The sequence below is a fragment of the Chionomys nivalis genome, chromosome 2, assembly GCF_950005125.1.
Source record: "Chionomys nivalis chromosome 2, mChiNiv1.1, whole genome shotgun sequence".
Taxonomy (NCBI): domain Eukaryota; kingdom Metazoa; phylum Chordata; class Mammalia; order Rodentia; family Cricetidae; genus Chionomys; species Chionomys nivalis.
Genome location: NC_080087.1, coordinates 2,022,859 through 2,167,037, shown reverse-complemented (window position 1 = coordinate 2,167,037; position 144,179 = coordinate 2,022,859). Strand labels below are relative to the sequence as shown.

At 40.0% G+C, this 144,179-nt stretch overlaps 2 protein-coding genes, 1 long non-coding RNA gene and 4 pseudogenes across 3 annotated transcripts; 2 read left to right on the top strand and 5 right to left on the bottom strand.

The window, feature by feature from the left end:
* Positions 1-917: 917 nt before the first annotated feature.
* Positions 918-4,057, bottom strand: LOC130863452 (olfactory receptor 8K3-like). The gene is made up of 2 exons (XM_057753449.1): positions 4,029-4,057; positions 918-1,980 (listed from the first exon to the last, which is right to left on the bottom strand). Exons 1-2 carry the CDS (start codon positions 4,055-4,057, stop codon positions 918-920), a joined length of 1,092 nt encoding a protein of 363 aa, XP_057609432.1.
* A 6,168-nt stretch (positions 4,058-10,225) lies between these two features.
* LOC130863446 (olfactory receptor 5AL1-like) lies at positions 10,226-11,275 on the bottom strand (annotated as a pseudogene).
* Positions 11,276-76,797: 65,522 nt separating this feature from the next.
* On the bottom strand, positions 76,798-94,988 carry LOC130870383 (uncharacterized). The gene is made up of 3 exons (XR_009056702.1): positions 94,685-94,988; positions 90,694-90,745; positions 76,798-79,295 (listed from the first exon to the last, which is right to left on the bottom strand). It is a non-coding gene; the product is annotated as an uncharacterized LOC130870383 (long non-coding RNA).
* Positions 94,989-113,596: 18,608 nt separating this feature from the next.
* LOC130869966 (POU domain, class 5, transcription factor 1-like) lies at positions 113,597-114,640 on the top strand (annotated as a pseudogene).
* A 5,547-nt stretch (positions 114,641-120,187) lies between these two features.
* On the top strand, positions 120,188-125,177 carry LOC130863443 (olfactory receptor 4C16-like; annotated as a pseudogene).
* Positions 125,178-126,871: 1,694 nt separating this feature from the next.
* Positions 126,872-127,828, bottom strand: LOC130869756 (olfactory receptor 4S2). The gene has a single exon (XM_057762170.1). It carries the CDS (start codon positions 127,826-127,828, stop codon positions 126,872-126,874), a length of 957 nt encoding a protein of 318 aa, XP_057618153.1.
* A 10,385-nt stretch (positions 127,829-138,213) lies between these two features.
* On the bottom strand, positions 138,214-139,112 carry LOC130869965 (olfactory receptor 4C15-like; annotated as a pseudogene).
* Positions 139,113-144,179: the final 5,067 nt, after the last annotated feature.

The following is a 144,179-nucleotide window of genomic DNA, read 5'->3' as shown; positions in this document are numbered from 1 at the left end:
GCTTCAGCAGAGGTAACATTATACAATATAAATGAAAACTATTATATTAAGAAGTAAAGGTTAAGTCTGAGATAAAGCAATTACATGGACAAAATGATCAAATAGATCGGCTACTTTGGGCTTTAATTAAACAAATGATAAACACACAAGGAACTTAGTCATTTTTTTTCTGAAATTGTCATTATCTCCCATGTTGCCTCAACATGTCTCTCTTCTTATTGCTCGTGTATATATGAATGTGTGTGTATGTGTGTGTGTGCACACATGCGTGAGTGAACACATATGCATGCACATTTGCTTAGGGGAGAGGTTTCTGTAGTAGTAGCTGTGGGCTGCGTTCCTGCCGCCCCGGCTCCCGGTCACCTGGCTAGCTTATGCCCCAAAATAACAACACATAAACTGTATTCTTTTAAACACTGCTTGGCGCATTATATCTAGCCTCTTCTCGGTTAACTTTCGCAGCTGGACTAGCCCATTTCTAATAATGTGTGTAGCACCCCAATGTGTGCTTACCGGGTAGATTCTAGCTTACGTCCATCCTGGGTCAGAGCTTCATCGCGTCTGTTCTGGAGCACAGCGGCATGGCGTCTGCCCAAGAGGAGAGCTATTGAGTTTGAGCTCACTTCCTCTTCCTCCCAGCATTCTGTTCTGTTTACTCCACCCACCTATGTTCTAACATATGAGGACCAAGCAGTTTCTTTATTTTTTAACCAATGACCTTCCTCCATCAGGTTTCTGGTGTGTATTCTCTCCACATTTGTATAAAATCAACTTATTGTGAAAAGTTACATTTAATACTTTCAATTTTATTATTAATCGAATATAACAGCTAAAATAATATTAAATAAGACATTTACAAATTAACATTGCAGCAATTATGTTTTTAATGTTTTCTGAATGTATTTGATTAGGAAAATTTATATTTTATGAAAACCAAAAGAAAATAATTTACACAAATTATTCAATGACCTTTGCAAGGCATATTTTACATCTTTGTTCCTCAAGCTATAGATCAAGGGATTCAGGATGGGAATGACCATGGTATAAAATATGGAAGCCACTTTATCTGTGTCAAAGGAGTGGCTAGAATTGGGCTGCACATACATAAATATCAAAGTTCCATAGAAGACGATGACCACTGTCAGGTGTGACCCACAGGTGGAGAAAGCCTTCTGCCTGCCCTCGGCAAAGTTCATTCTCAGAATAGTTATGAGGATTAGCAGGTAGGACACAAGGACAACCAGAAGAGAAGAAATCAAATCAAAGGCTGCTAAAATTAGAATGATCAGTTCAACTTCGTGTGTATCTGAGCACAGCAGAGGTAAAAAAGGAAGACTGTCACAGTAGAAATGACTGATGACATTGGAGCCACAGAAAGACAAAGTGAAAATCTTAATTGTGACTAGAAGAGAAACAAATGAAAAATAGAGATAAGGAACGGCCACTAGTACCCAACATAGCCTTTGTGACATGATGACAGTGTAGATGCTGGTGATCATCTGGAGACAGAGCTTCCTCGCCATGAAGACTGCATAGAGGAGAGGATTCCAGATGGCCACGTACCGATCATAGGCCATGATTGACAGCAAGTACATCTCACAAACAACAAACGTGATGAAACAGCACACCTGGGTGGCACATGCATAGAAGGTTATACTTCTGACTTCTCGAAGAAAATTTACAAATGTGTTTGGGGTAACTGAGGATGTATAACAGAAATCAACGAAAGCCAAGTGGCTGAGGAAAAAGTACATGGGGGTGTGAAGCTGAGGACTGACTTGGATTAATGCAATCAGTCCTAGATTTCCAAAGACACTAACTAAGTAGATTACGAGAAATACAGCAAACAGGATGACTTGAAGGTCTGGGTCATCTGTCAGTCCCACCAGGATGAACTCAGACACCGCGGAAGTGTTGCCTTCAGCCCTAGACTGTACAGATTTTCCTGTGAAAGGCACCTTCAAGCCTGTCTTCCTTTGGCTATAATCACATAGAAACCAATAGTAAATTCTGATTCACTGATCTTACATTGAACACATTTTGAGGGATATCTTTACATTGAGTTAGCTTTTACAGAAAATCATTTCCCCAGTTTATAAATCCCAAGTGTAAATCTATAGGGATTTTTTATAGATAGAAAGATGGTCTATCATATTAAAAATATCCTCAGAAGTCTCCACATAATTGTATAACTATAGGAACTGAAATCTTTTTTTACAGTGTTCTGTCACATCCTTGCTAATTTCTGAACTCTAATCATTAACCATGACAATTCTCACATTTCTTAATATTATCACTGGTATTAGGTGAGTCGTGTCTACCTTTGATTGTGATATTAACAATCTCCTATATACTTTCAATCCCAGGATTGAAGTTTGGATTTTCCTTTAAAATTGCTTCCTTTCAGACTAGTTCTTTGCCTAGATTACTCTTTACATTTATCAGATTTTGCAGTAGGCTAAAATAATGTTTTATTGAGAATGAAATTATTATTCCACATTAATTATTTTATAATGTATAGATTCTTCATATCTAATTCTTGTTTGAGTTTTCACTTACCTCTTTCTAAGTCAATTATGCTTCTATAAATCTATCATTTGTAGCCATACACACACACAAGAGTTCTTGTTTAAAAAGAGCTCTTGATACCTTCACCTGAGCAACCTCATCACCACTCAGTCTGACCTTCCCATCTCCTCAGCTCCTTCTTAAAATGTGCTATCTGAAAGATATTCAAATGATAAATGTTCAAAATTAAAATATTAATTTATGAATACTTGGCGTTTCATTTTTTACTTCAGTTACAATAGTGTATTTTTATTCTTTTGTGGGTCTCTGTCTCTGTCTCCTTTCATTGCCTGATGAAGGTTAATATCCAGGAGGATAACTATATGTTTTTCTTTGGGTTCACCTTCTTATTTAGCTTCTCTAGGATCACGAATTATAGGCTCAATGTCCTTTATTTATGGCTAGAAACCCATTATGAGTGAGTACATCCCATGTTCCTCTTTTTGGGTGTGCATATTCATACTTTGAACCCCATGATTAATTTTTAGCTAGTTGCTTCCGTGTTTACTCTACACAGTTTAAGTACATGATTAATTACTGCAAGTACTCTTTCCAGTATCTAAATCTGTCTTGTTTTCATTTCTTGAAGATTTTCAAATTCAGATGTTTGTCGGATATTTGCACTATGGTGTATGTCATGGCACAAGGGACGGCTTGAGTGCTGAGACAGAGGATGCTGCCTGACAAAACTCCAGAGAAAATTTGTCAAAGAGATTCAGTTTTAGGTATGCTAATTTTTGCTTTCACTTCTAGGATCAGTTTGAAAAAGGGGGAGTTATCTGCTTATGTAGCCTCTGGGGAAATATGTTCATATTCCCAAGAGAAAATGTTGAAGACAGGGGATTGCAGCCTGAGGGTCACAGTAGAAAGAGGACTTTTTGTGCACCAAGGACTGTGGTACCAGTAGGTTAGACTTGGGGAAATTTCTTGCTTAGTTCTGGAAACAAGAAGTCACAAGTGTATTCATTGCCCTAACATGTGCCTATTCAGAGGAATTAGGAATAATGATGGGAAAAGAATGAGATACCAGGATTTTCTTTTTTGGGAGTGAAGGAAAAGAATAAGCCCAAACTATAAAACTCAAGAACAGAAATATGGTATAAAGCACTAGTAAAATGTAAATTAACTGTTATTTTGTAAAGCCTGCATTTTAGAAAACATCAAGTGATTCTACACATAACGTGGCTAAGACAAAGATAAATTTGGACTGTATAACATATTGTAACCCTATGAGTAGCCAGCCTTCACAAGGAAATAAAATCAGAAGTTCCTATGCTTGGCAGACCCCACGAAACTTTTAACTTCATTTGACAGATGCTGTCAGAAGATGTTTCTGATAAGGCTGTTGGTTTTGTACTTTGATTTTTTTTTCCCCTTGATATTTAATGAGGAAGTGAAAAAGAGATCCAGGTCTCCCACCCATCTGACTCCACATCTCCTCTTTGGGACCTAAAACTTACTGAAGTTGCACTTCGGCAGAACTGTTCATGGCTTGACATTTTTGTTTTTTTAACTAGCAATAATGTTATTGAACATTTTCCCAAAAGTGATCTGCTCTAAACTTTTTGCCTTCAAAATTAGTCATTGTTGGCTTCCAGTTTCTCAGTAGTTCGGATCATTTCTGACACAAGGAAAGACAGACACTTCCGTCTTTTTGTCTTACTGTCAGACATTCCGCACACTATTTACTTTTCCCTGAATTTTTTCCACTTTCATGTGTGGGAAAGATGAATCTACTTAAGCAAAATTTAGACACCTATACTTTATTCCTGCACATGTCCCTGTAAATATTTTGCTCCTATTATAATTATTCTGGTTTTTGAGTTATCTTAACCTATGCACAAAGCTTCCCCAGTGTTCCCTGCCACACGTCCTTTCTATTTTACCCTCACCAGCTAGGTTCTTTACTCTTCTCGTTCCAGTCTTCCAGGAAAAGCCAATGTAGCTCAAATGTACATGCCTTATATAATGTTGTATGTTGTATCCATTATTTTTCTTGTGCACCACACAAAATGACAACTCTTACATTCTTTTTTTTTCATTTTACTCATTTTGGCATAATAGTATATGTAATCGTACATTAGAGATGGATTTTTCTTCTTTAGTTTTCTCCCTTTGAAAACACTCTAATAACCAACCCCAAATCTAATCAAGTCAACAACAGAAATAATTCACCACATATTTCTGTTTATTATATTCTGACATTTTCTCTCAGCAGTTCAAACCATTGTTTTCTCCAAGTTCATCAACACCTATTTTCTTCCCAACTGCAATGTGCTTTCTTCTTGGAAGCTCATCAGAAGCATTAGGTCATTGGTATCACTTTCACAGTGAAATAATGGTTATTTTTGCTGTTCTTCACCTAAATCTCTGCATTTTCAATTCTTTCTCTTCATCTTTGGTAGCGCAGATGCCCTTTTCTTATGCATAAATTAATGCCCTTACCTTCATATAACCAATTCACATAACATGAGCACATTCTTTTTAGAAATTACCTTCTACCACTAGGGAGCAGCTGTGGCTCTTTCCTTGATGAAGCAAAAGCATAGATTTCTAGGCTAAATGCCTGTTACAACTCCAGGCACTTATATCCAATCGGCTGCATATAATTTTTAATTTTCATATTTCACAGGTACTTCAATTTAACATATAAAGTCAAAGACAAGCATTTGGCAAAAAAAAAAAAGCCCTACCCCAATAATATACACTGGAATACACATATAGATAATTCTGCCAAGCTTCGTGTGTAACTCTGAAATATATCTAACTTCTAATGAGAAAATTAAATAGTTAAATGTGACCCATTATCTAATATGTAACAAGCAATCAGTAGAAACACGAAACAAATTGAGGAACTTTTTAAATAAATGAATAACATGTTTTTTTTCTCCAAGCACCCTTAGCTATCTTGGTTTATAAATATCTTAATTTATAAATAATACTTTTGAAAAATCCCCAAAAAGTAAATTTGATATACCTTGAGGCAACTTGCGTGTATGCTACCAGTTCTTAATTTTACTGGATATTTGAATGCATTTCACGGATGTGTTGGCACTATTCAATGTCTTCCACGAATGACATAATTCTTAACAAATATAGCTAGAAATATAATGCTGTGTCATAAACATGAGTAATTATGCTATGGTTGATCTGTTGGGACCTAATTTTTAAAATGGGAAAAATAACATATTAATTGATTGATCAGTATACTGATCCCAAGTGTAAACAATACTGTTAGTTTTCTTTAACGTATGAGAAATAGCACATAAAATGCATTTTGATTAGTTTATTATACATTTTAGTTTTTTACAGCTTTTATTAAAGGTTATACAGTCCCAAGCAGAAATATAAAATCACAGAGAGAGGCAAACTGGAAGCCAATGTAACAGTGATTATCTTAAAGTGGTATTTGTGTCTAAAAGAAGACACAATGTTAGATGTTAGACAGAGATATGTTTGCTGGTGAAAGTTAGGTGATTATGTAAAATAAACCAATCACTTGGTCATAAAGAAGATTGTATGGATGGTTGCATCCTTCACCGAGTTAGAATGGAAATATTCCTTTGTGAATAAAGCCAAGGGTAGTTGTAATTGATTTACTTACTTATAAAATATTTGATTGACATGTTGTGGATAGACCATTATTTATGAGTGTCCAGATTTCAGAGAAGAAATTTGTCTCTCTGAGTTTGGTACTTTCCATGTAGTTTCTAACATGTGAGTCTTAGCTTGGACTAAACCTAAAATTTATGAACATTATTAAAAGTTTCTATTAATAATCCTTTTTGTAAGTAGTTGTAATATGCTTAATTCAATACATACCTATCAAACTCCAATAGTTAGTGCTGTAATCTTAGCATTGTTGAATTACACCGTTACTACTTCAATTATTTATTTCATTCCACCCCACTTATTGCTTTTGCATAATCCACAGCAAGCCCAAAGAAGTCCAGTCTCCATTTGTGTGGAAGCCATCACTACTTAGGCTTATTTTCATATTTGATTATATTTTGTATGATCTCTTGAATCCTCTAGAATATTTTTTCTGAATTTCATCATTTAAATGATTCCTGAACTAGAAACATAATAACAGAATGCAACTGAAGCAATTATGTTATGGCTGATTTTTGGGGATGCAATTTGCTTAGTAGGCAACGATAAGGACTTGAATGGCAACCACTAAGAAGAGAAAAGACAGTAAATATCATTCAGATATGTGGGTAATAAGTAAAAGAAACAGACAAGCAAAAAGCCAATGTTTAGTTGCAATGTGTTTTTTAGAGAGTTAAATATAGTTTATTACACTTGAGAAATTTGAGAGTTACCTTTGCATTTATTATTTCAAGTAAATAAGATGACCCTCTAAGAATATGTGTAATCATTTCAATAGAAATGTTTCATGTTATTTATTTACTTCTATTTTTAAACAAAGCTTTACTATGCAGCTCAGAATGAGTCTTTCTTCAGCCTCCTAAGTATTGTGATTAGAGACATCTGTAGTCATGCTTAACTTAAAGTTTTGTTCCTTTTACCAAATCACAAATATTCTTTCACAGTTTCTTCCTGAAGCTGAATTTATTTTTAAGGTTTATTTTATTTTATGGAAATGGGTATTTTGCATGCATGGATGCATGTCCGTGCACAAAGTGCATGCAATGACCATTGAGGCTAAAAGAGGCCTGGAGTTGGGGTTACAGAGAGTTCTGAGCCACGGCAGTCAGACTTATTTGGGCCACCACCTCCTGAATAATGACATGGAGACTTTTTATTAATTATGAAAGCTTGACCTTAGTGTATACTTTTTCCCAATTAGCTGTTAAAACTTAACCTATTTATATTAATCTACATCTGCCTGCTGGCTTATGACCTATTCTCCATACTGTATGTCAGACTTACACATTTCTCACAGACAAATTGCACCTATCTTTTTTTCAAAGTACCTATCTCTGCCTGGAAATCCTGCCTATCCTCTCCTGTCTAGCAATTGGCTACTCAGCTATTTACTAAACCAATCAAAATGTGTCTTGGTAGAAACATATCTGCACAGTGTACAAAAAGTTATCCTCCAGCATTTTTCCCCTTTAGTCTAAATAAAAAGGAAAAAATTTAACCACCAATGTAAACTATATGCAATAAGAACTATTATCAGGTAAGAATTACATTCACAATGTCCAGTCCATTTGTATTTGTCAAATTTGGAGAAGGTACTGTTCTCTACCGCAAGTTTGTTTGCTATAAATGACTACTAACCTGCATTTTTTAGTTATCCTAAACAGCTTGTAATAATGCTTTCATGATCTAGAATTTTACACTACATTATTAAATGAGCTGCATGGGTACAATACTTTAAATAAGACTAGAAACATGTACACAGTATGTTGTAACAAAATAACCTTAAATTTGTCTTATTATACAAATCTTATACTAATGTAAAACCTTTGAGAAGAGCAGCTGTATTTTAGTAGATTCAATAATCTACCTTTTTATCCTATCATTCCTATAATCCTCCTGCCTTTTTCCCCACTAGATAAAAGAGAAAGAAGGATAGGGGACATCAAAAGAATGAATGAAAGCAAAACGAAAGAAATCCCTTAATCCAACCTTATTTTAGTTTCTTCCCTGACCATGACCAAAAACAAATTGCATCCAACTATATAAACAATGACTAATATCCATAACCCACCAAATGACCCCAAACCACCTCTTGGGTATAAGGGCATCAAGTTTAGAAAATTACTTCCTGCCATCTGGGGGGATGTCAGCATTTTTAGGAGACCCCGAGAAAATTGGTAAAATGGTCAATTCCTGGAAAAGCTAACAGTATAATTTGTTGTTTAGTCTCTGTGTGATGGGAAGGTGCAAGGCTTATCTGTAGTCCTGGGTAGAATAGTCTGTGAGTGTTGTAATAGGAGCGGCGGGGCTGTGTTCCTGGCACCCAGCGGCCCGCATGGCTAGCTTATGCCCCGAAATAATTACACGGAAACTGTATTCTTTTGAACACTGTCTAGCCCATTAGTTCCAGCCTCTTATTGGCTAGCTCTTCCATATTGATCTAACCCATTTTTAATATTCTGTGTAGCACCATGAGCTGAGACTATTAGTCTCTGTGTGATGGGAAGGCACAGGGCTTATTTGAAGTCCTGGGTAGATAGTCTGTCATAGTTAACTGCTTTGAAGTTGTCCTGGATGCAGATTTAGAGGAATGTTTCACAGAGGCATTCTAAAAGATTGGGGCACCAAATGTTGTTTTTATGTCTGCTCGGCTGCCACATCTGAAGCTACTGATATTTGAACTATGTCTGTGTGCCGTGGATTGCAGTCAGCACCCCACAGATCAGACTGTGCTCAAGATTTCTGTCCCACTGCTGCCAAATATTGTTCTCATCTAAGGTCTATTTGGCCAAAAAGACTCAGGAGTCAGATGTTACTGTGAAGCAACCAGCTGACTTTCCTTTATGGCTGGAGACACAACAAGAGAGAGATCCTGTCCTCACAATCTCAAACCAAAAGAGTGCGATTTACTAGACCCCTCCATACTTCTTCCTGTGTCTACCTATCTGTATTGTTGTGTCCTCTGTACTTTCTATGGCTAATTCTTGTCAACGGTTCACTGGCTCTGCCTCCTGATCTGAGGTTAATTTTATTAACATAGTCAAGAGTTTCACAGCATGATCAAATATCCTGCAAAAAGCTACTTTGAGGATCAAGGAGATGCCTTAACAGGCTGCTTAGTCTTCTTTCAGAGAACAGGCTTAATTGCAAGTTCCTGAGACCAAGCAAGCAGTTTCTAAGGAAGAGCCATGAATGAATAATTATCAGTCTCCAACACACTCAACAGCAAGGATGAGGAGGCCTGGTTACCTAAGACATCAACAGTTCAAGATAATAGCAAAGTAAGGACAAAGCCTGGGATTTGTCCAAGCCTGCCCCCAAAAGGAAAACTGTAGGCCTGAGCAGCCCCGAACTAGCCCTTGCCCATTAGAATGTGCTAATGCGATTGCCACTTGCTTGAGCCAATCATATTCAAAGTAACTTACCTGTCCTAGGAACTCCCTTCCTGCTGTACTTAGAAGGAACCCACACATCCCCCTCTGAGTCTTCACCATCTTGCCTTTGTGTGGAAAGGCAGGCCTTAGCCTGCTCGAATAGTAAATGTTTCTGTGGATTGCATAAGTGATTGGTGGTCTTTTGTAGGACCTCTCCAGGACCATGTGGGAATCAAATCTTCTAAAACAGCAGCAACTGTCTTAACCCTCTCTATCTCTCTAGACCCATAATTAGACCTTTAAAGGATTATAATTAATTATGGGATCATGATTACTCCAGATATCATACGTTGGCCATATTAATTAAATTGAAAACAACATAGATCTTTTATTTTATTAGAAAATGTGCAACATTTTAAACATAAGTATATGTGGATATGGAAGTCTATTGTTCCTTTGAAAATAGTATTCTAAACAACTAACTCTGATTAAAAGTACCATCATAATCCTATTTTTTCTGCAACTTTGAGCAATGCCAACATCCGTTTCCCCAGTTTTAGCCAATGTCTTAGTAGCAAACTTGATACAAAGGGAGGCTTGAATGAGTGCTAGCATAGTATAGAGACACATACAATGTAGTTATCTACCATCATAGAGCCTAGGTTCTATTTCTAGCACTGATGAACAGTCTGGTGATGCACTCGAGTGCTGGAGCAAGCTAGAGCCATGGGAGGAATGTCCTCACAGAAGAACTGGTTCACACGGTTGGAGTCACAGAAAGACAAAAGGAAGGTCGTCACCGTCTGAATAAGTGCTGTGACGAATGCATACACATACGTGGTCGTGGCTATTTGAAAGCAGAGTCACCTTGGCATGATAATCACATAGAGCAAAGCGTTGCAGATGGCCACATACCTATCATAAGCCATTACAGACAGCAGGAAGACTTCACACACAGAAAATGTGGTGAAGAAACACACCTGAGCTGTGCATCCATAAAATGATATGCTTTTAATTTCACGCAAAAAATTTACCAGAGCATTTGGAGTGACACAGGAGGTGTAGCAAAAATCAACAAAAGCCAGATGACTGAGGAAAAAATACATGGGGGACTGAAGCTGAGGACTGATTTGGATTAACAGAACCAGTCCTAGGTTACTCATGACACTAAACAAGTAAATGATTAGAAGGATTACAAAAAGAATGACCTCAAGCTCAGGATCTTCTGTAAGTCCCAAGAGGATGAACTCTGTCACTGCTGAATGGTTGCCTTTGGCCATTCAGTCCATGCAGAATGTTTTATGGTCACAACTTCCAAATGGTACCTTCTGTGTGATCTTGATTCTGTAGGGAACATGAAAATACTATTAAGAAATAGGAGTGTATGTTGCCTTGAGACAAAGTATTAACCTAATATCTTTCTAGGGAATGTAGTTAGGAACAATCATAGATTTTTTTTCTTTTTTACATCTAAGTGTTCTGAATTTACTTCTTCTATGTGTGGTATAAATGAATTTCAAAGAACAAAAATATTAATAATAGTCTGAAAATAATATGCCCAATATTTATAGATGTACATGCACAAATATGTATAAATAGTTTTCCTATTATAGGTAAATAATACGCTTTAGTTAATTCAGTAAAATTAGTTTATCCCGTACCTTTAAGCATTCAGCATCATAAGGAACAAAATAAAATCAATATTTTTGGAGTTCTTTTCTTCTAGATTGATCTCTGATTAGTGGAAAGACAGCAGATTAAAATTCTTCCCCTAAGCACAGTAGAGGTGTTACTGATTCCATTCATCCACTTCAGCATCTTCTCAGTCTTCTCATCAGCTTTCTAGTTGACAGTTAATATAGTAGTTGTACTTTCTGATATAGAATCTGCAATGCTTAGAAGGAGAGAATATGTGAACATGAAGACACTTATACCAGAAATCATAACCAATACTGCCCCAGATGTCTGTCTATAGCTGAGGGGAAAAAAATCACTAATTTCCAGAAAGGTCTGAAGGTTGCCTTGTTTTGAAATTTTGGATTACAAAGGAAAAGATTATCAGACATGATATCCAAAGAGTTTCTAGAAGGCCCAGTCACTCTCTTGATTTAAAACCCTAAATATAACCAATTTAAATATCTTCAGGAGAGATGCATGATGCAATACTCAATGTGCTTAAACAATTAGTATGTTCATAATGAACACACAAAGTAGATACCCAGAAAAAAAGGCTTAAATTAATGAATAAATAAAAGCTTTTGACTTTTGCTGGAAACAGGAATACTAGAGTAACTTTCCCATGAACCCAGACCTGCTTGGAACAAGAAGAGCTGGCCCAGGCAAGGGCAGTCAATCTCTAGAGCTCTCTCATGGCGTACTGACATGTGGAATACCATATCTCTTACTTGTTGCCTCCACATTTGTGAGAGAATAAGGCGATTTCATTTTAAGCTACTAAGTTACTGATCAAATTTCATTGCAAAAAGCTATAGGAAATATATTCTATATGAAGTTATTTAAACAAAAGTGGGTAAAAAGAATGCTAACAAAAATTATATGAACTCTAATCTTGACTAGGAGGCAGCTAGACAGGGTTTTGACACAAATGACAACCAACAAGGGATTTTCCAAAGAAGGATATTTATTGGGGTATAACTAGTCATGGGGACAGTGCGACATATGTACAAAACACATTAAACTGGGAAAACTTAAGGAGGTTGGATGAAGGGCAAGTTCTTAAAAGCAAAAACTGAGGAAAAGAAGTACATATTGTAAAATAATGGTTAGAATTGATGTTGTTATCAGTCTGAGGTTGACCAGATAGTCACAAAGGAACCATCTTCCTGAGAGAAATGTTTGTATACCATTCTTGTGGCCTCAGCAAATCTGTATTGCTAGGAAGTCTTGTGTGGTAATTTCTTTTAGACAACTGGACATAAGGAGGCTTCTTTCTTAAGCCTTTGGGTCTTATGTCTTTCCTTGTTGTCATCATTAACTCAGGTGACTCCACTCTGATTCTAATAAGTGTCATATTTCTTTCACAGTGGCTCAATAGCTGTCACTCAGGGTAAATGCACTGCACTCCCCTCACCATAAAAACGACACGTGAGCATGATCATGCACATTATAACAAGCTTTCATGACAGAAGGCTTGCTATAATGAAGCTGAAGAATCCCTGACATGACAGCCATCATAATTACATCACTCACATTTGCGATGAGGTTAGGGTTTGCGAACCTACTGCACGGCCTGTAAACACAGGTGGAGTTCATGTAATTATATACAGTCCATGATAATCAATAATGGTAAGAATGTGACTGCTACATGATTATGTCAGCACCCTATATATCCGTCATTATTTGAGGATGTGTGGGTAAATTGTGTGCAAAACAATACCATATGAAAGAGCGGCAGCAGCCCCCCACATCTGTTCACCATATCTTATGATTGTTTCATTGTCCCTCATGCTGGATTTAAATCTTGTGTTGTTTGTCCACCAAGGCCCTAGCAGCAATTGTTAGCATCCTACATGAAACCTGTACAGCCTCCAGGTTTGTACAAAGTCAAGAATCACCTAACAACACATTTCTCAGAACACACACCAATATGAAGTGAGGCATTTCTGTATCCTAACATAACATGAACTAATTTTAAAATGTGAAAATAAATCTTCAAAGTCCATATCCTAAGCTTTTCTCTTTTTTTAATTCTTACTTGATAATCATTCTTTTTTAATTTTTAAATTCATTTTGCATACTAGCCACCATTCTCCCTCTCATCCCTCCTTTCACTGCCCCCCCCACCTCCCTGCCACCTCACCTACTCCTTCGAAAGGGTAAGGCCTCCCACGGGACTCTACAAAGCAGGGTACATTCAGTTGAGGCAGGACCAAACTCCTCCCCACTGCATCAAGGCTGAGTATGGTAACCCACCATAGGGAATGTACTCCAAAAAGTTAGCTCGTGCTCCAGGGATCGATTCTGATCCTACTGCCAGGGCCCCTCAAACAGACCAAGCTACAGAACTGTCTTCCACATGCAGAGGGTCAATTCGGTCTCATGCAGGAACCAAGACTGTCCCTCTAGAGTTCTTGAATTCCCAAGATCTTGGTTTAGATCTTATACCCACACCCCACCATGTCCTCTGCTCTACCACCCCGCACCCCCACTTGCCTCCAGTTTACCCAGTAGAACTCATCTAATTCCCCTTCCCAGGGTGAACCATATGCCACTCTTAGTGTTCTCTTTGTTACCTAGTTTCTCTAGAGCTGTGGGTTGTAGTTTGGTTATCCTTTGTTAACATCTAATATCCACCTATGAGTGAGTACATACAGTGTTTGTCTTTCTGAGTGTGGGTTTCCTCACTCAGGATATTTTCCAGTTCCATCCATTTGTCTGCAAATTTCAAGATGTCATTATATTTTTAAATACTCTATTGTGCAAATGTACCACCTTTCCTTTATCCATTCTTCAGTTGAGAGGCATCTAGTTTTTTTTTTCCACATTATGGATATTATGAATAACACCACTATGAACGTAATTGAGCACGTCTTTGTGGTATGACTGAGCATCCCTTGTGTATATGCCCAAGAGTGGTATTGCTGGATTTATTGATTCCCAGTTATATGAGAAATTGCCATACTGATTTCCAAAGTGGCTGTAAAAGTTTTCACTGCCACCATCAGTGGAGGAGTGTTTCCTTACTCTACATCCTCTCCAATATAGTTGTCCTTGGTATTTTTTATCTTAGCCATTCTGACAGGTATCTCAGAGTCATTTTTATTTTCATTTCCCTGCTGACTAAGGATGTTGAGCAATTCCTTAAATGTCTTTTGGCCACTTAAAATTCTTCTGTTGAGAATTCTCTGTTTAGATCTGTACCCCATTTTGTAATTGTATTATTTGGTATTTTGATGTCTAGTTTTTTGAGTTCTTTATATATTTTGGAGATCAGCCCTCTGACAGATGTGGGTTTGGTGAAGACCTTTTCCCATTCTGTAGGTTATTGTTTTATTGACCATGTCCTTTGACTTAGAGAAGCTTTTCAGTTTCAGGAGGTCCTGTTTATTGATTGTTGCTCTAGTATCTGTGCTACTGGTGTTATATTTAGGAAGTGGTCTCCCATGCCAATGCATTCCAGTCTACTTTCCACTTTCTCTTCTATCAGATTCAGTGTGGTTGGATTTATGTTGATGTCTTTGATTCATTTGGGCCTGAGTTTTGTGCATGGGGATAAATATGGATCTATCTGCAATCTTCTACATGTTGAATCCAGTTATGTCAACACCATTTGTTGAAGATGCTTTCTTTTTTCCATTATACAGCTTTGATTTTTTTGTCAAAAATCAGGTGTTAATAGATGTGTAGAATAATGTCAGGGTCTTCATTTCAATTTCATTGATCTCTATGTCTATTTTTATTCCAATACCAAGCTGTTTTTATTACTGTAGCTCTATAGTATAGCTTGAAGTCAGGAATGGTGATCCCTTCAGAGGCTCCTATGTTGTAAAGGATTATTTTGAAAAGTATTTTTTGAAAACATAATCAAATAGATTTTAAAGTACACCAGAGAAAGTGCTACATGCACATAAACACACATGCTTAAATGCACATGTGTGCATATATATGTGCAAGCCAGAGGACAAGCCAGAGGACAAGCTGAGGACAGCCTTACACTTTTACATGAGACTTGTTCATTTGCCTGTGCTGGCTGGCCAGAAAGCATCAGGGATCTGCTTGTCTTCATCTTCCTAAAACTGGAATTGTAATGTGTCTGTTTTACATCTCTTCTGGGGATTGAACTCAGTCAGATCCCCATGCTTGTGAAGCAAGCACCTCACCCACTGAGCCATCTCCCCAGCCTTGTTTTTTAAATTTTAACTCAACACTTCTTTTGCATTGTGGAGCTATTCCATGTGAGATGTGTAAATCTGGGATGATGAGGAGGTATGATTTGGGAGTGTGGGAAGAAATCATACTCACGTCACAGAATTCCTCCCCACTCTCTTGATGTCACACTCATATAAACATCGTATCCAATTATTTCCCCTTTCCTTCCAATATGTCAAACATGAGACAAGTGTAACAGCATGAGAGAAGCAATAATGATTCAGCTACAGAGTACTGAAATACATTATTAAGATGGATAGGAAATCTATAGGACACTTATTCTATAACTAAAAACAATACCTAACTATCAGAAACAAGTTGCCCACCTGAAACCATTCAACAAACTGATATGGAGCATACCAGGGATGCTTGCCTGAATCCCACCCTGCCTCCCAGAGCTGTTTGTTTTCCACGATGCTTTGATCAAGGTGCTTCCACGTCTCCTGGTACAGGCAGAGATTCTCCACTGAAGTCTCTACATTTCACACAGACTTACCTTAGCAAAGTGAAATGAAGCCTTAGGCAACCTCTGGGGTATTTAACGTCATGAATAATTCAATCAAGAGCACCTACTTTCTACTCAGAATGCAGGTATTTCCCAGAACTATCTGTGGTCCTATACTTTTCTGTCTCTGTGTTTGTAAATATACCAATGTTGTTATCAGACAACAGTGACTACATATGTGAAAGATGGATAAATTTAAGTTCCAAGTATATAAATCTTGGAAGGTCTTCTTAAGCTCAAAATTGTGGTGGTAAAGCATGATCTTGCTAAATGTGATAATGCCCAAATAGAAGTGTGGCATGAAAGTCTATCTAACACTAATTTCAAAGTAAAGATAATTTGCTTTCCACCTAATGAACTATTCACACACTCTATTTCATTGAATACCCCTAATGAAGATGCAATACCTACTTGGAGATAAGTATAATTAGCCTCATTTTACAGATGAGCAGATTTGAGGTCATAGAAGCTGGATAACTTGACCAAGAACACAAGGCTAATGATGACCAGAGCTGAAGTTCACTTCCATGTACTGCAAAGCTCTAAGTGCTCTAAGGAACAAAATTAAGTGCCAAATCCTTGCCCTTGCACCCTACAGGTCACAGTCGTATCTGTCATTAACCTTCAGCAATCAGACACCTCTGCATTGTCAGCTAAATATCTCCAGCAAAAATTGGACCATGGAGATGTTTCTTTTTATAAGGTCACATCTTTGAAAAGATGTTATCATAGCAAATGAGTGGAGCTTTCAGAATCCAGTTAATTGGTCTCAGCTACTGAGCTGGGAAGTCATTTGAGAAAAAGAATATTAAATAAGAAGATACATTGGGTTACACATTGAGTATTCATCACGACCAGGTATTCCCTTAAATAGCTTTTTGCATATTTCACCAAAAGTTCTCTTTTTATGGATGGTTCACAGCATTTGGTCAAAAGGAGCACACTGGACTTTAGGAAAGGGTTCAATGGTTAGTGTGCTTGCGGTGAAAGCATAAGGACCTGAGATTCCCCAGTGCCATGTAAAAATGTGTGGTGGCATGCACCCCAATCCCATGACTGTGAACTGGAGACAGAACCATCTCAGGAATCCAGTCAGTCAGTGAGGCACAGATTCAGGAAGAGACCTTATATCAAAACATAGTAACAATGTTAGGAATTAGAGAAGACACCAGACGTTCATCCTTGGCCTCCACATGCATGCACCCTGACACACAAGCACACACAAACACATATACAGACACAAAGAATACACTCCCTTTGACTGGGATAACCAGCACAAGCACACACCAGGGCAAGACTTATTATAGAACCTTGCTCCTTCACAGTGTTCTAATTGGCATAACTGCACGTCAAGAGCTGCCACTAAAGATCATAGGCCCACTCACACACAAAAATACATTCTTGACGGCATCAATAATATTTTATTCACGGAAACAATAATTTGTTTTCTCTATGACATGTCCCATCCATTCCTTGCAGAGTTATGAAAATGTAGCATTTTCTTTCCACATAGATAAGGCATTACAATGAACGCTGCTTTGGCGATTGAAGTAATTCTTGGCAAATTAGAAAACACATTTCTGCTTGTTTTCAGAGACCCACCCTTAAGCCTAACTTGTCCTGACCTCAGCTGAGCTGTTCATCTGTGGATTACCACACACTCAGACCAAACAGAAAGACATCTCTTCTACTGCCATTTATTGTTGTGAGAGCTGCAGGCTGTGTTCCTGCCGCCCCAACTCCTGGTCGCCTGGCTAGATTATGCCCTGAAATAACAACACACAAACTGTATTCTTTTAAACACTGCTTGGCCCATTATATCTAGCCTCTTCTCGGCTAACTCTCGCACCTTGACTAGCCCATTTCTAATAATGTGTGTAGCACCCCAAGGTGCACTTACCGGGAAGATTCTAGCCTACGTCCATCCTGGGTCGGAGCTTCATCGAATCTGCCCCAGAGAGGAGAGCTATCGAGTCTGAGTTCACTTCCTCTTCCTCCCAGCATTCTGTTCTGTTTACTCCACCTATCTAAATTCTAACCTATGAGGGCCAGACAGTTTCTTTATTAATTAACCAATGACCTTCCTCCATCAATTTATCTCATAATTCAAAATGCAATGTTTCAAGGAAGGGTTTTTTTTTAAAATATTTCTTCAAGTCTATCAATTTACTATCATTTCCTCTTCTTTGAAAATCCTCTTCCTTAATCATAAAAGAAATAAGGGTGTTAAAAAATAAAGACAAACCCTAGGGGCACGTTCCTTAGATAGGGTTAAAGCAGAATATGCTTCATATAAACTGAGACACAAAGTCAAGAATTTTCACCTGTGAGCCTGTTTGTGTTTAACAATTCATTTGCTCCCACTGCCGGGAAATGACCTGATAATGTGGGCCTCAATTTTCATCATATAAGAAAGGAATAAAGCAGTGCAATGGCCAGCAGATTCCATTCTTGATAGGATTTATGCAGCATAACACTTTATGGAAAGATTGTTGATCATTGGGTAGATTTGTTCTATCATAAGTTAAATAATTTCCTCTGGGGCTAAAACACACAGAAGCGTTCTGATAAGAGTTGGCACAAGAAGACTATACTAGTCCTGTCTGTCAAGCAGCTTTAATAAGCAGGTTCCAGTATATGTACTAAACAGCCTTTTTGTGTGAAGCAATGAGTCACTTCACTTCAAAGAACTACACTTGACTTCATTTTCAGAAATGCTTTTCAGAAATGGTTATTGAATTTTTTATTTTATTTTCAGTAAATAGTAAAATGAGGAAAGGATAATGGCTTTACCTTATTCTATTCTTTGGTTCTAGTGCTGTGACAATATCTCCTTAGGTTTTCTCACTTCCTTACTAAAACTAAGAGATTAGACACTGTAGGTTGGAGGAAACTATAGCCGCTATAGAGCACTATTAGAAGTGCAAGGAGATGTCATTGAAGGTCTGTACTTTGCATCCACTGGAACCAAGAACAGATAAAAAAGTGTGAGGACAGGAAGCAAAGGCTCAGCTTACCAAGTTCTGTTATAGATCTTATTCTTGACTTCATTTAACCTAACTGCACAGCACCCATAATTCACATGTGTGTAGTCCTCTTTCACTGATGAAGAATATGAATTTCAAGCTCATGTTATTTTCTGAGTGTCTTAGGAATCAGACATTATGCTGGCCCATGTCACCTAGCAGGATGAACCCAGGCAGTACACTGGCCAGCCCAGGGTCCTATGACTGCTATGTCACTAGTAGTCTGGAGGCAGGTGTTCTTTTAAAACAACAATAACAACAACAAAAGGAACAAGCCCCGCCTACTTCCACTTGCTTTTTGCCATTTCTCTGAGGAGGAGGCAGCTTCCCCCCTCACGTGTGTGTGTGTGTGTGTGTGTAAGCTCTGTCTGATGGCGTGTTTGTCCCCTACCATGGGATCTGCAATCTCATCTCATGCAGCATATCACAACACAGCGGCTTGTGCATTACTGACCTAATTTCTTGGTGCCACATCTACCCTCTATCCTGCCATCTAAGCCCAAAGCACAGGTCATATTTCATTCTTCCAGCACCTAAACACCTCACCACTCAATTACAGGCTTCTGTGGATTGGTTTTAATTTTATTTTTAAATTGATTTTTGTTGAGCTCTACATTTTTCTCTGCTTCTTTCCCTGCCTCTCCCCTTCAACCCTCTCTCAAAGTCCCCACGCTCCCAATTTACTCAGGAGATCTTGTCTTTTTCTACTTCCCATGTAGATTAGATCTATGTATGTCTCTTTTAGGGTCCCCATTGTTGTCCAGGTTCTCTGGGATTGTGATTTGTGGGCTGGTTTTCTTTGCTTTATGTTTAAAAACAATTTATGAGTAAGTACATGTGATGATTGTCTTTCTGGGTCTGGGTTACCTCACTCAAAATAATGTTTTCTAGCTTTATCCATTTGCCTGCAAAATTCAAGATGTCGTTATTTTTTTCTGCTGTGTAGTACTCCATTGTGTAAATGTACCACATTTTCCTTAACAATTCTTCAGTAGAGGGGCATTTAGGTTGTTTCCAGGTTCTGGCTATGACAAACAAAGCTGCTATGAATATAGTTGAGCACATGTCCATATAGCACTATTGAGCATCCTTTGAATATATACCTAAAAGTGGAAGGTTGTTTCCTAATTTTCTGAGAAATCTTCACACTGACATCTAAAGGGGCTATATCAGCTTGCATTTCCACCAGCAATGCAGAAGTGTTCCCTTTACCCCACAACCTCTCCAGCATAAGTTGTCATCAATGTTTTTGATCTTGGCTATTCTTAACAGACATAAGATGGAATCTCAGAGTTGTTTTGATTTGCATTTCTCTGATGACTAAGGATGTTGAACATTTCCTTAAGTGTCTTTCAGCCATTTTAGATTCCTCTGTTGGGAGTTCTCTGTTTAGGTTTGTAGTCCATTTTTTAATTGAATTATTTGTTCTTTTGATGGCCAATTTCTTGAGTTCTTTGTATATTTTGGAGAAGAGACCTCTGTCTGATGTTGGGTTAGTGAAGATCTTTTCCCATTCTGTAGGCTGTCATTTTGGATTGGTTGTTTAGATCAACGTTTGTACTTCACTATGCCACTAGAAATATTTGGAAGAGACTCTAAGTGTGAGGGAAAACCATCCACATTAGTTTTCCAAGATGAGAGTCAGGATGTTCTCTCTCAACTCAGGATCCTCTAGTGGGTTACCATTCACTTCAAGATGAAGTTAAACTCCTTGATAGGGTTTATAATATCACCCAGATCTGTCGCACCTTTGCCACTTCAAAGACACATCTGAAACCTCTTAACATCAAGCCAGATAAAATTACAACTTTCAGTTGTCCACATGTTCTTTCTTCTTCTGGGTATTTTCAAATGCCCAGCACTGTGCCTCAGATGTTTTCTAAGGATTTGTTTTCTCATTTTCCGTGCATCCTTTTCATCCTACTCTGGCGAATCCTTCACTGTGAAAATGTTCTTCCTTAACGAACAACCTCGGCAGCACCTGAGACTTAATGAGGATTCTGAGGTTCCTTCTACCTCCTAATTCAGAATGTCTGGATGTTGGTACCCAGAAGATCCTGAAGCCAGGTGAAGCTGGGGCTACTCCCTTTTGGCGGAACCTAGATCTATAGGAGAACACCCTAGGGAAGATGGAGATGAGAAGCCTCAGCTCATCCCTAGAGAGTTGGGAAGGAACTGAAGAATCAGCATGCTCACTCTTGCTGCTTTCTTCTTGTTTGTTGGCCCCCAACTGAACTGGGATGCACAGCTAGGCTAGTTTAAATAGTCTGATTCTCTTTCTTGATAGGTAACCTCTGTATTACTAATTGCCTAACTCCGACAGTAGACAAGGTTTATAAAAGCAGAGACGACAGTCTAGGCAGAAATCCAAAGCAGTGACTTAGAACTATGAAGCACTCAATTGAAAAGCATAAAAAGTTGCATATTAACTGACTCTTTGCCTGGGAGTGAATGCGGTTGCCTCTATAAAGAGCAACAGTTCACTGGAACTAAAAATATAAACGATATTATTTGGGAAACTCTAGAAACTTCTAAGCCTCATACACTTCTGCTTTATCAACAGGAAGTCAGAGCATAAAAAATAGCTTCCTCCTTGTGACTATTTATAAAACATCATCCACCTGTTCCACACCAGGAGACAAACGCACTTCCCTCGCTCATTTCCTTTTATTTTAATTGGGGTGTGGCAAAGCTGTGTGGATTTAAATTCAACAAATGAAATTTTGAATATTCTCTGTCTTGGGTGCTAATTCCTACAGATTCTTTTACTGTAAATCTTCATAAGCACCTAAGTCAAAGCAGGTTGCATGAATAGTGTTTTGTTGGTTTTTAAACTATGCTAATATCCACATTATACAACTCAAATATTTGATCAAAGTGTATTAAAGCTCGAGGTACAATTTCCAATGAGGGCATCTGCTAAAGAAATAACAGAGCAATGCCACATCCAAATCAGGTGGGGCACAGCTGAAGGGAGATTTTAATTGTTTTCAGACTGAGAAGGAAGCCTGTTAGTGGGGAGGAAGAAACCACGGTTTAAGAGTCCCACAAGGAGAAGCTGTGAACTGAAAATTTCCTGTTGAAGAAAGAGAAGGATTTAAAAAAAACGACAGAGACAGAGACAGAGAGAGAGAGAGAGAGAGAGAGCCCCTAATCACGATGGTAACAAGGGTAAACCAGGGCCTGAAGAAAGAGAAGGATTTAAAAAAATGACAGAGAGAGAAAGAGAAAAAGAGACAGAGAGACAGAGAGAGAGAGAGAGAGAGAGAGAGAGAGAGAGAAAGAGAGAGCGCACGCGCGCACTCGCGCGCGAGAGCCCCTAATCACCATGGTAACAAGGGTAAACCAGGGCCTGTTGGGAACAAAATTCTACAGTTAGGGTTGCACATAACTAAGGCAGGAGACCTAGCCTTCCTGGCATTGTTTCTGCTCCTTTTCTTTCTCTTTCCTTTTCCTTTTCTTCTATTTCTGTTTTTCTTCTGATTTGGGAGGAGACTGGCAAGGGAACAAAGGCCACCAGCAAGCATAGTCTCCCTTGACCTTGCCAGAAGGAGCAGAAAATCAGTCTCTAGCCAGCAGACCTGACTGTTGCAGTTAACTCCTTAGCTGATGGACTAAACTAGTTCATGCCTGCAGAGAGGAGCAGCACTGGGTAACTTGCACTACAGTAACCTCCATCATCCACACAGGATTTACTCCAAGGTCCCCAGGGGATGACAAAACCCATGAGTAGCAGGTTGCAAGCTGCATTTCTTCCCATATATGTTAAGGACAGCAAGAGATTGACAATAAAACTAATGATGAAATACAAGTATCATGACATACAGTTTTGAAAGTAACATGAATATAATCCTTCCCTTTCAAAACATTTCCTTATGCTTGCATGCATCTTTTCATTCGGAGGAAACATTTTGTAGGTTTCTCTTGGCATGTCTGAACTGGCAGCATTGCTGTTCTTGAGTCTTATGGGCATTATTAAGTGAAATAAGAGTTTCATGAACAAAAATATTGCAATATCATGATAGTCAAACTGACAACAGATGAGTCTCCTAGTAATTAATGGGGAGGTAGTTTACCCATGCAACATGGACATATTTCACAAACGAGTGACTAACATTTTTCTGAAATAATATGAGGGAAATACTGTGTCAGCAATTAGGTTTTACTAAATAAAAAGAAAACTGAAATAAAAAATAGATAATTGCGTTCCTCCCCAGAAATGACAAGAAAGATAATATTTTCCCTTTGGTTAGTAGAACACCAATTTTTGCAGTTTGGAATGTTGGAACATTTTACTACTGGCCTTTGGTTTGTGAACATCATATGTAGGAAGTTATTTGCTAGCTTATAAGAAAACTTTTAGCTACACAGCAATGAGAGGAAATGTGCCTGAGGATGTTTAACATCATTATGAAACAGTTCGGTGCTTTCAAAAACCAGTTGCAACTAAAATCACTTTTAATAAAATAAATGGAAAAAAGCATCAACCATTTCTCATATATGTGACATAAGGTCTCCTTCAAATATGAAAACAAACTACTACATTCAACTGATCCTCTTACTTTATTGACAAAGGCAGACAGACATTACAGCAAACAACCCTAGTGCTTAGACATTGCCACTTTGACTCAGTATAGGGAAAGGATGCTGTAAGAAAAAGACCTATCCCACTTCCCTTCCCCCACCTTCTTCTTTTTCATCAGTAAGAATAGAAATGGATATTTCAAGCCGCATGTCAAGAAAGTATCTGTTCTCTTTTGGAAGATGAGGCAAACAGATCCCTCCAGAAGAGGAACTTGGGGATAGAATGTGCTGTGATTGGGGCAGCTCCCCGAGTCTTAACAGTAGCAGTCTCCTGGCAACTAGCACAGATGTATTATTGACATTTAAAATTGTTGGTAGAGAAAACAAATAATTACTATTGGTGTCAATTCAGTGTGATTTTCACCAAAGATAAATTATTCACGCACCAACGATATCCAGCATACAACAGTTTGTGGAGCCACACAGACCGACGTCTGAATTCATGGACATCAATCAACACCTTTCTAGTCATCCAGATATCAATCATTCCTAGTGTTGACCTGTTATAAAGTACAAAGCAGAGCATATATCTCTAGCCAGTATGTCGAAGTTAACAACAATAGCAATAGATTATTTCTGTTGGTGGTTCCTGTCAGTCACCCTGGGGTATGTGGTGATAATGAGTATACTATGCTGCTTGCACCACAGCAGTGAACTAGAATTACTTGAGTCATTGATTATGAGTATAATGGAATAGATGTCCAGCACATGGTGACTGCTCACTTTGTTGATCTCAAAACAAAACTAAGATTCTATCAAATCAAATACAAATATGTTTAGTGTCTTTGTAGATTATTTTGTTATCAGAAATCTTTTACTCTATAATCCCTTGAAGTCGTCCTATTTCTCGATAAATGATGGTGCCCCTCCTTGACGAAATGCCTGCAAGGTATTCTCTGAGAAAGAACTGAATGAATAGCTCTCTCGGTAAATGACACAGTGTGAGTGTTAGGATTCAGGCATCTATGCTGGCCTGTCCTTAGGGTCTTGATACGTCCTCAGCTGAAGCCACTAGGAGCAGCTCCTGTGCACATTTGCTATGTTCCCTTATAAAAGGTGGACCTTGCCTACCTCCAGTCTCTTTCTCACTCTCTTTCCCCTCTTCCACCACTCTTGCCTCCAGAGAACAGTCTCTACCCACCCCCACCTTCTCTGTCCCTTTTCTGCCTCTGGTCTCTCTTCTTCCGATGTGAGTCCTGTTGTATCTTGTGACTTCCCTTCATAGCATTTTTAATTACAAAATTGGTTACCTGACTGAGAAGGCTCTCCTGGGGCTTCCTCTTGCATGCGGGCAGTCTGAACACACTGGGACCCTGGTCCACATACAACAGCCTTGCTTCTCCAACTAACAGATCACTGGGCCCCTCCATCCAACCCCAGCGTAATTGGTGAGCCTCCTCTTCTCCACCTCTGGCCATTTCCCACAAGTGAGGACTGGTCTCTCAAGTGTGGTTTCTTGACTTTTGGCCTCATTAAGTCCTGGTACCAGGCAACCATGGCTCTTTGGGGCTCGAAGTCCTTGGCCCCTACTCTATGTTTGATGAATCACTGAGCAGCCTGTGCCTTCTTGAAATTGAGCCTCTCTGAATTCCTGGGATTCTAGAAATTACAGACCTTTGGGTCTCACTCATCTGCCTCACTCATGGGAACTTTGGCATCATCTATACCTTCAACTCTTGCACTCAGTGCCTGATTTAAGGGCTTCTAAGCTCACCTGCCTTTGCTGTCATATCCGGCCCAAGATCCCTCAGATAGTGAGTTCTGATCCGCTCTCTTCCACCTGCAACAAATCTACATTCTTGTTCACTGGTGGATTTGCCTTCCATTCAGTACTGCAATTGGGTCTCTGGTAGGATTATCTACCTCTGAACATTCCCCTGGATGTGAGACTTTCTTTCTTGAGCACAGTCTTCTCCTTGCCTTCTGGTTTTCCTCAAAGTCCTGGTACCAGACAACTGTGTCTCTCTCAGGCTCAGAGATCTTGGCTCCTGTTCTTGCAAGATGAAGTACTGAAACAGCTTGTGCCCACCTAGTCTGATCCTCTCTGGATCCCTGGGATGCCACTGTATTTAAACCTTTTGATCTTCTTTCTCTACCTCACTCATTGTGCTCACTCAGTCTTCCTCTGCCTCATCCTGTGAACTGTGTCATATACCTTCTTGTTCCCATTGGGATGTCTTTTGGAGATGCACTGATCATGCCTATTACATCAGATCTGGCTTCAGTAGTCCTTGGATCAGACAGTCAGGGAACAGAAAAAGAATTCTCTACTGTCTTTTTTTATTGCTTCAAAACCCATCTTCTACTGTTTTGGGAACCCCTACGGAGTGGATGCTTTCCTTCCTGACCCTTCTCCTTGTTCTCCTATCTTTAACAACCATACCCTGCCTCACCAATCTCTTTTCTATGTGTCTGCAAAGATACATTCAAAAATCTCTAATCAAGCAACTAATCAGCTATTGTTACAGGACTATCAACTGTTAACCACAGAGCTGGAGGAATAAGACTACCAAACATGTCCAGGTGATGAGAATAGGCAGCATCCCAGAGGTAATCATGTCCCCCCAGATTCAGAAAAATTGACTTACAGAACAGATTTTAATGTCACTCTGTGCCTTTATTTAAAAGGTACTAACTCTCTAATGACTGCCCTCAGTCAATTGGATAGAAGGAGAACGAGAGTGTCCCGGTGATGCCATAGTGATGGAGAGTGTTCGGATGATGCCTTGGTGATGAGAAAGGATCAGTCGCTCTAAGATTCAGGCAGTCAACTTGGATCCACTTTGAACAGCATTTTTCCAGGTGCAAGTGTTTGCCTGTTGGTTCCACAGAGCCTGAAGAGTGATGTGAAATAGCCAGATAACTCAGGATGTGACTAAAACCCCAGCTTTTTCAGGTCACCCAAAGATTGTGATACCCCCAGGTCAGCATGAAGCATTTTCAAGAACACGGCATTCTCAGCTCTGCCTCACCTACTACCCCTTTCTAATCCCTCACCTTTTTATAATAAACAAAAGGAAGAAACGTCAGTATTCAGGCATCCGTACTGGTCTGCCCTTGGGGTTCTGACAGGATACCTCTTCAGCTGCAACCACTAAGAGCAGCCTACGCACATTTGATACACTCTGTTCTAAAAGGTGGGCGTTGCCCACCTCCTGTCTTTTTCTCCCTCTCTCTTCCTCTCTCTCCCCCTCTCTCTTCTGCCACTCTTGTCCCCAAGAACCAGTCTCTGCTCCTCTTCCAAACAGACCTCCCATGTGAGTCTGGTTGTATGAGTGAATATCTCTTCACAGCATTTTTCAAATGACAATGCGTTTTACTGGGGAGGCTAGGGAGGTAGTTATATGGATAAATTGCTTGCTGTGTAAACAGAAGTCTATGTGTTTGAGTCTTATTCAGGCTGGTTTTATGTCAACTTGGAAGAACTTGGAAGTCATTTGTGAACCTCAATAGAGAAAATGCCCCTAGCAGACTGGCCTGTGGAGAAGACTGTAGTGAATTTCTTAATTAGTGACTGATGTGGGAGGACCCAGGCTTTTCTGTTTGGTGCCACTCTTTGGATCATGGCTCTGGGGCATAAAAAAGAAAGCAGGCTGAGCAAGCTATGAGGAGCAAGCCTATGAACAGTACTCTTCTATGGCAGCTGCGCCAGCTCTTGCCTTGACTTCTTTAGATGATGAACTGCAGTGCGGAAGTATAAGTAAAATAAATCTTCCCTCCTCTTGGTCAAGGTGTTTTATAACAACAGCAATAGAAACCCCAAGACAGCTCTCCTGCAGCCATATAAAAATAAAAAGACAGGGGTTTCATGACATACTTGGTGTCTTCAGTGCTGGAGTGTTGGTTTCCACGCTCACTGTAAGAAAGGCAAGTGCACACACATACACACACACACATTTACATAGACATTTAAATATCTTAGCGGAATTATAACAATTCAGATAAAAGAAAATTCTGGCACTGCTTTTCATTTAAACATCTGCCTCCTACCATCAAAATTTCAAATGATTTTGCACAAAACTGTTTTTTTCGTTTTGCACAAAAAGAAACGTTTGCACAAATGTGTGCACAACTTTTATGACATTACATGTGGAAGTACGTTAATAAAATATCAGAACAAGTTAGATTATAAGACTATATTTAATTAAAAATTTCTAATACAGCCATATTCGTTAAGTTATTTTAACCCTTTAGGGTATAATTCCCTCCTGATCCATTCCACTTACTAACTTAGGAAAGTTGTTGATGATGAAATAGTTCTGTTTCTGTATCATGTTGAAATAAAGTGGTACTAATTATTCAGTTTAGCATCAAACACTGTTGAGGAACTAAACGTTTGAACAATTCCTCATCAAAGCATTTTCAAATCAAATAAATCATGAAAAAACACTCATACCAGTAATTGACATTAGTTATTACTGGTGACTCATGATGGACTAGTAAGTGCATACCTGCAATTAGCTCGTCTTACTTGGAACTCTAGTTCCTAAAAATCTTGTGAGTTATTGGTCTTAGTGTTTCCAAACTAGATAGAAGTGTGTTTGATGCAATAGTGTTCCTCCTGTGGTCAGCTCTCTGCCTGGAGTCAGTTGTGGGTATGTATGTGTGTGATTTGCACCTTTTGAAAAACAAAAAACCCAGGATAGCCAAAACAATCTTATATAATAAAGGATCGTCTGGAGGCATTACCATCCCTGACTTCAAACTCTATTACAGAGCTTCAGTATTGAAAACAGCTTAGTATTGGCATAAAAACAGAGAAGTCGATCAATGGAACTGAGTAGAAGACCCTGATTTTAACCCACAAACATATGAACACCTGATTTTTGATAAAGGAGCTAAAAGTATTCAATGGAAGAAAGAAAGCATCTTCAACAAATGGTGCTGGCAGAACTGGTTGTCAACCTGTAGAAGAATGAAAATAGAGCCATATCTATTGCCATGCACAAAACTCAAGTCCAAATGGATCAAAGACCTCAATATCAATCTGAACACACTGAACCTGATAGAAGAAAAAGTGGGAAGTACTCTAAAACATATGGGTACAGTGGATCACTTCCTATGTATATCCCCAGCTGCACAGACATTAAGGACAACATTGAATAAATGGGACCTCCAGAAACTGAGAAGCTTCTGTAAAGCAAAGGACACTGTCACTAAGACAAAAAGGCAACCCACTGACTGGGAGAAGATCTTCACCAACCCTGCAACAGACAAAGGTCTGATCTCCAAAATATATAAAGAACTCAAGAAACTAGACTTTAAAATGCTAATTAACCCAATTAAAAAATGGGGCACTGAACTGAACAGAGAATTCTCAACAGAAGAAATTCAAATGGCCAAAAGACACTTAAGGTCATGCTCAACCTCCTTAGTGATCAGGGAAATGCAAATGAAAACAACTTTGAGATACCATCTTACACCTGTCAGAATGGCTAAAATCAAAAACACCAATGATAACCTTTGCTGGAGAGGTTGTGGAGTAAGGGGCACACTCATCCATTGCTGGAGGGAATGCAAACTTGTGCAACCACTTTGGAAATCAGTGTGGCGATTTCTCAGGAAATTTGGGATCAACTTACCCCAAGATCCAGTAGTGCCACTCTTGGGAATATACCCAAGAGATGCCCTATCATATGACAAAAGTATCTGTTCAACTATGTTCATAGCAGCATTGTTTGTAATAGCCAACCTGGAAACAACCTAGATGCTCTTCAATGGAAGAATGGATGAAGAAAGTGTGGAATATATACATATTAGAGTACTACTCAGCGGTAAAAAACAATGACTTCTCGAATTTTGCATGCAAATGAATGGAAATAGAAAACACTATCCTGAGTGAGGTATCCCAGACGCAAAAAGAGGAACATGGGATGTACTCACTCATAATTGGTTTCTAGCCATAAATAAAGGACATTGAGCACATAAATTTTTTTATTTTTATTTTTATTTTTTTATTTTTTTGGTTTCTTGGGACAGGGTTTCTCTGTGGCTTTGGAGCCTGTCTTGGAACTAGCTCTTGTAGACCAGGCTGGTCTCGAACTAACAGAGATCTGCCTGCTCTGCCTCCTGAGTGCTGCGATTAAAGGCGTGCACCACCACCGCCTGGCTGAGCATATAATTTGTGATCCTAGAGAAGCTAAATAAGAAAGTGAACCCAAAGAAAAACGTATAGTCATCCACCTGGATATGGGAAATAGACAAGATTGCCAGGCAAAAACTGGGAACTTGCGGGTGAGGTGGCATGGGGCTAAGGGGAAATGGGGTGAGAAACGTGAGAAGGGGAGGATGGGGGGAGCTTGGGGGAATGGGATGGTTGGAATATAGGAAGGGTGGATACGGGAGCAGCGAAATATATATCCTAATTAAGGGGGCCATCTTAGGGTTGGCAAGAGACTTGACTCTAGAGGGGCTCACAGGTATCCAGGGAGATGTCCCCAGCTGGTACCTTGGGCAACTGAGGAGAGGGAACCTGAAATGACCCTATCCTATACTGATGAATATCTTGCATATCACCTTAGAACCTTCATCTGGCGATGGATCGAGAGAGAGACAGAGACCCAATTTGGAGCAACAGACTGAGCTCTTAAGATCCAAATGAGGAGCAGAAGGAGGGAGAACATGAGCAAGGAAGTCAGGACCACGAGTGGTGCACCCACCACTGTGACAGTGGAACTGATCTATTGGGAGCCCACCAAGGCCAGCTGGACTGGGACTGAATAAGCATAGGTTGAAACCGGACTCTCTGAACATGGTGGACAATGAAGGCTGATGAGAAGCCAAGGACAATGGCACTAGATTTCGATCCTAATACATGAACTGCCTTTGTGGGAACTTAGCCTGTTTGGATGCTCACCTTCCTGGACCTAGATAGAAGTGGGAGGACCTTGGTCTTCCCACAGGGCAGGGAATCTGGACTGCTCTTCAGTATCGAGAGGGAGGGGGAATGGAGTGGGGGCAGGAGAAGAGGTGTGGGGATGGGGGGGAGTGGGGTGAGGGGGCAATATGTGGGAGGAGGAGGAGGGAAATGGGAAACAGGGAGGAGGCAGAAATTTTAATTAAAAAAATAAAATAAAATAAAAAAAGAATATCTATCAGTGTAATCCATCATATAAATAAACTGAAAGGAAAAAACCATATGATCATTTCAGTAGATGCTAAAAAAACATTTGACAAAATTCAACACCCCTTTCTGATAAGGGTCTTGGAGAGGTTAAGGATACATGAATCATATCGAAATATAATAAAAGCAATATACAGCAAGCCAACAGATAATATCCATTTAAATGGAGAAAAACTCAAAGCCATTCCACTAAAATCAGGAACAAGACAAGGCTGTCCACTCTTACCATATCTCTTCAACATAGTGCTTGAAGTTCTGGCAATAGCAATAAGACAACAAAAGGGGATCAAGGGGATTCAAATGGGAAAGGAAGAGGTCAAACTTTCGTTATTTGCAGATGATATGATAGTGTACATCAGTGACCCCAAAAACTCTACCAAAGAACTCCTACCTTCAGTGATGTGGCAGGATACAAGATCAGCTCAAAAAAATCAGTAGCCCTCCTGTACACAAAGGATAGAGAAGCAGAGAGGGAAATCAGAGAATCTGTTTATATTCTTTTTTTTTATTCTTTTTTACTTAAAATTTCCAACTGCTCCCCGTTTCCCATTTCCCTCCCCCTCCTCCCACATATTGCCCCCTCCCCCGCTCCCCTCCCCCTATCCCCACTCCACTTCTCCTCCCCCTAGTCCACTCCCCCTCCCTCTCAATACTAAGGAGCAGTCCAAATTCCCTGCTCTACATGAAGACCAAGGTCCTCCCACTTCTATCTAGGTCCAGGAAGGTGAGCATCCAAACAGGCTACGCTCCCACAAAGCCAGTTCATGTATTAGGATCGAAACCTAGTGCCATTGTCCTTGGCTTCTCATCAGCCTTCATTGTCCGCCATTTTCAGAGAGTCCAGTTTCAACCCATGCTTATTCAGTCCCAGTCCAGCTGGCCTTGGAGAGCTCCCAATAGATCAGTTCCACTGTCACAGTGGGTGGGTGCACCCCTCGTGGTCCTGATTTCCTTGCTCATGTTCTCCCTCCTTCTGCTCCTCATTTGGACCTTAAGAGCTCAGACAGTTGATCCAAATTGGGTCTCTGTCTCTCTCTCGATCCATCGCCAGATGAAAGTTCCTGTGCCATTCTCCTTGGCCTCTCGTCAGCTCTCATTGTCCACCACATTAAGAGAGTCAGGTTTTTGATGGAGGTGGGTCATCTTTCTATCTGTTGTTTCATTGGTTAAGTAATAAAGAAACTGCCTTGGCCCCTTTAATTGGACAGAAAATTAGGTAGGTGGAGTAAACAGAGAGAATGCTGGGAGAAAGAAGCTGAGTCAGGAGTCGCCATGATTCTCCCACTCCAGACAGACGCAGGTTAAGATCTTTCCTGGTAAGCCAGCTCGTGGTACTACACAGAATATTAGAAATGGGTTAGATCAATATGTAAGAGCTAGCCAATAAGAGGCCGGAACTAATGGGCCAGGCAGTGATTAAAAGAATACAGTTTCCGTGTAATTATTTCGGGGCATAAAGCTAGCCATGCGGGCGGTCGGGTGCCCGGAGACACAGCCCCGCCGCTCATATTACAACAGAGTGGCGTAGCCATTTGGGCAAGAAACTGCTCTTGCCTGGACTGTTGCATAAACTGGACACAGAGAACCCTCAGAGAGAGGACTACTGAACTTGCCTAAAGGTGAGATGGTCTTTCGGGGTTCCTGACTCATGAAAGAGTCTGCGAGACATTCTGCAGGACACAGCAAAAAGTGACTGAACTGTCTTTGGAATTTCCTGCTTGATGAAAATGTCTGCTGGATACTATGGGCCTGAAGGCTGAAGACAGATGCCCCAACGGTACAAAAGAACTTTGGGTGACTGTACAGGCAGCGAGATGTCTCTGTCATTTCTAGAGTTTTGGATCTCTTGTTTACTTAGGTAATATTATATCCTTCTGGAGTCTTTGATGGAGTTGAAGAATGGATAGATAGTTATAGTTTTCCTTAGTTATGATAAAATAGATATAAATATTATAACTGTAATTCTTGCTTGATAACTGTTTTGCTATATGTAATCTTACTATGTTAAAGTGAAAGCCTTTCTTTTTTGTTTAAACAGAAAAAGGGGAAATGATGGAGGTGGGTCATCTTTCTATCTGTTGTTTCATTGGTTAAGTAATAAAGAAACTGCCTTGGCCCCTTTAATAGGACAGAAAATTAGGTAGGTGGAGTAAACAGAGAGAATGCTGGGAGAAAGAAGCTGAGTCAGGAGTCGCCATGATTCTCCCACTCCAGACAGACGCAGGTTAAGATCTTTCCTGGTAAGCCAGCTCGTGGTACTACACAGAATATTAGAAATGGGTTAGATCAATATGTAAGAGCTAGCCAATAAGAGGCCGGAACTAATGGGCCAGGCAGTAATTAAAAGAATACAGTTTCCGTGTAATTATTTCGGGGCATAAAGCTAGCCATGCGGGTGGTCGGGTGCCCGGAGACGCAGCCCCGCCGCTCATATTACAACAGGTTTTATCCCATGTTTTTTTTCAGTAGCAGTTCAGCTGGCCTTGGTGAGCTCCCAATAGATCGGCCCCCCTGTCTCAGTGGTTGGGTGCACCCCTCATGGTCCTGACTTCCTTGTTCATGTTCTCTCTCCTTCTGTTCCTCATTATAACCTTGGGAGCTCAGTCCGGTGCTCCAGTGTGGGTCTCTGTCTCTATCTCCATCCATCGCTAGATGAAGGTTCTATGGCGATATGCAAGATATTCATCAGTATGATTATAGGATAGGTTCATTTCAGGTTCCCTATCCTCAGGTGCCCCAATGAACTAACTGGGGACATTGCCCTGGGCTTCTGGTAGCCATTCCAGGTTCAAGTCTCTTGCCAACCCTTAGGGGGCTCCCTTAACTAAGGTATGAGTTTCCCTGCTCCCCCATCCAACCTTCCTTTACCCCCAATCACCCCGATTCCCCCAGTTCCCCTCATCCTCTCCTTCACACTTTTCTCTCCCCATTTCCCCTCATCCCCATCCCATCCCACCCCCCAAGATTCCCATTTTTTGCCCATCAATCTTGTCTATTTCCCATAGCTGGGAGGATATCTATATGTTTTTCCTTGGGTTTACCCTCTTGTTTAGCTTCTTTAGGATCACAAATTATAGACTCAGTGGCCCCTATCCATGGCTAGAAACCAATTATGAGTGAGTACATCCCATGTTCTTCTTTTTGGGTCTGGGTTACCTCACTCAGGATCGTATTTTCTATTTCCATCCATTTGCATGCAAAATTCGAGAAGTCATTGTTTTTTACTGCAGAGTAGTACTCTAATGTATATATATTCCACACTTTCTTCATCCATTCTTCTATTGAAGGGCATCTAGGTTGCTTCCAGGTTCTGGCTATTACAAATAATGCTGCTATGAACATAGTTGGACAAATGCTTTTGTCATATGCTAGGGCATCTCTTGCGTATATTCCCAAGAGTGCTATTGCTGGGTCCAGGGGTAGGTTGATCCCAATTTTTCTGAGAAACCGCCACACTGATTTCCAAAGTGGTTGCACAAGTTTGCAGTCCCACCAGCAATGGATGAGGGTACCCCTTTCTCCACAACCTCTCCAGCAAAGGCTATCCTTGGTGTTTTTGATTTTAGCCATTCTGACAGGTGTAAGATGATATCTCAAAGTTGTTTTGATTTGCATTTCTCTGATCGCTAAGGAGGTTGAGCATGACCTTAAGTATCTTTTGGCCATTTTAACTTCTTCTGATGAGAATTCTCTGTTCAGTTCAGTGCCCCATTTTTTAATTGGGTTAATTATCCTTTTAAAGTCTAGTTTCTTGAGTTCTTTATATATTTTGGAGATCAGACCTTTGTCTGTAGCGGGGTTGGTGAAGATCTTCTCCCAGTCAGTAGGCTGCCTTTTTGTCTTAATGACAGTGTCCTTTGCTTTACAGAAGCTTCTCAGTTTCAGGAGGTCCCATTTATTCAATGTTGCCCTTAATGTCTGTGCTGCTGGGGTTATACATACGAAGCGATCTCCAGTGCCCATATGTTGTAGGGTACTTCCCATTTTCTCTTCTATCAGGTTCAGTGTGTTCAGATTGATATTGAGGTCTTTGATCCATTTGGACTTGAGTTTTGTGCATGGTGATAGATATGGGTCTATTTTCATTCTTCTACAGGTTGACATCCAATTGTGCCAGCACCATTTGTTGAAGATGCTTTCTTTCTTCCATTGTATACTTTTAGCTCCTTTATCGAAAATTAGTTGTTCATAGGTTTGTGGGTTAAAATCCGGGTCTTCTATACGATTCCATTGGTAGACTGCTCTGTTTTTATGCCAGTACCACGCTGTTTTCATTACTGTAGCTCTGTAATAGAGTTTGAAGTCGGGGATGGTAATGCCTCCAGAAGTTCCTTTATTATATAAGATTGTTTTGGCTATCCTGGGTTTTTTGTTTCTCCATATAAAGTTGATTATTGTCCTTTCAAGGTCTGTGAAGAATTTTGATGGGATTTTAATGGGGATTGCATTGAATCTAAAAATTGCCCTTGGTAGAATTGCCATTTTTACTATGTTGATCCTCCCAATCCAGGAGCAAGGGAGATCCTTCCATTTTCTGGTATCCTCTTCAATTTCTTTCTTCAATGCCTTAAAGTTCTTGTCAAATAGATCTTTCACTTCCTTGGTTAGAGTTACCCCAAGATAGTTTATGCTTTTTGTGGCTATCGTGAAAGGTGATGATTCTCTTATTTCCCTCTCTGCTTCCATATCCTTTGTGTATAAGAGGGCGACGGATTTTTTGGAGTTGATCTTGTATCCTGCCACATTACTAAAGGCGTTTATCAGCTGTAGGAGTTCTTTGGCGGAGTTTTTGGGGTCGCTCATGTACACTATCATATCATCTGCAAATAATGCAAGTTTAACTTCTTCCTTTCCAATTTGAATCCCCTTTATCCCCTTATGTTGTCTTATTGCTATTGCTAAAACTTCGAGAACTATATTGAAGAGGTATGGAGAGAGTGGACAGCCTTGGCGTGTTCCTGATTTTAGTGGGATGGCTTTAAGTTTCGCTCCATTTAGTTTGATATTAGCTGTCGGCTTGCTGTATATAGCTTTAATTAAATTTAGGTATGACCCTTGTATCCCTAATCTCTCCAAGACTTTTATCATAAAGGGATGTTGAATTTTGTCAAATGCTTTTTCAGCGTCTAATGAAACGATCATATGGTTTTTTTCTTTCAGTTTATTTATATGATGGATTACATTGATAGATTTGCGTATGTTAAACCAGCCCTGCATCTCTGGTATGAAGCCTACTTGATCATAATGGATAATTTTTCTAATGTGTTCTTGGATTCGGTTTGCCAGAATTTTGTTGAGGATTTTTGCATCGATGTTCATGAGTGAGATTGGCCTGTAATTTTCTTTCTTGGTTGGGTCTTTGTGTGGTTTTGGTATCAGAGTTACTGTAGCTTCATAAAAGGAATTTGGCAATGACTCTTCTGTTTCTATATTGTGAAATACCTTTAGGAGTATAGGTATTAGGTCTTCTTGGAAGTTCTGGTAGAATTCCGCATTGAAACCATCTGGTCCTGGACTTTTTTTGGAAGGGAGGTTTTTGATAACTGCTTCTAATTGTTCATGACTAACAGGTCTATTTAGGTTGTTCATCTGGTCCTGGTTTAACTTTGGTATATGGTATTTATCTAAAAAAGTGTCCATTTCTTTTACATTTTCCAGTTTTGTGGCATACAGGCTTTTGTAGTAAGATCTAATGATTCTCTGAATTTCCTCTGTGTCTGTGGTTATGTCTCCCTTTTCATTTCTGATCTTATTAATTTGCAAATTCTCTCTCTGCCGTTTGATTAGTTTGGATAGGGGTTTATCAATCTTGTTGATTTTCTCCAGGAACCAGCTTTTTGATTTATTGATTCTTTCAATTGTTTTCTGTGTCTCTATTTTGTTGATTTCAGCCCTCAGTTTGATTATTTCCAGTCTTCTACCCCTTCTAGGTGAGTCTGCTTCTTTTTTTTCTAGAGCTTTCAGGTGGGCTGTTAAGTCTCCAATGTGTGCTTTCTCTGTTTTCTTTAAGTGGGCAGTTAGTGCTATGAACTTTCCTCTCAGGACTGCTTTCATAGTGTCCCATAGGTTTGAGTATGTTGTTTCTTTATTTTCATTGTCTTCAAGGAAGACTTTAATTTCTTTCTTTATTTCTTCCTTAATCCAGGTATGGTTCAGTAGTTGACGATTCAGTTTCCATGAGTTTGTAGGCTTTCTGGGGGTAGCATTGTTGCTGAATTCTAGCTTTAATCCATGGTGATCTGATAAGATACAGGTGGTTATTAATATTTTTTTGTAACTGTGAATGTTTGCTTTGTTACCGAGTATGTGGTCGATTTTTGAGAAGGTTCCATGAGCTGCAGAGAAGAAGGTATATTCTTTCCTATTTGGGTGGAATATTCTATAGATGTCTGTTAAGTCCATTTGATTCATTACCTCCATTAATTCTCTTATTTCTCTGTTAGGTTTCTGTCTGATTGACCTGTCCATTGGTGAGAGAGGAGTATTAAAGTCTCCTACTATTAATGTGTGCGGTTTGATGGCTGCCTTGAGTTTTAACAATGTTTCTTTTACGTACGTGGGTGCTTTTATATTAGGGGCATAGATATTCAGGATTGAGATTTCATCCTGATGAATTGTTCCTGTTATGAGTAGAAAATGTCCCTCTCCATCTCTTCTGATTGATTTAAGTTTGAAGTCAACTTTGTTAGAAATTAGTATGGCCACACCTGCTTGTTTCCTAGGTCCATTTACTTGATAAGCCTTATCCCAGCCCTTTACTCTGAGTAGGTGCCTGTCTTTGTGGTTGAGGTGTGTTTCTTGTAAACAGCAGAATGTTGGATCCTGTTTTCGTATCCAATCTCTTAGTCTGTGCCTTTTTATAGGTGAGTTGAGTCCATTGACATTAAGTGATATTAATGACCAGTGGTTGTTAACTCCGGTCATTTTTTTTAGTAGTAGATTTTGTGTGTTTCCCTTCTTTGAGATGTGCTGGTAAAGGGTTTCTAGATGTCTGAGTTACTGTGGTCATTGTTGGACTCCTTGATTAGTGATTTTCCTTCTATTACTTTCTGTAAGGCTGGATTTGTGGCTACGTATTGTTTAAATTTGTTTTTATCCTGGAAAATTTTGTTTTCTCCATTTATAGTGAACGAAAGCTTGGCTGGGTATAGTAGTCTGGGCTTGCATCCATGGTCTCTTAGTTTCTGCAGTACATCTATCCAGGACCTTCTGGTTTTCATGGTTTCCATAGAGAAGTCAGGTGTAAGTCTGATAGGTTTACCTTTATAAGTAACTTGGCCTTTTTCCTTTGCTGCTCTTAGTATTCTTTCTTTATTCTGTATGCTTTGTGTTTTGATTATTATATGGCGAGAGGATGTTTTATTTTGATCCAGCCTATTCGGTGTTCTGTATGCTTCTTGAACCTTCATAGGTATATCTTTCTTTAGGTTGGGAAAGTTTTCTTCTATAATTTTATTAAATATATTTTCTGGACCGTTGAGCTGCGCTTCTTCTCCTTCTTCTATTCCTATTATTCTTAGGTTTGGTCTTTTTATTGTGTCCCATATTTCCTGAATGTTTTGTGATGAGACTTTGTTGGCCTTGCTGTTTTCTTTGATCAGCGTGTTTATTTTCTGTATGGTATCTTCAGAATCTGAGATTCTTTCTTCTATCTCTTGTATTCTGTTGGTTATGCTTGTTTCTGTAGGCTCTATTCGTTTACCTAGATTTTCCCTGTCCAGCTGGCCTTCTGTTTGTGTTTTCTTCTTTGCCTCCATTTCAGTTTTTAAGTCTTGAACTGTTTCCATTATTTGTTTGATTGTTTTTCCTTGGTTTCCTAGGGTATCATTCACTGATTTACTCAATTCTTCAAACTTTCTGTTATACTTTTCATCCATTTCTATAAGGGCATTTTTTACATGCTGTTTAAGGGCGTCAATCACTTTCATAAAGTCAATTTTATCTACTTCTTCATGATTAAGGTGTTCATGTCCTCCTGTTGTGAGGTCGCTGGGTTCTGGTGGTTTCATATAGTTTTTCAGATTGTTGGGTGAATTCTTGCATTGGCGCCTGCCCATCTCTTTCTCCGAATGCTCCCCTATGGATCTTCTTTTACCGGATCAGGTCTCCTTGCCTACTGATGTACTTTCCCAGTGATGGCACCCTGCAGTGATAGCTTTCCTGGTGCTCCAGTGATGTCTCTCCTGGTACCAATATCAGATCTCCGTGCGCAAAGACGGCTCTCCTGGTACCCAGATTAGCTCTCCCACTGATGGCTCTCCTGGTGCCAAGATCAGATCTCCGTGCAGGTTGGGTAGTTCGTAAACAAAGGCCTTACCTTGCTTTATTCAGGCAGGCCAGTGAACCAAAGGAAGTCTCGCCTGCCTACTTGCCCTGAGGATTTGCCCCCAGCGCCAGACAGACTGAGCTGGATGGTGTTATGTGCCCAAAGAGGAAAGGGGGCAGAAGGAAGAAGGGTTCTGGATGCAAGCTGGGTGGGACAAGAAGAGAGAGGCAGTATGCAGGGTGCAGAGCCCATGCAGGGAGCCCAGGGAGTATAGGGTGGGGGTTGAGGAACTTCAGAGTTCCCTGTCCAGGGCTGCTTCCGCTGCCGCCAGTCAGGTCACAAACTCACCCTGCTGCTGTCTCTCCTGGTGCCTAGATCAGATCTCCGTGCAGGTTGGGTAGTTTGTAAACAAAGGCCTTACCTTGCTTGATGCAGGCAGGCTGGAGAGACAAAGGAAGTCTCGTCTGCCTACTTGCCCTGAGGATTTGCCCCCAGCGCCAGACAGACTGAGCTGGATGGTGTTATGTGCCCAAAGAGGAAAGGGGGCAGAAGGAAGAAGGGTTCTGGATGCAAGCTGGGTGGGACAAGAAGAGAGAGGCAGTATGCAGGGTGTAGAGCCCCTGCAGGGAGCCCAGGGAGTATAGGGTGGGGGATGAGGAACTTCAGAGTTCCCTGTCCAGGGCTGCTTCCGCTGCCGCCAGTCAGGTCACAAACTCACCCCGCTGCTGTCTCTCCTGGTGCCTAGATCAGATCTCTCTGTTTATATTCTGTCGTGAAATTTATACTGTAGAAATGACAGTATACTTGTACCATGTATAGATCTGGTTGAAAGCATTAACATTGTTTCTTTATCCAGAAAACTCAGACAGGTGTTTTCTGTGCAATACAAAGCGTCTTTGAGGTCTATAGTTAGGAAACAAGCAAAGGGATGTTGAAATCTTGAGCTTGTGGCTATGGTGACTGTGGTAGTATTCTGCCAGAGCTAGATTAATAGCTTATCAGAATTTTGTCAATTCATGTTAAGACTATGGAATTTTGGAGTCTTAATGTAACTAACAGTAGTGTAATGAGAGAGATATCTGGAACACATTTTATTCTTTTAAACATCTCAAATCTTTTTTGCTTATTCAGTACTTAAGCCTTTTTGTCCTCAGACCTCTGTAACTTGCATTTATGCACCTTAAGTCACTTTTAGGTACCCTGAAACATTCTTATCCTCAGACCCTCATAACTTGTATTACACGTCTTAAAACACTTTCGTAGACCCTCAAACATTCTTAGGCCCTCACATCTTAAGTTTTTCATTTTAAAACAACTTTTATCTAATTTGCCATTAATTCCAAGTAGCTGACCACTGAGCACAGTCACTGTAAAGTAAGTTCCTGTAAACAAAGGAATGGTAAGAAGTTATACTGAAATCTCTTTTGTGAGTTTATTTTTATTTTTTTTTATTTTTTTGAGTCTGGTAACAAGGTGAACTGTGTCTGGACTTACTACTGAGTCTAAGAGAGTGAGGTCTGTGACTTGAAATTTATAGAGAACTGAGAAGGCAGCTGAAGCCCTGATTTCTGCTTTTAAGTTGGCAAAGGTATTAGTTGTCAAACTGTGTCAGAGTTCTGAAGGGAGTAAACTTTACCTGAATTATTGATTACAAATTGACAGAGAATTACTTGCTAGCTGTCTAGACAGCTACCCAAAGGTCCTCCTTGGTCGTTAAGGGCAGGTCATAGGGCAACATCTGTCTTCCAGCTGGCAGAGGTCAGCTTCCAAGTTCCCTGAAGATCCCACAAGTTTCCCTGGCATGAGGACTTAGGCAACTCTAGGTATTAAATTCCCCAGTGTCCTCTTTTATCCACCATCTAAAGAGGGTCTTTGCAGCTTGAGGTGAAAGGCAGGTTCGCTCAGTGGCTAGTTCTGCCAATTTTGAGGCCAATTTTGCTTAGAGATTCTTCTGCTTCCATCAGTCTTCTCTGCAGGAAATCGGGGAGATGTCTGGAAATGGCTTGCCTCTCTATTACACAAAGCTTTTAAATAAAACATTTAGTTGCTATTTTCTGCAGATCTCTGAGCATGTGAGGGCAGTCTGTCCATTAGAGAGATCTCAGCAGACAACCCCTGCTACCAGTTATTTGCCCTAAGCACACAGAGCACTAGGTAAGGCTTCTCCCCGCAATAACCACATCAGTGCTTAGCACGACTATAACCAAAGAGCTTGGTAATGCATAAGATGACTCTTAACTTTATTTATTAACAGTCTACAATGTGTTATTAGCTTTCATAACTAGGACTTTATATTACATTCCTGCCGGATTTAGCCTTAAAATAATGATTTTAATTGAAGCTCTTTTAGTATCAAAATACAATCCTTTAATAGTAGATGATGAGTTCAATAAAGAAACTAAGATAGCCATTCTATTGGTAATAGCAGAACAGGTTTGTACCAACCTAATACTGTCTCATGAGAAGGAAGAAAAAGTGATGAAGGAAAGACCCCAGGGCCAAATGGGAATAGGAGAAAAGCGGTTTGTGAGGTGGGGTGTGGACCCTGAGCAGGGACTGAAGAACACAGAGGCCAACATTGCCATGGGTCCCCTGCCTAAATCTCCAGTCCTAAAAAAGAAACCTCTCTGAGGGGCAGTTATTTTATCACAGAATATATATCTTGTTTATCAAATACCTTACTTATTACACAGATGTTGTCATTTTGCTAAAGTTTCTGAAGTCTTGGTGTTAGATAATTGGCAAAGACATAAGTTTTTATGTGTAAATCTCTAAATTAGTTTTTGTTACTCTGAATAGATATTTATGTTCTTAAATTCTTATCATCATATAAAAGTTCATATCAATTAAAAACACTTGAAACTTGTTGCTTCCTTAGTCCAGAAGGAAATATGATGTACAGAGGTGCAATGTAGAGAAAGCTCATTAAGACTAAGAAGTGTTATATAACATGTAATCATAAAAATAATATTTGCATCTTAATTATAAGCACATATATGTGTAATTAAGTCAAGCTCTTATATAGTTAAATTTAAGTCATACATGTGTATATGCATTTTAAATGGGAGTTGAAATATATATATGTATGTATGTATATATATATATATATATATATATATATATATATATATATATACCCATGTATGGAAATTTTAGTATAAGTCTTTATTCATTTGCTGAAAGTCAAATTTTGTTATAAATTATATAGATTTTAACCCATATCTCATGGACAATCTGTAAGTCCTAAGACAAGAATTTAAAATATATTTAAAGATATTATTATTATTATTGTTGTTGTTGTTGTTGTTGTTATACTATTTTAATCCTTATTATATCAGACACAATAACCAGAACATCCAGAAGTAAATTTTAAGGTTGGGCAGTCAATAAGGGTTGCAGACAGGACACATCAAACCAAGTCAATGTATCCATTTAGATACATTGAAAACAAAAATTTACTAGCCATGTTTATGCATTTTAACATAACAAAATTTTTCTTACTTTTTCCAGCTAAATTTTGAGGTTGGGGAAGGGCGGCAGGCCTTTTGTACTTTCCTGATAGGGCTGCTCCTACTAATAATGGGCCCTGGTGTTCCTTACTATGCTATTCCTTACTATGGAGCAGTTGTTCTTTTGTGAGATCTAAAAATTTATTATCCAAGAGAAGCAGCTGATAGTGGCCATCATTGCCAGCTGCCATTTATTCTTTAACCTGTGTCTAACCTTGGCTCAGTTAACTTTGTCCTTGGATCTTAGCCTGGATTTTATCCTTTAAGATATTCTGAACTGCAGAGGTGTCTCAAGCCAGCAGAAGTTCCATAGTCATGCTGAGGTGTGAGAACAGGCTGTCTTCATGCAGCCCACTTAGGCTCATCCTAGTCTAAAGCACTCACTGCATGTTGTGTCTGCAGCACTCAGAAACTGCTTTCTTTCCAAACTTCTTTATACTGAGTGAAAATTGGCCTGATGGAGGATTGGAAGAAATGAGAACCCTCAGATATTTCTATGGTGTAAAATTGTCTAGCCCTGTTAGAAGCTATGTATAACTTTCAGAAACTTGAATAGCAGCTCCCAGATGACCTAGTGATCCCAGAATGAGAAGTGTCCACAGAGAATATAGAAGCATTCCTAAGAGCACTCCCAAAACAGCAAATATTCAAATTCCCATCACTCATGAGTAAAAAAATCAATGACATCCAGCCCTTCCATGGAATATTGTTAAGCATGAAGTACATGTACTCATTTGACCATGTGTTAGTCAGCCTGATGGTACTTAGAGAAATGTCTGACACATTCATCTAATGCACGGAAAGGTTTAAATTTTATTCCTGATTGTAGAGATTTTCTGGTTTTCTGTGCTCATTGCTTGAGCACATTGGGCTGAAATTGAGGTAACCTGTGGTTTAGAGAGCTCCTTTTAGGGGATGCTGCCCTCCTTGGAGCCACTGGGAAGCACTGAGTGAGAGCAAGGGGCTGGTCTACCATCATGCAGTGGTCTTGTACCAGGAAACTAAGCCTTTAATGTACAAACTGGAAAACTTGCTTGCTGTGTCCTGCAGAATGTCTTGTAGATTCTTTTATGAATCAGGAACCCCGAAAGATCATCTCACCTTTACGCAAGTTCAGCAGTCCTCTCTCAGCGGGTTCTTTGTGTCCAGTTTATGCAACAGTCCAGGCAAGAACAGTTTCTTGCCCAAGTGGCTATCAAACTCCATAAGGATCCTCTTCGATGCCCATCTTCCTCTTGAAGTAGATTGGTGCTGACAGGAGCAGATGTGTCTCATTGTCATGAAAAGCCCTAAGTTATTAAAATATTTTAAATGCCATGTTTTGTAGTCTTTGAAAGATATGAAGAATGCCTATCTAATTGAAATATATCTCTATATATCTAGAAAATCTAACTAACATGACTATAAGCTTAACTATTATTGATGATTATCCATTAACAACCTATATTTCCTATTTTACATTACATTTTTAAATGAACTACATAATCACAATACCTTAATCAAGATCAGAAATACATAAACATATAACAAAATTGACCTTAAAATCATACCAATGCAAATTATTTATATCTATATCATATCCCCCTTTAAATGTAAAAGAACATTTATAAACAATATTTGGGAACACTCAGTCAGTAGAGCATGAGACTCTTAATCTCAGGGTCGTGGGTTCGAGCCCCACGTTGGGCGCCACTCTGTTGTAATATGGAGCGGCGGGGCTGCGTTCCCGGCACCCGGCCGCCCGCATGGCTAGCTTATGCCCCGAAATAATTACACGGAAACTGTATTCTTTTAATCACTGCCTGGCCCATTAGTTTCAGCCTCTTATTGGCTAGCTCTTACATATTGATCTAACCCATTTTTAATATTCTGTGTAGTACCACGAGCTGGCTTACCAGGAAAGATCTTAACCTGTGTCTGTCTGGAGTGGGAGAATCATGGCGACTCACTGACTCGGCTTCTTTCTCCCGGCATTCTGTTCTGTTTACTCCACCCACCTAAGGGTTGGCCTATCAAATGGGCCTAGGCAGTTTTTTTATTAATTAACCAATGAAAGCAACAGATTAATACAAGACCCACCTCCATCACTTACTATGCAAGCTGGGATAACTTGTCAAGGAACCCTGGCAACCACAATTTGCGGCTTGGGTTTATAAGGCAAGCACTACATTGACTGATCTGTCCACTCTGATCTTCTCTCACATTACCAGGCATGCATGTGGTTCATAGAAATACAGGCAGGCTAAATATTTTATACCACACATGTAAAGTAGAAATAAGATGAAAATTTACCAAAAGAGACCAAAAATACATAATCCTTAACACATCACCACATCACTCTGCCTGGGTTGCAATGTGGGTAGAGAGGGTGTGTGCTAATGAAAGTTAACCCTCTCCTCTATAGTATCCCAGGAGATCTCTTCTTAAATTAGTTTAGGTAGGAACTAAACATGTGGATGCAATGCACTGTGCTGGTATGTGTGCATCCATGTACTTGTGTGTGTGTTTGGGTGTGTCTGTGTACATGCATACACACATGTGCACATGGGTGCAGAAAACACTGCCCTAAGAATACAACCTTCTAATGAATAGGAACATCAAAGACTGGAGGAATATCGTCAGACCCTACTGAAGCTGAAGAAACTGGTTACCCAGCAAAAGGACTTAGCAGTCAAACTATAGCATCACTTCCCTGAGTCCCAGATGAGGTAGGAGCCCAGACTGGGAGCAGCAGTCTAGTGGATCCCCTGTAACTGGATCTCTGAACTCTGGGTTTTTGTTCATATGGCAAGGCTCCCAACCACAGCCAGGGAAAGAATTTTCAGAGTATCGAGTTAATCACTAGGAATTGTCCAGGCAACAATATGCTTGGTTATTAGTCTTCTAGGGATCTCTAGTGTAGTCTAAGTATCTCATTCCTTAGGTTATGTCTCCCCAAAAATATTCCTATGGTATCCCCATACCTAGAAGTGGAAGGTCAATTGTGAAGGACAGGGTGTTCTCTGCCACTTTATTTTCCTTCAGGAACATCACATTTAAAGATGAATTTCTATTCTTCAGATTATTAGAATGGAGCACACTCCTGCTGATTGCAGGCTCTTTGCAGGTTTCCTCAGTTTCCAGTGAGAATATTTAATCTGGCCAGAAACAGTTTAGGAGTTGACAAATTAACCCCTTGCAGCATCTGAGCTGGAGGAATAATTAGAGCCTTCTCTGCTGTGTTTTGTAGAGTCCACTAGAGGTCAGCCAAAGTGGCCTCTCATCCCTTCATGCCTCCCAGGTATCCCTAATTCCCACTCTGAAAAACTCTGTGGGAAATGAAATCTAGTTTTAAAACATTAAAGCCCAAATTGGAAGTCTGTCTGTTGCTGACCTTTTCCCTGTCTGTGCGGTTGAGAACAGCTTGGCTCTGTCCTACTAGTTCAGTTCAGGAGTGTGATCAATCAAATGGAAGCAGTAGAAGTAGATGACTAATGCAAGTACATGAGGAGTGGGTCTGGCCTTTAACATTTCCTATTCTGAAAGTAAGCCAGCCACCACTAAACTTTCTCAACTCTAAGTTGCCCTGCTCATGATGTTTTCACGGCAACAAAAACATAAACAAGAGTAAATCTGCTTTATTTAAAGAAGTGGAAAAAGCTGCTGGAGAGATGGCTCAGTGGTTAAGAGCATTGCCTGCTCTTCCAACTTCCTGAATTCAATTCCAGGCAACCACATAATGGCTCACAACCATCTTTAATGAGGTCTGGTGCCCTCTTTTGGCTACAGAAAGAAGAGCTGGAGAGATAGCTCAGTTGTTAAGAGCATTGGCTGCCCTTCCAAAGGTCAGAAGTTTGATTGTGGAAACCACAAGTTCAGGATCTCAGATTCTTTGGTTTTTTGTTCATTTGGCAAGGCTCCCAACCACAGCCAGGGAAAGAATTTTCAGAGTATCGAGTTAATTAATCACTAGTAATTGTCCACGCAACAATATGCTTGGTTATTAGTCTTCTGGTGATCTCTAGTGTAGTCTAAGTAACTCATTCCTTAGGTTATGTCTCCCCACAAATATTCCCATGGTATCCCCAAACCTAGAAGTGGAATGTCAATTGTGAAGGACAGGGTGTTCTCTGCCACTTTATTTTCCTTCAGGAACATCACATTTACAGATGAATTTCTATTCTTCAGATTATTAGAATGCAGCACACTCCTGCTGATTGCAGGCTCTCTGCAGGGTTCCTCAGTTTTATTGAGAATATTTACTCTCTCCAGAAACAGTTTAGGAGTTGACAAATTAACCCCTTGCAGCATCTGAGCTGGAGGAATAATCACAGCCTTCTCTGCAGTGTTGTGTAGAGTCCACTAGAGGTCAGCCAAAGTGGCCTCTCATTCCTTCATGCCTCCCAGGTCTCCCTAATTCCTACTCTCAAAAACTATGTGGGAAATGAAATCTAGTTTTAAAACATTAAAGCCCAAATTGGAAGTCTATCTGTTGCTGACCTTTTCCCTGTCTGTGTGGTTGAGAACATTGGGTTCTGTCCTACTAGGTCAGTTCAGGAGTGTGATCAATCAAATGGAAGCAGTAGAAGTAGATGACTAATGCAAGTAGGTGAGGAGTGGGCCTTTAACATTTCCTATTCTGGAAGTAAGCCAGCCCCTACTAGACTTTCTCGTTTCTAAGTTGCCCTGCTCATGGTGTTTTCACGGCAACAAAAACATAAAAAAGAGTAAACCTGGTTTAGTTAAAGAAGTGGAAAAAGGGGCTGGAGAGATGGCTCAGTGGTTAGGAGCGTTTTCTGCTCTTGCAACCTCCTGAATTCAATTCCAGGCAACCACATAATGGCTCACAACCATCTTTAATGAAGTCTGGTGCCCTCTTTTGGCTACAGAAAGAAGAGCTGGAGATATAGCTCAGTGGTAAGAGCATTGGCTACCCTTCCAAAGGTCAGAAGTTTGATTCCTGGCAACCACAAGTTCAGGATCTCTGAACTCTTTGAGTTTTAGTTCATTTAGCAAGGCTCCCATCCACAGTCAGGGAAAGAAAGTTCAGAATATCGAGTTAGTTAATCAGTAGGAATTGTCCACACAAAAATATGCTTGGTTCTTAGTCTTCTGGGGATCTCTAGTGTAGTCTAAGTATCTCATTCCTTAAGTTATGTCTCCCCACAAATATTCCCATGGTATCCCCAAACCTAGAAGTGGAAGGTCAATTGTGAAGGACATTGTGTTCTCTGCCACTTTATTTTCCTTCAGGAACATCACATTTAGAGATGAATTTCTATTCTTCAGATTATCAGAATGCAGCACACTCCTGCTGATTGTATGCTCTCTGCAGGGTTCCTCAGTTTTATTGAGAATATTTACTCTCTCCAGAAACAGTTTAGGAGTTGACAAATTGCAGCATCTGAGCTGGAGGAATAATCACAGCCTTCTCTGCAGTGTTGTGTAGAGTCCACTAGAGGTCAGCCAAAGTGGCCTCTGATCTCTTCACGCCTCCCGGGTCTCCCTAATTCCCAGTCTGAAACACTCCTTGGGAAATGAAATCTAGTTTTAAAACATTAAAGCCCAAATTGGGAGTCTGTCTGTTGCTAACCTTTTCCCAGTCTGTGTGGTTGAGAACAGCTGGGCTCTATCCTACTAGGTCAGTTCAGGAGTATGATCAATCAAATGGAAGCAGTAGAAGTAGCTGACTAATGCAAGTAGGTGAGGAGTGGGTCTGGCCTTTAACATTTCCTATTCTGGAAGTAAGCCAGCCCCTACTAGACTTTCTTTCTGTAAGTTGCCCTGCCCATGGTGTTTTCATGGCAACAAAAACATAAACAAGAGTAAACCTGGTTTAGTTAAGAAGTGGAAAAGAGGCTGGAGAGATGGCTCAGTGGTTAAGAGCATTTTCTGCTCTTGCAACCTCCTGAATTCAATTCAGGCAACCACATAATAGCTCACAACCATCTGCAATGAGGTCTGGTGCCCTCATTTGGCTACAGAATGAAGAACTGGAGAGATACTTCAGTGGTTAAGAGCACTGTCTGCCCTTCTAAAGGTCAAAAGTTCGATTCCTGTTAACCACATAATGGCAAAATCATTTTAAGAACAATATTTTTAGCTGCGGTGGTGTGCACACCTTTAATCCCAGCACTCAGAGGCAGGCGAATCTCAATGAGGTCCAGGCGAGCCCGGTTTATAAGACCCAGTTCCAGGACAATTTTTTCCAACAAGAAATGATTCAGGGGCAATTTGGTATCCCCACATGAAAAAAACAACTGCTGTTGACTATGAAACACCACCAATAAAATTCACTCAGAATGCAACATTAAAAGTATGAAATGAGATGCGCAAATTCTAGAAAAAGGAATTGGTCACACGTTGTTGTGACTGGATCAGGCAAAACTTTGTGTTAGGAGATTAAACTCTAACAGCTCCATCACCATGAGCCAGTGTGCTTCAGAAACTCCACCAAGGAGAATAAGGCAAGATGGCTAGAAGAAGAAAATACTGGCACGTTCATGTGCCTGAAGAAAAATTCACATCCAAGACATACAAAGGACTACAAACAGAAGCAAAAGGTTACCAATTTAAAGCTGGAGAAAAAATTTATCTAGACCTCCTCTATGAGGTACACAAACGGCCAATAGGTCCATAGAGACCCCTGTACTCCACATGTTAGGGGAATGCAGATGTGATCCACTCACCACATCTAGTAAACCTCGTTTAGTTAAAGAAGAGGAAAAGGGGGCTGGAGAGATGGCTCAGTGGTTAAGAGCATTGCCTGCTCTTGCAACCTCCTGAATTCAATTCCAGGCAACCACATAATGGCTCACAACCATCTGCAATGAGGTCTGGTGCCCTCATTTGGCTACAGAAAGAAGAGCTGGAGAGATACCTCAGTGGTTAAGAGCCCTGGCTGCCCTTCAAAAGGTCAATACTTTGATTTCTGGCATCCACATAATGGCAAAATCATTTTTAAGAACAATATTTTTAGCTGTGGTGGTGCACACCTTTATCCCAGCACTCAGAGGCAGGTGAATCTCAATGAGGTCCAGGAGAGCCTGGTTTATAAGAGCTAGTTCCAGGACAATTTTTTTCCAACAAGAAATGATTCTGGGGCATTTTGATATCACTACGTGAAAAAAACAACTGCTGGTGACTATGAAACACCACCAATAAAATTCACTCAGAGTGCAACATTAAAAGTATGAAATGAGATGCGCAAATTCTAGGAAAAGGACATGGGCACACGTTGTTGTGACTGGATCAGGCAAAACTTTGTGTTAGGAGATTAAAGTCTAACAGCTCCATCACCATGAGTCAGCGTGCTTCAGAGACACCACCTAGGAGAGTAAGGCAAGATGGCTAGAAGAAGAAAATACTGGCAAGTTCATGTGCTTGAAGAATAACTCCCATCCAAGACATACAAAGGACTACAAACAGAAGCAAAAGGTTACCAATTTAAAGCCGGAGAAAAAATTTATCTAGACCTCCTCTATGAGGTACACAAATGGCCAATAGGTCCATGGAGACCCCTGTACTCCACAGGTTAGGGGAATGTGGATGAGATGCACACACCACATCGAGTAAACTTGGTTTAGTTAAAGAAGAGGAAAAAGGGGCTGGAGAGATGGCTCAGTGGTTAAGAGCATTGCCTGCTCCTCCAAAATCCTGAATTCAATTACAGGCAACCACATAACTGCTCACAACCATCTTTAATGAGGTCTGGTGCCCTCTTTTGGCTACAGAAAGAAGAGCTTCAGAGAATGCTCAGTGGTTAAGAGCATTGGCTACCCTTCCAAAGGTCAGAAGTTTGATTCCTGGCAACCACAAGTTCAGGATCTCTGAACTCTTTGGGTTTCTGTTCATTTGGCAAGGCTCCCAACCACAGCCAGGGAAAGAAAGTTCAGAGTATCGAGTTCATCAGTAGGAATTGTCCAGGCAACAATGTGCTTGGTTATTAGTCTTCTGGGGATCTCTAGTGTAGTCTAAGTATCTCATTCCTTAGGTTATGTCTCCCCAAAAATATTCCTATGGTATCCCCAAACCTAGAAGCCCTCAGTGTGTCTGGAAGCTGTGGGTGATCAAGTGGCTTCCCTTGTTTGAGCTCATGTGAAAATCACCAGGACAGGAAAAGGGGATCTAAATGTTTCTTTGACTCATGTGTGGCACATGGGGAGTAGTTTCGATGAAGACTGCTTGTATTTAACAAGGGTACATACAGACAAAAATATCGAGAAGGTGGTTAGAAATACCTCACTCACAAACTAAAAACGAAGACTCTCACATCATTAACTCTTTGTCTTTCAGGAAGGACATCTACCAGACCCACCTAGGATAAGGGGACAGGTAATTATTCTGTTCTGATGTCTCAGACTATTGTCTATAAATTGTTTGTTTTCCATCTCTGTGCCTTTGTAAGTTTGAAAATTGACAAATTTGTGTTTGATCAAATTTGATTTATTCTGTGGTGCTTATATAGTTGTGATTTCACAAGCATAAGAGGCCAGGGCTGCTTGGAGCATCAGAATACTTGAAATACAGGTGGGAACAAACATTGGGAGCCATCAAATAAATGATCTTTTTTGCTTTCAGAGGGAAAACCCAACAAGCCCAGAGTGAACAAAGAAGAACATAACTGCCCTGCGACCTTCTGCCATGATGTCTGAGGCCCTCATCTGAAAATTGTTAGTTGTTCATCTCTGGCATGTTACTTTTAAAATTCAGTGATAATAAAAATGGATTTTATCATATGGCAATAACCCATGTAATGGAACTTGTCTAAGAAGAATCATATGGTATCGTGTATGGAGATAGAAATCTGCTAACACCTGGGACAAGTGAATTATGACAGTGAGATCCTTGATTGAAGCTACCAGTCATACCAAAAGAGCTTCTAACCTATTGTCTCACCCCAGAATAACTGAAGCTGCCTGTCACATAGAAGCTTTTAATTCACCATCTTACCCAATAAACATGGAAGCCATCTACCATCAGAATACCTTTATCAGATCTTGAAGACAGCATATATTACAATGAATACTTCTTTTCCATTTCTCTGATTTTTCATATCCCCCTTTAATTTCAAATTCTCTCACAGTTAGCCACTCTCCATTGTTGGTCTTTATACTTTTCACATGGGTGTCAGTAAATCAAGATCAGCTAAAGAGCCAGCTATGAAAACACATGCTCTTGCTCATAATATCCTGGATCTGGGGCAGAGGGTTAGGCTCAGCAGGATGTGCATTTCCTTCTCAGTTATCAGAGGCCACACACCCATCCTGATAGGCAAGGACAGAGAATGACTACCACTGATGTTATCCTTTATGCTTTTCCTAAAAAGAATTCGTCTATTTTCTGTGTATTGTTGTTTTGTCTGTCAGAGTGTCTGGGTACACAATCTTTTCTTATTGTCCACACAAGCCAGAAAAATGGTACTGAATCTCCTGGAACTGTAGGAATAGATGGTTGTGAGCCTAGTGTAGTTGCTGAAAATTGAACCTGGGTCCTCTGTCGTTAAGAACCCTGACTGTTCTTCCAAAGTGTTCTCTCCAGCCTTTGACATTACCTTTAAAAGCATTCTACTGTAATGCTAAAAGATTGTCAAAAGGATTGACTCTAAAATGTGACCAGGATTCTTACTCTTTCTTTTACTGTGACCCAGTGTAGATCTACTTTGCATTTCAGAAATGTGAGTGAGGGCAGAAAATTTCCTGCTGGAGTTACCAGTTTTAAGATAACTTTTGTTACAGATTTTTAATCATCCTCAATTTTTTAAAGAATAGTTTTAAAAATACTTAAATTTGTGAGGCTGTGTGACATTTGTGCTTATAAAATGTTTCATGTAGTAATGATAATATCTTTAAATAATAGTTTAAATTCTCATCTCAGGACTTACAGATTGTTCATGAGATATTGGTTAAAATCTCTATAATTTATAACAAAATTTGGCTTGAAGCAAATGAATAAAGACTTATACTAAAATTTCCATACATCATTGGTATATATATATATATATATATATATATATTTATATGGTTCAACTCCTATTTAAAATGCATATACACATATATGACTTAAATTTAACTATATAAGAGCTTATTTAATTACACATATATGTGCTTATAATTAAGATGCAAATATTTTTACAATTATATTTGTAAAATATAAAGGGTCTGGGTATACCATCTGTGGGGGGGTGTCGCAAGGATTGAGACATGGAGGGAGGCTGCAATGCTGAAGGAAGAAGAACCTTTATTTTGCCCCAAGCTAGAGCCTTTTTATACCTTTAGGCTGGCCAGAGACATGCTGAGCAGCCACAAGTCAAGATCAGGGCAGAAGGCCAGAAGAACACAAACATCCTTGTTTATTTCAAGGAAGCTTAGCCATAGCTCAGGGGGAGGAGGGCAGCCATGTCAGGAGCCGTGTCCCCCCAAAATTTACAGGAAGCACCACCGTGAGGAGTTTTTGCAGAGGGCTTCACTTTCCAATTGTATTGAGAATAGTCTTATTGACCAAGCCTATCTCACACCCAAATTAACTGTTAATAGAGAGCTATCTGTTAGTGGAACCTGCCTCACATTCCAGACTATCTAGAGAACTAGGTGTGTCACCTTGTGACTTCCTGACCAAGGAATCATGATCTGACCGATCGTAACCTCTTGGACTACGTGACGGGCGTGGACCACGTGGCAAGGTCCCATGCCCCAGCCCCCCAAGCTCCTCATCCAGGGGCTATATAAGCTGTAACCATGACTCTAATAAATGGAGGCTTTGACAAATATGCTTAGCCTTCTTCCTCTTATCAGCCTATGTCTTTTAGGTGGTGCCTCTCCGTGACCCTGGAATAACTGACCAGCCAGGCGGGTTACAAACCCTAGACAGAGTAACCCGTCAAGGCGGCTACACAGCCAGATCACAACCTGTGTGTCCCATGAATCCTCAGTGTCTGTCCTCCTCACCCCCACAGCCTTTACCTCATAGTCCCAAGGCATGTTTGGGCATCATTCAGCTGTGTCAGGGGCCCCCATGCTGCTTTGCTGTGTGCTCCCATGTTGCCTCATTGTCTCTCCCCCCTTGGACTGTTTGGGGCCCTCAGGCTGCCTCTGTGCCCCCCCACCCCAACTGCCTCAGTATCTCACTGGCCCACTTGGTGTAACCATGACTGCATGGATATCACCCAGGCTGTCTCACTGTCACCATATGCTTCTTTCGTGTCCCCACAGCTGTCAATGTGTGGCAATAACTACTTCAGTGTGTCCCTGGTTGCCTTGGTGTGTATTCCTTTCCTTTACTGCTACCACAGAACACCCCCCCCCCAGCTGCCTTGGAGTTCCATTGTGTTCTGTGTTGCGTGAATTGGATGAAGAAAGAGGTCACTCCAAAATGAAATTTTTCAGCTTGTAGCCTTGGTAGCAGCAAATGTTCAGCCTCTGATAGACTGAATCTCAAGCAGCAGTACAAAGGCATATTTACCAAATGTTACACAAAGTTGTTTTTTGGGCAAACAAGTTCGTCATAGCAAAGCCCTTAATCTAATCTATGTGCTTTTCTACAGCATCACACCCCTTCTACTTTAGTTCCTATTATGTAACATTGGCAGTACCCAATAATCCAAGACCGTCAGGTACATCAGAAGCATCTGTGATCACAGGCGTGCAAAGACTGTAAAGATGCTTCAAGAAAACAACTCTGTAAACAACAGAAAATAATCACTGATTTTTGACAACATTTTCCTTGAGGTTACAGTTCTTTTTACAAATCAGCTGTTCTGTTCTATTGTTTACCCTGATAAAGTGACTCTGCTTGAACCTACAATGCTCCCTGCCCCACAGCCATGTAAATGTCATCCAGACTGTCTCGGTTTTCTTCCCATGGCTGCCTCAGTACTCCCCACCCCCACCCTTGCCTCAGCACACCCCAGCTGCATCAGTTCCCTGAGGCTACATGGGTGTCCTCATCCAACCCCCTACTGCCTAACTGTCCTCTCAGGGTTCATGGGTGTATTGAGCTTTGTTGGTGTCCCCCACAAGTGTACCTCAATGTAGCTATGGTGCCCCCTACACTGCTTTAATGCCTTACTCTTGAGTGCCTCAGTGAACCCCCATGTCACTCCCTATGAGCTCATGGGGGCCAATTGCCTTCAAATTACCTCACCTCCAAGTCCTGAGAAGGTAGAATAAAACAGTTTTTATGGTGCTCTAATAGAAGACATTTTTGAAGAGCAGAGAACTTGTATAAAAACGGGAGTTCTCAAGAGTTTTACAAGAAAAGTAATAAATAGAGGAGGGAAAATACCTTTTCCTTTTACCCATCTTAGGTTCCTTGTTGGGGACTTCAAAACTAAACTGTGATTAACAAGATAGCAGTATGAAGACTTACTAGTATAAACTTCCATAGCACCAGAGCCTGCCTAGTGTTGCTTATATGGATATGCTTTTAGGATCAACTACTTAGTCACTTAGTTCTATAGAACGTATGAGGGGCTCGTCCCTGAACAGACTTTCCCCCTTTCTTCCCTTTTTTAGCAGCCCTTAATGGTTGTAGTTCTCTATCTAGGGATGGAGCTTTGTGAGATATCCCAATGTATATTGGCATGTCAACTGGTATTGCCATCATATAGGTCTTGTTTAAGTGACCATGTTGTTGAGACTTCATCAGTAGCTCCACTGTCATAACTAGAAGACAGAGCAGAAGTAATCCTCCCACCCTTTCTTTGGCAATGTCCTCTGAGCCATTTGGGTAGGGGTTGTGCTGTAAAAGTATACACTGGGGCTAGGCACCCAAGGGTCAGTTAGAACAGCAGTCTTCTGTAGGACAGGGAGAGGTTTGGAGCTGAGATCATTTGAACAGTCAAAGACAATGATATGCCAGAGGATGAGTGTGTTACACCTATTATATATCACTTCTGTAATACACCTAATACTTATCCTGTAAACTAGACAAATAGCATGAAGTTAAAAGGTAAAGAAGCAGGAGCAAAGCAAATAAAGGAAATAGAGTCAAAAGGGTGGGAAACACAGGCAGAGCATTGAGTCAAAGACAGGGCGAATGAGATCCAGAGCATGTGTGCAGTTCAATGCTCAGATGGAGCAACTGGTGAGGACCAGGAAGCAAGAGCAGGCAGTGTTTTGTGGAGCATGTACTGCAAATCCCAGCTCTTCTGTTCATTGCAGGTGCACCAGGCTAAGCGCAAATACAGACATCATGGACTTCTATCTCTTTGGACCCTTCTGATCTCTTTCTCTCCAAGGAGAAGATCTCATGTGATCTAGACAGACCCAGGGCTCCAGTGAGGACATGAGGACATCTCCAGTGACTGAAACTGTGACTGCATGGTGCTGCATACATATAAGACATCTCCCCCATTTCCCTCCTCTTCTTTCTCCTTTATTTCCCCCATCCCCAGTCCCTTCCTTCTTGAAGATTTTGCTAGAAAAAGGGCTGCCTCTCTTGGCACCACTGTCCTCTGCTCACGACCTTTGTGGGCCATGGTGGCACACACAAACATGACATAGACACTATTCAGCATGCCCCAGTGTCCTTCCTCTTTACCTCTGGGCAGCAGCAGCCAGGCCAGATCCTCTGTGGAGCCTGGCATTCCTGAGCTGCCAGCTTCCTAAGCTCATAAGCACAGGCCTCTGATGCTCCTCAGCGGAACCACAGTGAGAGTGGGACACCAGAGATGTTCCTGCCCTGTTTCAGGCAAGCCCTGCTTTGTCACACCATGTTCTGATGCAGAGACCCACAGCTGGGGATTTTGGCTCCTATCTTCCCCTGTTCTGTGCTCAGTACAGCCATGATCTACAGTAAGCCAGAGGACTTTCTGTGAAGAATAGAGAAATTTTCAGGGGCGTAGGAAATGGCCTGTAACTTCACTGTGGCAGTGATGATTATATTTAGTAAAATTCTTCAAGTGATCACTTTAGAAGAATGTATTTTACATATCTATAAAATTGTGCAAAAATACATAATTTTAATAGGCTTTTATATAGATCACTTGTATATAAACTACAAATTTTAATCATTTTTACTGTAAGCTTGGGTATGTCTGGTTAGAATAAACATTTCAAGTTTACTTACATCTGTCTGGTGTAATAATTTTTACTGCATTAATGGTTATTTATTTTGGCTTTGGGGGAATGGTATTTCTTGGTACAGTTTTGTAAAGGGCTAAAGGAAGTCCTTACTGCCATATCCCTAGGATGTCCAGGAATTGTGCACTAGATATTTTTAAGGGGTTTCAGAAAATACAGTATGACATTTTCATTAAATAGTCCCCTCCCCATTAGCATGGTGTTAGGGTTTAGTGAGGCATCAGGGTGGCTTTTTTCAGCCTGCTGCACATGAATGTGTGTCACACACACACACATACACCCTGTATTAACTTGCCTTGTTCCCCTCCCCCCTAGCTCTGTCCCCAATCCCTGGGACATTCTGGGTCAACCCTGCTGCTCTGATTGTATTTGGCTGGAAAGTGACTATCTGTGCCTCCACAGCAAGTACAGATGAGTCCGCTCTTGTGTGGGCTAGCCTTGGTCCAAATCTCAAACCTTAGAGTCCTCATTGGTGCCATGGGTGGGGGCTCTTGGGGATCAAAGACATTTGGAAAATATTAGTCAGAGTGACACAGAACTCTCAGTGAAGTCTTTTCATATATCCTAGTTTAGGCTCATTAGGGGCCTTTTAAGGGTTGGGCCAGTCTTCACCCTGGGGTGGGGGGTTACCTTATTGCCTTCAATTTCCCTTCTGTGCATGTGTGTGTGTGTGCTTGTGTGCATGCTTGCATATGCACATACATGCAGCAACTTGGGAGGGCAGAGGACAGTGTAGAATCATGGAGTTGGAGTTGCAGAAGATGTGAGCTCTCCTATTCCCTAGGTAGCTTTTAGGAACCAACCCAGACCTCCCCAACACATCACTCTCTCAATCCATCCTGGTCTTTTGCTTTTTAAAGCATACATTTTACTGAGCCCAGTTAGTGCTACTCATGAGTTTGTGGCTGTGTGGCTATCTACTTGAACAAGGACAACCTACTAGTGGCCACATGCCAAAGAAAAATGACTCGCCTTCCCCCAGTGGTCACCCACTGCTAAGGCATGTTGGATGACACAAGAGAACTCTGGCACATCTGTAGGCCAGAGCCAGCTCCTTCACACACTGTCACTGCTGCTCACTGTCCCTGGGTCTCAGCCTCAGCCCCATCGATTACATGGGCTATGCTTGTGCTTTTCTTGGGTGTGATACAGTGGAACCGTGCCTCTCGCATGTGCAGTGACGATGATGTGCTTAGGGCCAATCCTGTGGCCAGGAGCATCGGCAGGCGCACATCAGCCAATCCAGGCACGACTCGTTCCCTTACCCCCTATATAAGCAGCCACCGCTTGGCGCTTGGGGCCCTTCGCTTCTGCTCTCCCTTCAACCAAGAGGCTCCAATAAAGCGTGATTTGGGAAGAATCCTCATCTGGTGGTCGTCTTTTCCTGCTGGTCAGGGAGTTCGCCGCAGAAAACAACAAATCTAAAAAATTCTTAACACAAAAAATCCAGGAAATATAGGACACCATGAAAAGAACAAATATAAGAATAATAAGGGTAAAAGGAGAAAAATTACAGCTCAAAGACCAAGAAAATAGATTCAACAAAATTACAGAAGAAATTTTTCCCAACCTAAAGAAGGATATTCCTATTAAGGTACAAGAAGCACACGAAACAACAAATAGACTGGAATTAAAAATAAAACCCTCACCATATAATAATCAAAATACAAAACAAAGAATTAAGAAAGAATATTAAGAGCTGCAAAGGAAAAAGATTTAATAGTAATTACTAATATCTAACAAAAATGACTTCACACTTAAAGCAATCAAAAGAGAATAAGATGGACACTTTATACTCATAGCAGGAATATTTCATCAGGATGAAGTCTCAATACCAAATATAAATTTCAGTAATATAAAAGCACCCACATTACTAGAAATCAATCTATGCCTCTAACCACACTAATAGTAGGAGACTGCAGCACTCCTCTCTCAACAATGAACAGGTCAACCAAACAGAAACCTAACAGAGAAATAAGAGAAATTCAACAAAATAGTAAAGAATACACCTTCTCAGCATGTCATGGAACCTTTTCAAAAATTGACCACATACTTGGTAACAAAGTAAACTTAATATGCTACAAAAAAAATTTTTGCAGAGGCAGGCAGATATCTGTGAGTTCAAGGCTGGCATGGTCTACAAAAAATAGTTCCAGGATAGGAACCAAAAGCTACAGAGAAACCCTGTCTATGAAAATCAAAAAGGGGGGGAGGGGCTAGAGAGATGGCTCAGTGGTTAAGAGCATTGCCTGCTCTCCAAAGGATCTGAGTTCAATTCCCGGCAACCACATAGTGGCTCATAACCATCTGTAATGAGATCTGGCGCCCTCTTCTGGCCTGCAGGCATACACACAGACAAATTATTGCATACTTAATAAATAAATAAATATTTTAAAAAGTTTGCAGCCACAAGAGCCTTATCAGATAAACATGGATTAAAGTTAGAGTCTAACAACAATTCTAACCCCAGAAAGCCGACAAACTCCTGGAAAATGAACAGTCAACTACTAAACCACCCATGGGTCAAGGAAGAAATAAAGAAAGAAATTAAAGTCTTCCTTGAATTCAACGAAAATAAACACACAGCATAACCAAACCAAAAGCAGCGCTAAGAGGAAACTTTATTGTACTAAGTGCCCAAACTACAAAAACGGAGAAAGCTCACAGTAGACACTAAACAGCACAGCTGAAAGATTTAGAAAAAAAAAGTATTCTCACCCAGGAGTAGAAGGCTGGAAATTATCAAATGGAGGACTAAAACAAACAAAATATAAACACAGAAAACAATACAAAGAAATCAATGAAACAAAGAGCTGGATATTTGAGGAAAAACAAGATTGACAAGCGGCTATCCAATGTAATAACAAGGCACAGAAAGAGAACATGAAAATTAACATGATAAGAAATGAAATGGGGGACATAACAGACACTGAGGATATTCAGAAATAATTTGACCTTACTACAAAGGCCTATATGCCACAAAGTTGGAGAATGTAGAAGAAATGAACATTTTTTTAGATAAATAACATATATCAAAATTCAGTAAGACCAGGTGAACAATGTCAATAGACCGTGAAGCATTGAGGACATATAAGCAGTCGTAAAAAAACCTCCAAACCAAGAAAAGCAATTAGTTTTAATGCAGAATTTTACCAGAAATTCCTAGAAGAGCTGATACCTATACTTCTTAAGGTGTGTCACATAATAGAAACAGAAGAGTCATTGCAAATCTTTCTATGAAGTTACACTTTTACCCTGATACCAAAACCAAAAAAAAAAAAAAACTCCACCAAGATAGAGAATTAAAGACCAATCTTGCTCATGAACATCAATGCAAAAATTCTCAATAAAATACTGAAAAACCTAATCCAAGAACCCCCCCCCAAAAAAAAAATAATATATCACGATAAAGGAGGCTTCATCCCAGAGATGCAGGGCTGGTTCAACACATGAAAATCTATCAATCAAATCTATCATATGAATACACTGAAAGAAAAAGAAATCATATGATCGTTTCATTAGAAGCTGAAAAAGCTTTTGACAAAGTTCAACACTCCCTTATAAAATAAAGGTCTTGGAGAGGTTAGGGATACAAGGATCATATCTAAATATTAAAAAGCAATATACAGCAAACAAACAGCTGATATCAAATTAAATGGTGAGCAACTCGAATCCATTACACTAAAATCAGGAAAAAGACAAATCTGTCCACTCACCATATCTCTTCAACATAATGCATAAATTTATAACAATAGCGATATGATAACATAAGGAGATCAAGGGGATTCAAATAGGTAAGGAAAAAGTCAAAATTTTGTTATTTGCAGATGGTATGATTACGTACATCAATGACCACAAGATAATCTTCCAAATAACTCCTACAGCTGATAAATACCTTCAGTGATGTGGCAGGATACAATATCAACTCAAAAAATCATTACCCCTTCCCTTTGTCCCTGGCTCATTGGGCTACCAGGTGTCCCTGTGTAGGTGCTGAGAAGTTCCATCTGGACGGGTGAGTGTGTGATATCCTGGGGCAGACTGTCCTGGAAGAGAGCACAAACCCCCTCCCCCAGCTCCTGCTGCAGGGCTTTCTTTCCTACACACGTGCCCCCCCCAAGCCTGCCTTGTCTGCAAGGTCCTTTGCTGAGGATCAGCTTCCTGCTCCTACACTAAGGCTACCCACCCAGAGCAGAGAGTGCCTGACTAGCAGGCAGGCCTCAAGGTCCCCGAGAAGGAGCACGGGCCCCTGCTGCTGGGGCTGCAGGGTCTGCTGTGCTCTCCTGGACCAGCCCAACCTGCCTCCTTCTTCCCTTGGTCCCTGGCTCATTGGGCTACCAGGTGTCCCTGTGTAGGTGTTGAGAACTTCCATCTAGACGGGTGAGTGTTTGCTATCCAGGGGCGGACTGTCCTGGAAGAGAGCACAAACCCCCCTCCCCCAGCTCCTGCTGCAGGGTTTTCTTTCCTACACATGCCCCCCCAAGCCTGCCTTGTCTGCAAGGTCCTTTGCTGAGGATCAGCTTCCTGCTCCTACACTAAGGCTACCCACCTAGAGCAGTGAGTGCCTGCCTACCGGGCAGGCCTCAACAACCCCCGAATGGGAGCACAGGCACCTCCAGCTTGTGCTGCAGGGTCGCCTGTGTTCTACTCGACCCTACCCTACCCCCTGCATTCGCCCTTTAGTCCACGGGTCATTGGACTACCAGGCGTCCATGTTTTGGTGTGGAGGAGTCCATCTGGAAGGGAACGGTTCCTGCCCCTACACTGAGGAGATACACCCAGAGAGTTAGTCACAGCAAAGACTGGACCAAGACACCAGGCCTCTCCTGGCTTCATTTGAATGACGAGATGGGCAGGCGCCAATGCAAAAATTCCTCCAACAACCGGAAAGGCAATGTCACATCACCAGAATCCAGGAATTCCAAAATAAGAAGAATTGTACACCCTATTCCAGAAGAATTAGAAGAATTCGACTCAAAAGAGAATTATATGAAAATAATAGAGGACCTTAAACAGGAGGTGAAAAACTGCCATAATCAATTACAGATTACAAACAAAAAGGTAGAGGAAATGAATAAATCTCTCAAAGATACCCAAGAAAACCAAGAGAAACAAGAAAAAGTAATCAAACAGGTAAGGGAAACGGTTCAAGACTTGAAGAACGAAGTGGAAGTAATAAAGAAAACAAAAATCGAGGGAAGGATGGAGATGGAAAATTTGGATAAACAAACAGGAACTACAGAGACAAGTACTACCAACAGATTACAAGAGATAGAAGAAAGAATCTCAAACACTGAAGATACGATAGAGAAAATAAACACACTGATAAAAGAAAACAGCACAACCAACAAATTCTCATCACAAAACATTCAGGAAATCTGGGACACAATAAAAAAGACCAAACCTAAGAATAATATGGATAGAAGAAGGAGAAGAAGTACAGCTCAATGGTCCAGAAAATATATTTAATAAAATTATAGATGGAAACATTCCCAACCTTAAGAAAGATATTGCTTTGAAGGTCCAAGAAGCATACAGAACACCGATTCAACTGGATCAAAAAAAAAAATCATCTCCTTGTCAGATAATAATCAAAACACAAAACATACAGAATAAAGAAAGAATATTAATAGCTGCAAAGGAAAAAGGTCAAGTTACCTATAAAGGTAAACCTATCAGACTTACACCTGACTTCTCTATGGAAACCATGAAAGCCAGAAGGTCCTGGATAGATGTACTGCAGAAACTAAGAGACCATGGATGCAAGCCCAGACTATTATACCCAGCCAAGCTTTCGTTCACTATAAATGGAGAAAACAAAATTTTCCAGGATAAAAACAAATTTAAACAATACGTAGCCACAAATCCAGCCATACAGAAAGTAATTGAAGGAAATTCACAACCCAAGGAGTTCAACAATGCCCACAATAACTCAGACATCTAATGACCCTTCACCAGCACAACTTGAAGAAGGGAAACACACAAACTCTAATATCAAAAAGAAAAAGAAAGAAAGTAAAAATGACCAGAGTTAACAACCACTGGTCATTAATAACACTTAATATCAATGGATTCAACTCACCTATAAAGAGGCACAGGCTAAGAGATTGGATATGAAAACAGGATCCAACATTCTGCTGTTTGCAAGAAACACACCTCAATTACAAAGACAGACATCTACTCAGAGTAAAGGGCTGGGAAAAGGTTTATCAAGCAAACAGACCTAAGAAACAAGCAGATGTGGCCATACTAATTTCTAACAAAATTGACTTCAAACTAAAATCAATCAGAAGAGATGGAGAGGGACATTTTCTACTCATAACAGGAACAATTCATCAGGATGAAGTCTCAATCCTGCATATTTATGCCTCTAATATAAAAGCACCCACTTATGTAAAAGAAACATTACTAAAACTCAAGGCAGTCATCAAATCACACACACACTAATAGTAGGAGATTTCAACACTCCTCTCTCACCAATGGACAGGTCAATCAGACAGAAACCTAACAGAGAAATAAGAGGATTAAGGGAGGTAATGAATCAAATGGACTTAACAGACATCTATAGAACATTCCACTCAAATAAAAAAGAATGTACCTTCTTCTCTGCAGCTCATGGAACCTTCTCGAAAATAGGCCACATACTCGGTAACAAAGCAAACTTACACAGTTACAAAAAAATATCGGTAACCACCTGTGTCCTATCAGATCACCATGGATTAAAGTTAGAATTCAATAACAATGCTACCCCCAGAAAGCCTACGAACTCATGGAAACTGGACAGTCAACTACTGAACCACACCTGGATCAAGGAAGAAATAAAGAAATTAAAGTCTTTCTTGAATTCAATGAAAACGAAGACTCAACATACTCAAACCTATGGGACACAATGAAAGCAGTGCTAAGAGGAAAGTTCATAGCATTAAGTGCCCACTTAAAGAAAACAGAGAAAGCACACATTGGAGACTTAACAGCCCACCTGAAAGCTCTAGAAAAAAAAGAAGCAGACTCACCTAGGGGAAGTAGAAGACTGGAAATAATCAAACTGAGGGCTGAAATCAACAAAATAGAAACATAGAAAACAATCCAAAGAATCAATGAAACAAAAAGCTGGTTCTTGGAGAAAATCAATAACATGGATAAACCCCTTTCCAAACTAATCAAACGGCGGAGAGAGAATACGCAAATTAACAAGATCAGAAACAAAAAGGGAGACATAACCACAGACACAGGAGAAATTCAGAGAATCATTAGATCTTACTACAAAAGCCTGTATGTCACAAAATTGGAAAATGTAAAAGAAATGGACACTTTTTTAGATAAGTACTATATACCAAAGTTAAACCAGGACCAGATGAACAATCTAAATAGACATGTTAGTCGCGAAGAATTAGAAGTTGTTATAAAAAACCTCCCTACCATAAAAAGCCCAGGTCCAGATGACTTCAATGCAGAATTCTACCAGAACTTCCAAGAAGACCTAATACCTATACTCCTTAATGTATTTCACAATATAGAAACAGAGAAGTCATTACCAAATTCCTTTTATGAAGCTGCAGTTACTCTGATACCAAAACCACACAAAGACACAACCAAAAAAGAGAACTACAGGCCAATCTCACTCATGAACATTGACGCAAAAATACTCAATAAAATACTGGCAAACCGAATCCAAGAACACATTAGAAAAATTATCCATTATGATCAAGTAGGCTTCATCCCAGAGATGCAGGGCTGGTTCAACATACGAAAATCTATCAATGCAATCCATCATATAAATAAACTGAAAGGAAAAAAAAAACATATGATCATTTAATTAGATGCTGAAAAAGCATTTGACAAAATTCAACATCCCTTTTTGATAAAGGTCTTAGCGAGATAAGGGATACAAGGGTCCTACCTAACTATAATAAAAGCTATTTATAGCAAGCCGACAGCTAACATCAAATTAAATGGAGAGAATTTCAAAGCTATTCCACTAAAATCAGGAACACGACAAGGCTGTCCACTCTCTCCATACCTCTTTAATATAGTGCTTGAAATTCTAGCAATAGCAATAAGACAACATAACGGGATCAAAGTGATTCAAATTGGAAAGAAAAAAGTTAAACTTTCATTATTTGTAGACAATATGATAGTGTACATAAGCGACCCCAAAAACTCCAGCAAAGAACTCCTACAGCTGATAAACACCTTTAGTAGCATGGCAGGATACAAGATCAATTTCAAAAAATCAGTTGGCCTCCTATACACAAAGGATAAGGAAGCAGAGAGGGAAATCAGAGAAGCATCACCCTTCACGATAGCTACAAATAGCATAAAATATCTTGGGGTAACTCTAACCAAGGAAGTGAAGGATGTATTTGACAAGAGCTTTAAGTCTTTGAAGAAAGAAATTGATGAGGATACCAGAAAATGGAAGGATATCCCTTGCTCTTGGATTGGGAGGATCAACATAGTAAAAATGGCAATTCTACCAAGGGCAACTTATAGATTCAATGCAATCCCCATTAAAATACCATCAAAATTCTTCAGAGATATTGAGAGGACATTAATGAACTTTATATGGAAAAACAAAAAACCCAGGATAGCCAAAACAATCTTATATAATAAAGGATCGTCTGGAGGCATTATCATCCCTGACTTCAAACTCTATTACAGAGCTTCAGTATTGAAAACAGCTTAGTATTGGCATAAAAACAGAGAAGTCGATCAATGAAACTGAGTAGAAGACCCTGATTTTAACCCACAAATATATGAACACCTGATTTTTGATAAAGGAGCTAAAAGTATTCAATGGAAAAAAGAGAGCATCTTCAACAAATGGTGCTGGCAGAACTGGTTGTCAACCTGTAGAAGAATGAAAATAGATCCATATCTACCGCCATGCACAAAACTCAAGTCCAAATGGATTAAAGACCTCAATATCAGTCTGAACACACTGAACCTGATAGAAGAAAAAGTGGGAAGTACTCTAAAACATATGGGTATAGGAGATCACTTCCTACATTTATCCCCAGGCACAGACATTAAGGACAACATTGAATAAATGGGACCTCCTGAAACTGAGAAGCTTCTGTAAAGCAAAGGACACTGTCACTAAGACAAAAAGGCAACCCACTGACTGGGAGAAGATCTTCACCAACCCTGCAACAGACAAAGGTCTGATCTCCAAAATATATAAAGAACTCAAGAAACTAGACTTTAAAATGCTAATTAACCCAATTAAAAAATGGGGCACTGAACTGAACAGAGAATTCTCAACAGAAGAAATTCAAATGGCCAAAAGACACTTAAGGTCAGGCTCAACCTCCTTAGCGATCAGGGAAATGCAAATGAAAACATCTTTGAGATACCATCTTACACCTGTCAGAATGGCTAAAATCAAAAACACCAATGATAACCTTTGCTGGAGAGGTTGTGGAGTAAGGGGCACACTCATCCATTGCTGGAGGGAATGCAAACTTGTGCAACCACTTTGGAAATCAGTGTGGTGGTTTCTCAGGAAATTTGGGATCAACCTACCCCAAGATCCAGTAATACCACTCTTGGGAATATACCCAAGAGATGCCCTATCATATAACAAAAGTATCTGTTCAACTATGTTCATAGCAGCATTGTTTGTAATAGCCAGAACCTGGAAAGAACTTAGATGCTCTTCAATGGAAGAATGGATGAAGAAAGTGTGGAATATATACATATTAGAGTACTACTCAACCGTAAAAAACAATGACTTCTCGAATTTTGCATGCAAATGGATGGAAATAGAAAACACTATCCTCAGTGAGGTATCCCAGACCCAAAAAGAGGAACATGGGATGTACTCACTCATAATTGGTTTCTAGCCATAAATAAAGGATATTGAGCATATAATTTGTGATTCTAGAGAAGCTAAATAAGAAAGTGAACCCAAAGAAAATTGTATAGTCATCTGCCTGGATACGGGAAGTAGACAAGATTGCCGGGCAAAAACTGGGAACTTGCGGGTGAGGTGGCATGGGGCTAAGGGGAAATGGGATGAGAAACGTGAGAAGGGGAGGATGGGAGGAGCTTGGGGGATTGGGATGGTTGGGATATAGGAAGGGTGGATATGGGAGCAGCGAAATATATATCCTAATTAAGGGAGCCATCTTAGGGTTAGCAAGAGACTTGACTCTAGAGCAGCTCGCAGGTGTCCAGGGAGATGTCCCCAGCTGGTACCTTGGGCAACTGAGGAGAGGGAACCTGAAATGACCCTATCCTATACTTGAATCCCTTACATATCACCTTAGAACCTTCATCTGGCAATGGATAGAGATAGAGACAGAGACTCAATTTGGAGCAAAGGTCTGAGCTCTTAAGGTCCAAATGAGGAGCAGAAGGAGGGAGAACATGAGCAAGGAAGTCAGGACCATGAGGGGTGCACCCACCCACTGTGACAGTGGAACTGATCTATTGGGAGCCCACCAAGGCCAGCTGAACTGGGACTGAATAAGCATGGGTTGAAACTGGACTCTCTGAACATGGCGGACAATGAAGGCTGATGAGAAGCCAAGGACAATAACACTAGGTTTCGATCCTAATACATGAACTGGCTTTGTGGGAGCTTAGCCTCTTTGTATGCTCACCTTCCTGGACCTAGATAGAGGTGGGAGGACTTTGGTCTTGCCACAGGGCAGGGAATTTGGACTGCTCTTCAGTATTGAAAGGGAGTGGGAATGGAGTGTGGGGAGGAGAAGAGGAGTGGGGATAGGGGGAGGGAAGTGGGGGGAGGGGGCAATATTTGGGAGGAGGGGGAGGGAAATGGGAAACGGGGAGCAGGTGGAAATTTTAATTAATAAGAGAAACTTCATATTTCACAACAGCCACAAATAGCATAAAGTATCTTGGGGTTAAACTAACCAATAATGAAAGGTCTATTTGACAAGACTTTAAGGCCTTGAAAAGAAACTGAAGAGGACCCAAGAAAATTGAAGGATCTCCCATGCTCTTGGATGAATTGGATAAACATAGTAAAAATGGGAGTTATAGCAAAGGCAATCTATATATTTAATTCATTCCCCATTAAAATCTAAACCAAATTCGTTACAGACCTTGAGAAAACAATATTCAACTTTATATAAAAAATACAAAAGCCAGGATAGCAAAGAAATCCTATACAGTAATATGACGGGCTGGCTTGTTGGTGTTCCTGTCCCACCGGATAAGCCACAACCAGCAAGCCACAGAGAAAATCAGAGATATCACTAGGTCATAAAACTGATTGGTCCACTAGCTCAGTCTTATTTGCTCCTGTAGCTTAAACCCATTACTCTCAGGACCTTACACAGTGGGACAGATCACATATTGCTTCTTCAGAGTCTGGGCAGGAGTGGGGGAATGGGCTTCCCCCTTTCCAGCAAACTCCCGTTATCCTCACCATGCCTCTACTTCCTGTCTGGTTTAACCGCCTTTACTTCGGGCCTGGCCAATCAGCGTTTTACTGAAATACATGAGTGGCAGAAAACAGACAATTCTATAGCACAAATTTCCTTTTTTTTTTTTTTTTTTTGGTAAACAGAGGAAAATACCCATAGTCCATTTTTTTGGGAATGTGTGCTTATTATTCCAGGCTACTTACTACTGGTGGGGAGCACTGATAATCTTATAAGGACCAAAAGAAAATTTAGAGTTATTTTTTTTTAGCTCAGAATGAATCCACAACCTCTCATTTTCTGTGGATACAGAAGCAAAATCTCTTCCCCAAAGTAAATGCCTTTTGAATTCAATTTAGCATTCAAGGCATTTTAAAAATATACTTCTCGGATTAATTTAGCAGCATTTACAAACAAATATCTTTTCGCAGCGGATGCTACTTCTCAATATTCAAACAATTCAAAGATAGCATAATACCATAGAGTGCTAAGATTCTCTGTGTATTTTCCATCTTTGAGCTGCTTGATTTTAATTTCTAGTTCCTTTATTTTTACTTTTACATTGAGACAGGTTCTCTGTATATCTTTGACCTGGAATAACTCTGTAGACCAGGCTATCTTTGAACTCACAGAGATCCACTTGCCTGGGCCCCCACACCAAAGTGCTTGGGCAGCAGAGCAAACTGCTGTGGGAGGAACTTCCGCTATGTCACCCAATAGTCGCTGAAGTATGAGCCCATTGTTCTGCAGGAGCGCCTTCAGCTCCCTCAGCCAATAGCTGTTGAAACACCAGACCAAAGGGGCGTGGTCTATTTATCTTTAAAAAAGAGCGGTAAGCCTTGGCCAGCTCTCTTTGCTCCTGTGCTTGGTTCCTGTTACTGGTCCGGTGACTAGGCAACTTTCCTGACAGTTGACATTTCGTGAGTTTTACCCCACTAAATAAATATCCCTTTAATTAATAAGTGGTGTAGGATTGATTTGTGCATAATCTGGTGCCCAGTGTTTAGTTTTAGTTTTAGAACCAAACCGCACTCCCCCAATCCCCTGGCTTGGCAACCTGCCGCCAGCTTGACTTGGCCTGCTCGGCTTGGCACAAGCTCTCACTCAACTCAACTCGCATGATTCGCACACCCCGGACTTCAACCCGGGGCCGGAGTTACAGCTTTATGCGCCATCCGGGACTCTGAGCTCCCTACCGGGACAGAATCAGAACAGAGGATCCTCTCTACAACGACCCATATGTTCCATCTGCCTGTGTGCGGCTCTTACGAACAACACCGGCTTCTAATCGTGAGTGTCCCCTTTAGGCCAGCCTAACTGCCCCTTTTAATGCGAGTAATTAATGGTTGAGCTTCCGGAAACCCCCTGGTGTTTCTAGGGTCGGGGGAACTTCCCCCAAATGTGGCCTTCAGGGCCTCAGTTGTTCCCTTCACTGGCATTCACTTCCATCTTGCATCCTTGGTTAAGCCCGTGCCTGGGACAGCATGGCCTTAGCCAGCCACTCATCTCACCTGCACACAGAGGCTCGGGGTCTCCAGTTCTCCCGCTTTTTCTCTTTTCCTTCCTTCCATCTTTTCATTGTAACAGCCGCTATGGTGCAGCACGCAGTTACGGTGCAGCCCAGCCTCTGATTTCTGATTAATTTGCCCAGATTCAGCTAGGCCATTAGCACTCCACTCGTAACACGCAGACACCCGTTCACGAGTCCTGGGTGTTTCGTGCCATCTGTATCGGGCCTTAACGGGGAGCCATTCTCGTTGTAGGCTTGAGGTACCATGGTTTTGGCGGGTGTTTTCACGGCCTTGACCATGGGAGCCAAGCCAGCCAGAACAATCACTCCAACATCCCTGCTGGAATGCCCCTTGGAAGCCATGCAGCCTCGTGCTTTAATGTCTTCCTTACAGACCTCCACACTTAACTGTCTCTGTTCAAAAAATGCTTAGAGAAAAACTAAATGGCAGCCTAACGGCACCTTTCCCAACATTTTATGGAAATTGTCAAATTACTACCAATGTACAGGAAATATGTAGGCACTAAGACGGCTTTTAGAATTCCAGCTGGATTTTCAATTTCAGCCTTTGCTCCCTCTTTGCTCCCTGCCACAACCAGTGGCATGGCGGGTTAGCAACAGAGCAGATTACACCTTTAGGTCCCTCTCATTAAACTTAAAGTACTTACAGCTCAAAAATTGTAACTTTTTTCACACAACACGTGGCTGCCACCATCTTTGCTTAGGACCACTTGGGTCAGGTGCCCTTTCGCCATCTTTGCTAGGGCCTTGTCACGTGACCAAGCTCTCCCAGTTTTGCTTATGTATACCCTGCCTTTTCCTCCCGTTTTCACTAAAATACTCCTGTTACCTCTGTTACATGTGTTTTGTGCAATGGCATGTCTGATAGGGCCCATCAGAGTCATCAATGTTGCATAATTCCTGTTCACTCTTTCTATGCGAGAATAATTGTTCATTACATCTCATTTCTGAGTTCAAATCCATGAGTATCATAATTTAAACTGGTATTTACCTTCAGCCATTCTCTACCATTGTCAGTTCTGCCACTAACTCAGACTCTTTGAGGCAGGGGGTAAGCTACAGAGAGAGCATTTGAGTGTTGCAGCTTGTTTGCTGGCAAGGAACTTGAAATGCCATAGAGTTGTGGCAAAACAAAATAGCTACAGCAGGTACCTCAGCCATGAGGTTGGAAAACTAAAGAATGGGCTGGATCTTGCCAGCAAAGCTACAGCTTTAATCATACCCATATTGCTCAGTAATTTAAAGGCTCATGTGATCAGAAAGAGAGAGAGATACAGTAGAGATTGAAAAACAAAGAAAAATTCTAAATGATTTACAGTACGTTAAAAATATGTAGGCTAAAAGTTAAAGCTCTTTAAAAAAAGGGAAGAAAGAGAGTAGTTGGGTGTGATAGTACACACCTTTAATCCCAACACTTGGGAGACAGAGGTAGGTAGCTTGACCTCTGTGACTTCAAGGTGTGGTAGCACACGCCTTTAATCCCAATGCCTGGGAGGCAGAGATAGAAGGATCTCTGAGAGTTCAAGGACAGTCTGGACTACAGAGTTATTTCAGGACAAAGATATACAAAGAACTTGTCTCAAAAAATAAAAGTAAAAATAAATGAAACAGAGGTTAAAACAAAGCTGCAGAAAGACGGAAAATCCACAGAGAATCTTGATACTGCATGCTATTTTGCTATCTTAGAATTGCTTGAATGCTGAGGAAGGAGCAACAGCTGCCAGAAGATATTTGTTTATAAATGCTGTTCAAATAATTCAAGAAAGATATTTTGAAAATACCTTGACTTTAAAATTTGGATTTAAGGACATGATACCTTGGAAAAGAGTGTCTTCTTTTGTTTTCACAGAGGATGGGATCCTGTGGATTTCTTCTATCCCATTAAGGTATGATGGAGCACGCTCTCCTGAAAGGTTGCTATGGACACCTTCAAAAAATTAGTTCATTCAAATGCTGACTGAGATAAACCTAGCACACAGGTTAGACCCTAAACGATCTGATTATCAGCGTCCCCATTCAGCTAGGAGCAGTTTGGAAAGAAATAATTGTGCCCATATTCACAAATATTGTTTATAAATGTCCTTTTTCATTTAAAGGGTAATATGAAATAGATATGGATAATTTACATTGGTATAAGTTTTGCTTTGTTGACATAAATTTAAGGACAATTTTGTTATATGTATATATTTATGATATTGATTAGGGTATTGTGATTCTGTAGTTCATGTAAAAATGTAATGTATGTAGGTTGTTAATGGATAATCATTAATAATAATCAAGCTAGTAGTTATGTTAGGTAGATTTTCTAGATGTGCATAGACATATGTCAGATAGGGATTCTTCATATCTTTCAAAGGCTACAGAATATGACATTTTAAAATATTTTAATCACTTAGGACTTTTCATGACAATGAGGCATGTCTGCCACTGACAACACCAATCCACTTCATTAGGAAGATGGGCATCAAAGAGGCTCCTTATGGAGCTACTTAGCCATTTGGGCAAGAAACTGCTCTTGCCTGGACTGTTGCATTGGACACAAAGAACCCACAGAGAAAGGACTGCTGAACTTGCCTAAAGGTGAGATGATCTTCCAGGGTTCCTGATTCATGAAGGAGTCTGCAAGACATTCTACAGGACACAGCATATAGTGACTGAACTGCCTTTGAAATCTCCTGCTTCATAGAAATGTCTGCTGGAAATTATGGGCCTGTAGGCTAAAGATGGATGCTTCAATGATACAGAGGAACTTTGGGTGACTGCCCAGGCAGCGAGACATCCCTGTCATTTCTAGAGTTTGGAAGTTGCTTATTTCTTGTTTGCTTAGGTAATATTGTATATTTCTTGAGTCTTTGATGGAGTTGAAGAACGTCCTGCAGTTCGCTTCAACTGCACAGCACTCACCATTGGGAAAAAAACATTTAGTCTAAACTAAAGACCTATAGGCGTGAACGAAATCGCTGGAATCGACAGCCTAGATGGTCAGGTCAAGGTACGCCTGTCTTCCTACAGATTTCTTAGCCCAAAGGTTCTTCTAGAGCCTGGCAGTCCCTGCACTAAACAGCAAAGGTCAATTGCAACATTCATCAACCATGGAGGACCCAAAGTAGAGGAGCTCTGGGTGCCAATGAAGTAAGTTAATCAGTAACTCAGGTAAAATCTTATCCTTCTCACCTCACCAGTTAAATTTCAAATCAAATTTCTCTTATGCTACCTTCCATGTGTCTAAAACTTCTGTTTCCACAAACCCAAGGACTTCTTGTGAATTCCCGGGAGCTGAATTAAGGACTCCATCTTAAACATGTCAGATACCCTCTCAATTCCCTGGTTGAAATTTTTTTTTCCTTATTTTAACTTGGTTCTTTGTTCTGCCAATACCTTAAATAGGATAAGAGATGCCAGACATTTCCATGCCACAGACACCAGTGAGAAGCAAAGAGACCAGCTATGCCAGGATGTGGCCAGCACACAGCCTTCTCAGGTTCTCCGCCCCCAAAAACGACGCCCACAAACCAGCATTAAGCAGTTTTCAGAATTCGCAGCCCCAATTCCTTCAAAAGGTGAGGTATAATCCCCTTTTTTATTATAGAGAAGACATGGGAATGTTATGGTTTGCTGTGTCTTAAAGAGACAAGACATGTCCACTCCCTCCCCACCCACTGAGGCAGGCTGATCTTCAGCTCCTGGCCTAAGCTCACTCTCTTTTCCATCTTTCTTTCGGAGAGGCAGCTTCGCTTCCACCTCTCTCCCCACTTCTCCACTTTCCCCCTTCTCTGTCTCTTTCTCCTCTTCTCTCTCTCTCCCATTCACCCTTTCACCTCCAAAACACCTGAATCAGTATTCAACCTCAATCTACAAGTCATGTCTATCCACGTCTGTCTCCTGCCCACCTGCCATGCTTAAGGACATGGATACCAGCCACTGCTCAAGGACAGGCAGCCATCTCTACCTGCAACTGGCTGCTCCCACAGCTCACTGCCTGCTGCCACATGGCCTGCAACCACAGCTCGGGCCATCTCTGCCTGGGACTGGCTATTCCCAGGGCCCAATGTCTGCTGCCACATGGCCCGTCACCACCATTTGGGACCTAAAGCATTTCTGCTGCCTACTGACGCAGGGGATCTTGCAGCATTTCTTAAAATATATATATATATATAAGTAACCTCCATGCCTCCGGGGATCCACAGGTACAGTCTCTGCCGGGAAAAATTTGATCTACACTGATCAGGTTTTTAAGTCTCCCCTTGCAACGTGAGTCAAAGAGCTCAAGCACAAGCGGTTGCCAAAGATAAAAATCACTTAAGCAAAAAATCTCCCTTTGAATTCACAGCAACCATGCCGCAACTGATTGCAAGCACCGTGACCCTTAATCCCAATACAGGGACACAGAGCACACAGCACTCGGCCTCTTTATCAGCAGTGCAGTGGTTGTGTCATAACAGTCTGCATTGGGTTGAACAGACCGCCATGTGGTAGGCCAGGATGCCTTGTCTATTTTTTTTTTTTTTTTTTTTTTTGGTTTTTCGAGACAGGGTTTCTCTGTGGTTTTGGAGCCTGTCCTGGAACTAGCTCTTGTAGACCAGGCTGGCCTCAAACTCAGAGATCCGCCTGCCTCTGCCTCCCAAGTGCTGGGATTAAAGGCGTGCGCCACCACCGCCCGGCTGGAAACTCTCTTTTTGTGCTCTGTGCCTGGCCTATGGATTTTCTATGTCCATCTGACCTCTCAATTGACTCATTTTTGCCAGTATGTCAATAACAGAGCAGATTTTAAAACAGGATTTGTTGGGACGCCTGTAGTGGTTCCAGCTGCAACTCAGAAACAGCGCCATCTGCTGGCTGACAGTTAAACGGCAGGTTTCTTTTTCAATGGGACTCTAGCCGCGGCTTTTGCTGCCACTGTGGTAGAAATCACACGTGGCCTATATGCCTCTGGAGGTACCTCTATTTACTTATTATTAGGTTTTAGTCTCCTTGTTAACGTTATATCATTGTGGAAGTATGTGGCATTAATTGATAGCACAAATACCATGATAGGCAAAATTGACTTTTTATATAATGGTACTAGGAATTTACCTGAAAGGTTCCAAGCTGTTAAATTTGACTTTCAGAAGTTATCACAGAGTTTTGATAAAGAAATGGACAGGATATACCTCAAGGATGGCAACTTACATGATATCCACGGTCAGTTCAAGGAGGAGATATAATCTTTAAAGGAAAACATGAAGACCTTGGAATCACAGGTGCAGAACGGGGACCAAAAAATTGACACCTTAGTGAAATCCCTAGAAACACATGTGGGTAAGGAGATTCATGATTTAAGAGAGACAATGATACAAAAATTTGAAATGATTGAAGAAATTATTTTTAATTTTTAAGACCTTTAATTACGATGATGAATCTTGGGTAGGATTAGCAATTTCTAAAGCGATGAGGGAACATAAACCTACCAAATGTTTTAATCATGGTATATTTGGACATCTAAAAAGGAATTGTAGGCAAGGGATTTCTAGGAATAACACTTCATCTGTGAATGGCAGAAATAGGAAACGTCAGCATTCATGTGTATGTAGGAGGTGTGGTGAAGTAAGACATTGGACGAATGAATGAAGATAAGCAACCCATGCCGAAAGTGGCCCAGTCATTCCCGGTAACCGTGGAGGACATGTCATACAAGGACAATTAAAAACTCTAGAAGCTTCTGTACAAGACCATAAGGTTCTAAATGAGGAAAATTTGGAGGATAAGTCAGAAATTCAATTAGGAAATAAGAAGCCTATATTTTGGTAAACTTCTCTAAATGATCAGAGAAGAAAACTCAGATTACGTATAAATGGAATTGCTATTGTTGGTTTCACTGACACAGGAGCAGATGTGAGTGTCATGACTCCAGAATCTTGGCATCCAAATTGGCCTGTTCAAAAGGCAAATGTTCAATTACTAGAAATTGGAACCATATCTCTAGTTAAACAAAGTACGAAATGGTTGACTGTATTGGGCTAGAAGGTCAAAGAGGAAAGCTAAGGCCATATGTAGCTGATATTGCAATAAGTTTATGGGGCTGTGACATGCTACAACACTGGAATACCCAGATTAACATTCCTGCAGTATCAGGAACTCATAATTCTGGGAAGGATGTAATAAAGTATTATGCACAAAGGCCACCAGCCATCCAGGGCTGTCAACAAGGTAATTCAACCTATGGGCACTCTACAGTCTGGACTTCCAAAGGATGGCCTCTTATAGTTATTAACTTGAAGGATTGCTTCTTAACCATACCATCACAAGAAAAGGATAGAGAAAAATTTGCCTTCACAGTGCCTACATAAAATAACTATCAGCCTACTGGGATACAGCAGTGGAATGTACTCCCACAAGGAATGATCAATAGATATTCCACTTGGAGCTTGTCTTCTTATTGACAAAACCGGCCCCTGGGAAGGAAACTGTCCATACCTCAGTTACTGACAAAATACACAGGATCCGGAAATGGATACACAGAACTGTCAAAGACAGGGTAAGGCAGTAATGAAAAATCTCTTGCCTGTTAAAATCTAGAAATGGATAAGCATAACTGCCAAATCTTGCCAAGACAGGGTAAGATGGTTTGGAAAAATCTCTTGCCTGTTAAAAGTAAGCTGTCAGTTATTCTAGACCTTAGTTAAAGTTGGTTGATTCAACGCTGAAAACATGAGTTTGGGTGATTGCCCAGGTAGAAAGTTGTCTCTGTGATTTGTTGCATGGTTTGGAAGTTGTTTGATTGAAATTCAAATTGATCAGGTAACATTATTCCACTTCTCAGATCTTCTATGGGGTTTAAGAATAGGTAAATGTAGAAACTTTCCTCTCATGACCTGTCCAAGTTATTTATTCTGCAAGACTTGGGATAGTTAGGATAGGATATTTGTTCTTATTGTATACAATTTTCTAGTAGGATTAAAATGCTCTTAAACAAAAGGGGGAGGTGCTGTGGGAAGACCTATGACTTCGTCAGCCAATAGTCGCTGACGTACGAGCCCATTGAGCTGCAGGAGTGCCTTCCGCTCCATGAGCCAATAGCTGTTGGAATACTAGCCTAATGGGGCGTGGTCTATTTATCATTACAAAAGAGCTGAAACCCTGGGCACACTATCTTGGTTAAGGCAATTGGTTCATGCTCCGGCGACTAGGCTCCTTACCTGACGGTTGGTGTTTCCTCTGCTCTACCCACCTAAAAAAATATCCATTTAAATCATAACTGGCGTGGGATTGATTTGCGCATAAGGAAAGGGTAAATTGAAAGACCCCCGAAGAGGACCTTCCCTCAGAAGGAGACCCCTGGACCCAAGGATCAAGCAGAGACCACGGATGCAAACGGCAAGAGGTTTATTGGATGGACACAGGTACCTGCGGGCGGCAAAGTCTTTCGGAGGACTTGCGCGCCTGCAGACTGGGGAAGGGTCTTTTCATAGGAAAAAGGGCAGGCAGAAGCAGCGTACAGAAGCAGATGGATGGTTACAGGGATTTCATTGGTCAGTTTGAATGAGGCGATGGGTTCACTTGGGGACAAGTTCCTCAGGGACATGAAGATCTGATAATAGCTGACTTGGCTCTATCTAGGGTGCATGTGGTTTTCCCCAGAATTTTCCGTTCCCCTCCCAAGCCAGATAGATGTCTGACCACAGATATCCTGTTTGTCAGCCTAAGAGCACTGACCTTGCCCTGAACCTATACTTGTTTATGTAAAGGCCTTGCGAAATGGTGTTACAGCGGCTAAGCTGGGTTTAGGCAATGTAGCAGGGCTGGGGGGTCTTTCATTCCCCCATTTTCTTATATCATTGAGTAAAATCTTTTACTCAAAGTAGTTACGGGATCTCAGTCTCCTGTTGTTGTAATCTTTGATATTGATGGGTCAATACTAATGCTTGAATGACAGATAGTCTGTCCTTCATAAATTGGACCAAGCGGTTCAAGATGCAGGGTCCAAACAGGAGTATCAAAAGGAGGATAATCAAAGGACTCATCAAGGTGGATATTAGAGTGGTAAACCAGGGAGACTTATTAACCATCCTTCGAACCATCCTTGTTGTGCTTCAAACAGCTTTTGTCTCTGCTTTAACCTTTCCCTAAGTTTTGCCATGTTGTCCCTTACCAGCCCGGTGTGGTCTGCATAGAAGCAGCATTCTTCTTTGAGGGCTGCGCACAGTCCTCCTTCCTGTAGGAACAACATGTCCAATCCTCTCCTATTCTGGAAGACCACCTCCGAAAGGGAGGTCAGTGATTATTCAAGGGCACTAACCGGTCAAGCCGGCATTGCATGCCCAATAAGTTCCATTGGGGGCAGCTAGGTAATAAGATCCAGCAAACACCTTCTGGATTGAATTACACAAAGCCTGGTGGGTTATAGGGACATTTCCTATACAGAGCCCCTTTCCAGTGACCTCTGACAGGGTCAATCTGTGTTGAGGGTAGGAAGTGCAGCTAAGGGGTGCAGAGGTCTGATTAGAATAGTTACCTAGGACGGCCACTCCTTCATAGTAAGGGGGACTCGAAATCAGGCATAGCCATCATTCCTGGGTTTTACTGGGGTTGGTAAAATTGAGAACTAAATAGGCCCCTTGTACCAAGTTAAGCAGCCTATCCCCCGTCCCAGGGCGATGGGAAGGCAAGGCGGTAACAAGAGTCTTGCTGGTACTGGTATTGGTGGAGGGGGTCAGGGAGGTGTTGTGGGTTGCTGCTGGGGGTTAGGCTTATGTCGATTGGGAGGGTGGTTTTTGGTCCCCTATGACTGGGTTGGGGCCTACAGAGTGGGTCGTTGTTTCTACTTTAAGTTTGATTTTGAAAGTTAGTCCCCTATTTATTCTGTACCATTGGAGGCCCCAGGTGTAGCCCTGCTGCCATTCTGTGGCTCTTTTTCCTGAGTCCGTAAAGTCAATTCTGAGGGGCAGACAAGTTCCATTAGAGCATTGGAAGTTACCCCAGCCTTTCTTAGTGGAGGGGTCCCCACATCCCCCTTTGTAGTTGTTCGGCCACCATTCTAATGGTGGCCGATCCCAGCCCCGGGTGACCCTTATCTTGTCCCAACTGGATCGGGGGCCCCAGTAGGCATCCCCCGTTGTCTCACAACCCCATGCTGCACAGAACATCCTTTCATATCCCCCACATTTGTAAGCCTGGGCTTTAGTTCTACCGTCCTTGGGACATAAGAAAAAGTATGCTCCTGCTAATATGCATCTTCTTCTAGGGCTGGAGCAGCCTTCTACACCTTGGCCTCCTGAGGTGGGTTCCATGGTGGTGTCTAGTTTAGAATGGTCTGCATCGGCAATGTCCCAGGAATCCAGCCCCGCGGCTAGCTGGCAGAAGTCAGGTGTTAGAGTGGGCCACCAGGTGTTAAGTGCATGGTTGCCCTGAATTTCCCAAACAATCTCTCCGCTCTGGGACTGGACTTGCCACGTCAGAGTGTACACTTGATGTGGGCTCCCCTCTTGGGTCGCCATTCCCAGCCTCAGCAGGGCCCATATAATGATCAAGGGGCCCCACGGGTAAGTCTTATCTTTAAAAGATTTTGGGTGCACTGGACTTTCCATCCTGGAGTCGCAATCGGCTCCGCTTCTCCAGTAGCGTGGGCCACCTTGACGTGGGAGGCGTGGATACAGGCTGCAATGCTGTCAACTTTCAGGGCCGTTGGCGTGGTCAGGAGAACAGTGTAGGGCCCCTTCCACCAAAGTTCCAGGTTCTTAGTCTGGTGTCTGCGAACCCATACAGTTTCTCCTATTTGGAAGGGGTGCGGCACCACCGGCTTGTCTAGCTGCTCTCGGTAGGCTGCAGCAAGTGGTTTCCAGACTTCCCTTTGCACTATCTGCAATGCCTGTAAATGGACTTCCAGAGAAGGGGTGTTAACAAAATCAGCAATGTTTGAGTCAAAGAAGTTTATGAATGGGGGAGGGGCCCCATATAGTATCTCAAAAGGAGTCAGTCCATGGGGGCCCGGAGTGTTGTGGGCCCTATATAAGGCCAACGGCAAGAGAAGCACCCAGTCTTTAGAGCCAGTTGCAAGCGTTAATTTAGATAGTCTCCTTAATTGTTCTATTCATGCGCTCTACCTGTCCTGAACTCTGGGGTCTATAAGCACAATGTAATTTCCATTTGATCCCCAACAGCTTGGCCACCAACTGACTTCCCTGAGAGAAGAAGGTGGGCCCATTATCAGTACCCAGAACCTGAGGCATCCCGTACCTAGGGAAGATTTCTTCCAGCAGCTTTTTCGTCACCACCTTTGCTGTCTCATGTTTAGTGGGGAAAGTCTCCACCCATCCTGAAAAGGTGTCTATAAATACCAGGAGATATTTATATCCATAAAGTCCAGGTTTGACTTCGGTGAATCTAAGCTGCTGGTTTGGAGCAGGGACAGGGGGCAGAGCTCGGGGTCCCGCAGCACCGCCAGTCCATGGGACAGGAACAGGGCAACCGGGATAGGGGGTACGTGGGGCATGGAGAGGGAGGGCGGGGGAGCAAGGAGGGGGGGAGGGAAGCCATCAGCGGCCGAGGCGGGAGCAGCAAGCAGCCCAGGTACAGACAGATGTACATGGTGCCTGCCCCACCCCCACCCCTGGTGGACACAGGACACTCAGGAGGCACAAGGACCCCGGCCAGAGCCCGCCAGGCCCCTCTGCCCTACCCAGACGCTCACCCCACGTCTCCCCATGTGCCCTCTGCAGGCCCCTGACGGGACTCAGGATGCCACTGGGACTGGGTGCTCTCAGGGCCCGTTGCCTGCTGCCACATGGCCTGCCACTACTGCTCAGGCAACCACTCTGGGAGCGGCAGCCATTTCTGCCTGGGACTGGCTGCTCCCAGGGCCTGCTGTCTACAGCCGCGTGGCCCCCTACCAACATTTTGGGACCTATGGCATTTCTGTTGCCTACTGCCGCCAGGGATCTTAAAGCATTTTTTAAAAAATGATTTAATAAAAAAAGGGGGGGGCAGAACTGTTGAAGATAATGGAGAGACGAGTAGTCTCTGAGTTTGGCAAATTTGGTGATATCTCGACATGCAACAACATAAGCACTATAGGCACCACCACTTGCGGCTCCCAGCACTCTGCACCATGCAGACACAGCCCGGGCAGTGAAGTTATTCAGAGGCTGCCAGCAGGTTGTTGCAAGGATCAATTAGGACTTCTTAGAAATAGGCAGGAACACACTAAACTCTGTGATTGTCCACTGGCTCCCACCAAGCCAGGGAAGGACACACCACACCAGCCACAAATCTCAGTAAGCCACTCCACCGAGTTTGGGGACAGCAAGTCCCCACCTCACCTGCCAAGCCCAGCCAATCCTCTACACATGGGGAGAGCAGCCACGTGCACCAAGACACGCCACTCCTCCCCACCTGGAGACTTTGGCCCCTCACTCACCTTAGTCCACTGCTCATCCCATCTGTGAAGAGAAAACACTCACTAACCATGGTGCAGCTGCCAAGCTGATAAACTCTCTTTCCCTACAAGGGAGCCCAAGGGGCAGTGCAGGAGAGAGGCTGTAATTTCTTCAGGAAGCACTAAACCAGAAGCAAGGCTCCTGGAAGAACCCTCCCATTTGAATGCCGGGTGTGCTGGAGGCTCCCACTGGTTAGTGAGGTCAGAGTGAAAGAAACAATTGAGCAGAAAGGGACACAGCACAGCATTCCCAGCATTGGCTGCTAATCTAAGGACAGACCTATCCAAGATTGGCTGGAGATTTCAGTCAAATTCAATAGAAAGTGTCTTGCTAATGTAAAACAATGGGTTCAGTTTTAAAAGGAAGTATACAAATTCAGAAAGGAGCTATCAGACAATGTTGTACAAGAGGAATATTGGGTTAATAAAGAACATTATAAACAAAGTCCACAGCGGAGTTGGAATTGATATCCACACTTTCCACCCTTCTGTGAAAAGCCCTGGATTCTGAGGATCAGAAACAACACTTTTACAAAGGCCCTGACACCTCATATGCACTCCCAAGCATATTCACAAAATTAGACACAGAGCTCTGATGTTGCTCTATACATCAGGGCCTTAGAAGAACCTCCCAAAGCCTGGGCAGATAATCAAACTCAGAGAGCCCTAGTTTAAAGTATGTTCTAGAAGTTCTGCACTTTGCATTTGACATTTAGGTGTAAGGTCCATTTGGAGTTAATTTGCAGAGGTTGTAAATGGCATCTCATGTACTGTGAAATACACTAAGTATTATAAAGTAGGTAAAAGTACAAAACTAGTATAAAACTGATCTTCTAGCTGTTTAATTATCATTCTTAGAAGCTATTCTAATGCCATTAGAGGAACCAAAGGGTGGAAATATTTCTCTCATTTCTATACAAGATCAGTGAGGTACCTAGGAACAAAAGATATTTCTCAATCATTTATTGTCCTGTTCATGGAGGCCATGGAGAACCAAATCAATGAATTTGAATCATTATCAAGTCTACAAAAGGAGGATTGATGTGAGAAAGACTTCTTCAAGGCTTCAAAGGAAGCTACAACATAAAGCAAAGCTTTGGACTTATCCTCACATAGATGGACAACTGATGAGGATAATAGATTTGAAGAATCTGAGGTTCCTTCGAAGCACAAGTGACCTGTAAAGACTAGATGCTCAACTGACCTTGACAACACAGAAAGATTAATTTTTGCCACCTGCATCTGTCTTCAGTACTCAAGAAGAAATTTTAGTCAAAGTTTAAGAGGATTGGTAACAACACAACGCTTCACACAAAAACAGACATTAGATGCAACTCTACATAGGATGTTAGATAGCAAATCTCAGTTGTGGCAGGAGGTCCTTCCACTCCTCCAGCCAATAGCCGCTGAGATACCAGCCCATTGGGGCGTGGTCTCTTTCCCTTTAAAAAATCGGCTACTTCCCTCCTCGCTCTCTTTACTTCCTGCTGGGGTTGCGGCGACTAGACTTCTTCCTAATTGCGCAGAGGGCTGTTGTCTTGGACGGTGATCTGTAAGTTTTTTCCCCTTTAAATAAATACCACCCTATTAATCATAATTCCAAACTGCTGTGGGATTGTTTATGACTTACGCCTTCATCTGGCACCCAACGTTTGGTTTTAGGACGCCTCCTTCCCCCGCTCGGCTGCCGGCCGCCAGTTTGGCTGCGGGCTGTGCCTTGCAGCCTGTGCCTTGTGCGTGGAGCCAGCAGTTTAACATAAATCATCACGCAGTGGCTTTTCTTGCTGCAGTTCTTTATATTTTCCCTTTAGACATCTCAGATTGACTTCAAGTCCCCACGCAGGCTATCGTTTGCCTCCCTACATGGATTTAAACTCCACAGGCTTGCACAGTCTCTGCCCACGTGGTTTGCTCTTTTCTGAGTCATTTTCAAATCTCCCTTGCAAGCGCAGCTCTTAAGCAGCGCAAACCAGAGCACGTGGTTACTGGTTGCCGAAAGCTGCAACCCCTTGGGACGACTCTGTCACGTGGAGGCATACACGGCTTCCAGGTTACTCTTCTCTGCCCCTGGATTCTGGGTTTATGGTTCCGTGTACGGAATTGATTTAATTACATTTACTTTGTTGAGCAACGTGCATTTCCCAGTTTTTAACAAATACTAGGCGGACACAGAAACAGGACCCCGTTTTCGTTGCGACTTGGCAACAGCGCCACCTGCTGGATAATAGGTAATATGGCAGTTTTCGTTTCCAACACGAATTTTACTGTTTTGGTTACCAAAACAATGGGTTTTTTCATGCAAGGTTTATATGACTATGGGGATAACTTAATTTACTGGTTACTAGTTTTCAGTATTCTTTTGAATATTCTATCATTTAGGAAGATTATGGCACTCCTAAGAACCATATAATCTTTACTAGAAACTCATGCAGGTCAGGAGATTCAGGATTCAAAAGAGACAATAATAAAAAGACTTGAAATGACTGAAGAAATTATTGGAGCTGGTGAACAGAGTATGAAGGCACAAGGACAGGATGCAATGCCACCACCAGCCATTAGAACTGAATTACCCAGGGTTTTAGCGACATACCCTGTAATTCATTCTGACAAAGCTTCAACTTCTAAAGGCTCAAAGGAAGTCAGAGAAGCTAGATGGATGCCAATAGCAATGAATGATCTAAAAGAAATTAAGCAACCTATTGTTACCTTTGGCTTGCGCTCTGCATATGTTAAGGAAATGATAAGGACTTGGGCTTCTAATACTAGAACTACCCCCCACGATTTCCATCAGTTAGTGTCTGCAGTTTTAGATAATGGACCTTCCTTGATGTTTGGAATCTATTTCAGAGAAGAATCCAAACATATGGAACATCAAGGAAGAGCAAAAGGTATGGAGGTTTCCCAAGATCAAATCCTTGGTGCAGGAGAATATGCTGATCCACAGGTCCCAGCTCTTTATGACGATGAAGTACTGTGTCTATGTCACCAAGCAGCTTTAAATGCTTGGAATAGGCTACAAGATCCAGCAAAAAGAGTTGAATCATATACCAGAATTAGGCAGGGACAGAGAGAACCCTTTATTGACTTTTTGCAAAGATTAATTAAGGCTGTGGACACAGGGGTAACAGACCCAGAAGCTAGACGAATACTTCTTGAATCTCTAGCTTTTGACAATGCAAACACAGAATGCAAAAAGATAATTGGGCCTTTAAAGTTTAGATCAGCACCTGTGGATGAATGGATTCAGCATACAATGAATGTTGAGACGTTTAGCTATAATGATGAATCTTGGGTAGGAGAAGCGATTTCCAAAGCAATGAGGAGACATCAAAATGCCAGGTGTTTTAATTGTGATAAATTAGGACATCTGAAAAGGGATTGCAGGCAAAGGATTTCTAGGAATAATATCCCTTCTGGGAATGACAAAAATAGGAGACCTCAGCCTTCAGGTATATGTAGGAGATGCGGTAAAGGCCGACATTGGTCCAATGAATGCAGGTCCACAACAGACAGACAAGGCAACCCGATACCGTCAGGAAACTCCTTGAGGGGCCTCTCGCAGGCCCCCAAACCAACAGTGGCCCAGTCATTCCCAGTCACAGTGGAGAACGTGCCTCACCAAGAAAATTAAGAGCTCCAATTTCTGCTGTGAAAAATATTACTGGTCTAAATGATGTATTACGCATGGAGGATGAGTCAAAAAGCCAGTAGTACACAGTAAACGTATATTTTGGCAGACTTTTATTAACGATCAAAGACCAAAGCTAAGAGTCTGTATAAATGGCACTTTTATTGAAGGCTTATTAGACACAGGTGCGGATGTAAGTATCATTACTCCAGAATCTTGGCATCCGAATTGGCCTCTTCAAGAGGTAGATGTTCAGTTCCTGGGAATTGGAACCCTATCTCGTGTAAAACAAAGTACAAGATGGGTTGAATGCATAGGGCCTGAAGGGCATATAGGAAGACTAAGGCCATATATTGCCAATATTGCAATAAATTTATGGGGCCGTGACCTGCTACAGCAATGGAATACCCAGATTAACATTCCTGTAGTTTCAGGAACTCATAATTCTGGGAAGGATATGATATTATGGAAAAAGGTCACCAGCCATTCAGGCTGTACAAGAACATACAGCAAATACCAAACCTTTAGAGGTACCAACAGCCCTACCTTTAAAATGGCTAACTGAGAAGCCAATATGGATCAAACAGTGGCCTCTAGCTGAAGATAAATTACAGGCATTGGAACAGCTGGTGCAAGAGCAACTAGATGGTCACCATATTGAAGAATCAACCAGCCCTTGGAATTCTCCTGTGTTTGTTGTAAAAAAGAAAGCCGCTAAATGGAGAATGGTGACAGATTTAAGAGCTGTCAACAAGGTAATTCAACCTATGGGCCCACTACAATTTGGAATTCCTTTGCTTTCTCTATTACCAAAAGGATGGCCTCTTATAGTTACTGATTTGAAAGATTGTTTTTTCACTATACCGTTACAAGAAAAGAGAAAAATTTGCCTTCACAGTGCCTACTTATAATAATTCTCAACCTAGTAGGAGATATCAATGGACTATCCTCCCACAGGGTATGCTCAATAGTCCTATATTGTGCCAATATTTTGTAAGTAAGCCATTGGAAATAATTCGTAAACAATTCCCCAAGTCCATAATTTATCATTACATGGATGACATCTTGTTATCTGATTCAAATAAAGATACTTTAGAAAGGATGTTTGAAGAAGTCTTGCCTAGGTGGGGATTACAAATTGCCCCTGAAAAGATTCAAAGAGGAAATTCTATTAATTACCTAGGTTACAGAATAGAGTTAGAGAAAATTAAAATGCAAAGGCACAAATTAGGCGAGACCGGTTAAAGACTCTTAATGACTTCCAAAGATTGTTCAGAGACATTTCCAGTCTACGACCAGCTGTTGGGATAACACCTGATCTAATAGTTCATTTAAACAAAACCTTAGATGGTGATAAAGATTTGAATAGTCCAAGAAAACTGACAGCTGAAGCAGAAAAGGAACTGACAATGATTGAGGAAAAATTACAGGAGGCACATGTGGATAGGGTGAACCCAAATCTTAGCTGCATCCTAGTCATATTGCCTTCCAGAATTTCTCCTACAGGGATTCTAATGCAGAGGGAAGATATTATTTTAGAGTGGATGTTTATACCTAATAAACCAAGTAAAAAATTAAAAACTTATGTGGAAAAAGTCTCTGAATTAATTATAAAAGGTAAGCTGAGACTTCGTCAACTAGCAGGTATAGACCCAGCAGAAATTATAGTGCCTTTTACTACTGAAGAAATAAAAAGTTATGGGAAGACAATGAACCATGGCAAAGAGCTTGTGCTAATTTTTTTGGGAGAAATTAATAGCAAATATCCCAAAAGTGGTAGACTTAACCTCATAAAGAGAACTTCTTGGATTCTTCCTAGAATTGTACGTGATGCTCCAATAACTGGAGCCCTTACGTTCTATACTGACGCAAATAAATCAGGGAAAGCAGGTTACAAGTCAGATGAATTGAGTAAGGTGGAACAAAGCCCTTATAATTCTGTCCAGAGGGCAGAACTATATGCCATTCTTATGGTACTAAGGGATTTTAAAGAACCTCTTAATATAGTTAGATTCACAATATGCAGAAAGAGTTATCTTGCATATTGAAACCGCTGAATTTATACCAGATGACACAGAGTTGAATTCATTGTTTAACCAGGTACAAGACATAATCAGGAACAGGCTTTGTCCGATGTACATAACACACATCCGGTCGCATACAGGTCTGCCTGGTCCTCTAGCACAAGGCAACGCTGAGATTGATCAATTATTGATTGGAAGCGTGTTGCAGGCCTCAGAATTTCATAAGAAGCATCATGTCAATAGTAAAGGCCTAAAGAAAGAATTTTCCATTACTTGGCAACAAGCTAAGGACATTAAAAGAGATGTCCTACTTGTTCTTTCTATAATCAAACACCGTTGCCTGCAGGGAGTAACCCAAAGGGTACTAAAAGAAATGAAATCTGGCAGATGGATATGTTCCACTTTATGGAATTTGGTAAATTAAAATATGTACACCACACCATAGAAACGTATTCAGGTTTTCAATGGGCTACTGCCCTGAGCTCAGAAAAGGCTGATTCAGTAATCACACATCTATTGGAAGTTATGGCCATCATGGGAATACCTGCACAAATAAAGACAGACAATGGTCCAGCATATGTATCTAAGAAAATGAAACGCTTTTTTGCTTATTATAATATAAAACACATTACAGGTATACCACATAATCCCACAGGTCAGGCAGTTATAGAAAGATAAAATTGTATATGAAATAAATTCATCAACCAAATAAAACATTAAATCTAACAAATTCTTAACACAAAACACCCAGAAAATCTGGGAAAACATCAAAAGACCAAACCTAAGAATGATAGGGATAGAAGGAGAAGAACTCAAGCTCAAAGACACAGAAAACACATTCACCAACATCATACAAGAAAACTTTCCAAAATTAAAGAAGGATATCCCTACAAAGATAGAAGCTTACAGAACACAAGATAGACTGGATCAAAATAAAGTCCAATCACCATATAATAATTAAAAAACAGAATATTATGAGCTGCAAATGGAAAAGGTCAAGTAACAAAGAAAGGTAGACCTATCAGAATTACACCTGACTTCTCAATGGAAACCAAGAAAGCCAGAAGGCCCAGGTCAGATGTGATGCAGAAACTAAGAGACCACAGATGCAAGCACAGATATCTATACCCAGCAAACCTTTCAATCACCATCGATGGAGGTAACAAGATATTTCATGACAAAACCAGATATACATAATATATATCCACAAACCCAGCCTTACAGAAAGTACTAGAAGGAAAACCCGAACAAAGGAAGCTCACTTCAACAAAAAATCAAGCAACAGATAACCTCACATCAGCAAAACCCAAGGAAGGGAAACACACAAGCACATACCATTGAAAAAGAACAGGAATTAACAACCACTGGTCATTAATAGCCCTTAATATCAATGGAAGCAACTAACCTATAAAAGGACACAGGCTAAGAAAATGGATAGGAAAGCAAGATCTAGACTTCTGTTGTATACAAGAAACACACCTCAACCTCAAAGACAGACATTACCTCAGAGTAAAGGATTAGGAAAAGGTTTTCTGATTAAATGCACCTAAGAAACAAGAAGATGTAGCTATCCTAATATCTAACATTAGATTTCAAAATAAAATAAATCAGAAGAGATGCAGAAAGACAGTTTATACTCATAACAAGATAAATCTATCAAGCTGAAGTCTCAATCCTTAACATTTATGCCACTAATACAAGAGCACTCACATATGTAAAAGAAACATTACTAAAGCTTAAAATATACACAAAAATCCACACACTAAGAGTAGGAGACTTCTACATTCCAATAACCACAATGTTAGTTTGGTCTACCAGACAAAAAATTAACAGAGAAATAAGGAAACTAACAGATGTCATGAATGAAAAGGACTTAACAGACATGTACAGAACATTTCACCTAAACACAAAAGAATATACCTTCTTCTCAGCACCTAAGAACCTTCTCTAAAAATGTCCACATATGACATAGCAAAGCAAACATTCACAGATATGAAAAAATTGGAGTAACCCTATGTATCTTACTGGATCACCAAGGTTTAAAGTTAGAACTTAAAAACAACAATACTATCAGAAATCATACAAATTCATGGAAATTGAAGAGTAAACTACTGAACCACCCCTGGGTCAAGGAAGAAATAAAGAAAGAAATTAAAAACTTCCTAAAATTAAACAAAAATGAAGCCACAAAGTACCCAAACCTATGGGACACTATGAAAGCAGTGATAAGAGGAAAGTTCAAAGCACATAAAGAAAGTGCAGAAAGGTCACTAGACAAACTCTTATCCAAACTAATAAAAAAAAGCAGAGACAGAACATCCAAATTAATACAATCAGAAATGAAAAGGGATAAATGACAACAGACACTAAGGAAATCCAGAGAATCCTTAGATCATACTACAAAAACCTGTACTCCACAAAATTAGAAAACTATCATCAAAAACATCACAAACACGAATATCCCAGGGACAAATGGTTTTAATGCCAAATTCTATCAGAACTTCCTATACTCCTCAAAGTGTTCCCCATAATAGAACCAGAAGGAACATTGCCAAACTCTTTTTTTTTTGAGACTACAGTTACCCTGATCGGTTTTGGGATCACACAGACTCAACAAAAAAAGAGAATTAAAAAATAATCTCACTTATGAACATAGATATGCAAAAATACTCAATAAAATGCTAGCAAACTGAATCCAAGAACACATCAAAAAAATCCTTCATTATCAAGTCAGCTTCATCCCAGAGATGTAATGGTACAACATACAAAAATCTGTTAATATAATACATCATGTAAATAAACTGAAAGAAAAAACCGTATGACCATTTTACAAAATCTGATACCCCTTCATGATAAAGGTCTTGGAGAGATCAGGGGTATCTAAACAATATAAAAGTACCTGTCAGAATGGCTAAGTCCAAAAACACCAATGATAACATAAGCTGAAGAGGATGTGAAGTAACTGTTGGGATTGCAAACTTGTGCAACCACTTTCAAAATCACTATGGCCGTTTCACAGAAAACTGGAAATCAACCTACCCCAAAATCCAGAAATACCACTCTTGGAATTATAACAAAAAGACACACTATCATACTACAAAGATATATGTTCAACTATGTTCATAGAAGCATTTTTTTAATAGTCAGAACCTGGAAACACCCTGAATAACCCTCAACTGAAGAATGGATAAAGAAAATGTGGAACATTCACATAGTTAGATTACTACTCAGTGGTAAAAAACAAAGATATGTTAAATTATGCATGCAAATGGATGAAACTAGAAAACACCATCCTGAGTCAGGTAACTCAAACCCAAAAAGATGAATATGGTATTATGTACTCACTCAAAAGTGGATATTAGCTATAAACAAAGAATATTGACCCTATAGTTCATGATCCTAGAAGCTAAGTAACAAAGTGAACCCTAAGAAAAACATATAGATCCACTTGGAAATTCAAAATATACAAGATCAGCTGAAATAAAATGGGAACACAGGGATGGGGGAAAAAGAAAGGCAGAAGGAGACGAGAAGGAGGAAAGGGGAGGGTGAGGATAACTTGAGGAAATGGGATATCATTGAGATGGAGGAAGGTCAGAGATGAGAGCAAGGAAAGAGATATCTTGATTGAGGGAGCCATTATGGGGTTAGCAAGAAACATGACTCTAGTAAATTCCTAGGAATCCACAAGGATGACCCCAGATAAGACCCTAAGCAATAGAGGAGGGGGGACCTGAGCGAGCCTTGTCTTGTAGTCAGACTGATGAATAACTTAAATATCACCAAAGAACATTCATCCAGCAACAGATGGAAGCAGAGGCAGAGACACACATCACAGCTCTGGACTGATCTTTAAAAGTACAATTAAGAGTGGGAAGAGTGAGAATATGAGCAAAGAGGTATAGACCATGATGGATTCACCCACTGAAAAACAGTTTAACTGGGCTAATGGGAGCTCACCAACACCAGTCAGACTGGGAAGAAACCAGCATAGGTCCAAACTATTCCCTTGGAAAGTGGTTGACAGTGGTATGGCTGGAGAAGACTGATGGGCCACTGGGAGTGGCACCAGGATTTATCTCTACTGCTTGTACAGGCTGTTTGGGAAACTATTCTCTTTGGATGGATACCTTGCTCAGCCTAGATATAGTAGAGAGGGCCTTGGACCTTCCACAAAGCAATGTGCCTTACCTTCTCTAAGGAATGGATGGGTGGCTGCTTGTTTGTTCCCAGCTGCTCAGACCTGAAATAATGACAAAGAAACCATATTATTTGTGATGCTGTTTTGTAACATGAAGTGCCCGCATTGAAACAATTCAAAGAAAGCATAATAACATACAGTATCAAGATTCTCTGTGTATTTTCCATCTTTATGTGGCTTTAATTAAAATCTATTTCTTTTATATTTACTTTTTCTTTTTGAGACAAGTTCTATGTATATCTTTGTCCAGGAATGGCTCTGTAGACCAGGCTGCCCTTGAACTCAAAAAGATCTGCCCCAACAGTGCAGAGATTAAAGGTGTGTGCTACCACATCCAGAACTCACAGATATCTGTCTGTCCTGGCCTTCCAGGCATTGGGATTAAAGGTGTGTCCTGCCACACCTTAAAGTCACAGAGGTCAATCTACCTCTGCCCCTTGAAGTCACACAGGTCAAACTACTTCTGGCTCCCAAGTGTTGGGATTAAAAGTGTTGGGATTAAAGCTTAAAGCTTGACCTATGTACTCAGTTCTAGCACAGATCAATCTTCATTTATAAGCAACACTAAAAGACAGAGATACTGGAGGTCACTCATTAGCTGGTCTATTTTTCTTTCTCACAGACCAGTCAAGGCCCAGTCCTGAAGGAGTTACAGGACTACCTACCCAGCACTGAGCAGCAGAGGCAGGATTAGGTGTTTAAAGCAATTTTCAATTACATTGCATGAGGCAAGAACATTATGAGTTCATAGTCTCCCATGCTAGTATGGCAAAGCCTCCCCCTTGCCCAGGGAATTCACACTCAACAAAGATCAGAGGCCAAGGACCACTACACAGGCCACCACACAAACTAACAAAACCTGTCTGGTTCATGGTCCATTGCTTTCTAAGCAGCTAATAACAGCCAAACTGCTCTTCCTGGTGCTCCCTTCAGCAGAAAAAGAGAATCCTTTAAAGAACGGGTGCTCCTGATTACCAAGTAGAGTCCTTCATTAGCTAGGATCACCCATCTAGGCTTCAAGACATTACCAGTTAACCCACTGGGTGAACAGAGATCAAATATCTGAGAGGAAAAGTACTCCAGGTTTGTCCTTCCACACTATGGCGAGACAAGACCCTAATTTGTAGTTTAATAAAATCTTCTATTCTCCCAGAGCACTTCCTGCTCTTCCTCCAAGGCACAGGGTCCTATGTATACACATTCCATTATACACTCAATGTCCAGTGTAGCCAACCCTTTACTTCATAGCTGGGAGGTCCTGCAACCAAACACAGGTCACATTCAAACAATAACTGTTAAAAAGAGGCCATGGAGTCTCTCTCTCTCTGCTCTTTTGGGGTGCACATGGGTTTTGTCTCTCCTCTCTTTTCTCCTCTCTCTCCCTCTCTCCTGTAATAAATATTTTCTCAGCTCTCTCTCTCTTTCTGCTCTTTTAAGGTACACATGGGTTTTGTCTCTTCTCTCTTTTCTCTCTTCTCTCTCTCCCTCTCTCCTGCAATAAATATTTTATTCCTAAAAAAAAAAAGCCATGGATTAGAACACAATAAAGGATCCATGGGAACAGTTAGAAGCAAGACAGAAATTGTGAAACTAATGTAATTACAATATAAAAATATTACAGCTAAAAGGTTGTAACAAGCTTCATGGTCAGGTGCTCCAGAGGCTAGGGATCTGTATTAGAGCACACCAAATACAACTTACATCATTCTCTGAGGGTATACAATCATGTTAGGCAAGACCCACCCTTTTATCTAGTTGTAGTAGTTTGCTTGAAATACTGTAACGACGGTAATTTGGTTTAATAATAAGTTCAATTTTTATACAAATCCTTGAATGCATGGTTTGTGGTGTGTCTCTACTCATTACTAATGTCAACTACTGTCACAGCAGGAAAGTTTTCACCCTCGTTTTTGCCCATCCCTTTTTCTGTTGTGACTATGCTTGTTTTACAGTTGTTCAGTGAACTAAATTCTTACACCTAAGAAACCTCTGCAGCTCAGAAACTCCCTTTGTCCCCTGGAACTAAACATCAATGAATCACACCATTGCAGCTGGTGGTAGCAGAAAGTTAGAAACATTTTAATCATGCATTGCTAAATCAACAGCACTGTAGTTCTACCAGCTTTTAAACTATTTGAAACATTTATAAGACAAACTTGAAAGTAGACTGCAATATTCAGAACTTCTAGAAACCATATCGTCAGTTTTACCATTTGTCTTCCCACTGCACACCAAAAGCATGGCTGTTTGTACACTGAACAGTGATATAAAAAGCACAATATCCTACCATACCAGGACTGCAGAGTCTCCTTCTCCCCTGGAAATACATACACAGGGAGGATCAGAGTATGATATGGTTATAATCTTAAGAAATTATTGTGAATAGTTGAAGCAGGCTTTATGGCCATGTGTTACAGAAAATATGGTAAATTCATATACCATTAATTCTATTATCAATTATGCAATCCTACTTCACAGTTTAGCAGTGGAGTGCTACTCTACACAGGAGAAACCATTTACGAGCTCCACAAAATTAACTATAGAGGTATCGTAAACCTAAATGCTAAAAGTGATATGGTATTCAACCTCACTCTGCAAGTCGTGTCTATCCCTGTCTCTATCTTTGGCCAGCCTACCATGTGTCTCCCTGCCTGGGACCAGCTACTACTAGGGAACCAGCAGCCATCTCTGCCTGAGACTGGCTGCACTCAGGGCCCACTGACTGCCACCACATGTCCTGCCACCACCACTCAGGCCACCACTCTGGGACTGGCAGCCATTTATGACTGGGACTGGCTGCTCCCAGGGACCTGTGCCTGCCACCACATGTCCTGCCACAACCGCTCAGGCCACCACTCTGCCATTTCCGCCTATGACTGGCTGCTCCCAGGGCCTGCTGTGTGCCTCCACATGGCCCTCTACCACCATTTTGGGAACTACAGCTGCCTACTGCCGCCAGGGATCTTGCAGCATTTTTTTAAAAATTATAAAAAAAGTGAAGAACTTCTGAAGATACTGGAGAAACCAGTAGTCTCTGAGTTTGGTAAATTTGGTGATAGCTCTCCCCGTACGACAACATAAGCACGACAACATAAGGCACCACCATTTGTGGATCGCAGTGCTCTGCTCTGTGCAGACAAAGACCGGGCAAAGAAGTTATTCAGAGGCTGCCAGCAGGGTGTTGCAAGGATCACTTAGGACTACTTAGGACAAGGCAGAAACACATTAAACTCTGTGTTGTCCACTGGATCACAAACAGACAGGGGAAGACGCTCCACAACGGCCACAAGCCTCAGGAGGCCATTCAATCCTAGTTTTGGGACAGTGACCCCTCACAAGCCAAGACCAGTCACTCCTCTGAATGTGGGAAGAGCAGCCACGTGCACCAAGGCCGGCCACTCCTCCACACCTGAGAACATTGGCTCCTTACTCACCTTGGCCCACTGCTCCTCCCATCTGTGGAGAGCAAACAGTCACCATGGTACAGCTGCCAAGCTGATAAACTCTCTCTCCCAACAAGGGAGCCCAAGATACAGTGATTGAGAGAAATTTATTTCTTCAGGAAATGCGAAATTTCTTTCTTTTTTTTTTTTTTTTTTGGTTTTTCGAGACAGGGTTTCTCTGTGGTTTTGGAGCCTGTCCTGGAACTAGCTCTTGTAGACTAGGCTGGTCTCGAACTCACAGAGATCCGCCTGCCTCTGCCTCCCAAGTGCTGGGATTAAAAGCGTGCGCCACCACCGCCCAGTGCCAAATTCTTTTTTATGAGACTATAGTTACCCTGATCCCAAAACCACACAAAGACTCAACCAAGAAAGAGAATTAAAAAATAATCTCACTTATGAACATAGATATGCAAAAATACTCAATAAAAAGCTAGCAAACTGCTCCCTCTCCTCCTGCTGGCAACTCCCTCCTCCCTCACCCTCCTCGCCCCCCCACCAGCCCGCCCTCCCCACGGCCACCCCCCAATGCCGCACGTACCCCCTGCGCTGGCCCGGGAGCCCTAGGCACCCCAGTTCCGGTCCCGGGGACCGCCAGCTACGAGCCTGGGCGAGCGTCCTGTCTGTATTTCCCGGGCAGGCAGGCAGGCAGGAAGGAAGGAGCCCGGGCCTGCAGGCCGGGAATCATGGGAGACCGAGTCCTCCCGGACCGGTCTCGAACTACAGGAAAAATGGCCGCTGCCGGGAATCATGGGAGACGTAGTCCCGGACCGGGAACCGGGAGAGCGTCCACGGGCCCGGACACGCCCCGCGGGGACACCACACCCCGCCCCCGGAGCCCAGGCACCCCGGGTCCCCCAAGGACCCCAAGTGCCGGGTCACCCCAGCCCTGGCGACGCCCCACCCCCGGCGGCGCCCACCCCTAGCGATGCCCCACCTCTAGCCACGCCCTAAGCCTAGCCACGCCCTAACCCTTGTCCCCCAGGCCACCCTAAGTGCCTGCTGAGCCTCAGTGCCCAGCAACCCCGGCCCCACCCACTCCTGGCAACGTCCCACCCCTAGTGCCGCCCACCCTAGCAACGCCCCACCCCCCAGCCACGCCCTAACCCTAGGCCCGCCCTAACCCTAGCCCTGCCCTAACGCTGGCCCTGGAATTCATTCTGTGGATAAGGCTGGTCTCAAACTCAGAAAATCTGACTGCTTTAACCTCCTGAGTGCTGGGGTTAGAAGTGTGCACAGCAACCAAGCATCTGAAGGTGAATATCACCTAAAATGATCCCGATTAAAGACAGGTCTTTAATTTTAAAACCTTTAGAAAAATCCCTCATCAGTATACCCATTGGGTTTTAGTTAATTCCAGATGTAGTCAACTTGACTTCCAAGATTAGCCATCACAACAGCCAAGACAGAAGAAATAAGAAAAATTGTTATCTCCAGGAGACAGGGGAAGCATGGAAGTTATTTCCAAAACAATACTTTTCCAAAACAAAAGAAGCATGTGGATTTTACTAAGGGAGTTTCTACACATTTATGTAGAGTTCTGTCTATTCCTAAGCAGGTTCAGTTAACAAATGCATTTCTGAATATGATGACAATATAAAAGTGGAGATGTTTAGGGACATTATCACTTCAAAGTCATGTAAAAACATGTAAATTATAAAAATGATGGAAAGAAATGCCTCTGACATGTTTATCTTGTACCACAAGTGTTAGTATTCAGGCATCTGTACTGGTCTGCCCTTGGGGTTGTAACAGGGTATGTCCTCAGCTTCAGTCACTAAGATCACCTCCTGTGCATATTAAAGGTTGGCCTTGCCCACTTCCTCTCTTTCCCTCTCCCTCCATTTCTACCTTTCTCCCCTTTTCTCTTTCTCTTTCTCCTTCTTTGCCTGTCTCTGTCTTTTCCCCCCATCTCTCTGCCTCTCTCTTCTCTTCTGCTGCTCCTTTACCTAAAGACTGGTCTCCCCACCCTTTTCACATTCCCTTTACCCTAATAAAAAAATCCCTCCTTGTGAGCTCTCCTTTTGTGATGCTTTTTTAAATTTACAACAACAAGGTCTTAGCTGAGAATTAGGTAAAACACACAGCAGATGACTGCTTTGGAGTCTATGTGGCCTGTCAATCTTGATGTTTGATCTAAAAGATAACTGTACCAATGCCACAATTCTCACAGATACAAAAGATAGAGAACATAAATAAAAAAAAACTTCAAGGAAAGGTCACTTAACAGCACTGTATACTCTGTTCTTAGATGAATGGCAAAGCAGCCACCCTAGTCAGCCCTACAGGCCAGGGAGTGGTGACACATACCTTTAATCCCATGACTCAGAAGACAGACGGATCTCTTTGAGTTCAAGGCTACCCTGGGCTACACAAAATCAATCCAGAAACAGATCCAGGTGGTGGTGGTGAAAGACCCTACAGACCCCCTCCTCAGAACCCGCAGCTAGCAGGCTCCCCGGGAGAACGTCCTGTTTGCTTGAAAGATTCTCAGGATCAGCAGCTAGCCTGCTCTCGTGAGAGAAAAACAGGATATCTATAAGATAAGACATCTACAAAGCAGGATGACTTCAAAGGACATCTACAAAGCAGGATGACTTCAAAGTAGGATACTTATAAGATAAGAGCAGGACATCTGCTGCCGGACATCCAAGCTGGGAGAGGAAAACCATTCATGCCCCCCCCCCCCCCCCCCCGCCTCATTCTGATAACCACGCTTCTGCTTCTGTAAATTGCTTTTTGCTGCCCTCTTTCCTATAAAAAGTCCTCCTCCCAGTCTGCAGGCGCGCAAGTCCTCCGAAAGACTTTGCCGCCCGCAGGTACCTGTGTCTACCTAATAAACCTCTTGCAGTTTGCATCCGACTCGTGGTCTCGGCCTGGTCTGTGGGTCCGGGGTCTCCACCTGAGGGAAGGTCCCTACCGGGGGTCTTTCAGTGGTTCACACCTTTAATCCCAGCTTTTGGGAATCACACACCTTTAATGGAGAGAGGTGAAGACAGGAGCAATATGACTGGGCAGAAAGAAGAATATTTTTTGTTTGTGTGAGAGTTGGTAGAGATAAGATCTCTCTAGTTGCTTGACTGTTTTGCTTTTCTGATCTTCAACTTGAACCCCAATATCTATCTCTAGGTTTTTATTATTCATGCAACAGAAATTTCTCTTCCTAAAAGAAAATCAATTTAAGAACCAAAAGGAAGACTAAAGGACTGTTGGCGGATATCAGGAACAAAGCCCATGTCTCACTCATACTTAACAAATGCTCTACACTGAGTCACAGTCTCAGTACTCAAATTTTTCATCATGAGTTTCCACATTTTAAAGGTCACCGCATTTGTCTGTGCTTTCAAACTGTACAAACTTTTAGTCACTTTTCCAGGATTCCCTAATATTAAGTTGCTATACCTCAACATAAAACTGCTGCTTGACATCCAGAAATTTAGTGTTTATACAGTACAAGAAACCTTACTTACTGTAACTTTCCCACTATTTTTATCCTTGGAAAATTCTTTTCCATTTTGACATAGCTATTGATATAGTTTCAATGCCTCTGTTGAAGATACCATGCATTTCAGACATAGACCTTGGGGAAATAGAGTTGGAACTGACCTGCAAGCCTCCTTCCCAAGGACTAGCTGTAGTAATACCTGAAGATGCTATGCAAGCTGCCAAAGGAAAAGAGAAAACAGTCCTACCCAGCTATAAAACTTATGAACCTCAGTGATACCTTTCTGACAAGATACCCCCATGGTACAATAACAGCACAAGGGCACTTTATGACGGGAATGACTAACATCTGTCTAATAGAACTTAAGGTCTACTCAATAGGAGAGAATGCACACCCAGTACTATAAACTTAGCCAATATCTATGGCTAGAGAGGTCCGAGACCCTAGGGGAGAACCCACAATTGCAAAAATCAATATAATTTCTAACCATACTCTAAATGCTTACTCTTATACCCAAAGATAAGGGTAACTCTCACCCCTCCACAAGAACCCTTCTTTTTATAGTAAATAGAGAACATTATAGAGATATACAACTGGTCCACATGTAGAGAATATGTGACCACAGGTGCTCAGTCCCAACTGGTTTTCCTACAATGTAATTTCTACTCCTAAGACCCAGAAAAACCATGGAAGAGGGGGAAGAAAGATTGGAAGAACCAGATGACCCAGGACACTTGTTGCTAGTATCTTCTAGACATAACAGAAAACTGTACCTATGAAATCTCAACCATACAGTTACCTAAACAAGACTTGCATAGCGACGCCACCAGTCAACATGCCAATGCACATGAGGGAAATTTCACAAAGCCCCACCCCTCGATGAAGAGAAGAGCTACAGGCAACTAAGGGTGGCTGACAGGGGGGAATTAGTTTTTCCCAAGAACGAACATCCAGATAGGTTATCCAATCCCAAGCGGTCAACCCTTAACACGTGTACAGCAATATGGCTAGGATTAAAGCCATGGCTTTGATGGCTGGATCCCAGCCCACTCCTTAGCTTTATTCTGAGAGTCTCTCCTCATGGCTATACTTCCTGCCTGGTTACTGGTCAAACAGCATTTATTTAAAATACAAGTGACAGGGTACAGACCATTGTCCCACAGCACAAACCACTAAACACTAATTGATAATTATTTCTGGGTAACTTCCTGTTTAGCACATGACACCACTCAACTTATCCTTTTCCCTGGAAATTGACATGTTTCCTTCTAAAAAGTGAGGAGTACAAGGATTCTAAGATAGCTGGAAAAATGGGAGGCCCTTACATCTTTCTTGCTAAAGGCTAATTCACACATACAGTCCTCGTGTAAATCTTCAAGGACCACTTCCAAGAGACCACGACATTCTGTTGTTGATATAACTGCAGCAGCACGAGGAGCTGGACATGCTCTACGCCTCTAATCCTGCACACAAGGAGCCGGACGTGCTGCATGCCCCTAATCCTGTACATGAAGAGCTGGACATGCTGCCTGCCTCTAATCCTAGCACTTGGGAGGACAGTGGAGCCCAAGCTCAAGCTTGGCCTGTCCTATACAGCAAGTTCCAGACCGTATAGGACATCAGCAAACACCAGCAAAGATAATCAACACGTAAACTCAAGGAAGGCAAGACAGCGAGCTGTGGGAAGCACCACCTACCTGCTTTCCATCCAGGGTACACAGCCTCTTGACCACGCCTGAATCTAGTTTAATGGCTTCGGTGATATCTGTTAGGACCTGCTCAAAAGAATGGGCAGTCCTTTTATAGAGAAGGATCCGCACGGCCTTCCTAGGCTTCACTCCACTTCGAATCACAGTCACTAACTTGGGTTTGATGAGGTCCTTGCTTTCTTTCTCCTCGCTCTTCACAGAGGCTACGACCAAGGCTCGGTTGTACCTTCCTTGATGTTCACAGACCAGTTTGGATTAACGTTTTTGGTGTAATCAACTTTACGAAATGGTTCATTGGAGGTGCACACGTAACTCTCTCCTAAAAAGCAAATAACAATTTTATTAGCACTATATCAGATCTCTGAGCATTGGCCATAATAAGCCTGGATGCATTATGTCTAAATAATGGCTTCTGGAAACCTGTAACTCCTAAACTTGTGGTCACAGAAAGGGGGTGCAGTATAATACCCCTTTCCTTTAACATCCCCCCACCTCCCTTTCTTCCAAAGTACCTAGGTTGGTTTTCAGAAAATTACAGGTATAATGTGAAAAGCACTAGGCCCAGAAATGAAGAGTGAGAACTGGGTTTTATTTTACCCAAATGTCTCACCTTTGATAAGTCATTACTCCACACTTTGATTCTCAGGATCATTAGCTGCAGAATTAAATAAATCAAGTAACTATATTACAAAGTACTTCATGATTCCAAATGAAAACTAATTTATTCTTCATAAAAGCTCATCCTAGCCAGCCATGGTGATATGGTAGAATCCTGTAATCCTAGCTACTCTGAAGGCTAAAGTGGAAAGATCTGAGTTCAAGGCCAGTTTGAACTCAGCCTGAACTGTTACTGCAAAGGGAGAGGGATTGTACTGGGAATGGTAGCTCAAGATTGTAGTCCTAGGAACAGAGGTTAAGGTAGAAAGATTGGCACCAAGTTTAAGGATACTCTAGGCTATGCAAGGAGTTTCAGGCCCATCTAGGCTACACAGTGAGACCCTGTCTCAGAAATAACATAAATAGTTCATTCTGGATGAAATAATTGAAACAAATATATTCATAAAAATTAAAATCCTTCTAATTTCAGTCAAACAGCAATCACTGCATCCTTACACGGTGGACTTATCATATTCAGTTGTAGTATCGTCCATTCAACTACTGAAGCACTGTGAAGTGAAAGGTTTGGCTCCTCAAAGCAGCATACTGCTGGCACTGTTTTCTCTAGAGGAATATAAATTTAAAATAAAACTAAAACTTCAAGTGGACAACTTTTTCTATATCTTCTTAAATGGGAGCAGATATTAAGCTAAAATTATACAGTCATTTCTCACAAAGCTTAATCAGGCTTTTGTTTAATTAAGAAGGGCACAGAGGCTATACTGCTTACCTATCATTTCTCGACATCTAAATTTTTTACATTCCAAAATTTCTAAAATTCCTACTGAAAAGATGGTACTTTTCCAAGAAATATATAACTTACTCAATTATTTTGGTACTGACTTTTTGACATGGAAGGTTACATGCTAAGATTTTCTCTGAGATATAATCACAAAGAACACATTATTTCATATACTTAGTACAAATAGATTCATTATTTATATAGTAATTATATCAGATGAGTCATAAATGTTTTAACCAAAATAATGACAAAGAAAGCCTGAGGATAAGCTAATAATGTCAATATTTACTATTATCAAAATGTTCTCCAGGACCTGATTAGTAGAGAACCTCAGAGATGCCCAAAGGCTCCTGCACAATGAGTGACAGATCAGGGATGTGGAAAGGAATGCTGAGGACATGCCATGTCATCTGTATAGATGCATTGTTAGGGTTATGCCTGGGAGGCACAGGAAACCAATTCTAAACTATATTACCACTCCTACAGCAGCACCCTGAAGTCTTTCCCAACCATCAACACCCAAGTTGTCATCTCCATAGAACCATTTGACAGTATGATCATAAGAAAATTGTACAGAATTTCAAAAATAGTTATCAAATTAATAAAGCCACGCAATGCATATGTATGTATTAGTGAGAAAAATATAATGGTGCTATCACTGAATTTTACAGAAAAAGTACGAGTCATATAAAAAAAATTCGTGCCATTTTTATTTTTGATGAAAACTTGATGAATGTTCTGACTCAAAATGTGTAATAGAAGACTATATAAAAATAACCTTAGCAAGAGAAGATAGTTGTTTCTTAAAACAAGGAGATACTAAGTCAGTGGTAAAGTCTTCTTAAAGATAAAAAAAAACAAGGTAAAAAGAAAGTGAGCAGATTTTCTATGTCCATCTCCTTTGATCAACCAGACCCTGCACAGCTGACAAACCGCCCAGGACACACGCCTTTCAACTCATGCCTTAATTTCCTTCTGTGCGTGGGCTTGGAAGAACAGAAACAAGCAGGAGAGCAAGCACTTCATGTGATTGTGAAGTTAGAGGTAGTTAACTCCTTCCCTGTCCCCCTTTCCCTTCATAATGTTCCTACAAGAAACACGTAGACCAGTTCTATAATTTGGAAAGTTCTGAGTCAAGGTGTCCACAGAATAGAGCTTCACGCTTCCATGGTGTGCATGTGCACATACAGTTTTCTGCACAGTGAGCTTACAAGCTGATGGAAGAGTTAATTTCATTGGTTAAATAAAGAAACTGCCTTAGCCCTTTAATAGGACAGAAAATTAGGTAGGCGGAGTAGACAGAACAGAATGCTGGGAGAAAGAAGCCGAGTCAGGGAGTCGCCATGATTCTCCCACTCCAGATAGACGCAGGTTAAGATCTTTCCTGGTAAGCCAGCTCGTGGTACTACGCAGAATATTAGAAATGGGTTAGATCAATATGTAAGAGCTAGCCAATAAGAGGCTGGAACTAATGGGCCAGGCAGTGATCAAAAGAATACAGTTTCTGTGTAATTATTTCGGGGCATAAGCTAGCCATGTGCACGGCTGGGTGCCGGGGATGCAGCCCTGCCGCTCTTATTACAACAGAGTGGCACCCAACGTGCTAATGAACTCCACATAAAACCTGAGAGGGCTTAAAAAGGAGAGAGAGAAAATTTAAGACAGCTTTTTGCTGTTTGTGGGTTGCATGCCGCAAAGAAATTGACCTGACTCAGCAACAGGAAAAAACTGGCTGTTTTAAAATGCCAGCTTTCTGGGCTGTGCCGCCATCGTGATCTCTGTCTGGCTCCTGTGGGAGACAGAGCTTTTGAATGGAGCATTTGGAGTAAAGTGCTATGGCTTGCTTGATGGCAATGTGGACTGCTGTGTGCCTGGAACTGTGTTTGGCTCAGGGGCACCAAATGGCTCTGAGGCAGGAGGGCTCAGCTCCGCCATGCTGAACTGTGCTGGTCTCAGGCAGGAACTACCGTAATTACCATAATAACAGCGCAGTTAAGGTTTGGACTGAGCAGGACACAGGCGGTACTGTATTATCTGTACATGGTGCAACTTAAGTTTTTAAGAAGTGCTTAACATTTTTAAAAATGCTCCTGGATAGTAAAAACATTACAGATTCACAATAGAACAGATTTCAGACATAGAAGATCTATAAATGAGTCACAGTGTTGGATGAGTGTACATAGGCTTGAGAGAAAAAAATATAGAGAAAAAATAAAGTTAATGCCCTTAAAAAAGGGGGATAAAGTCCTTAAAGAGACAGAGTACAGATAGTTATAGATTAAAAGAAATAAAGAAAAATAAGCAACGTAGAAATGGAAAATTCACAGAGAGTCTGGATTCTTTGTATTATTGTGTTTTCTTTAAAATTTTTGACTGTAAAGAGCTAAGTGCAGAGAGACATTTCATTATATGGGCTGCCAAGCTAAACCAGAATGGATACAAGGGTATTATGATTTCAGAATATGGGTCTAAGGATATGATGCTTTGGAGAGGGTCTTCTTTTGTTTTCACAGAGGATGAGACTCTGTGGATTGCGTCTATCCCAATATGGTATGATAGACCACGCCCTCCTGAAAGGTTGCTGTGAACACCTTCAGAAATTTACTTCACTCAACTGCTGACTGAGATGACCCTGACACACAGGTTACACCATGAAAGATCTGAATACAGTGCCCCCATTCAGCAGGAAGCAGTTTGGAGAAAAAAACTGCGCCCATGTTCCCAAATATTGTTTATAAATGTTCTTTTACATTTAAGGGGGATATGATATAGATATGAATAATTTGCATTGGTGTGGATTTGAAGGTCAATTTTGATATATGTATATGCATATTTCTAATCTTGATTAAGGTATTGTGAATGTATAGTTCATTTAAAAATGTAATGTATATAGGTTGTTAATGGATAATCATCGATAATTGTCAAGCATTTAGTCATGTTAGTTAGATTTTCTAGATGTGCATAGATATATTTCAGCTAGATAGGCATTCTTCATATCTTTCAAAGACTGTAGAATATGGCATTTAATGTTTTAATAACTTAGGGCTTTTCATGATAATGAGACACGTCTGCTCCTGGCAGCACCAATCTACTTCAAGAGGAAGATGGGCACCAAAGAGGCTCCTTAAGGAGTTTGATAGCCATTTGGGCAAGAAACTTCTCTTGCCTGGACTGTTGCATAAACTGGACACAGAGAACCCGCAGAAAGAGGACTGCTGAACTTGCCTAAAGGTGAGATGGTTTTTCAGGGTTCCTGACTCATAAAAGAGTCTGCGAGACATTCTGCAGGACACAGCAAAAAGTGACTGAACTGTCTTTGGAATTTCCTGCTTGATGAAAATGTCTGTTGGATACTATGGGCATAAAGGCTGAAGATGGATGCCCCAACAGTACAAAAGAACTTTGGGTGACTGTCCAGGCAGTGAGATGTCTCTTTCATTTCTAGAGTTTTGGATTTCTTGTTTACTTAGGTAATATTATATCCTCTGGAGTCTCTGATGGAGTTGAAGAATGGATAGATAGTTATAGTTTTCCTTAGTTATGATAAAAGATAGATATAAATATTGTAACTGTAATTCTTGCTTGACAACTGTTTTGTTATATGTAATTTTACTATGTTAAAGTGAAAGCCTTTCTTTTTTGTTTAAACAGAAAAAGGGGAAATTATGGAAGAGTTAATTTCATTGGTTAAATAAAGAAACTGCCTTAGTCCTTTAATAGGACAGAAAATTAGGTAGGCGGAGTAGACAGAACAGAATGCTGGGAGAAAGAAGCCGAGTCAGGGAGTCACCATGATTCTCCCACTCCAGACAGACGCAGGTTAAGATCTTTCCTGGTAAGCCAGCTCATGGTACTACGTAGAATATTAGAAATGGGTTAGATCAATATGTAAGAGCTAGCCAATAAGAAGCTGGAACTAATGGGCCAGGCAGTGATTAAAAGAATACAGTTTCCATGTAATTATTTTGGGGCATAAGCCATGTGGGCGGCCAGGTGCCGGGGACGCAGCCCCGCCGCTCTTATTACAACACACTATCATATAGAAGTTGTAGAACTTGTGAACTATATATCACTATGGATGGTCTGAGTGCATTCCCTAAGAGATCATGTATTGGAAGATTCATTGATCCCCACTGTGATGGTAACTACAGGTAGTGCTTAGTGGGAAGTCCCAGGCTACTTAAGGGAGCGGCTTGTGGATGTACCTCAGGGGTAGAGCACTTCTCTAGCACATGTGAGTTCAATTCTAAGTCCTATAAAACCAATTAAGAAGCAAACAAATGTAAAACATGCCTCATATCCTCAGGAGTGAGTAATAGTTCCTATTGTACCTCTGAGTTGGTTATTGGGAGAGATTAGTTTTGAAAGGGCAGGGGTAGCTATTCCCCAGCCTCATCATCTTTTCATCTGGCAATGATTTCTTCACTTGCAAGAACTCTGGTCATTGTGGTGTCACTTGCCAGGAGACTCTCACCAGAAGCCATTTTCATATATTTGTATTCATGGAGTGTGGGCTCTATAAACTCTTTTTAGATGTACCCAGCCTCAGGTATTCTGTGTAGAAATAGAAAATTGAGAAATAGAGGAAATTGATACCAAGTAATGTCATCATTGTTGAAACTATCTCTGAACATCTTAGAGCAGTGTCTGGAGAGGGGATACTAGAAAAGGCCTAGAATTGTATCCATTGTAAGTTACAGAAGAATTCAGTGACAAGCAGACCAGGAAATTAGTCTCAGATGGAAATGATCTGATTGTGTATAGGAGAAAATCTGTCCTTTTACACAATTTCAAAGAACCAGAGAGCACAGTGCCCATGTCCTCAGATTTTACAGAAGATTGAACTTGAAAGTGATGAACTAGTTTATCTGACAGATGACATTTCTAAACAAGATACAGACATAGCTGGCTTGGTGCTTTTGATTGATTTCCACTGCAAAAGAAAATGTCGTAGAAACATTTGGAAAATCTGTAGTCGAAGAAAATGTGCCGCAGAAGAACAGTGCTGCAAATCAATATGTAAGAGCTAGCCAATAAGAGGCTGGAACTAATGGGCCAGGCAGTGTTTAAAAGAATACAGTTTCCGTGTAATTATTTTGGGGCATAAGCCATGCGGGCGGCCGGGTGCCAGGGACGCAGCCCCGCCGCTCCTATTACAACAGAGTGGCGCCCAACGTGGAGTGTTACCTGCAGATGTTTTATTCTCAAGGAACAGTGCTTATGACAGTGAAGATGGCAGGGTTAGGAAGAAGGAAAAATGATGATGAGTCAATTCTTTGGGAATCTCAGGAGCCAAGGTGTACTTTAGAGCTGTGTTAAATTAAAAATGGATGGTTAAGCTATTGAATCCTGAATGCATCAGTAACTCGATACATACTGCTTCCAGAGAGGAGAATCTAAGCTTTTAGAGGCCAGAGAAGGAATGTCCTGTAAGAGTCAGAAACACTGCTGACACATGCGCGCGTACCCTGTCTTGGGTTACGCAAGTGCTGTGCTTCAGTACTTGAGGGCAGGTTTGAGGGTCAAATCAAGTGGACTTTGGTATTGACTCCCACTTAGTCACTTACTGGCTGTGAGGCCTGAGCACAGATCACTTCTCTGTGAATTCCAGCTTTCCCACTTACAGAATGGCCGTAGAAACTACCTAGCAGAAATATGGTATGGATAATAAGGAATATATTTGAATAGCACAACTTGTAAGACATTGTGTCTCTACTTATCTTAAGTATGGAGTATACACATGGTGGGGGGTCATTGCCTTCTTGGGCTGCTCTGGAGCCTTATTCCTACAACTGCATAGCTATAGAGTCCTGTGGGTCTCTCTATCGAAGCTAGAAGCCTGTGTCAAACTTCGTAGTTGATGATTTTTGCTGCTCTTGCTAAGGAGCCAAGCTTAATTTCCACCATTCAACCATCTGTAACTCCTGTTCCAAGGATGCCTATTCCTCTGGCTTTCATAGGTTCCTTCATTTGTGTGCCTAGACACGCATACAAATGATGGAGGAGTTACTTTCATTTAATAAAGAAACTGCCTTGGCCCATTTATAGGCCAACCCTTAGGTGGGTGGAGTAAACAGACAGAATGTTGGGAGAAAGAAGCCGAGTGATTGCTTTGATTTCCACATGAGAGAACAAACATGTGGTACTCTGATTTCTGTGTCTAGCTTATTTCATTTAACGTTATAGCCTAATTGCATTTATTTGACTGTACAAGACTTCATTTTTTTTATAGTTCAATAATATTCAATTGTGTATATATTTTCTCTATCCATTCTTCTATTTATGAGCATCTAAGTTGATTCAATGTCTTCATTATTGTAAATACTTTCTCAATAAGCAAAAGCATGCAGGCATTTCTTTTGTGGGTTGACTTCAGTTATTTGAATATACACTCGGGAATAGAATAGTTGGATAATATGGCACCTAAATTTTGGTTTGGTTTGTTTTTAAGACCTTCCAAGTGATGACTGTTCTTGGCTGTCAATGTGACTGTAACTGGAATGACTTAGTAAGTCTTCTCTAGGACTTTACTGCTAGCAGTGTAAGAGGCTCTATTCCCCTTCATCACTGGTGTAATAGTTCCTTCTCTGCTGCTGTGGTAAAATACTCTGAGCTAAGGCTCATGTTCTAAAGGCTTGTTCTCCACTTCAACAGTGTTTTGTAGATAGTGAGTGGATTGTTCAATAAACTCTTTGGTGGATTCAAAGTCTGATGAGAGGCAATGAAAAGTTTTGGAGATTGGGTCGAATTGTGTAGTTATAGGCATCAGGTTGCTGTGCTCATGCCCTTAGAATATATTTTGTTTGCTCCCTCTCCCTCCTTCGCTCCCTTTCTTTCCTACTCTCCCTCTCCCTCCACTTCTAGCTAATATGAGATGGGTAGACTAGCTCTTCCACCTGTACCCTGCCTTGAGTTCTGCTTCTACCCAGGCTCACAGCAACAGAACCTATTTACCATAGATGGAAACCTCTAAAACTTGGAGCCAAAATGAGACTTTCCTCTTTTTAAGTTTTTCCCAGTTATTTTTTTATAATGACACATAATTTACCAATACATTTTATAGTTACAGCTCTACTTTCTATTATACCATACAGCATATACATTACTTAGAAAGTAAGTCAAAGGAAACAGAGGTTTAGATAGCTGAGCTAGCTTGGTTAATTCCTTTGTGAGGAAATGGAAGAGTCCAGAGTGACCACTGGAGTAGTCGTGTGTGTGTGTGTGTGTGTGTGTGTGTGTGTAGGTCTGAGGACAAATTGTGGGACTCATTTCTGTGTTTCCAGTTGTAGGGCCTGGGTCTACCCCTGCTCCTGGGGTTCATCTTAAGGACAGTTTCTGGTCAACCAGCTAAAACATTCTGTACAGGTATTCCCTCTGCCCCGCCTGGTGATCAGCTATAGGGCATTGTTTGCTCCATCTTGGGTGTGACATTTTCCCACCTTCCTAGGAATTCCTTGTGCAGCAGCTCAGTATATAAGGATTTCCCCAAAGTTGAATAAACAGCATTAGGCTGATCTCCTTTCAAATGACCCAGGTGTCCTGTGTGTTCTTTCAGTCTCCAGGCCCTTGCCAGGCTCATGTACAGTACAGCAGTGCACGACCTGTACCAAAAGGGTAACACAGAATCAGGTGTTACAATTGGAGGCAACACTGGGATGATCAGGAATTACAGTCGGAGGCCCATCAGCAAGATCGGGAAGTAGGGGACCCCTGAGAGATTGCCCTAGGAAGGCTGGCCAGCAGGTAAGAAATTGAGTGGTGAGGGTGAATTGATAATGGATGCAAGGAATTCTGTTTCAGTATTGTTGGTCGATTAAAAGGCCAATTGATAGTTCTTTTAAAGAAGCAAGGCAAGGAAGGCACCGGTATTAAAATAAGACAGCATAAGAGTTCCTTAAGACAGTTTTCTTTGTGTAAGGTAGATTATTGCCTAATTTTTTTGAGAGAGTTTAGTCCCTGGTTTCTACACACGGGGGGGGGGCTTTAATATTACTAATTGGGAGAAGATAAAGGCTGACCTTCAAAAAGCATTGAAAGAGCGAGGGCCAGAAGAATTCCCCACAGTGATATTTCACTATGGTGCTTAGTCAGAGATGCTCTTCTCAGTGATAATGTCAAAGTAAAAGAGCAATTAGAGAATTTGACCAAAACCTTTGAGGAGATTCAGGATGTAGAATCTGTGAGTTCTATTAAGAGTTTTGAGGAGTGGGAAGTTAAAAGTCATAAAAGGGATTTAAAAGAGAAAAAAGAAACTTTAGAAAAGGAGATTGTAAGGATAAAAAAGAAGTTAGTAAAAGAAGGAAAGAAAGCTTTGCAGAGCCTGTCTTTCAGAAAGAGATTTATTTATTTATTTATTTATTAAAGATTTCTGTCTTCTCCCCGCCACCTCCTCCCATTTCCCTCCCCCTCCCCCAAACAAGTCCCCCTCCCTCGTCAGCCCAAAGATCAATCAGGGTTCCCTGCCCTGTGCAAAGACCAAGGACCACCCACCTCCATCCAGGTCTAGTAAGGTGAGCATCCAAACTGCCTAGGCTCCCACAAAGCCAGTACATGCAATAGGTTCAAAAACCCATTGCCATTGTTCTTGAGTTCTCAGTAGTCCTCATTGTCCGCTATGTTCTGCCAGTCCAGTTTTATCCCATGCTTTTTCAGACCCAGGCCAGCTGGCCTTGGTGAGTTCCCCATAGAACATCCCCATTGTCTCAGTGTGTGAGTGCACCCCTCGCGGTCCTGAATTCCTTGCTTGTGCTCTCTCTCGGAAAGAGATTTTTGTGGAGAGGTAAAATGCAGGAGGATTGTAACGCTATGGTGGGGTTTCCCCACAGTGTGACCTTGGTATGTTGGCTGGCGCAGGAAGGTACCTAGGTTTAGCAACACAGATTAAATTATTGATCTGCAAGGACAGAGGATCAGGCAGCATAACCCTCTGGCCTTTTAGGACATGAAGTAACTAAAAGAAGCAGTTATGGGCCGGGCGGTGGTGGCACACACCTTTAATCGCAGCACTCGGGAGGCAGAGGCAGGCGGATCTCTGTGAGTTCGAGGCCAGCCTGGTCTACAAGAGCTAGTTCCAGGACAGGCACCAAAAACTACAGAGAAACCCTGTCTCGAAAATAAATAAATAAATAAATAAATAAATAAATAAATAAATAAATAAATAAATGAAGCAGTTATGGCCTATGGAACTCATGATGCCTTCACTGCGGCTTTAATGGAATCCTTTGCAGAACTCAACCTTACACCAGTAATTGGATGCAGCTTTGCAGGACTTGTCTTGGGGGGGGGATTATTTGTTATGGAGAGGTGAAATGCAGGAAAATTGCAGAAATACCACACTGAGTAATGCCACTGCAGGTTTCCTCCAGCATAACCTTGATGTGTTAACTGGTGCAGGACAGTATGCTGGTTTAGCAGCACAGATCACTTATGATCCTGCTGTTTATGCTCAGCTGCGGTAAAGTGCGGAAAGCTCTACCTAACAAAGGAGCAGGGTAACTGCTGTGGAAGGTCCTTCAAGGACCTTCAGAATCTTACTCTTGAGTTGGTTGACCACCTGTTACACCTGGGAAGTCCCATTTTTAATGGGAAGTCATAAAGCAATTAGCCTTGGAAAATACTAACAAATAGTGTCAAGAGGATATACGCCCCCTTAGAAATAGTAATTTAAATAACTTTATTGGTTGTGTGGAGACTTTGATGGCACTCACATGTGGCTCAGGTAATTGTTTCTGCCCTTAGGGAGAGTCAGGTGGAGCTAGATCAAGGAATTGTTTTCACTGCAAGAGGTCAGGATTCGTAAAAAGGAATTGCCATGCTCAGGTAAAGGGAAGGTTAACCAGCCCTGGGAAAAAGCCAGGTGTGGCGGCACAAGCCTTTAATCCCAGCACTTGGGGGAGGCTGAGGTAGGACGGGTATCTGTGGGTTCAAGGCCAGGCTGGTCCATACAGTAAGTTCCAAAACACCTAGTGGCTGGACGTGTGGTGCCGTCCACTTCTCCCTGGAAACTCCTATCTTTGTAATTAAGAATGACTTTCAAAAATTGCTTGGAGCCGGGCGTTGGAGGCGCACGCCTTTAATCCCAGCACTCGGGAGGCAGAGGCAGGCGGATCTCTGTGAGTTTGAGACCAGCCTGGTCTACAGAGCTAGTTCCAGGACAAGCTCCAAAGCCACAGAGAAACCCTGTCTCAAAAAAAAAAAATCAAAAATTGCTTGGAGATCTCAATTGGGTCTGGTCCAGTCTGGGGATTCCTACTGGAGTCTTAAAACCACTTTTTGACATTTTACAGGAGAATCCAGATCCAACCTCCTTTCGTAATTTGACACCTCAGACAAGGCAATGTATTACTTTAATTGAGGAAAAGCTTGCCTCTGCTAATATTCATTATAGTCAATCACTGCTGTTGATAATTTTTCCCTCTCAGCATAGTGCTACTGGAGTTTTTTGGCAGCAAGGACCCATCCTATTGGTACGTGAACATGTGTCACCTGTAAAAATTGTTATCTCATATCCATCTACTGTTCTACATGTTAATCAGAAAGGGTATAAACTTAGTTAGCAAACCTTTGGAATGTTACCTGATAAGGTTATTACACCATATACCCAGGCAGAAATAACTTGGCTGAAAACCTTTGCTTGTTTTTATGCATTAATCCCTGCAGGCTTGATAATCATTATCCTTCTGATAAGTTGATCACCTTTTTTCAAAAATCATCCTGTATGCTTTTCTAAAGTCATTTTTTTGCAGCCTCTGGCAGGGGCACGGAATGTGTTTACTGATGGGTCTTCCACCTGGCGAGCTGTGGTGGCCTCCCCTCCTGATTTTGATATTCAGCCTGTTAATGCTAAATCTGCTCAGGTGGCTGAATTGATTGCTGTACAAATGGCCTTAGAGAAATATGCTGATATTCCATTTAACCTTTTTACTGACAGTCAGTATATAAGCAAAATTCTTGCACCTTTGGAAACTGCAGCTTATATTGCCTCTGTATCTCGAGTCCAGATTCAGTTATTGGCTATTCAAACTTTGCTTTGGGTCCAATCTGTTCCCATTTACGTAGGGCATTTGCAGGCTCATACTGACCTCCCTGGTCCCTTGAGTGAGGGGAATACATTGGCTGATCAGCTTATCCACCAAATTTGTATAGTGAGTCAAAAATCTTATAAAGCTACAGAAAATGCTCATAATCATTTTCATCTCAATGCTGGGTCTTTAAGATTTTAAGATTTCTCGAGAACAAGCCACTGATATTGTTTAAAAAATGCTCTCTGTGAGGGGCTGGAGTGATGGTTCAGAGGTTAAGAGAACTGACTGCTTCTTCCTAGAGGTCCTGAGTTCAATTCTCAGCTCACAGCCATCTGTAATGAGATCTGGTGCCCTCTTCTGGCCAGCAAACATACAGACAGAACACTGTATACATAATAAATAAATAAATCTAAAACAAATGCCAGAACTTTTAACTGTTCCCCATTTGGGAGTTAATCCTCATGGGCTTGCTCCTAATCATTAATGGCAAATGGATGTTACCCATGTCCCTTCTTTTGTGCACATGCAATATGTTCAGAGAAACCCTGTCTCGAAAAACCAAAAAAAAAAAAAAAAAAAAAGGAAAGAAATTTGGTCTGTCGGAAACAGTCTCCAGAGCACCTCTTTGACTCCACCTATTTTCAAGCACATTTTGTAGGTTCACTCCTCTTGCCACAGGGGGCCCTCCAGGCACATCAGCTCTGGTATCATCTTCGTGGATGCTAACCGGGCAAGTAATGGTAGGTTGATCTCAGCCACAAGCCCACTAATAAAGGCACCATTATCTGTTAACTTTTATTAACCTTTAGAGGATGGATGTATTCACTACCTCCGTTGAAGTAGCAGATATGATGCCTCAAGTACTTCTGAAGAACACATCATCCATCCATTTGGCATGCTACCTCTGGCTCCCAAGCTCCTGGGACATCAGTGCTGGTACCACCTTTCCACACTAGAGCAGACACCTATCGAGCAACTGGGACCTAGTTTTCCAAACATGTCCCAATAAAGAGCACATCTACTCTCATGTCTCACTCTTTCAGCCTTGTCTCTTTTGTACAACCAGGGTACTTATCTGCTCCATTCTTTCTGCCAGTCTTCTTTCTTCCCATGGCTAGCCCAGTTCATAGGGCTGGTGATAATCTACTATTTCCTTACCAGCCTTTCTTCTTACCCTCTTCAAGGAACAGATGCCTGAGGTCTCTAGGATGACAATTAGCTGCTTTTCCACTCATATCACCTGATAAGCCTGGACCCACAGACTCCTATCTACCCCTTCCCCATGTTGTCCCATGCCTGCAGGAATTAGTCAGACTTGCATGTGTACCCATATACCCAAGAACTCTGGGATGTTTATATGGAAGCCCCACCCAGCCTCATTCCTCCCATTCCAGACCCTGGCCCCTTAGAAAGCCTGTCAAGGGTCAGTTCCTCCCCTGACAAGCACAGGACCATGCCTACAATACTTATGATGCAATAACCCACCTGCCTCGTGGTTACCCCTCATGGTATTCTACTTCCTCACTGAGGCCACCCAGAAGCTGCTTTGCACATTAACCCTAGCCTTTTAATTCAGCTTGATCTGATTTATTGCATCTACAGAGAGACTTAATATCGGGGTATGGAAACATTTCAAGTATAAATGAGAAATTATTACATGAAGGTTTTAAAACAATTGGATGTTATTTTAAGAAAAATGTATTCTTTAACGTGTCTTTTTACTGAAATTGCTAGATAGCTAATTTTCTGTGTGTTTTCACCACAATTTCCAGGTATCTAGTTAAAAATTAGCAGGTTTGGAGGGAGAGAGGTTTAAGCAGTACCTAGGTGAGCCCTCCTTCCGTCAGGCCCCCGGCTTGGGGTGCCCGCCTTCCCTATGGCTGGACACCTGGCTTCAGACTTCGCCTTCTCACCCCCACCTGGTGGGGGTGATAGGTCGGGAGGGCTGGAGCCAGGCTGTTTGGACCCTTGGACTTGGATAAGCTTCCAAGGGCCTCCAGGTGGGCCTGGAATCGGGCCAGGGGTTGGGCCAGGCTCAGAGGTGTTGGGGATCTCCTCTTGTTCCCCGCCCTATGAATTCTGTGGAGGGATGGCGTACTGTGGACCTCAGGTTGGACTGGGCCTAGTGCCCCAAGTTGGCCTGGAGACTTCGTAGCCTGAGGATCAGGCAGGAGCAGGAGTGGAGAGCAACTCGGAGGGGGCCTCCCCTGAGCCAGGCACTGTCCACCCTGGTGCCGTGAAGTTGGAGAAGGTGGAACCAAGTCACGAGGAGTCCCAGGACTTGAAAGATCTGCAGAAGGAGCTAGAGCAGTTTGCCAAGGTGCTGAAGCAGAAGAGGATCACCTTGGGGTACACCCTGGGTATTCTCTTTGGAAAGGTGTTCAGCCAGACCACCATCTGCCGCTTTGAAGCGCTGCAGCTCAGCTTCAAGAACATGTGCAAGATGCGCCCCCTGCTGGAGAAGTGGGTAGAGGAAGCCGACAACAACGAAAACCTTCAGGAGATATGCCAAGTGGAAACCCTGGTGCAGGCTCCAAAGAGAAAGCGGACGAGCATTGAGAACCGCGTGAGGGGGAACCTGGAAAGCATGTTTCTTCAGTGCCCGAAGTCCACCCTACAGCAATAAGCATTATCGCCAAGCAGCTCGGCCTGGAGAAGGATGTGGTCCGAGTGTGGTTTTGTAACCGTCGCCAGAAGGGCAAAAGATCAAGCGCTGATTAGTCCCAATGAGAAGAGTATGAGGCTTTCCGGGGGGGGGGGGGCTGTATCTTTTCCTCTACCCCCAGGGCCCCATTTTGGTGCCCCAAGCTATGCGAGCCCCCACTTTACCACACTCTACTCTCCAGTCCCCTTCCCTGAGGGCGAGGCCTTTCCTACTGTTCCCGTCGCTGCTCTGGGCTCTCCCATGCGTTCAAACTGAGGCGCCTGTCCTGCCTGGGGATGAGGTGAGCTGAGGTGAGGGGGAGAGACATAAATAGAACCTGGAGCCACCACAGCTTTGGGGTGAAGTTCTTTTACTGAGGAGGGGTCGCAAGTACAAAAAGGGTGGGGAAGATGAAGTTCAGTGATGCTGTTTTGATCGTGAGCCTGTCACTCATTCTGTTCTTAAATAATAAATAAAGCCTGGGACACATTGGATGGCAAAAAAAAAAAAAAAAAAAAAAAAAAAAAAAAAAAAAAAAAAAAAAAAAAAAAATTGCAGGTTTGAAAGCTATAGAAGACTGGATTCTTGCTTAACTATGCGTTGGATATAATACAATGTGTTCTTGTTAACACTTAACTTTTTAAAGAAGAAAGAAGCATCAAATTATCACTCAATGGATTTTAAAATATTATGATCAATCACCAGTAATCTCCTTGACAAAAGGGTCATGCAGTTCAGTTCATAATACCTTCTGACAAGAACTCCAGAGAGGTTCACTGGCACAACTAAAGAAGCCTATGAGCCGGGCGGTGGTGGCGCACGCCTTTAATCCCAGCACTCGGGAGGCAGAGGCAGGTGAATCTCTGTGAGTTCGAGACCAGCCTGGTCTACAAGAGCTAGTTCCAGGACAGGTTCCAAAACCACAGAGAAACCCTGTCTCGAAAAACCAAAAAAAAAAAAAAAAAAAAAAAAAAAAGAAGCCTATGAGTAGGAGAAAATCAAGTTTTACACCCTGATCAGAGCAGCGTGACTCCAGAGGGAGAAAATAAACATGGTGCATGTGAAACATAGTAAGATGGGAGGACTGTCTCCCGGATGAGATATGCTTTAATATGCCCCAGAAGCCCCTCTGACTAATGTAGTTGCTTGCAGACCTTCACTGCTTAGATACCTGTTTTATGCCTTCCAACCCAAAAACCTTTTCTTTTTTTTCTTTACTGATCTTTTCTCAGCACAATGGACCAAACCCTAAGCTGCATGCCCTGAAACCCTGGACATTCTTTCTGAATACATCCCATTTCCCACTAGAGTGTTTACAGAATTCTTTTACTAAACCTGAGAGTGTTCTTGATTATAACTTAAAAACCTAATTTCCCCTATTTATTCTTTCTACAGGAGCTGGGGCGATGTCTAGCTTGTCTACTCTATTCGTTTGTTTGGGGTTTTGGTTGTTTCATTTTTCTTTTCCATATTTTGATGTGATCTAACTCAAGTATCTGAGTAATGTTTATTTTATCTAAGAAGACCTGAAAAATGAAAACATCTGTTTCCAATGATTTGGGTTTGTAAAACAAATGGAGAGGTTATTTTCTTAAAGTGAGATTCAGAGCTCTGTATTCATACTAATCCTCAGAGAAATTGTTAACAATTCTGTGATCTTGAAATGTATCTTCTGGGTGGCTGGAGAGATGGCTCAGAGGAATAGAGTACTGGCTGCTCTTCCAGAGGTCCTGAGTTCAATTCCCAGCAACCACATGGTGGCTCACAACCATCTGTAATAAGATCTGGTGTCTTCTTCTGTACTTCAGGAAGAAACCATGAAGGAAGAAACCTATATATACATAATAAATAAAAATTTTTTTTAAAAAGAAATGTATCTTCTGTAGATCACAGAATAGACTTTAGGTTTTATCACTCAAAACTTCCCTTACTGATAATATTTAACAACTACTTTCCAAATTCAGCATGCGAGCTACAATTTCTCCACATCCCCCAACCAAGGTAGTAAGGCTAATTTAAGGCCATACTTTGAAGCAAGGATTCATGATTCAAATTCTCTTGTACCAATAATATTTCCTCCTTTTTTATTTTTGGTCCTAATATTGTCTTCACTACTCATTCATACATTTGTATTTTTTCTACTCTGGCAACTTTAATGTAATTTTTTTGTCCCAACTCCTTTCTTGTTAGTGAATTCAAGGATGATTCATTTAATATTGCTATAGTCTAAACAGACAGTGTAAATTAGATGTATTATAATCTCTGGAATGGTTTTGACTAGCTGCAGAGGGGAAATTTCAGGTGATAATGCTACAAACAACATCATTGTTCTGTAACAGTATGTGCTAATATAGTCCCCCAAGAGGGCAGAAAAATATTTTTTTTCAAGAAACCTGTGGGTTGGCTGCTATTAAAAGTGTTGGGCAGGTGAGACTTATGTAGCTGGTCCTCTAACAGGTGAGAGAGATCGTCCACATTGTGAGTCCAGACATACATTACTACAGATTTGGTAAATATACATATTTTAATATGTTTCAATACACTGTGTGAATATATGTTTACTCCACTATGCTTTGGAAAAGAAACATTAACTTTAAGAGGACAGTATACTTTTAAAGGATTATTGTTATGATAAATATGAAGTACTGTGTTTGGAATGAAGCAAATCTCTAAAGTCAATAAATACCATATAAGAAATGGATATGTGAAAGTTAATCATTATTGTGTGAGAAGAATAGGATACATCTGATATATTAAAATTTAAGATTGTTTCTTGACCTGCTAAAGTATAGAAACATTCCCAAAGGTTTTTTGTAATATTTCTGGATGAGATTAGATTGACCAAGAACTATTCATGTACCCACACACAAAAAAAAACCAGAAGATTATATCTCTAACTAAAATTTGGAGAAAAAGTTTGATATGGAATAATGGACAGCACTTCTGGGAGCAGCAGCTTTGTGATGAGCAAATACAATACTTGAGCAGAGTACTGTATATCATAGCATAGTATGAATATTCTTTACATGCTTCTAAGGTGATATGATAATAGATATACACCTGAAATTTACTGTAAGAAGTTGACTAACATCTTAAATTCAGATAAACTTCAGACAAACCCAAACAATAAGGACACATTTTACATATGCAATGAATAATAATAAGTAATAATAATATAGGTATAATAATAATAATTAATAGTAATAATGTATAGGGGTGTTCCTGAAATCTCACTGAGAAACTGCTTTTATATGAATGTCAGGTATCACCTTTTCAATCCTAAATCCTTCACAATGTACCTGCTATCTGTCTAGTAAAACTTAAAAAAAAATCTCTGCATAGTTATTACTGACTATTGAGGGAACTAGATGCAGAAAGTCTACTTTAAATGTATTGAATTTGTGTGTTTCTGTATCTCTGTCCAGGTATTTCCCAGTGCTCATTTTTGATGATATAGCATGAATCATGGGATTAAGTAACATAGCTTGAAAGGTTTGAGAAGGGTTTATTATGTAACTCTTTAATTTAAGCTCTAAAATGCTAAAGAAATTATGACAGTTAATATTCTCAGACTGTGCTAACTGATGCATAGAAGTATATTTAAGAGTGAGAGTCTCTGAAAGACACAAAGACAGTGCCACTGAATTCAGGACAGGTGATAGGATAGCATCCTGGAAAAGCAGATTCTTCCCAGTACAGTCACTTCAAAGCAGTGTAGATCCACGGAAGGAGCCAACAGACACTAATTTCCACCCTTCTGTCTTTGCTGCCTTTTGTGGTTTGCTGTTATTTCAGATCTTATCCATCACATCCAATACCTACATACACTGGGTTTACTATATTTTAACCAGTGTAGCCATTCTAAAGTTATTTGATCTTATTTGAAAAGTTTAGGTTAAGTACAGTTGTTTCCAGAAATTACGCTGTATTCTCCTGCTGTTTGTCTTGAGGACATTGAGGTACATTTTAATGATTAATAACCTGAAAAATTGAATTTTTTGCTACTTTTGGGCAGAAATGGAGACAGATATTATTTATAGGCATAAAAACCAAAATATAAATAAAATAACAATAATAAATAAAACTCCAAACTAAAACAAAACACCCACAAATACAAAGATTAAACAAATAAATATGCAAACAAACAATAAACTCATAGTATAGTCAAAGGTGAATATTGTTTTTAACATTATCCTTGCATGCTTCAAATGTCAAGTACTGATGTCTCAGTTTGTTATGTTAAAACAGCCATTCTTCCGGAAGACAGCATCTCATACTATTCTAAGATGTACAGCACATGGGCCCTTCCATTCCAAGTCATTTAGGAAACTCATTAAGATATTTTTATAAATCTCAGTTTTGTTGGTTCTGTTTGGGTTTTTGTCTTGAATGAATTTGTTATCTTCTGTACATGATTGATAAAATCATCAATACATTAGATATGTGAATGTCTTCATAATGTGAATGACATTATCAATATTAGATAATTATCACTGCATTCAAATTTTAATAGAGATTATTTCACTTGAAACACCACGAACCTTCTACATTGCAAGAGACACTGAATTTATCTCTGAGAGTATTGCTGAAGATGCATAGATTTCCACAAAAGAAGCTATGTGAAAGGTATGCATAATTATATTTTTCCAATAATGCATAATTTTATGAAAAAGTAAAAAATAAATTCTAAAGAAGTAACTTTAAAAACAAACTACAAGTAGAATGTGGATATGAGAAATATATTTTTTTAAAATACTTCCTCATACCACATAAAAAATTAATTTCTTTATTGACTAGAAATGAATTATATTACATTTACTTTCTTATTCAAAAAACCTTGGAGTTCTTCTATTTAGAGAGATGCAAAACAATTTTTACCCATCAAATGTAATCATACTTGTCTTTATACATGTTTCTTGTTTGAAGCTTTAAATCTATCACGGATGGAAAAATGATTAAGCAAGATTGAACATTATATAAATTAGTCATTAAATGCTTGATGAAGACTCACAATTATATTTATGTTATTCAAATATGAATCTATAATTTTTAGTTTATTTTTCAATATTTACCTGAATGCATAAAGAAAATAACTTCATTATAGAAACTGACAATATATAGATTGATGATAAACAAACCAAAAGCTATATAGTCAATGAAACTATAAATCATTAGTATTTATAGGAGTGAGTTTTTCTTCATAATTTGGTCTTGAAAGACCACCTCATGTCCTCAAGTTTATTTTTCATTTTATACAAAATTTTAAGTAGGAAGGCTTTAGTCATGATTTTGAAATTCAGATATCAACATTTGCTTCCCTGTGGTTTGAGTTCTTGCCAGAGATCAACCATAAATTTTGTTATGCTTTTATCATTAACACCCAAAAGTGAGTAGCTTGATTAGACATTTTTATATTTTTTTAAATATCGGACTAGAACTCTATTCAAAATAAGAAAAATAGATTACAAAAATCATACCCCATCAGAAGTTTTGCCCACGAACAATTAGTTAAATAAAAAAGGAAAGGATACACTACTTCATTTTATATTAATTGAAGTGCAAATTTAATAAGAACCATGCTAAAGTCAGTAAGTTCATATATGGGTAGTATTGTGGAAAAAGTGTTAATTTCATGAGCTTCTGTGACACTAATATAGAACTTGAAACTGAAGACAGAGATCGGGAATAGCAATTTAAAAATCAAGAAGTAGAATATATAACTATAGGAAAGAAATACATTTAACTATGTCATACTACTTGTTAAAATTAGTTTATCTTTTGCAGATGACATATTTTATACACTTTCCTTCTCATTCATGAGCCATGCAGCTGAGTATCAATGTGACCAATTTTCTTCTCCTTGGCATAATACAGGACCCCAGGAGGAAGAACACAGTGTTTGCCATTTTCCTCTTCTTTTATATGGGGATATTAGTGGGTAACTTGCTGATCATAGCCACCATCAAGACAAGTCAGGCACTTGGGAGTCCCATGTACTACTTCCTGTTCTAATTATCCTTGTCTGATACCTGCTTCTCTACAACTATAGACCCTAGAACCATTGTGGATTCACTCACAAAGGAGGCCTGTATCTCTTTCCATGAGTGCTTAATCCAAGTCTTTGTATTATATTTATTTGGCACCCAGGAGGTCTTCATTCTCATCCTCATGGCTGTTGACCACTATGTGGCCATCTGTAAGCCTCTACACTATATGAACATCATGAGACACCAGGTCTGTGGGATGCTGGTGGCCATAGCCTGGATGGGATCCTGAAGGCGAAGGCGTAAGTCACAAACACCAGTTTGGAATTATGATTAATAAAATGGTTATTTATTTAAAAGGGAAAAAACTTACAGACCACCGTCACAGACAACAGCCCTCTGTGCAATTAGGAAGGGAGTCTAGTTGCTGGAAGCAGAGCAGGAAGTGAGAGAGAGCACGAGGAGGGAAGTGGCCGCTTTTTTAAAGGGAGAGAGACCACGCCCTAATGGGCTGGTATCTCAGCGGCTATTGGCTGGAGGAGCAGAAGGACCTCCCGCAACACCTCCCCCTTTTGTTTAAGTAAGAAAGTTCTAAACCTACTATGAAATTATATACAATAAGTACAAATATCCTATTCTAACTAGCTTAAGTCTTATATAATAAATAGCTTGGCTAAGTCATGAGTGGAAAGTAACTATATTTATATAGTCTTCAACCCCATCGAGGATCTGAGAAGGGAAATAATGTTACCTGAGTAATTAGGAAGTGCAATCAAACAACTTCCAAAACATGCAACAAATCACAGAGACAACTAGCTACCTGGGCAATCACCCAAGGTCACGTTTGCAGCACTGTAGCAACCAACTTTGGCTAAGGCCTTACATAACTGACATACCATTTTCAAAGGCAAGAAACTTGTCAAAACTATCTTACCCTGTCTTGGCAGGATATGACAGTCCTGTTTTATCCATTGATGCACGCTCTGTATCTCTGTCAGTGGTTGAGGTATGGGCATTTCTTTGCCCAAAGGCCAGTTCTGCCAAAAAGAAATGCTCCAGGTGGAGTGTCTTTGGTGCTCAACATTCTCTTGGGAATAGAGTGGTGTTGCCAGGAGCAATTGTGTCTCACTACCACAAAACTCTGAGTTAGATTAAAGGCCATTTTCTACAGCTCTTTGAAGAGGTTGAAGATTATCTATCTATACTGAGTACAATCTCTATATATCTAAAGAACCTGATTAGTCTAATTATAAATGACAAACTCAGAATACTATTGATCTATATAATTCTCAATACCTATATAACTTAAAGACTAAGACAATAAACGACTGTGAAACAAATGAGGACAATGACCTCCAAATATAAACAATGTACAAATATACATTGCAGTATGGTAAATATATATCAATATACAAACAGTATATAAGTATCTTAATCAGAGGTAGAAATGTACACTGCAATATGGTAAATATATACAATATATATCAATACAATATATGTCAATACATAAAAAATGTTTTAAACAGAGGTAGAAACATGCATGCATACAATAGTCAATATAATTTCACTTTGTATCAATATATAAGAATCAATACCAATATATTTGTCTCAAAACAATAACTCACAAGTACCAACAAGTAACAATCTATTATCCCATCATCCCATTATCCCTCTTTTTTTTTTAAATGATCCCTGAGCTTATAAAATTCCTCCCCCAACCCTCAACCATATACTAATTATAATCAACCCCTAAATGATGTCCCTAAACCCAATGGCAAACTTTACTGGGAGAGGGGATGTCATCCTCTAGAATTACTTCCAGCTGTCATGGGGGTGATGTTCTTTCTGGGGGATCCTGTGAAAGTAAAATGATGGTTAAATTTCAAGATCAATGTCTTTTAAAATTGCAAATAATCTCTGAGTATTTTGTGCAGGTCTGGCCAGAATGTTGTATAAGATGTGCACTGTTTCAGCTTACCAAGTTGGAACTGTCTTGTTCAGCTGGTACCCAAAACAGGTCTTGTAGTAGCGCTATCAGTATCATGACATCATATCAACCAGGTGGAGTTGTTGTTGTGGGGCCCCATCTTCTTCCTGGAAACTTCAAATGTCACTTCATTGTTCATTGTGAAAAACTTAAACATTAATCATATAGACACATATATATATATATTCAATGGAAGGCATGATAGATATATTTAATGAAAAGTATGATAGATATGAAGAAAAACAAAGATGTTTTCTAAACTCATATTTCTTTCTGTCCCATATCATGGATCTTGACATGAGACAGAAACTCCAGAAACTCTGGGTTTTTCTCTTACCAACAGGCTTGGAATTGGAGAGGGACTGAGCCAGAGTCCAACTTCAAAACCAGCTCTATAAATTTAGAAATATGGTTTAATATATTTTACTTACACAACTTATTCAGTTTTCTTGATAGTTCCTATTGGGCAGGTATTTTTCCATCTGTCAGTATCCAAACATCCAGGGTCCCTTGAATTTTTCAAAGATGAGTGTTTTCCTGTGGAGATAAGAACAGAATCCTGCCCCCATTCTATATGTTTTTCTTACCACCTGTATGAATATCATCATTGTCGATGAGTTGCCATTTCTTCTTTCCAAGAGGTTTCTCCTCTTCAAATCGAACCTTTATTAATTTTGATGGTATCTACAATTTTTCTTCTTCTGTGGAAACAAGAGCAAAACCCCTTCCCCAATGTAGCACATCTCCTGGCTTCCATTGAGAGGTCAGCACATCTTTGAAATAAATCGGTTGATTTAGTTCAGCAGAATTTTCCATTATCCAATGTCTTTCTGCTGCTGTCGTTCCTTTCTCATTAGCATTAAGAAAATTCAAGGTTAATAAAGCATTATGTAATCTATTTCTGGGGGTATTTTCGGTCCCTTTCTGTTTGTTCAGCATGTCCTTTATAGTACGATTTGATCTTTCTATAACTGCCTGACCTGTAGGATTATTTGGTATACCTGTAATATGTTTTATATTATAATAATCAAAAAGCATTTCATTTTCTTAGATACATATGCTGGACCGTTATCTTTCTTTATTTGTGCAGGTATACCCATGATGGCCATAACTTCCAATAAATGTGTGATTACTGAATCAGCCTTAGCTGCAAAACCTTGCAGCTCTTTTAAGAGGTCCTGCCACGAAACACTTAACCGGTGTTGATGAAAAGCTGACTGCATGCTTGTTTGTTTTCAGCTGTAGCAGGAAAAAAGCTTCGCCGTTTAAAAATGCTGACTTTCTGGGCCGTCCTCCCAGGGCAAACTCTGACTCTTTGAGGCAGGAGGTCAGCTAGAGAGAGAGCATTTGAGTGTTGTAGCTTGTTCGCTGGCAAGGACCTTGAAACACTGTAGACTTGTGTCACTGAAGGCGGCTCTGGCCGGAACCTCAGCCACAAGGTTGGGATGGCAGAAAGCTAAGGAATGGGCTGGATTTAGCTGGCAAAGTCACGGCTTTAGTCCTACTGAGATTGCTTGGTAAATTGAAGACTCATGTGGTCAGAAAAACAGAGAGAGATAGTAAAGAGAGCATCAAAAACAAAGAAAACTTCTAAATGATTTACAGTGTGTTAAAAATATATGCAGGCTAAAAGTTAAAGTTCTTAAAAGTAAAAAAAAAAAGGAAGAAAGAGAGTAGTTGGGTGTGGTAGTACAAACCTTTAATCCCAGCACTTGGGAGGCAGAGTAGATTGACCTCTGTGACTTCAAGGTGTGGTAGCACACACCTTTAATCCCAATGCCTGGGAGGCAGAGACAAAAAGATCTCTGAGAGTTCAAGGACAGCCTGGTCTACAGAGTTATTCCAGGTCAAAGATATAGAGAACCTGTCTCAAAAAGCAAAAAGTTAAAAGTAAAAATAAACGAAATAAAGGTTAAAATAAAGCCTTACAAAGATGAAAGATACACAGAAAATCTTGATACTGTATGCTATTATGCTCTCTTTGAATTGTTTGAATGCTGAGGAAAGAGCAACAGCTGCTAAAAGATATTTGTTTATAAATGTTGCTGAACTAATCCAAGATAGATATTTTCAAAATACCTTGACTTTAAAATTTGAATCTAAGGACATGATGCTTTGGAAAGGTGTTTCTTTTGTTTTCACAGAGGATGAGATTCTTTGGATTGTTTCTATTCCAATATGGTATGATAGACCACGCGCTCCTGAACGGTTGCTGTAAACACTTTCAAAAAATTACCTCACTTGTCTGCTGACTGAGATGAATCTAGCACACAGGTTATACCATGAAAGACCTGAATAACAGCGCCCCCATACAGCAGGAAGCAGTTTGGAGAGAAATAACTGTGACCATGTTCCCATATATTGTTTATAAATGTTCTTTTACATTTAAAGGGAGAGAGACCACGCCCCAGTGGGCTGGTATCTCAGCGGCTATTGGCTGGAGGAGCGGAAGGACCTCCCGCAATCCTGTGTGCATTCTTTAGTGCAGATATTTCTGGCTTTGAGTTTACCCTTCTGTGGTCCCAATGAGACTGACCACTATTTCTGTGACTTACAACCACTGTTGAAACTTGCCTGTTCAGACACCTATGTGATCAACCTTCTCTTTTTGGCCAATAGTGGGACACTTTGCACTGTAAGTTTTCTCATGCTCATGGTCTCATATGTAATCATCCTTTATTCCTTGAGAAACCACAGTGCTGAAGGGAGGAAAAAAGCCCTCTTTACTTGTATCTCCCACATCATTGTAGTCATCTTGTTTTTTGTGCCTTACATATTTATATACACATGTCCTGCATCCACTCAGAGAGTGAGTAGGAGTTCCTCAGACATTCAAACATGATATTTCTGATGCTTATCGTCTGTACAACAGTCTAGAGTAAAAGAAATATGGCTTGAAATCTCTTCAACTATCTCCATTTCTTTTACAAAGGATTCTATATTTAAAGGTAAAGAACCCACTTTCAAAAAGGATCCATGAGAGGGCAAAGAATTTAGTGGGAGTTTTTTCCAAATCTAAAAGACAGAGATTGGCTATGTTTAAAAAAGAGTGGGATATTTAGAAATATGACAAGAAGAATGATAAAATATATGGAAAGGAGGCAGGAAAATATAGTCAAGTGTCAAATTTTATTTACATGGGGAGAAAGAAACTTGCTGGGATGACCTGACTCAGGAAAGTGAACGTGAGCAGATATGACAAGGTCTCATTCTGATACACTGCCCATGAATTTGCTTTGTAGCTGTGGTTGACTCTGAAATCCTGATCCTCACCCTGACAACCCCACTTGTGCCCACATACACACCTCTTCAGTGCTAAGGTTTCAGACATCTCCAGTAAACATACTGCTTAAAAAAAGAACATTTAACCACAAGAATGCAACATTCTTATTATTAGGCAATACAGGTTTCCCAAGGAATAACATTTATATTCAATTTTCTATGTAATTGGAACCTATGTATAGAGAGAAATAGTAGTTGAATTAGATTTTAGGAAATACAATGAAGCAATGGTAAAGACACATTTATACTCAACATTTGCCTTAATGAAATAAATCTGAGTTTGTGGATCCCAATGAAAGGAAATTTTATTCTTAGAAATCTATGCCTGAAATGAGAAAGGGTAGAGTGGAATGATATAACTGAATTGAGAGATCATAAGATCAGTCTATCCAGTGTTCTAATAGTTGGAATAAAAGAAAATGATTAATAATGAATGAAAATATTATTTACCAAAACCAATGATTAAAACTAAACTTTTGTTTTACCATATATTTTTACATTCTTTGCCGGTTGTATCACAGTTTCAATGCTATGAAGCTTAGTTCCCCTTGATTTCTGAAATCTGTCAAGAAGACATTACCTTGGATATGATCCTTCACATGTATAGAATCATTTATGCAATATACATACAATGAGAGTTTAATAGGTAAATATAGCTTTTCCCCCTTATTTGTCAAGACAGATTTTCTCTTTACAGCCCTGGTTGTTCTGAAACTTGCTCTGTGGAATAAGGAGGCCTTGAACTAACAGAGATTCTCCTGGCTATTAAGTGCTGGAATTAAACGCATGTGCTACTACCACAGTTTGAATACCTAGAAACTTAAATACCACATTTTTAAAGCCTAAAAACAGTCTTAAGTATTTCATTGGGCTCCAAAACCACAGAGAAACCCTGTCTCGAAAAACCAAAAAAAAAAAAAACAAACAAAAAAAAAACAAACAAACAAACAAAAAAAAAAGTATTTCATTGGATTCTCCCTTAAACAAAATAATTAGGAAGAGCAGACAGCAATGATTTTATGTGATCATTGTTATGACCGAGTAATACAATCGTTTTTATTTGTATTTACAAAAAATTATCTGCACATAAAATATTATAGTATGATCATGATAATTGTACCTAACGTCTGTGTAACACAGTGCTCCAGCATTTGTCTTTTGAATCCAGTGAGGTTGCTATTGTTGTCTCACTAAGCAATGACATTATTCAAACCTGAAGAAATTGAAGTTTGCCTATTTAATGATAACTTTCTGCTATTTTCCAGTCCTCTCCCAGGTGACTTTTCTAGCCCAGAGCTTCCTCATTGCATTCTTTACTTCTGCATTTCTCAAAGTGTAAATCAGAGGGTTCAGCATGGGAGTGATAATGGTGTAAAACACAGCCACCATCTTATCCTCTGAGAAGGTAATATCAGGCCTCATATACATGAAAGTACAGGGACCAAAAAAGATGACGACCACAGCAATGTGGGAACCACAGGTGGAGAGGGCTTTGCGTCTGGCTTCTGCTGACTGCTTTCTCAGAGACACAAGAATTATGGTATATGAGATTAGTAAGATAACAAAACTTCCCAGTGCGATGGTACCGCTGTTGGCTGTCACAACCACACCTACAATGTAGGTGTCTGTGCAGGCAAGTTTCAGTACAGGGTGGACATCACAGAAGTAGTGATCAATCTCATTGGGTCCACAAAAGGGGAGCTGTACCATCAGAGCCACTTGGATAATGGAGTGTAAGAACCCCCCCACCCATGTTCCCAGCAGCATCTTATTGCATCTATCCTGGTCCATAATAGTCATGTAGTGGAGGGGTTTACAGATGGCTACATATCGATCATAGGCCATGACAGTAAGGATGAAGATCTCAGTGCAACCAAAGAAGTGAACCCCAAAGAGTTGTAACATGCACCCCACATAGGAGATAGTTTTTCTCCTCACCAGCAGGTCAACAATCATCTTGGGCGCTGTGACTGAGGAGTAGCAAATGTCCACGAAAGATAGAAAGCTGAGGAAAAAATACATGGGGGACTTGAAAAGATTGCCACTGAAAACTGTGACCATAATGAGGAGGTTTCCCAGCACTATGATCATGTAAAAGAAGGAAAACACCACAAAACATACTTCTTCAATCTCTGGGTTCTGAGAAAGGCCCCAGAAAATAAATTCACTGACATTGTTTACTCCTTCTATGAAATAAGTTCTTGAGGGCATAATCCCAAAAAGACTTTAAATTACCTGAAAGACAAATGAAAAAGATCATCAACATTCATTCTTATTTTATAACAAATGAAAAATTATGATGGCTAGAGGTGGAAGGGGAGCACTTAGGACTTCCATACACTGAAATCAGTTTAAATGCATCTGTTCAGATCAACTTACCTCAGTGATATGTCCCAGTGTTCTTTTTAATTATAATGAGAAGTAAAGGCCTAAGAAATAAGGCTGATTCTCGCAGTCTCACATAATACCTGAAGAATTTGCTTCTATATTTCAAAGAGTATATGTCACCTTCTAAATGTACTTGGATCTTATTTTGTATAAGATATCTATTAAATTTCAAACACAATGCTGTCTGAAATATCAGCAAATGCTTGCAGCATTAATTATACAGGATTAAGAATGTTTGCTCATATTTACCCTGCTTCATACCGTCCTACCTGGGTATCATATCTACTCAGAAATCACAAGTAACAAACCACAATGACTTCTGCAGGCTTCCCTTCCCCTAAAAATTGGATCATCTTGAAGTGACACTATGGTCTCTCATCTGACCTCATGAATTGAACATCAATATGTGGTATTGTAGAAAGAAACTTAATTTAGACACACTTGATTCTAAAATGTTCCCACTGTAAGCCAGATGAATCATTTAACTTCATGAGACTTCCCTCACATCATTTGTCATATAAAGTTTTGTCATTATTGTTTGTCATAAAATGTCACTTCTACAATGAAATTAAATCAGTCCATGAGCATAAAATCGAAACAAAATACTGAAGAGGCAAAGATAAGAGTATATGCATGAATATGATAAAAATTGATGATAATAGAAGAATCTGCTGTAGATGAAGGCAGCTCTGGTGTTTAATCAAGAAGAAAGCAATGTCCCAGGTAATTTCTTCAGCTATAGCTAGGCGAATTCCAGGATTTCTCTGCAGTTTCCTTGATGTGATATTTAAATACATACATGAAGCAAAGAGAAAAATAAAAGTAAAAACAGAAGATGAAGTACTCTGCATTTATCATCAGCTTTTAATCCTATATCCTCCTATTTCCTCTTTCATGTTGCATAACACCATGTCAGTCCACGTGGACAACTATGAATTCAATATTTCTGGAAGAGGTTATCAATCAATACAACTGAAGTGAGTATAAGGAGAAGACAAATTTTAATTTTATTAGTGATATCCTTAGTAGTAAAATCGCAGACATTCTAATGGGAGTCGTTCATAAGGGAAAGCCCATGTGGATAAGTTTGGATTAATAGAGATTTCAGGATCTTTTCCCAAATCAACACATGGATGTAAATGTCTGTGGTGATAAGCTGTCATTTGGGAATGAATCTTTCAAGATCCATTGTGCTTAATTCTTTTAGTCATGGAATTATGTAATTTCAGTTGTCTGTTGCAGAAGGAGCAGGCCAACCATGAGCTTCTGAAAGCCATATGTACTATGTATCTTCAGTTCTTTGTCCTAGATTTGTAGAAAAGTCACTATACATCTGTCTCCTTTTGTGTACGACAAAGAAATGAGGAAAAAATACAAGAGAACAATGGTAGTCTCAGCACATTTGGAATCAAACTCAATCGATGGTTTTATAAACTATTATTCTTTTGGCATCTTACTCATTTAAAAAAAATATTCAACACCAATAATTTCCTGTCCTAGGAGTTTGGAGCAAATGATACTATACTTCTTGATTTGTTTATCTAGAAGAGGTAAACACTTAGAAACAGACTTGATCCTGTTCTTGTCCTGTCTAAAGCACACAGGACTCAGGGAAGCAATCTTTCTCTAAGGCAATGTTAATCTAAAAGCCCCTTTTAAATTTTTTTCAGCACTTGAGACTTGATGTTTTTTCCGGTGCCTAGCATTTCCTTATTTCCCTATCTCTAAACAAGCACACATACAGATATGTCATTATCTTACCATTCTCTTTATAATCTTATACTTCATTTTCCTAAAAAAAACAGGGCTTTTGAATTTTATCATAAAGGCTAAAAAGTTGATACCTCACTCCATTCCACAAACATTGTTTTTTTAGATTGAGAAGAAGGACTAACCTTGTTGATATTTTCCAAATGGACTTGAACTCACATTATATTTTTATTTCCTCCTTAGACAGCACAGAAATACTATGTAATTATAAGTAATTAATACCAGAGAATCCTTGGTCTCCAAAACACAGGGTGGCAAAACTCAATATTCATTGTTCCAGGTCTTCACTTTTACTGAAATCTACCTGGTTGTTGTGCCTTTGATAATAAATGTTCTTTCTTTGACTTCTTATAAAGTCTGGTTAAGGAGTGGAAAGAAAACAGTAATGACCTTTGGGAGAATGTATTCCCAGAGTCTTCCCCCATGGTCAAAATAAAATTGCACATCAAAAATGAACTTTAAATTCTATTGTTTGTTGAATTTCAAATTAAATAGATATTTTATACTTAAAGGCTAATCAATTCTCAAATAATAGACATAATCCAGAAAAAATAGTAAACAGAAGTAATATTTTATTATTTTTATTACTTGACTTAATGTACATTGTTACATATATTAAAATATGTTTATTATATTATCCAATTTATATCATTGTTTTGGTTGGAATTTCCTTACTTTTAACAAAGTAATAGAGACAGATATAAAGAAAATTACTTAGAGAAATAGTCACTCTTAAAGTACTTGGCCAAGCATGGTAGTAAACACCTTTAATCATAGCACTTGGGAGGCAGAGGTATAGGGTTTTCTGATTTAAAGGCAAACTTGGTTTACATAGGGATTTCCAGGACAGCAATAACTACATAGTGAGACCCTGACTCTGATTACAAAAGCAAACAAATGAAAGAAAGAAGGAAGACTGGAGGTGGAATATAAATTTGTAGCTGAGCTGAACTGTAGATAACCATAGACAGTTGAGTATTCAACAGTAGTACCGAAGCTCTATTAAAAAGCAATTGACAAGCCGGGCTGTGGTGGCGCATGCCTTTAATCCCAGTACTTGGGAGGCAGAGGCTGATGGATCTCTGTGAGTTCTAGGCCAGCCTGGTCTACAAGAGCTAGTTCCAGGACAGACTCCAAAGTTGCAGAGAAACCCTGTCTTGCAAAAAATAAAGAAAGCAATTGACAAAAAATTTAAAAAAAGAAAATTAAAAAAGAAATATAAAATAAAATACCCTCTCTTTCATCAGAGTTTTGGGAACCCACAATGTCTCCTTAATTTTCTCTTTGTATGACAAATGTGCATACCATATGTACTAAGTAGGAAAGAGATTTTGTTTCTGGAATAAAAGTGACAATTTTGTGTATCTATTTTAATCTTGTAGCATAATGTTTTGGAATTTTGCCATGCAATTACATTATTGGTGACTTGTTCTGATTTAGTACCAAGAGGAGGTATCCTACTCTACAGTCATTCCCTTGAGGGTATTTTTTATTTGTATTACCAGCTTATGGCTATGATGAACAATACTTCTGTGACAATTCATGTACATGCACTTTTAGTTGTCTTGTGTATGAAGCTAGAACTGTAATAATAAATAAAAAATGGAATTATGCTATTTTCAAGAATGTGGTTAGAGCTCATTATAATTATAATAAGCAAAATGAATCAGATATAGAATGTTACATTTTTATATTTTCTCTCTAATGTAACATATTTATCCATCTATCTGTATGTTAATCTATTTATATATAATTTATCTATTTATTTAATCTATCAATGAATTACTTGGACTAGAAGAGGAATTATGAAAGGGAAGACTATAGAAGTAGCTAAGTAGAGTTATAGATGGAAGGAAATAAAAATATCACACATTGTCATCATATACTGACTATAAATTTATCTGTGCATAGACACAAACATGCATTTGTATATCTGTGTATATGTGAAATACACAAAAAGTGGAGAGACAGCAGAGGGCTTGGAGAAATGATAATGGAGGAATTAATATTGCAGAGGCAAAATAAAATCTACAATTGAATACAGACATAAAGAAAGGATAATGGAAAAATTAAATTGTAGAGGCAAAATAAAATCTACAATTGAATATATACATAGATGTGTACATTTGTGAATGTCATGATGAAAATCATTATTTAATTTTATTTATATTTTTATTTACTTATTTGAGTGATGGTGTAGGGTGAAATCAGACCATAACAGGAGATGGAAGGTCAGTGTCCAACTTGAAGGAGCAGATTCTCTCTGATTACTTGGGTTCTGGACATACAGTTCTTCAGGCTTGAGAGCACATGCCATCACACTAGCCCTAAAGCCCAATATTTTATATATTAGCTAAAAATCTTTCTTATATTAATTAATTAACTTTACATCCTGCTGCATTTCTCCTTTCTCCACTCATCCTAAGCATTTCTTACCCCTCTGTTCCTATCCCTGAAACTGATACTCCTCCCTCCCTTTTCAGGAAAGGGAAAAGCCTCCTGTGGACATCTACTATTGCTAGGAGCCTTAGCTACGGTAGGGTAGAGTAGAGTCCTGGGAGATTCCCTTGCACTCTATGTTTACCTGACCTCAAAATCCCCTCACTTTTCAGTAGTATCTTTCAGTACTCTCCCCTTCTGTGACCCTAACCTGATCACTTATGTTCTCATCCCCACCTGCATGCAGTCAACTCACAAAATCTCTCTTCTACTTCCCCTTCCCAGGGAGATCCAAATATCCCCCGACTTGAATCCTGCTAGTTACATGGTCTCTCATGGTCTCTGGATTGTAGTAAGATTATTGTGTATTGCACAGATAATATCTACTTATGAGTGAATACATACCATGTTTGTCATTTTGGGTCAGGGTTATTTCACTCAGGATTATTCTTTTTTTTTTTTGTACTTATTTGAAAGAAAACCAAACAATTCTTTTCCAGTTAAGATTTTATGGCAGTCAGGCAATGGTGGTGCAAGCCTTTAATCCCAGAACTTGGGAGGTAGAGGCAGGCAAATCTCTGTGAGTTTGAGGCCAGCCTGGTCTACAAAAGCTGGTTCCAGGACAGGCTCCAAAGCTACAGATAAACCCTGTCTCGAAAAACAAACAAAACAAAACAACAACAAACAAAGATTTTATGGCAGTTTCTCAGAAAACTGGGACTCAATCTATCACAAAACCCAGCTATATCATACTTAGTCATATACCCAAAGAATGTTCATCATAATGCAAGAAAACTTGGTCAACTATGTTCATAACACCTTTATTTGTAATAACAAGAACCTGGAAACAACCTAGATGTCCCTCAAATGAGGAATGGATGAAGCAAATGTGATATATTTACACATTAGTGTATTAATCAGCTGTTAAAGACAATGACTTTATGAAATTTGAAGGCAAAAAGTGGGATCTAAGTAAAAGCTTGTGAGAGCCTGTTTCAATGAGTCTAGTGTTAACCGTTGATAATACTGGCATTTATGACATCTTAACCTCAGGGGTTGGTCTGCATGACCCCAAAGTTTTTTGCAATGGGAATTCAAAGTAAGGTATTTTATTGGGCAAATGAAATGTTTAAAAATTTATTTAGAAATTGAGTGCTAAAGCTTGTACAAAATTATTTTCGATATATAAATTATAAAAGATGTACATCTTACAGTTGAAAAAAGACAAAAGACATTTTATTGAGGTTTATGTTGTGGTGCTAATACCCTTAAGCCTCTTAGGATTCAGAAGGACTGTTGTAGCAGGAGAAAACTGGCTAAAGATAACTGAGAGTAAACAAACTAACTCCATAAGTCTTTTTATCATTTCCCATTTATTCTTTCTAAGCTCTCTCTAATGCTCTCATGATGTCCCCCTTCATTTGTTCCTCCTCGATGTTCTTCTTTTAATATTCCTTGCTGTTTTTTTCCATTCCACAAGGTTTCCAGTATATATACTCACACAGACATAGCTCACAGTTCTCTGGTAAATAACAATGATACCACGCATGCATTTCTTAGGGCTAACAGGATGGATAAAGTAGGTGTAAGTTATCCTGAAACTCTCCTGTAGGAGAATTAGTATGAGGATTTAAATCTGTACAGAATTCGAAGAATAAGAAAAATAGAGTTTGTATGTTGACCACACTTATGTGGTTAGTTAGAGTTTGTAACTCTAACTAGCTGAATTAAAGGAAATGGAATCTCTTAGCCCTAGATATAACACCTAATGTGCTAGATCAAAGGGGAAACTATGGTAGTGTAAAATCCAGAGCATGGCATTTCTAGCTTCCCAAGAGGAGACTTTGTTCCTGCTGATGCCTGAGTGTAAAGCATTTCCTTTCTCTGGGGCCTTGTGAGAATTCAAGGCCCTCAGTATACATTCTAAATATCAAGATTATATGGCCAAATGAAAGGTCATTCAATTTAACAGCATATACAAATGTTATGTCCAATAACTAATACACTGCTGACGTATTTTGGGTATGAATTCCACTATGGAAAGAGGGACACCATGGCTTCAGAAGGTTTACAGGATGACAGACACCACTCAAAAGGTAGGTTCCCAAAGCTTTGCAAAATGGATGCAGCCTAGCGATTTTGTCAGCTGTACTCCCTCTGTATAATGCTTGTTGTCAACATTTTACATACCAGTAAATAGTAAGTCCTTCTGATCTTTTGGTAAGAGATTAACAGATGTCTGATTAGAGCCACAAGCCTGTACTCTTAGCACATAAAGGCTAAACAAGATGATTTTGAGAACAGCCTGAGCTATATACATAAAGAATAGATCAAATAAGTCGAAAAATTTATCTTGTTGAAAACCATATTCAGTGTATTCTAAAAGATAAATATTTATTATGTTGTAGGAACCATATTTTATCTTTGCAAGTATTTTACAGATATTTTAACTTCAGAGAAAAATAGATGGTTCAGCAAGTCTCTGCCTCCCTTAAGAGGTGAGATCTTCATTAAGAAAGCTAAAAATCCATTTGTATGGTATTTAATTTATAATGAAGGCTAAAATAATTTCTCATGTTTTTTGAGGTGATAGATTAATATGCTAAAATTGCTTTTATGCTTCTATCTCTACTAATTGTTTGTTTTGGGGCTAGAAAGATGGCTCAGTGGTTAAGATCACTGCCAGCTCTTCCAAAGATTCTAATTTCACTTCCCAAAAATGACATGATGGCTCACAACCATCTGCAATGAAATTTGGTGCCCTATTGAGGAAGAGACTTTGTCAGTCGTTGTTATCAACCTGGACCATAAATCTCAATATGGACACGTTCAACAGAACTACCACATACAGACTACCCATGCATGTTTCAGCATTTTCAGGGCATAAATTTCATTTCATTTTCATTTTCATTTTCAGTTGTATACTTTAACTTTGAAAATATGTCAACATTTCAAACCTTCTTTTCATGATTTTTGGTTAGGATGATATCTTATTACTTAATATTCATGGATGACTTAAAATATGTCAAACAGTGGTTTTAGTTTGCTCTAATATTTGTACAACACACACTTTTCTGCTCATATCATTAAACTCATTGCAATTTGATTTAATATTTCTCATCATTAGCAACTTTACACATTGTATTTTCTCCTTAAACTTTATTTATTTTTATATTATATTTATGTGTATATTAAGTATATACATATGTACCATGTGCATGCATGATCCTTTAGAGTCACAAAAGAACTTCAAATCTTCTGTCACTGGCGTTATAGAGATTGCGAACCATTATGTAGGTTCTGGGATTCGAGAGAACAGTAGGTATGTGCCCTTAGTTACTGAGCTATCTCTCTAATCTCCAAAGATTGCATTTTATCTCTTTTTAAACCAATCCTTTTATTACTCAAAAACAGTTTTACTTCCCACCACGAACATGATATTTCATTGTAATCTTATTTTATACATTTGCTAAAGCTATTCAATGTGATTGTTTTATATTTCCTAAAATTAAAAGATAAGAAATAAAAGGAAATAAAAACTCTTAGTCAAAAGTTAAAAAATAGTAGTCAGGGGTGGTGACAAAATAATGCTTAGAACATAAGAATGAGCTGAAACCCAAGGTCATTAAAGAGTTTTGAAATAAGACATCTTTAAGGATTTGAGAAAAGCAGTTCTAGTTTGTTCTTTACCAAAATACTTTTTTTTTTTTTTTTTTTTGGTTTTTCGAGACAGGGTTTCTCTGTGGTTTTGGAGCCTGGAACTAGCTCTTGTAGACCAGGCTAGTCTCGAACTCACAGAGATCCGCCTGCCTCTGCCTCCCGAGTGCTGGGATTAAAGGCGTGCGACACCACCGCCCGGCCCAAATTACTTTTTTGAGCCATTTCAATGTTTACATTAGAAGCTATGTTTCTTGCCTTCTTTTATATAGTCATATACATTTTAATATTCACTTTTAACACCGACAATGAGTTTTTAAAAATTCTTTAAGTACAGTAGCTACAGTAAAAAAATTTGATATTAGAATAGCAGTTAGATATCCTCATATTTAAAAATACTTGCATGAATTGACTATGCCAAAGCAGAATGAATAAAAAATAAAATGCTAAATATACACAATATTTTAGGAAAATAATAAAATTTTAATCTCTAAATTTATATGAATTAAAATTGAGTAATATATTTGAGTATTTATTTCTCTGCTGAGTATTATAAGCTCTTTTCTGTTTGTAAAACATTACAACAGTACAAACAAAAATACTTGTAGTTAAAAGAATAGAAAGATGTTTAAATTTTATATAAACTGAATTTGTGTTATTTGCTACACTGTGACCAGAATGAAATTGTTTTTCATAGTTTTGTTTCAAACATTGAAGTCCAAACTTCATAAGGTATTTGAGCAGAGGGCATTCCATCCTAATCCCTCAAGATACTTCTTATAACTAAATTCACTCTGTGACAGTAAGAAACTGTGAAAGCAGAAACTACTAGGAGAAGTCACCCAATTAAATTATTTCTAAGCCGGGCGGTGGTGGCGCACGCCTTTAATCCCAGCACTTGGGAGGCAGAGGCAGGCGGATCTCTGTGAGTTCGAGACCAGCCTGGTATACAAGAGCTAGTTCCGGGACAGGCTCCAAAACCACAGAGAAACCCTGTCTCGAAAAGCCAAAAAAAAAAAAAAAAAAAAAAAATTATTTCTACTGTTGATTGTGCTTTACTTTCTTATTCAAAGTCAAGAATATAAAAATCAATCATTAAGTGAAATACAATAAACATGCAAGTTACTTTTAATTGGCCACTATGTTGTTTTTTTTAATTTTCTTTTTGTGGATGTGGACAGCTATGCTAAATATACTAGAATCTTCAATTTGGTGTTGACAGTTAATTTACATTTGAATTTGCTTTTGATTATTCTAGAATGAGAAAGGCTCATGGTTGTTTCTCTAGGAAATCTGCACTCATATTTGATCAGAATGCAATAGTTACATGAACCAAGAGAAACTCATCATAAGCAGATACCATTTTGTGAACTTGATATTATTGGGTCTACTGTATAAATTATGTCAAATGATACAAGAACATTTACTCTTTGAGTCTTGATTGCACTCCTCTCTGCATTTTTGAATTCTGACCTTTTACGATGAAAGTATCACATAAATGCATATTATACCAGGGCATAATTTCAGCAAATGTTTTTTCATATTTCAACACATTTTAGTTTCAACAAGATTTTTTAAAAGCATAATGCTACATGTAAGCATTTTAGACGTAACTTGCATGCAGCATTTCATTTGAGTTACAGAAGTGCAAATTTACTAATATAGAGTTTCAAATAACAACACTGATGTATTAGTTACTGTAATAAAACATCATGACAAAAACAGCCTTCAGAAGTAAGCAATTATTTGGGGCATGTGGTACCAGAGTCCATTATGAAGGAACAGAGGTAATAAGTGGCAGGTGGCTGTCGCAAATGAGATCATATTTTAAACACAAACATGAAGCAGAGAGAACTAACTTGAAATTGCAAGTCCTTTGAAACATAAAAGACTGCTCCAGTGTCATACTTCTTCCTCATGTCCATTTCTCCTAATTCTATGCACGTAGCTACCACTGAAGACCTTATAGGCCACATCTCATTCAAGCTACTGTAACTGAAATGTCAATTCATATTGTAAATATTAATTTCAAGGTAAATACATTTTCAGCCTACAGGATTGATTCTTTTATTATATAATTGTGTCACCTCTTTCTGTAAAATAAACAAATCATAAAGAACTTGAAGTAAATATTGACCTCTTTATTCTATACATTAAAGTTTGTAAGTTTGATCATTTTTTTCTTTTCTTTTGCTTTGCTTTTTTTTTTTTTTGAAACAGGGTTTGTAGATCATCCTTGCCTTGAGCTCACACATTTGCCTGCCTCCCAAATGCTGTGATTAAAGGCATGTGCCACCACCACCTAGGTAAGTTTAAAGTTTTCAATTTTTTCAGACCACCTCTTATATTTTCCACATGGCATTTTTCATTTCTTTATTTCTGAAAGTGTAAATCATAGGATTGAGCAATGGAGTCATGATGGCATCAAATACAGCCACCTTTTTCTCAAAAGAAGATGCAGATGTGCATTGTGCATATATAAATATGCATGGAACAAAGAATGTAATAACAACAGCAATATGGCTTCCACAAGTGGAGAGAGCTTTCCATCAGCCTTCAGAATTGTGATTTCTTAGAGAGAACAAAATGACACCATAGGAGATGAGCAACATAGAAAAGATTATGATGCAGATAGAGCCACTGTTGGCAAATACCAGCAGGGCATAAATGTGTCAATACAGGACAACTCGAGTAATGGGAACAAGTCATACATAAAGTGATCAATGACATTAGACCCACAAAAGGGTAACTGCAACGTGAAGATTATTTGTCTGATAGAATGCAAGAATCCCCCTGCCCATGCCAACCCCACCAGAGTTCCACAGTGCCTCCAGTTCATTATGGAAGAGTAATGTAAGGGCTTACAAATGGCTACATAGTGGTCATAGGCCATCACTATGAGGACAATCACTTCTACTGCAGCAAAGAAGTGTTCAGCAAAGATCTGTGTCATGTAGCCTTCAAAGGAGATGGTTTTGCTGTCATTGAGGGAGTCAGCAATCATCTTTGGTGCAATGACTGAAGTAATGCATGCATCCAAGAAGGACAGAAATGCCAAAAAGAAGTACATAGGTGATCCAAGCAGTGCAGGACTTCAGAGGATGGTTACTCCAATCATTATGTTGCCTCCTATGGTTGCAATATAGGCAAACAAAAATACAACAAATATTATTTTCTGAACTTTTGGGTTCTGTGAAAGTCCCAGGAGAATGGACTCTGTTACAATAGTCTGATTTGGCATGATTCTCAAGAAAGTTTAAGATAAAATTCCTCTTATTTATGCATGTAGATAGTCACTGATGTATGTGTGTGCTTATGTACTTTGTGTGTGACTTTGTGTGTGTGCAGGCAAAAATGCTTTAGTTTTTGTGTAGACGTCAGTGAACAATTAGCAGCAATAACATCACTCTCCACTGTGTAGGTTCTGGGGTTTGAACTCAGGTATTCACTCTTGACAACACATATCTTTAACACTGAGCCTTCTCTGTTGCATTTAAATCTGTAATTATGAGAAAACTTGCTTCAAAGAATTTAACAATAGTATTAACAAGCATGTGCACTATATGTATTCTTCTATTGCTTAATTTCTTTGATGTTTAGAACAAAAATTGAGAATTTATCAGTTGATCAGGTAGAATTGTGATGGATATAAATTTTTAAATATTCAATGTAGCCTCATTTGTATTATAAAAAATGAAAATCACCTGTTTGGTGTAAAGAAAGAAACAGTGCATCTTTCAAATTTTAGTTTTTCTCATTCTCCAGCAGCTTCCTGGTGTGTGGACATTGCCAAACCATATTCTACTTACGGACAGAAAGACCACAATTGATTAACCATATCTGCTAGAGACTACTCAATCACTCTGCTATACCAATTGATGAAGCAGCAGGAAATGAACTTGGAAATCCTGGATATATTTCAAATTCTCTTTGATGTCTAGAATGCATTAACACTTGTTAGATTAACTTATTCTTTATAATTCAGAAATGTCTTTGGCAAAGTGTTTAGTTCTGTAAAAGATGAATATTTATAAAGAGTTATGATATCAATTTTTAAATCAGCATTTTAAAATGTGACCCTTTCTTAAATAAAATAATGTCTGTTGTTATTATAGCGAACTAATCCAAAGGAAACTATTACTAAATAAATAACTAATTGAAAAATTATAAAAGAAGGCCATGAATTTGAGAGGATGATGCAGTAAAGTACTCTGTGAGGGTCTGAAGGACTGTGAGGGATGGGTATGATAAAGATACATTTTGTACATTATTGAAATTTAAAATAAGACTTAGAAAGCAATGGCCAAACACTTTTGCATGCAAATTTACTACATCAAATTAAAAGTATTATAGAGAAAAAAAGAAGTTGTACTATAATATTTAGTTGTGACCCTTCCTAATCATCTATTGCATACCATGACATCTGGTTTTAGGAACTATAATTCTATGACATAGTTTAAAATCTGTGTTAATTTAGTCTATTGGAGATATTTATAAATAGCTTACTTGTTTAGTCTAAGCTCATGAAGGGAGCCAATTTGACAATATTAAAAATGCTGCTTTTGATATGTTTTTACAATTAAAGTTTATTTTATTGTTTTGAAAATCCAACTTCCATATCCACAGAAATTCTTCCATTAATCATTCAGATAAATAATGCAGCCCCTGAGCTCACTTTTCTCAAGACACAGCTTGGAAATTGTCCATATCCTATCTTGTATATACAATGTACATGTCTATAATATAGAAATTTTGTATATGAATAGCATTTATTTATAGATATATTATTCTTAAAATTTGTGAATAAAATAGTAATGTATTTGTACTAAGAGGAAGAATAAGTTTATTTTAATAATTGTCAATTAGAGTATATAGAAACAGTTTTACAATATTATTAAAGTATAAAACAAAGCCAAAACAGTGTTGTCTAATATATTAAAACAACTATTTCAATTTCTTCTGATGTATGTTTCTCATCAGCTTCTATAATATAAACTTAGTATTTATTCATATGGTGTAGATTACAAAACAACAGAAGTAGAACTCTACAATGCATTGTCATCATTCTAAAACAAGCATGAATGTACTCTTCTTATCTAAATGTAGCATGACATTGTTTGAGAGACCGAACGAATAGCTTATACATCCTGGAAATTCTTTTTTTCTACTTTTGTTAATCTTAAATTGGATAAATAAAATGTTAAAAGAAAGAACAAAATTGTTAAGTCTGCTATCAAAAATGCAGGAAAAATCTTCATATGTGATACCCATTTGAAATTTAACAAATTACCTTATATCAGTGATTTTGGACATGGGTTTAAAAGAATGATAGTTCATTTTCATTTTTAGAGGTGACTGAATTATGTCCCTGGTAGCCCAGGATGGGCATGAGTTTAAACTCACCATGCTTTAAGGATGACCATAGACTCTTCTTGCTCTTGCTGTTCTTGCCTCTGAAGTGCTGGGATTACAAGTTTGTGACATCATGCTCAGCTCCCACCCAAAAAAAACCCCACAGTTCTATTGACATATTACATAAACAAAAATAAAAGGAAACATATAAAGATTAATTGAAGAATTATATTACAGTATCTATACATAAAGACTGTGATAAAACTTGAAATAGTCGTAATAATAAATATGTTTTTAAAACCACACTTTAAAAATCATATCAATTACAATGAAATTTGTTCATTCAAGTAACACTTTGGGAAAAAAATATAGTAAATATTTCTAGAGTCATAACCAGGCAAATTTGTGGCTTGCAAGTCTCACCATGTATCAGTCTGGAAAATCTGCATAACTATTCCTTTTGCTATGGCAGAAAGTATGATCAAAGCAGAAAGTTTGTATCTAACTCTTCCTTCTATTCCTAAGAGTAGAATATGAACATCTCTGGCAGTTGCTGTAGAGAATGTTGCCACTGCTACTGAAGTCCTGTTTTCAATGTGGCCTCAGGTTAAAATGAAAATATGGGAGTCAAAGTTTCCTGCTTAACTGGAGGTGGAATTTAAAGAGGTCTCCCTCAGTGCTCTTGTGCCTGTGAAATTGATTCTTAGCCTCCCAGGATTCAGTTAATGTTCAGTCACATGGGTTTTTAAGAGGCAATTTTGTGAGACTTTTTAAATACTGGATTTTTAAAATATTTTGATGTACTATCCAAATTGCTGCTTGTTTTTAATTTTCTTGAATTTCTATTTAATGATGCTTACATATATTCACTCTTGTATAATAAATGAAATAGCTTGTTTCATGGAAGAACTCAAGCAAAAGTTTTGCATGCTTATAAAAAAGGAGAGCAGAATTCTATACTAAAGAATCTACCCTTTCAACTATTAGGACCATATGTTTGGTTTTGGGGAAATAGTACAAAAGATTATGTGTTAAAATATTAAGAGTTGTATACCAATTATAATAATATTAATTTGCTATAATCTTAGTTTTGTGAATTTATAGATTTGTTTGTGTGTGTGTGTGTGTGTGTGTGTGTGTGTGTGTCTGTGTGTGTAATTTCTGGATAAAAGGATCCAGTCTAGAGCTCTGCCATACCTGGAATTTACAAAAGTCCTGACTCAGCTTCCAAGGAATTAGAGCTAGAGGTGTGTTAATTAGTATTAGTAATTAATTATTGAATCATAACTTTAAGTTTACAGAAGAGTTTAGAGGTTAAAGCAATTTTTCCTCTACTTATGTTATCTGACAAAAACATGTTGGAACATGGTCTCCCATGGTGAATAATGAATGCCTTAGGTAACTGTGAGAGAGCATCCAGGAAGAAAAAAAGGCAGAAGTCATTTTACCTCAGATGCATTTTGTTCCCTGGATTATTCTTGGATGTGATTTTGTGTCTCCTGCAACAAACATTTACATTCAATTCATGAGACTTGTTTATTCTTGTTCGTTTTCAGATTATAGCTATGAAACCCAATCTGATCAGTGTACCCTGAATCTGGATATGGACTTCTGCCTTGCTTTTGTGTTTTTCCTGATATAATTTACAGTACATGACAGGTAGTTGTGTTTAATTACTCTGTATTGAAAAGGTTTTGGGGAAATGCTGTTCTCTTATTATTTAGTATGTGCTTACTGACAATTACTCACATGTTTTTCTGAATTCAACCTTCCTTGGATCATTGCTTTCTTTGTTTCATTCCCATATAAAACTACAATGAAACTGAAGTAAGATTGTCCACAACATTAGACTGTAGTCTGCCCCATTATTTCAGATTCCATCTTGTGCAAACAAGATCTACATACATTGAGGAAAATCAACATTGGTGTGGAAGATCTGGTTGGTATACTAGAACCCAGCACTGAGAAGGAGCTTCAGGGAAACCTGGTAATTACTTCTCTGCCTACTTGCTCTCTGTATTTCGATCTCTGTTCTGATTTCCTACCTGGTTTTACTCTGCTAAGTCATTGATCCAAACAGCTTTATTTGTTAGCCAATAAAAGCAACACATATACAGAAGGACAGCCTTTATCATGATAGAGAAAAGATAAGCAGACTAAGGAAGATGTCACTTAGCTACCAAAGAAGAAGGACACTCTGGAACCTTAGGAAACTTCCTGGGTAATACACAGATTAGTAGACATTGGCTAATTTAAGATATAAAAGCAAGCTAAAAATATACCTGAGCTGTTGGCCAAGCATTGTTGTAATTAATATAGTTTCTATGTGATTGTTCAGGTCAGGGCAGCCAAGATAGTGGAGCTGTCTTTGCTTAGAATAGTACAAGGATCTTAGAGGCCAGAAGTATCAGAATCACCTGAATCTGGAGTCACAAGCAGGTGTGAGCTGCCTCACAAGGGTGCAAACCAAGCCCAAATAATCTGTAAGATCAATACATGCTCTTAACCCCTGAATAATGTCTCAAGTCTCATATTATATAGTTTTAAAATATTATATCATACTCATTTACATGAATTTATGCATCACAAGAAAATGCAGAATTTAACTGATTCATGAAAAAAGAAAACTCAATTTAAAATGTGCCCAGAATAATCATCATCTACAGTCTATAAATTTAAGATATAGGAATTATTTTCCTTTAATATAAATATTAAGTATGAATCCTGATACAGCAGTATAACCTAAAATGGATTTCATTCTGTGTTCCAGTGTCTTATTTAAATTATTCTTAGTTTCTTCTACTTTAAAATACTAACCCTCGACCTATTGTTCTAAGGAGGCAGAAACCATTTTACGTTCTATTCTTTACATTGTCTAACCTCATCCTCCATTATCTATGTATATTAGAAAATGAAAATGTGAACCAAAGAAATGATATTGTGAAAATGAATCAAA

Excerpts from the sequence above, each read along its gene's own strand:
- LOC130863452 (XM_057753449.1), bottom strand. The coding sequence starts at position 4,057 with ATGAACAGTTCTGCCGAAGTGCAACTTCA. Across the intron at positions 1,981-4,028 it reads TCTGCCGAAGTGCAACTTCA|CCAAAGGAAGACAGGCTTGA; the intron begins GTAAGTTTTAGG and ends ATGTGATTATAG.
- LOC130869756 (XM_057762170.1), bottom strand. The coding sequence starts at position 127,828 with ATGCCCTCAAGAACTTATTTCATAGAAGGAGTAAACAATGTCAGTGAA.